Source organism: Sparus aurata, chromosome 4 (assembly GCF_900880675.1).
Source record: "Sparus aurata chromosome 4, fSpaAur1.1, whole genome shotgun sequence".
Taxonomy (NCBI): domain Eukaryota; kingdom Metazoa; phylum Chordata; class Actinopteri; order Spariformes; family Sparidae; genus Sparus; species Sparus aurata.
In genome coordinates, this window is record NC_044190.1 from 23,155,992 (window position 1) to 23,277,887 (window position 121,896).

The 121,896-nt window shown below is 41.5% G+C and overlaps 1 protein-coding gene across 4 annotated transcripts; it reads left to right on the top strand.

Annotated features, from left to right (window-relative positions):
• The first annotated feature begins 3,931 nt into the window (after positions 1-3,931).
• syt7b (synaptotagmin VIIb) lies at positions 3,932-121,364 on the top strand. Of its 4 annotated transcripts, XM_030414041.1 has the most exons (13): positions 3,937-4,564; positions 57,716-57,819; positions 66,941-67,020; positions 68,771-68,905; positions 72,608-72,808; positions 80,508-80,855; positions 88,193-88,315; positions 108,656-108,779; positions 113,496-113,763; positions 113,862-114,031; positions 114,349-114,463; positions 114,664-114,863; positions 117,123-121,364. In XM_030414041.1, exons 1-13 carry the CDS (start codon positions 4,531-4,533, stop codon positions 117,225-117,227), a joined length of 2,007 nt encoding a protein of 668 aa, XP_030269901.1. In that variant the 5' UTR covers positions 3,937-4,530; the 3' UTR covers positions 117,228-121,364. The 4 variants fall into 4 exon arrangements, with proteins under 4 accessions (XP_030269902.1, XP_030269901.1, XP_030269904.1 ...); XM_030414042.1 differs by lacking the exon at positions 88,193-88,315 and having other exon boundaries at positions 3,932-4,564; XM_030414044.1 differs by lacking the exon at positions 57,716-57,819 and having other exon boundaries at positions 3,939-4,564.
• Positions 121,365-121,896: the final 532 nt, after the last annotated feature.

Below are 121,896 nucleotides of genomic sequence, written 5' to 3' on the forward strand. Positions count from 1 at the left end.
CGGAGCTGTTGGAATTTAGTTTGTTAAACACTTGACCGTAATTCTAATTACAATACAATTATTCCCTATTAGTATATCTATCATATCATTATGTGTATCTGTTTTTCCTGTTTAGGAGGGTAATTGGTTTGAGTGCTTTGGCGCTTTATTTCATGCACGTTTAATTTATCAAATCTACAACAACATGTGTCATAGCAGAGCTCACATTAAAATCCATCAAGAGAATTTAAATGAAATGGCAGCTTGATTGACAACACTGACCTGTCTGTACTCTCTAAGCCTCTTATCACACCCTCCCTGAAACTGCTCTTTGTGCAGCTGTGATGTTGCACCGGCTCTCTGAGCTTCTTACAGTGCTTTAATTTTCATTGGAGGACAATTTACTTTCACTTGATAGATGGTCCATTGCAGATCCCACAAATTCTCAAATGACAAACCACGGTGATCCAGATCACCTAGAATGCTGAATGCTAAATATTCAATGTTAGGGGAGAGATGCTGAACATTGGTTGGATTCATATTGGCAGATAATACCGTACTTTGCCAAATAAAGTGTAGATAAATATAGATTTCCTCACCAATTAGACGGATCATATACATGCCCTACATACGAGACAAGAGACTCCAAAAGACTTGCAAAGGCAGGTGGATAAATATTTCGGATGCAATTGCGAATAACTCATGGCACTTCAAAGCTCCAAACACTTCACTGAAACGGCGGCCTTTCACTGAACCACTGCTCTCACTTAGCTAATTCGCATTCTTCAACAACGAAAGAGGGGAAATGTTTCTTCTATTGTTGTGCTGATTGTGTTTCAAAATCATGTTCACATTTTCTTGCCACAGCGTGTTGATTGTATTGGATTTGCACCAGTCTGTGAACTGTCATTTCTTCCCCATTCATGGGGAATATGGACAGAAATAAAGCCTTTCTCTTTGGTAATACATTGGATTGATTTCTGGTAGATTTCAATGAGAAAACATTGACCAATAATTAAGAACTACTTTGATGTCTTGAAATGACTGCTTCTCTGATGCTTTTTGCTCTTGAAATGTCAATACTTCATCTGTTAGACCACCACAGAAATCAACAAGAAGTGGTTTTGTGGGTGTCAAAGGTCGTCTTTCACATCTTTTCTCTTACTCCGACAGCGTGCATTTTTAAAAAAAATATATGTTTTTGGCCTTTTTATGGCTTTATTGATAGAACAGCTGAAGATATGACAGGAAACAGGGAGAGAGAGAGGGGGAGTGACACGCAGCAAAGGGACCCAGGCCGGGAGTCAAACCCAGGTCCGCTGCAGAGCCTCGGCACATGGGACGCGCGTGCTACCAACTGAGCTAAATGGCGCCCCGACAGCGTGCATTTTACTGATGAAATAAACACAAACATGTAAACACATGTAAGCTCAACAATGATGTGTATGAAGAACGCTATTGTACTTGTTGGCCCACCTGTTTGCCGTGTAGCTCAAACTTGTGTCGTTCAACTAGTGCAGATCGGAGGCCCTATAAATATACTGCAACACTACAGCATGTTCCCAAAACTGCTGTGCACCAAGCTCTGCTGGGTACCTTTAATGCTTTTCTCAATAATGACGTTGACTGTGTTATAATGGCTCTAAAATTACCTGGAATCGGCGAGGGCTCACGATTTCAAATAAAACAACTTCCCAAACCTTAGTGAAGAAATTACACGACGTCACCGAAACCCCCCGGAGGATTAAAGCGCAGCTCGAGTTATGTGTTGATGAATGTGTTGTTTTGTGTTCAGAGACGACACTGTGACAGGCTAATAAATATTCATCGCAAAGATAGTGTGGGGAAGAGGGGAGGGTGCGAGGCTGAGGGCTGACGCAATGTGAGGTTTGGAAGAGGAAAAGCTGTTTTTGTCAAAATGTCTGATACACAGAGAAAAGCATATTTTCCTCACTGGAATGAATGCTCTGTGTATGAAAGAGATTTACAGATTCCTCTCTTGCCATGAGGTAGAATCAGCACAGGGCCGCACCAGAACAGTACCTGATCATACATGTGCACCAACATCACACAAGATGTCAAAGGTGCGATCACAAGAGAGGCATGAGACAGAAGGAACAGAGGTGTGTGTGAGACTCACCATAGCAGAGCACTGAATTGGTACTGAGCTATGAAATACAGTAATCCAAGATAAGGATGTGACAAATTGAAAAATGTTCTTTCCCTGAAATCGCCTTTTACTTTTTGTCAGTCAAGTCATTTTCTCAGATAAAGATTTCTTTGGGCCTTTTCCCATAAAATAACGTGCATGGATGATTAATCAAAGCCTACCGCCAACTGCAGCCAAGATCCAAGAATGGCACGCAGTAGACTGCATACCTCCAAGCCGGCAAGGTCCAGCAGTACCCTTTAATTCAATCAAGCCTAATCCAATATCGAACAAAACATTTTTTTATGAATCAGGCAGATGGATCTGCATCAGATTCTACTCCCTCATAGATGCCAACAACCTCAATATTTATGTTGATCCAGGTCTCTTCTGGGCTGAGACCCATCCTACATCCACGTTTAGTGGAAATCCATTCAGTAGTTTTTGTGCAATCCTGCTGACAGACCAACTGACCAACAAACTGACACAGGTGAAAATAGGTGATATGATTTAAGCTTTGTGTCAGATTCTGGATCTTATTCATAAGTTTTTGTTTGTTGTTTTGCCTTAAAATAGGCAAAACTATTTATAGAAGCTTTGCATTTATAGAACCTTTGCAGAAGAAATGCAGAAACCACAGAAACATCATTATTAGATCTCTCTTCGAGGATTTAGTTCTTGAGTTCTGAGATCCCAAATTGATTTGAAAAGATGTTTCTTACACATTTTTTCAACATCTTCCCCTTAGCAGCTAAGCTGAGAGCGTCAGCGCCGTGGAGTGGTGCATATGAGTGGGAGAGCCCGTCATGTGTGTAAATAACATCTTTCCAAATCAATTTGGGATCTCGGGGCTCACACCGCAACACCAATGACTGAATTTTCCTGTTTGGATGAACTTTTCCTTTAAGTGCAAAAAATTCAAGCAATGAATTCTTAAAGCACTTCCTTGTCATTCTCAGATCTCCTGAGATAATGCCTATACTCATCATCATTTATATAGAGAGAGTTTGGTGTTCATTTTTTTTGATGATATGATCATTTCATGATCAGTAATGTCAGTCAAATGTGATGAACTCCACATTTTAACAATTGGCCTGTTCACAGTGACCCCTAACTTTGACACTGCATGGTGTATCTTATATATATCACCCGCTTGTTACATCTTATGAGAGCAACGATCTACCCGCCAGCCTCCCGATGACTGCCACTGATCGATGCGCAACACTAGAGACCGCCAGTGAGCCGTGCTGCACGCGCGGCTCCGGGCGGACGTGAACGGTGAGTAAATGCGCCTTATCGACTGCACGGGCCTATTGGCTGTAATGGCATGATGGTCGTAATGAAAGCACACAGGCGGCTCATGACATTGACACCGATGAAAAGCGTTTAAGAGGGTCTCAACACGTGAGCGACAGTTGGAAACGTGCGCTACAAGTTGGGCAGGTCGTGCGTAATGTGCGCAAGGGTGTTTTCACATGAATCTCACTGATTATTGATTCCATATTGAAACGAGCATGGTAATGATGTACAATGATGATTGATTTAATGTTAAAACGTTGAGTGGATGGCACTGCTGGTCACATTACCAGCATTTTATCTTCTCCTCCTGTTTTCACGTGCGCTTTTTTTCATGTCACAGAGCAGCGACAGGCTTCCTACATACTACACTGTGTGTACATGCCTGGAATCGGCTGTGTGTCATAATTAACACTGTAATCAAAATATAAGGCTGGAAGCTGTGTTTCATGCTCACATGGGCGTTTTTCTCTTTGTAAATATGAGCGATAATGAATGAGGAATACAATGTTTTCCCCTCCTCTCAAATGTCACCATGGGCTGCTCATCGACGTGTAGTTTGGAAGTGGGATAGAAAAAAACAAAACAAAAAACATCCTCGCAGTGTTGTGATGTTGGACACGGGAACCTCTGATGAAACGGTCAACAGCACTGAGGGCGCACGGATTCCTCGCCTCAGCTGAGTAGACGACCTCCTACCGACTTACTTCACGTCACCCCGCCCGTCTGCCTGCCGTCTCCTCCCTAAAACCTCCGCCACCACCATCCCTTTGAGCGACTCTGGGCTGAGGGGAGGGGGAAGAGAAAAAGAGACGCCGGGAGAGACAGAGGGAGAAAGTGAGACAGCCAATATACACGCAGACTTCCAACATCACCTAGACTACCTGCTCCTCCGGCACAACAAGGGGAGGAGGACGCACAAGTGCAGGCGCGTCCATGCGTGCCAGCCGAACAAGACAATAAGCGGGCGAAAGGACCACAGATCCGAAATTGGAAGTGGAGTTTATCTTGAGAACTCTTTGGAAAAGAGCACAGCTTCTTTCTCTCTGTTTTTTTTCCTGCTGCAAGAACAAGACAGCCTAAATGAGTACACGGTAAGAAGAGTCATGCATCTGAACAGAGAAGAAGACAACAGCAAAGGTGAGCAAAAGATTTCAGCGGCCATCAGTGGACGCTTTCAATCCAGACTGTGTGTGTAGTTGAAAAGCTCTCGCGTTGGTTGCCAGATGCCCTTGAGTTTGTCACGTTGATGTCAAGTAATGATGCTGGGGGTCATTCCAACAAGCTGCTGTGGTGCCTCTTGTCTGCCTCGCACGGCGGCAGTGAGAAGGGATGGTACACCCAAGGTGGCAATGTGGTGACTGTCTGTGAGACAGACACATACACACACACACACACACACACACACACACTTGGGCACTTGTTGTGCTCGATCCGCTCGCTCTCGCACGAGGTGACCTGAGCATAAAACGCACAAGGTCATCCGTCCTCGAGCAGCCCGCCGTGTTTGTGTGCAGCTGCGAGGTGCGTGTGTTTGTATTGTTGTCTGTGATCGAGTCGCCCTGGATGTGTGTGTGTGTGTGTGTGTGTTTGTGTGTGTGAGTGTGTGTGTTGTGTGTGTGTCCTCCGTTGTGGTCGGAGGGGAGAATTAGAGAGCAGACGGTGTGTAATGACACGAGCCTCCCATCAGGATAAGTAATGATGATGCCTCTGCCAGACAGAGCCATACTGGGTATTTTTACTCCCAATCTTTGGACCGAGGTCGAGGTCACCGGCTAACACCTGATGCTGAAGGAGATTCGCCTCTGAATGTCTGTCGACATGACGCAGCTCCTGTCTAATTATGCATTAAGTAAACACCAATAGGACTTGTCTCGTGTCCACCACACCCACATGGAGTAAGTCGAGCATCATTCTGATGACTGACATGCAGCACGACCATCATTTGCACTGTTGCACCTGCGGACTTGTGTCAGATTCACCAGTTTAATTGCAGGCCATGTTTAAAAACCTCTCCAACTGTACATGCAGATGTAAAAGATAAGTGAGCTATCAGTAGAATTTCACACTGTAAGCATTATCAATCTCTATGTAAACTCTCCTTTTGTCAAATCTTAGCAGCTTGCAGATAATGATGTAATATTGCTGGCAAGGGGATACAACTTTTATTTATTTTTTATGGGCAGCTGTCAAGCTTTATGGGGGTTAATATCTTTGTTTTCACCAGCTGTAATGCATGCTGTTTAGCAAGGAGTTCCCCATGTGGTGAGTGGTGCCGTGCACAGTGGCACACTGCGGTGCCCCCATCCAAAATGTCTTACGACCTCGTTGCCAGATATGGTTTCAACCAGGGACAAAAGATGAGTCACCATCTGCAACTAGAAGTGATTTCATGATTACATGACAGGCATGTGTGTGTGTGTTTCGGAGAGAGAGAGAGAGAGAGAGAGAGAGACATACACACACACACACACACACAGAAAGAGTGAGAGAGAATGTATGAGATTGAGGTGTACAAGTCAAAAAGCGTCAGTGAAAAGGTGAAATATAAGAACTGCGCTGAAGGACAGAAGCTTCATTTAAAAAATACTGATGAAAAAGTTTTCTATAAATGCAGCTGATGCAACTTTGACCACATTGCTACTATTATTGATCATAATACTGACGATAAATACGCAGAGAGTATTACAGCAGGCAATAACTTGATTACTAATAGACGTTTAAAGTTACACTGTAGCTTTGGGAAAAACATTTTAATCAGAAGAGAAAGATCTTCATCGACTGATTTATTTTTATGCCTAAACACTCAGAAAACTCTCTGTTTTCATGACTGAACAAAGTGACTAAACTGTCTTACCTTGTTTATATGTGGCGTACCCTGCCACCTTTCTCGCGTCAAACTGTGTTCTGGGGGACCTTATTTTTCTCTGAGAATAGCAAAAGAAAAAATGTTCGTTTCTGAGTTTGTATTATTACCTCATTGATATTGTAAATATTCAAATCATGTGTTTTAATTTCTTCTCCAAAATGACACAATGCCTCTTTAAGGAAATCTATCTTTAGTAAGTTTATTTAGACCCCAGCAGAAGAGAAAAACATACCATTACATACCGTTTCAATAAAACATATAGGGCTGGCTGAATATTTAAAATGCATAATGTTGAAAAGTGCTGAGGTTGATATTTTTATGATCTACTGGTAAATTACACTTTTAGACTCTGGTTAAACCTCACTTGCAAGTAGATTGATATCATCAAGTAAAGATCCTCCTTCTTTGACCAAACAAAAACAAACAGCTGTAGTGAAACACTTTAAGCCCAGAAGAAGAAGCCAGCTGACTCTTTTTATCCGTCTTTAAGCGACGAGTCTGACGCAGCTCTCGCAGCAGTGTAACTTACTGTATGTGACATATTAAAGATGCCTGAAGTCCTGTAAGGCTAAAGCCTGTTTTAACACTTAAACCCTCATATGAAACAGATGGTGTTTTAAGCTTCACGGCCATCGCCTGTGTCAAACTGAATCAGAGCCACAGTTACCCCCCAAATTTATAGCTCAGCCCCCAGCTTTAATTGCCATGTTGCATTACCCTGGGTACTCTAAGAGGAGATATTGAGGTGGAAATCTATTTCTTTTTTTTAAGAAGAACAAACGTGATTTTGAGTTATGTTAAAATAAGCAAAAGTGACTGTGACTGGGATGTGAATCTGCACGAGCATAAACACACCGGTGTAAATCCATTTCAGCCATCGTTAGCTCGTGATCTAAGCCAAACAGGATGCTGTCAATCAAACCTGATGTGATACCCAGAGAATGGTGAGATTTGTCTGTTCATTTACATTTAAGCTGGTGAGTTAAATCATCTTTTTTTTTTCTGTTGGCAGGAATGAGCTGTAGATTTAACTCCCTTACAAATTGCACCCATCTGTGAAGTGAGAAATTGAGAATGAAGAGAAATCAATATGCCTGAGCATTGTGTTTGTTATCATGTGCTATGAAACCAAGTTTGTGTAAGAATCGACCACCTGACGGATTTATACTCCAAACAAACTGGGGCAGCATTTAAAAAATTGGGGTGTCCACCACGAACACTAAGAGAAAAAATGAAATGCATATACTCTCAAGAGGTCTTTCTTTCAACAAAATGCTGACTAGCAAACTCATTAACATAATCAGTAATGTTAGATGACTAGCTTCCTTTATAAGTTATTGCTGAATAGCCAACTTTATCATTAAAAGCTGTTTGCTCCCTGGACATTTTGATCCCACATGTATTTCATGAAGGCATGCCTCGCACTCTGCGTCGTTGTGGCTAAGCTAACCAACACCAATCAAACCTTTGAAGGCAATAAACACTAGATAATCAGAGGCAGACCAGGGCAGGTCTTCGTGCTAAGGGAATAAAAATTAAGTTTAGAAGAATCAGCATCAGATTTCACCACTTTCATCCTAGCAACACAAACCTTTGGTTTTCCTCTACTCTCAGGACGGCGCTACCTTCTTGTTCTGTCATATAAAGACCAAAGACTGACATTAGAGTGAATATTGTAAATTGAGTCATGAAGTGGTGTCACGAGACACATTGTGTTGATAATGATAGATCATTTGTGAATGTTTTAAACTGGAATTCTTGCATGTGGCTCCTTTAATGCCCGAGGCTCATGCAGCAGGATCACTTTGCTCGGGTGTCGCTGTTTGCTGGATAATGAATAGCACATGGTGCCGAAAAAAGCATTAGTACCCCACAGCAAGAATAATGATGCATCAGGCTAAGTTTATCCCTCTTGGTATCAGTTTTAATACCTAATCTCAGGGTAAACGCTGATAACGAGTACCAACACTTTTATGAGAACATTTTGTATACATATCACAATAGCTGGTGCAGGGGTAGGCTTGTAACATGCATCGTATAGTTTAACTCTAGATTCTTAATTGCCAGCAGGTGTGAACACAAGAAACTAGTTGCCTATCTTCATGTGTTAATTCATTGGAAGGATGACAGCCTGATAACACTTTATTCCGGCTTCTTCCCTGCTTATTTTTATAATTATTTATTTGGCAGTTATGACGCTGTAGTATCATTAACAATGTGAATGCTGGAGCCTTTAAATCCTGATGCTGTGGCAGCTTCTCATTCTGTTCTACTTATTCTAGAGGTGTCAATCCCACAACAGTTTTACATTCAGTGTTCAAAATCCAAAAGTGAATGGGCGACTCATTATGAGTCTGTAGTGCCTAAGGAGATTGCCTTCGCAACTATTCATCAGGCTGCTCTCGGCTATGCAGTAAGAATAGAATACATAGCCCGAGATCGACACAATGTTATTATGCATTACTTTAGAAGAGCAAAGAGTCTTTCTCCAGAAAAGATTTACGATGAGTGAGAGGAATGACTACATCATGGATCATAAGCAGAGATTTACGTGTTCGTGTGGCGGCATGCTGTAGTTGATTTGTCTGGCTCTTTATTGGAGTGTTGTTGTAATCTCTCCAGAGCAGGCCAGGTGTAAATGTCAGGTGTCAAGTAGGCCGCAATGCAAGGTGCAAAAGAGAATCCTTATTAATCTGGCACGTCAACGGTCAGAGATAAATGCACAATATTAGTCGCATTCAGATTCAGAGGAAAAGGTTTAATTAATGTTATGGTTCAAAACTAATGGGCTGGAATCTTATTAGTGGTTTGAGACAAGCAGCGAGAAAGTAGAGAGAGACTGAAGAGTAATTAACAGAGTCGGAAACAAAGGTATGTACATTCACAGTTTAACTCTGAGACACTCTGTTGGGAAGCATGCCACTTAGATTTACACACTGGTGGGACAAGACTGTGGGGCCATGAACGGGGAAATATTGCTCTGTTCTACTTAGCTGTGCGCATATTTACAACCGAGGAGGAGTGTGATAGAAGATCACATCAGAATGATAACTGAATAAGAAAAGTCAGACAAGGAGGATGCCGACAGAAAGACGCAATGTGTCACGGAGAGGGACAGAGATGGGTTTGTGTGTGGTGAGCCGGGCTAGACAAATAAATTCTTCAGTGTTTCAGAAAACTGTCACATCGATTTCTCTCACGGCGAACCGTGTGAGAGGAGAGAATCCCAAAACACTACGCCTTTTTTTCTCTGATTAATGCTTCACGCCGGAAAATGTGCGCAGAGTTGGCTGTCCATGATTTGTAAATAAAACGAATGCTTTTTTATCACTGTTGAAGTGCAACACAAAGATCCTACATGTACCTGCGTTTGTTTGTGTCTCAGAAAATATACGTGTTTATATTCATACTGGAAGTTGACAGGCTTGTATTGGAAGTTGTTCGACATTTATGGTGTGGATCGCTTCGAATATGTGTTCACGAACATTTATGCACAATATTCAGATTTTTTTGCCCTGACTCCGAAAAAGACACCATTCCGACTGCGTTATTTACACGGTGAATGAAAATGACTGTTTCACTAATATTTCCCTCTACATGCATACTCTGTTTAACATAAAAAAACCTGATGCCATCCAAGTCTTTCATTATGTCATTATGGCAAAAGGCCCTGTGTTGCGCTGTATACACGTCCAGAGAATGTTCCAGGAATGATACCGGAATATCCCATGTTATAATCAGAAAATGCTACTTTGGAATAAGTCGTTATTAGGAATATACCAACATCAGATTCTGAATACATCCCTTGCATCTTTGTGTACTGGATGTACAATCACAGCAACTGATTTATGTCGTTGTCTTTGGCCATGCAAAGTTTAGAAAATGTGTTCCCAGGTTTCCTGTCATGAGTTTAGATTTGTCAATTTGTATGATTTGTGATCGGTTTGTCCCTCAAGGTGAGGGGCATTACAACCTCTGCCGGCGTTCGATCTTCTGCTGATGCTGAGGTGGCGTCCGATTCACTTCCCTGCTGCTACCCTGAGGTCTTTTTTTTTGTAGGCACCTGGTCCAGGTACCTTTTAAGATGATGCAATATGCTCTCTGCAAAGTAGCTGCTTGGTTATCAGTGTTTTGATGTGAGACACACACCACCGTGTTTCGAGATCTTTCTAAATTCGATGAGTGAAAATTGAACTTTTGTTTGATGTACTCGCTTTTTTAGTTAAACTACACACACACACACACACACACACACTATGTTTAGGAGCACTAGGAGCAGGAGTATTTGTTTGATTTAAGTAGCACCCTTCGGTCCTTTTGCTCCTCTCTGGTTCGCTTCCTTTTTTTGTTATTTGTAAATCTAACCTTTACCTTGACCGTTCCAACAAAGGAAGAACTTTATTTTAACAAATCCATCTGGTTTTAATATTGCTTCCCCTAGAGAGCTGGGTCGTAACAATACAGCATATTATGTCTTTTAATTTGCAGGACTTGGTCAATGTAAAAACTGGACGTCCTTGAAACTGAAGCTGTTTTGCCTGAAAACCTTTTTGACCATTTTTAAAACATTTTTGCGAACGTCCCTCACTTCAGCTCATCCATTTTTTTATTCTGTCACAAGTTTTCTGTTCATATCTGTTCATTTTCTGATGATTTACATCCCTACCCTAAATCTGATAACTGGAAAGACAAACACATTTCAAGATTTAGTGTATGTGTCTGTGTGCTGTGTTTCTATGTGTATTATAGTTGGTTTTAAACTCCCCTGTGCTCTTACATAACTCTTCACAGCAGCATGCCCATGCCAAAGACAGCACCCTAATTGTTCTCTGCATGCGCTTTGCTTCTGCCTCTCCTCCTACTTGACCCTGTGGGCCATCACGTCTGGGTTTTTTGCTTTTTACTTTTGCCTCGCAATTATTGATAAGCAGCTGAGAACAAGGCACAACAGACGGCCAGAGACGACGGAGAAGATCTTGGAATATCTGGATGAGGTTGCATCAAGAAAGTAGCCTACCGCTGTACCAGCAGTGTGGGCTGAAAATGTTACTGGCAGATATAGGGGGCTGGTTGAGAAAGACAGAAATAGATAATTGGAGATAGAGGCAGAGAGGAAGAGAGGGAGGCTGTCTAGATTTTGAGCGAATATCTATGTTATGCCTCTGAGTTGTGAGTACTTTTGAAGAGGAAGCAGAAGAGAGAAAGAGACATACACTATGCCTTTTAATCAGTGAACTCATCAAAGCAACACTGGTCTCCTGGTACTGTACATGGAGACAGTAAAGAGCAAAAACAGAGGAAAGAAACATGTTGGATCTGCCTTATATATATATATATATATATATATATATTCTGATTTATGTTTAAGGATCTGGAGAAGATGTTCTCTTGGTAAAACACTGATCACTATAACAGCACATTTGAATATCTTTACTCAACTAAATCTCTTCCAGTCTGATGTCTCGATAAGCAACAGAAGGATGTGTAGAATTGATGACAGGTTTACTTGAGCATTATCTCGAGCGTGATGCCAACAAGAAGACAGTGTTGAATCTTCACATGTTCTGTCCACACTTCTCATATAATGAGACATCTGTGCACTGTCAAAGCACGTGCAAATGATGCTCATGTGATTGTTACCTCTGTGGCTATTTTTATTTATCCCTGAATTTGGCGTTGCCAGTTCTCTCTATGCTTCTTGCCTCCTGCTGGTTTCCACATAAAAGAAAAAGACCAAATACAAACAGCACAAAGACAAAAAGGTATAAATATTATAAACTTGCGCTCGTCTTACAAGGTTCAGGTTTCTATTGATTGCAATGGCTTTAAATCTGGCAAAGTAAATGCCTCGTATTTGTATATTCTTTTAGGAGTGTCCATGTTCCATCAAAGCCATTATGTCTCTAAAGCCCCTGCAGGGCTGAGGCTGCACAAATCACCTCTTTTCCTTTGTCAGCCACAAGGTTGTAATGCATGCAGAGGCCCATCCAGATCTCCATCCATCTTGACAGTCACAGTGACAAACGCAAGACACGCAGAGGCAGGCAGGTGGAAAAACATAAAGTGAGGTTTAATATAAAAGCTGAAGTCAAACATCAAATACGTAGGCATCGAAAAGAATCCAAGAAAACAAAAGAGCAACACAAAAAATGGAAGACAATCCTTAAAGCGATGGGGTACAAATCAGGAAAAGAAGGACACACAAGGACTAGGGTCCTGACACATAGATGCAGGGGATGCGTGCAAACCGATGAAGAGAATAGAAAAACGGATGACACATGAGGATAGAATCTACGAAATAAAACAGGAAATGACCAAACCCAAAAATCCAAACCACTACACACAATGGACGATGCTGTACCTCATGATGTACGTCCAATGCTGACAGTCAATGACATTGCAGGAGCACACTCACCACACTGCCGGCTCTGGCCCGCTCCCAACAAAATCCCATGTTTTAGTTTATTGCAAGCTTTCACTTATTGAGGTCTGAGGACACTCAGCGCGTGTGTGCTTTAAAAGGTATTTCAGAGGGCACAGTAAATGACTGACAAGTAGTCTCCATGGATGAACCTTCATCATCAAACTGTCTTACAGCTGTCCAGATAAATGTACCACTCGCTGGGCTGTCGAAGGTCTTTGCTTCTTCAGGTTCAGCTGTTCTGGGTACAATGTCAAAATCTTGTGTTAGACTATGCATCAGAATCAGTTTCTCTTAAAAGTGGGGTGAGGTACCGGTCATGCAGTTGCCGGAACTTGCTTGATTAACTGCCGAATCAAGTTATCAAGAGAGTCAGACAGAGTGACATCATCACCTAAATCACTCCCCATTATGTGTTTGTTCTAGCCTTTAAAGGCTATCCTGCCAACTATAGGACTTTTAGTTACTATCCTACTAAAGTCCTGTTAGTAGGATAGTAATTCTGACGCTTTGGGTTTTCCAAGTTGACGCTTTGGGATTGATGATCAGGTTGGCGGCCATCCGAAAGCATCAGTATTTGACGAGTTGGGAATGAGACTTAAAAATCAACTATCTTACTGACAGGAGCTTTCGAAGTGAAATCGGTGGAGTTACCCTTAAACTGTAACCACAAGCTTTTTTCTAACCTTAACCAAATGTTTATGTTGGCCACCTCTAACCCAACCTCTGCAATAGTTATTTGTAGAAAGTAAAAACTTTCCAATACATTGGCACTGGTAAATAAAACCATTATTAAAAGTAATACATGTAAATCTTACATGTTTTACCATAAAGTTTACGTAGAGTTGTCCAATATCAACTTTCCAGTTTCGGCGATGGGTTGTAAAGACATGACCAGCGGACACCGACAGTCGTCCTTTGGAGCTCTACATGCACCATAGCTTGGTGTTGAAGACATTTCTTTTCTGGCCCCTCTGCCACTCGGGCACCCATCCTGCTTTTCTAACAGCTGAATGAACAGTAAGGCGTCTTGGATCAGGGCGCGCTTCTTACAGGCCATCTGATTGGCATTCAGTGTTGACCTCTGAGCTACTGGTGGAACAAAACCTGCCAGAAAAACCTGCTGTCAGTAACTGAAATTGGTGATTATTTTGATAGATATGTGGGAGAGGTTAGATAGAAATTTTTGGGACTCCTGTCTCAACCCACAGTGGCCTTGTGTGACTCTGAAAATCTCTCAGGATGAGTAAGGCAGAGAGCTATTTGTGGTTTGTACTCCTGCCCAGAATGACTGCTTAAAAGAGGGAGCAGTGTCGCATCAAGAGTGAGGGTGCGACTTGGCTCCCTCCATATTATTGAACAGAACACAAAAATTAATAGTTTAAGTGGTGAATTGATTGCTTGCTGTACGGCTATAAGGAGGGATGGATGGATGAATGAATGGAAACATAATCGCCAAAATAAATATTAGCCAAGCACATTTCTGCAAGGCTTTCTATGTCTTGTCTTGTCACAACACCGTGCATATGCTCTGGTTAAATTACCTGTTTTGGTTGCATCAAACACAGCTGGAAAAGTCTCACTTAAAGCACCCAGTTCTGTCTCCACAAACACAGCATGAGAAGGCCTGACTTCCGTTTCAGATGTCTGATTTGGTCAGAACAAATTGCCCCGAGTTATCTTGAAAAATACCAAGTGATATCACGCTTACAGATGCAGACTTCAACTGTGGTCATCTGTTCGGCAGCCTTGTTGCCTGTAGCTCCTCTAATAATGGGGTAATATACATTTGATGTCAATGGGATATGTCATGTTTTGTAGAAATGTCAATATAGTACATAGCCTATGCCACATACAAACTTGGAAGTATCTGCGGTTTGGAGAAACGCTAACCCCCAACATTTTATCCTGGGCTATGGATGGATGGATGGATGGATGGATGAAAAAAAGTGGAAAATAAGAATAGGAAATAATACAGATATAAGACATGTGCGCCACACCTCAACTGAGAGAGGCGAACAGGATATTATAAGAACAGATATCAGCAGTCTAGCCAGGAACAGATGGTGAGACAGAGCTACGCACAGACAGGATCTCCCTGCCAATACAGGACTGACAGAGAATAGTGTCAGCTCATACATGCACAGACACATACAAACACAGACTTTGACGTGTAAGTCTTGATGAGGGAGCATCAATGATCTCAAAGGCTGCACCGCCGTCACTGTCGCACCCCCAACCCCTAATTTCTTCCCTCTTCCTTGTTCGCTTTCCTCTCCTTTTCAATGCTCTGCTACTTTACCAACCCTCATCTTCTTCCACTTACTCTCTCCATCCATCCTCCAGTTTTCTTTATTGTATCACTTTGAAATGTTATGGTAATGCATTTGAATTCTAACAAACCCTGATGCCCGACTGATACACTGCACTTTCATTCGATCCAGTTTTGGATTCCTGTTCCCGGCACAAACATTTACGTCCGACTGGTAAATTATTCATTACAGGTAGTAGAGAGGCAATATAATTAAATAAGCTGATGCAAAGAAGCTCTCAGGGACTATTAAATGTAGCACAAATGTTGAGTTCACAGTTAATTAAGTTTATACTTTGTTTGATGCACATCAGACATCCTAACCTAAGCATTGGCCAAGGGTAGAGCTAGGCGTTTGTGTCCACGTGGAGTCCAGGAAGCTTCCTCGAGGCCTGTCCCGCTCAGGAGGTGCGGACCTTGTGGAGAGGCCTGCTGTGTTTAGATGCTACAGTCCACCTTGATGGCCTCCCAACTAATTCCAATGGTTAGATTATTTTCTCAGGCTTTCGCTTATTGCGTTCTGAGGAGCAAATATTTGGTTTTAAAAGGTATTTCAGGGCGCACAGTAAATAATTGACAAGTAATCTCCACAGACGAAACGTCGACATCAACCTCCCTTACACCTGTCTGGATATGTGTGCCTCCGGCTTGTTGAAGGCCTTTGCTTCTTCAGGTCCAGCTTTTCTGGGTACAATGTCCTTTTTTTTTATCTTACATTATTCACCAGAATCAGTTCCTGTGAAATCTGGGGTGAGGTACTGGTCATGCAGTTGCCGGAACTTGCTTGATTAGCTGCAGAATGAAGTTGTCAAGAGAGTCAGACCGAGTCACGTCATCGCCTAAATCACTCCCCATTATGTGCTGTTTGTTCTGGCCTCAGGCTTACAGGGGTCAATAACTTCTCAGTCACTGTACTTTCAGACTAATGTATTAAATATACAGTGTATTTGTCACTCATGGGTTGTAATTATCGGTTACTTTATTGCCTATTTTTTGATGGTTGGATTCATTGTTTAGTTTGTAAAATGGGGCCTTGTATGATTACTCAAATTTGGAATTAGAGGATATTTGGCCTCAGTGACTGATAACTGATGACAACCAAAATCAAATGTCATCTCAGTTCATTACGACCAAGTTCATTTTTTTTTCCCGTTCCAATAATTATTCTGTCTGACTGCCTAGTTTTTCCAGGAGATTTCGCGCTTGGCGGCAGAAGGAAAATCTTGAAAGTTTATAGGGAACCACTCTAAATGCTGATGGTGCCATTGTTCTGTAGTTGTTGCAGTAATTGTGCAATCAACATGTACTTCACAATTCAATCGGCAATTGATTAAGCAACCTTTGTTTCAACTCTTCTGTTGCAACCATTCTGTCCTCTTCCCTCCTCTTTGCCTTTCCTGCCTCATCCTTTCATGAAACAGTCAGAAAAAAACCCTTCTGCCCTGCTTTTCCACACAATAGCACTCTGTAGTGTCTGAGAATTTGAGCTTCCTCCCGCCTGCCAACCTTCAGCTGCCAGCCTCACTCTGCTCTGAGGCCTGGCGATCCCAAGTTCTGTTTTTTCCCCCAACTGCTGAAAGCAGCGGTCTGAGTTGCCGGATGAGGTGGCTTGCCTTGGATGGAGCCCTTAAGGGACGATGTCTGCTGAAGCCTTCAGCGCCCGGTCACTGTGCGGCCGCTGTCTTTGTCTCAGGGCCGCTGAACAGCAGCTGAAGATTTGCTGCAGCGTTCTTGTCCCGAGGCACAGAGGGCATGGAGTTGACTCAGCCTCGCTCCTGAAGAACAGACTGGACTGGTTGTTGCAGAGGCAGTGAATTAATTGAAGACAATTCTAGAGAGGTTGCACTGAAATGGACTTTTCTCACAAATTTCCCATCTGTTGCTTCAGTTTTTCTGACACATATCCTTCATGATTTTACAGGCACGTTACTTTTTTCCTTTCATATACGCTGTATTTGAGTACGACCCATGTATTCCCTCGGTTGCCTTTATTGACTACAAATATGTATCCTCCCCTTCCGTCTCTCATCAGTAGTCAGCTCACTCTTGGTGGGCAGCTCTTACTGTCTGTTGTCTGTGTGGCCAGCACTGTGAGATAGTGCTGTCTTTCTTACAGTGGATGCAGTGGATTTGTGTTTTTCGGAGACACAGAAAAGAAAGAAAGGTTAAGTATAAATACACATGTAGAATATGAAGTGCTTTTTAAAAGCCTGGTAGGACCTGCACAACCTCCCCATACAAGCCATCCATATTTTCCATTACAACTAAACACCCACCACCTGGTCGCTGCCACTGATGAATGTAATTGCCATATTCTTGTTATCAGCTATCTATACAGTGTTCCCTCCGCAGGGGAATGAGATGAGTGAAATATGAGTGTGTGTGTGTTGTTTACAGGTTAGCATAATGGTGGGTCCCGGCGCTGTGTAAACGATGTTTGCTCATGCATATGCGTGCGTCGCCGGCTGCAATGATGTGTGACATCGTCTGCATCAATTTCTGTATCAAACGTCAAGCTGATGTTCTCCTGCTCCAGCCTCACTTCTGCGCCCCTTCTCCTTCCATTTCCTCTGCCTCTGCTCTTAATGGATTGTTTGTATTTCCCCCGTATGTCTAAAGCCATCATACATTCAGAATGCTTAAATTATAGTGATGGAAAGTGGCCACGGTTGGAGAGGGGCGGGAGAGGGGGAGGATTGAGAGCTATGATGGCACTCCATTGAGGATTTTTGGAGAGGAGAAAAGAGAGGAGGTTGTTTGGAGAGTAAGTACAGGTAGATGAAAGAAACACAGGAGTCAATATATCTGCATTCATCAGAGTAGGAAAATACAGAAAACAAGCCTAAGGCTGGGCCAGCTGAGACCCTAAATATGCAATAGTTCTGCTGTCATGCACTGCCGAGCCCAGACATTTTTACCTCTCTCAGACAGACACAGTGACGGGGGATAAAACCGTGTCAGAGGTCCATCTGAAGCAGCACATGCAATCAACATGTGAATCAACATGTACCGATGTGTGACCATTCTCCCGACCAGGGTTTAACAGGGGTCTGACAGTGCTCGGGCTTCTGCATGAAGAAATGATTGCTTTGGGGTTCATGGGATTACTAAAGCTATACTTTACGCCCGGGTACAACGTATGCACGGTAATGCACTTTTGGAAGTCCGCTCAGGCGTCTCTCTCCAAGGTGGCGTTCTTTGCCCCCATCTAGTCTGCTCATTTCACACCCATCATCCCACATGAAAAGGTGAAGGTTTGTTTGTGAACATCTTGTGTTGTGTAATCTACAGTACATGGTGAAGCTGACTTTGAGGGAAATTAAATTTGAGCACTAAATACAGAAGAAGACCAACAGGCTTCCACTGTGCCACCTGTGCAATATGCTCACAATCACAGCGTGATGGCTTGGCTCACCTAGGCACGAAAAGTAGATGTCAGATGTCGCGTCCATACTTTTAGAATGTCAAAAGTATGAAAGTGCAGTATCAGCAGGAAGCGATAATGACGGGAACAACAAGGACGCACTCACGCCCCGCAATCTGTACCGTGCACAAGCATGTTTGACCCACAAAGTCCAGTTTGTTTGACAAGTGTGAGCGCTTCGTACCGCACTCAAGCACGGTACACTTTCTTGGCCCTGGCACGGTTGAGAAGAGGTCTGCTGCGGCACGGTACGGTTGCTCATGCACGAGCACAAGCAGGGGTTAGCAAAGTGGACATGAAGTATAATCATGCATACCGCATCGCCTTGCATCATCAAGAAATCCAGGAATGTGAGAGCAATGCAAATTGACACAAAATAAGCAACAAAAAAGTCAGTAAAGTCATTAATTGCATTCCATCAAGTGGTTATTTAGACTCAAGACCCCAGGCCATACATGTTAATGTCATAGCGGCCCCAGAGGGAAAGTCGTCGAAATTCATCCTCTTGGGAGCATGAGTGTACAAAATGTCGAGGCAATTCAGCCAGCGGTTGTTAAAATATTTCAAGGGCAAAGTGGTGGACCAGCTGTCATACTGACCGACCGACCGACATTACCAAGCTGCAAGTGTTGTTAAAAAATGTATGAGAGAGCTATTGAAAAAAGGATGGGGAGAGCATCAGATTTATGGAGAGCTACAGAGAACAGGACGTAAAGAGGGGAGTTCTGGGGCCGATTGGTGGGTTTTTCTGGTTGTTTACTTGGTCGGATGGACCGGTTGCTGGAGGTTATAGAGTAACAGAGGAGGAAACCAGACAGCTGGGTACAGGCCCAGTCAGTGTTTATTTATAAATAAATGCTTTGAATAATTTAGAGGAACCATCGAGAGACCACGTGGGCTACTCACGAATTGGATAAGCAGTCAGATACAAATCCTGAATTTACTTTCAGGTTTATCATGTCCTCAAAAAAAGTGCACCTGAGGAAGAGAAGCTTTATTGGCTCTCAGGGAAAAAAAAAAAAAAAATGCTCAGTCAATTTCCCTGACAGAAAGCTGATAGATATTATGAATATTACCTCAGATAGCATCACCAGACTACAGTTTGTCCCCTATCTTCTTAAAAACTCGGCCAGAAAAAAATCCCTCATGTTGTAATCTCCCTATACATCACTTCTCACCCCTGTCTCGCCTCTTTGTGTCTCTCTATCTACATATGCCACTGTATTTCCACTGTCTGCACATTGGTGATGTTGTCCTAGATGGCTGTGGCACCGGGGCCCAGAATCATAAAAAACAATGGATCACAGGAGCACAAATCAGAGGCAGAAAATAAAAGGCAAAAAAATAGCAGAGGAGAAGGAGTAAGCAACTGTGCAACAGAGGATCTGTGTGTGAGAGGAGCAGCAGATGTGTGCGCTGCCTAATGTGTGAGACGGGAGGAAGGAGGCATATGGAAACACTATAGAGGATAAACTGACGGATAGACAAAAGGTGAAGAGGCAAAATGAGCTGCTGTTTGCTGTCTTTTCCTTTAGGCGCACAGCTGACAGGTGCGTGGAATACAGCATGAAGCTCTGTTGCAGAGCGACGCAGATATTCTCCCATTAAGACGAAAAGCAATATAACCGCGGTGTAGATAAATCCAGTCTCAGAGTTGGTGTTTCCATGCGACTCTCTTCGATGTAGCCTTTGTTTCGGGGGGTCCACTCTTACCCCGAGAAACCGAGTTACAACTTGTTACATCATCCATCCAGATTCGCTTGATGAAAACCTTTGAATCTCTTGTGTTTCATGTTCATGTTCATAAATCACATAGCTTGGCTTCAACACTCCCAGACACTTGAGACGGTGCCTTAGTCGGCTCACAGCTGACTGTACATTAGTTAATAAGGGAAAAGTGTTTCAACAGGACTCGGTTACATCTGCCCTGTCTGCTGTGGATGGAAAGGATATACAGTATAACCTTCACCAGTAGGTTGTCAGACTGAACGGACAGACACTTGGGCGACAAACATTGTCTATCTTAAAGCCAAAGCGCTACCAGTGATCAAAAACTTCTCAGGAAACAGATCTTGCAGACATATGGGCCTTTTCCATATCCATATGCAGCCACAGCTAAACTCGCTTTGACTCGTCCCCTCAGCCCAACGCGGCAGGGATTTGCTTTTCCACAACAACAGGGCTCTATGCTTGTCAGCCTTTAACTAATGATGGGCTTGTCTTGTGTAGTTGTCAACATAGTATCTGTAAATACTCTTCCTCCCCACAGTGTTGTCAAAGAAAAGCCGCCAGACAAAGTTCGACAAACTCTGTGCTAAACGAGTTTCATTCTCTATAAATTCCTCACAAAAATGCTTATATTGTGAAGCAGCAAAATTGGGAAATGTGGGGTTTCATCAACAATAAGTAGTAAGCAGATGTGTGACTACAGAGGGCACAGGAGAGAAGACATTCAGCTAGAAGTTACATAAGTACAGCCTTTAGAGGGTCTGAAAAGTCGCTAAGTCTAGGGAGACAGTTGCAATGTTGGCAACACTGAAGAAGAGAGGCCGCTGACGTCACACTCCTGCGCCGCTTGGGATTGCGAATTCAAATTGAATTTTGGACCTTTTTTTGCGGGGGGGAGGGCTTAAAAAACGAAAAAGCAGTTTTCTTTGTCTTTGTGTAACAAAATGAGCAGTCTTGAAGAAGAAAATTAATTATTTATTACTAATTTTATTTATGAGTCAAAAATGCAGCTCTGACTTTGAAATGAAAAAGCATTTCTGCTAATGCATTTTAATTTTCAAATTTGACATTTCAAATTGAATTTTGGTACCTATTTGCTGGGCCATCTTTTGAAAATTAAATCTTAAATGTCCTTTTCTTTATGAATTAAGTTACATAATGAGCAGTCTTGAAGAAGAAAATGAAAATGCAATTTGGATGATTTATTGCTAATTTTATTTATGAGTCAAAAAATGCAGCTACATTCTGAAAATGAAAAAGTATTTCTGTAAATGCATTTTAATTTGAATTATGGTACAAATTTGCTTCCATAGTTTTGCAATGGCAACTGAAAAACTGGTTTGAGAGAGAGACAGGGCGGTCGTCACGGGTTGGTCGCAAGGCGGCACCACAGCCAGCTTGGATGGGGGGCATGTGCGCTTTGGGCCCGCTCTGGAGAGAGTCAACCCGGGCGTGACTCGGCTTAAATTTCTGCGCTTGAACTGGTAATGGAAAAGCGTTACGTGTCAGTGGAGAAGCCCCAGTATGGTCCTCACTACTCAGTTTGTTCAGTAACAGTCGCCGAAATTACAGTGCAAACAGCTAATTTTATTCTTTTTGCAAAGTAGCTTTATCATATCTAGTTATATGTTATTAGCATTAGCTTAGTTTGACGTCTTTTAGTGGTTTTACAGTCTATCAGTCAGCTTAGATACAAGCTGGTCTGTATACAACTTAATAAGGTGCCAAGAGTATAAGAGATGTTGCCATTTAAGGACGTGCAATATCAAAACAATACGATTTGTTCACATTCTCCTTTTTGCGAAGACTTCTAGGTCATCTTTATTTTCCCCCTCCCCTAAATTCTTTCTCCGGCCCGTATCCCCGTCCCTCTGTCTCTTCTCTTTACTCGCTTTCTCTTTATCTCTCGCTATCTCTTGCGGCTCTTTGCTGAGTCACCTTGCATGTCTGAGTAATTATACCCACCCACGGGCACACACATGCACACCAATGCAGACATTAACCAATGTATCAGACAAGATATATTTATTCATAGTGATGGGCAAAATATTTAAATAAGTAAATGAAAGTTGAATTACTGTCATGGAGAAACGTCTGAGTCTTTGATGTATGAGTGTGTGATATAACTTAGGAGGCGTTCAGACTGAAAGCAGCCCTGCAGTTAAGAGTTAGTAGGCTGTGTTGGTGAGATCATGAGATCAAATATGATTTATTGGGGTTTGAGGAGTTACATGATTTTGATGGCTAATTGGAGGCCAAGATTTAGATTGTGATTGTTTTTCTCAAAAATAAAATCCACCCTGACTTTTTAAACAATCAAAAGGTGTGTGGGGAACTTCTTCAACAGTTCATCCTACATGTATTTTATCAGCCAATGCAGCACAGCGTCAAAATGTGTGAGCCAGGTTCAACTTTTTAGCCAGTACGCACTGTGTCAGCATGAAGTCAACACAGTGGTCTTGTGAAAATATCATGGGGGTTACTTTGTTTCAAGGAAAAAAACAACCTTTTCCTTCTTTTATCACCATAATAAATGTTGGCAATATACGTTTCTGCAAGCCAAAGACATGTTAAAAGTCATATTAATAACATAATTATGCAGGCACATCATATTTTCAGCTTGTAGAAAGGTGCAGAATATTTTCCTTCAACATTATGATTGTGAGTAAATCATTTTACAATGTTAATTAAAGTTGGTCTCAGAGACAACTACGGCTTGTGACCCAATAGTATCTGTTTTTTTCAGTGAACAAGAGTCTTGGAAGTTGCCGAAACAACTCTACTTGCCCAACGTTAGTTAGCTAATGTTAGTGACATAAGCATTTGCTAATGTTTTACTAGCATTAGCAATGTTAGTCACTTGAGGGGGCAGGTGATTTGAACAAGGAGGTCCTGCAGCATGAACGAATGGAAGGGAGAGTATGTGCTGCCACATTTGGTTGCTGATTGTTAAAAACTTGTCATTTCTTGATGTTGTAACTTGACGTTTCTTCAGGTTCAGTTTTTCCATGGTTGGTCCGATCAGATTTAGGCACAAAAACCACTTGGTTAGGGTTTGTTTGTCTGTTCCTGTTGCCACAAAATTACCTGGGAATTGTCCCTGTGGTCCCCTCAAAACCACTCATTGATTTCTCACCTACAAATGTTGAAACACTGCAGTTCCTCCTCAAAAATATTCACTGTTTCTTACTTATACATGTTAAAATGCACTCTCGACAACTGTGGTCCCTGGTTTAAGAGCCCTGTTGCCTGTCCATCCATCACCATTCCCTCCAACTCCTAATATGAATGTCAGGTCATAAACATGTGATGTGAGCTTGACATGACACGTACAGAAATGTCAACATGTTAACATGATACGTAAAAATGTCAAATTATTGGTGGTTTTATTTATTATCTCTTTAGGTGCTGTGTTGTTGGTTCAGTATTAGCAAGGCAGAATAATTAGCTTACATACATTTTATGCTCCAGTATCTTCAATATCAGTGCCATTGTTTGTCTCAATGGAGCAAATCTTGTGCCTGAACCATAGCGGCCGTCCACAGACCCACAGCTCTGAAAAAGCACAGGAAATCATAGTTAATATCCAGCAGATTCATGCACTTAATGGCAAGGTGCATTAGGTTACCATTGTCCTGCCCCCGGGTGTTGCAAAGTAGAGCTCAGTTGGAAGAGCTTGACTTCTGTTATGAATTAAATATGACATATTAGAGAGTGCATTGAATTAATTATGACAAGGGATTTCCAGCTCGATTCCAATATTAAAACAGCCTACCTTTAATAATGACTAATTATTTACAGGGCGCCACAGGGCCACGATTTCACAGAACCAAATCCAGATGAGTCAGTCAGAATGAAACCCCTCTCTGCCTCTTTACCAGGCTTAAATTTATAGAGATTTCCACAAGGCATTATGTTATAGAGCCACTTAACCATTAAACATATATTTTCCACAGGAAATGTCCTCTTATTCCTCACAGTCACTTAGTGTCATATATTCTGTATCAGCTTGGCTCAGAGGAGGCTTTAGAGGTTGCAACATAACATAAAAAAGGGAATATAATGCAGCAAATTAATTACCTAACAACATCAAAGAAAACAATTTACAACCACTTACCTCCTTAGAAACAGGAGAGACTAAAGATCACTACAGTGGCAGCCCACCCCCGCTATTCCTCTGCCATCAGTATGACACATCCAACATTTTAAAATTACACTTCTTCAACAAATGAGGTCAGTGTCGCTCGGCTCCCCACCTCCAGACAATGGGCCAATCTCCAACCCAGTCAATCAGGCTGCTGTCCGTCCGCAAACACACAGGATGCACAGCGGTTATTCTCATTTTTTTTTTGTCCTGAAAAACCTACTACAATGTTTGTACTTTCAGCCATAATGAGTTCCTGGCTTCTAAGTGTGAAATCTATCATCATATTCAGTTCCCCACGACTGAAGGAAAATTGTAGTCTCTCATAGTTTATGGTAGTGTAATGATTGAGAGAGACAAGAAAACAGCAGGTCTAAGTCATGGACGCAAACAGAGCTGTGCTATTGTGACGATGCTGTGTTCGTGTATCTGTATAACAGCTCACAATGTGGCATTTTGAAATGACACATTATTTCCAGAAACAGTGCATGTTGAAGGCAAATACCGTGCTGTACAAAATAGATGATGTTTGGCTTAGTTGCTACCATGAGTTAGTGTTTAAAGATGGCTTTAGCCAAGAAATAATCACGTTTGCTCTGCCTGTTTATGGTGTTCTGTCCTCACCATGCGGTACAGCACTTTTTGATACGCTGTACTGCAATGCTATCAAAGCTAGTTGTCACAATAGACGACATCTAAGCCCCCTTTCTCACATAATCGGCTGTATGATCCATCTTGAATTAAAGTTATGGCACTCTTATGATTTGTGTTGATCTGAAGAGTTTTGTCGGTAACATCGGGAACACTGACAGACAGTCGCTCCTGTCATCAACAGTGATGTAGAACTGTTAGCCAGCGCTAACCAGGGTTACTGGTGCCTGTTGTAGCTGGGATAGCGGCTCCATCACCCCATTTCCACCTGGTATTAAAACGCGGTCTGTATCCGGGATAAGGTAAATGCATGTTAATGGTCAGATCTGCCTGATCTCATTTGCAGGCATTCTGGCTTGCACTGTGTTTGGACCTCAGGCAAGTGTAAACCCAATCCCTACAACATGATGGCATCTGTCGGCATCATAACACTGATACAGATATTTGTTTTTAGCCAAGTAAATATAGACTGTTGTGCAAATTCAGAGAGTGAGCAAGCGAGAAAGCTGAAAGAGAAACGGCTCTAGTAACTGATTAAACGTTGATTTTGTGCCATGAAAGTGCCAAAAGTTGTGTTGTTTAACAGAACTGAGTGAAAAATCAAAGTGATGCAGGTAGGGGAATAATTACGAATTTGTTGCAGACAATGTTTCACAAAGTTTTTAAAGTTCCTCCTTACTCAACAACCCACAAAACTCCATGATTTTTTTAAGTGAGTTTGGGGCTTATTTGCCGCTGCCTCCAGCTCCTCACAGAGGACAGAGATCAATTCCCAACAAGGATAACGAGAGTGCATTAAAATGTGTGTTACTGCAGGGAGTGTCGGTATATAGCTGTAATCCTGCTGTTTATTGTGGTTACTGTTTGTCAGCCTGAAATGTCTTTTTTGCAACAGCAGCAGCAGCACACTGGAAGTGTTGATCACTGCGTCGCAAAGCAAAGTTCAACCCTATTCCCAGAAGCAACACCTCTTTCTTCCCACTAGAGTGTTCAGGCCCTAACGTGGGCTGCAGAGCGCACAGAGAAACATATAGCTCAGTCTGTTGTTATTTAAGTGCCCCAGGTTGTAGAGCCGAGCAAAGACTGTATGTGATTTGTGCATTTGATTAGGTTTGGGGGTATTTTCTTCCACTGGAGAAAACGTTGATTTGGGATATGTTTACCTGTGTGAAACCTACTTCAAGCATTCAAGGTTCTGTAGCAAGCAGCCATCATGTTGTTGTGCATTGAAAAGTCACCATCATAAAAGTCCCAAGTTGAAACAAATTGAGCTTTGTGCATAGAAGTGAGCTGTGAAATTGCATTACCATGCAACTCTTCCCTCTCTCCATAGAAAATGATATTGAATCACATCACACAAAGCCGTGCTGTTGCATCACTAAACACAAAAATACAATAGTACAGTGTCAGAATTAAAGTTTTTCCCTTTTACCAAACTCAGAACGATTGCCTCATAACCTCATAGTAAAACAGACTTTATTCAAACTTGACATGGGTTAGATAATACTCAACAACACAGTGTTTATTTGTCTTTCCACCATCACCGCTGGTTAGCTCGAAACAAATCCTCAATTCACAAAGTAAGATGTGTAAATATTCTGGCTCTACACGCTGTTTTTACACATCTCCCATCCCTCACCTCATGTCTTGTCATCTCTGATGTCATAGTCTTGGTCAGAGCTGCTGTAAATCACCTCTGTACTGAATCTCCTGTTGTCAAAGTGACTTCAGTCAGTCTTGGAAGCTGTGTTTAGTCTCATATGAGGCTTTCAAATCCAGTAGAGCTAGGCCCAGTTGCTTGTGGTGACACCCCTGTGATCCAAGTGCTCCACAGCTAACTGGGCCATTAGCTAATTAGCTAACTGTAGCCAGCTACAGCCATGGATAGCTAACAGAGAGCAACAGTTGTTAGTTACACTGGTGATATGCTGCCCCTTTTGCTTTTGGAGCTACCTTCAAATTATGGCTATTCTTGCGACAAAGCACACCTTCAAAATTCACCCATCCACCCTTTCATCTATTTTCAATACCTGGTGGAATCTGTGCTAGAGTCTATCCCATCATGCACTGGACAAAAGGCAGTAAGACATATTGGACTTTCAGAACTCCTGGATTTGCAATTTGCACTGGTCCCAATTCTCCAAGTGAGGTCAGTAGGTAGAGCTTTCTCTTTCATTTCATTCACAACCGGATAAACGATAATGGTATGGCTATATGCAGACACAGGTGGGTGAGATTTCCAAATTGAATAGTGGCAATAATAGTAATAGCATATGGAGGAAATGCGCTCGAGCGGAACAGGAAAATACCTCTGAGCCGTTCAACTCATAATACTGATGAATCACACAATGAATGACACTCATTCTGTCTTGTTTGAATAATGACATCTGATCAGCTGTATTACCTGTTGGCCTGCACACTAGAAGGCAGCTCATTGAGGTTTATCACAGCAAAGGATTTGGGGGGGGAGTGTGGCGTGTATCCTTCACAGATGATAATATTTATCAACAACAGGAAGTCAATTATTCAAATCTAGCTGTGCGCTGGAAACATATCTGTTAGTTGCAAAGGAAAACCTGGAGCGGACTTATTACTGATGGTTGGTTGGACAAATTACATGCTGTCGACCTGATTAATTAGAGGTAACCACCCTGGTGACCGATTTTACTGCAGTGTTCAATTAATTAGGTCCCTGTAAAAGCATCTGGAGATTTAAATGAATATGTGCTTCAGTGGACAAGGTTAAAAGGAAAAAAAAAACAGATACTTAAAGGTGCACTTAGTAGTTTTGGGGAATAGAATTTAATCAAATGAGAAAGAACTTCATTGACTGATTTATGTATAAACAAACTTCTTAAACACATTCTCTTTGTTTTCATGACTGAATAAACTGAATAAACAAACTGACCTCAAAGGACAACACAATTGTATACTGTTTTGCCTTTTTTGTGGTGGACCCTGCCACATTTCAAGCTTCAAACAGCAGAGATAAAATGGCACGGCACCTAGCGTCTTTCTTCCGAGTACTAAAAAATATTCATGGTATTTTTGCCTCCTATGGATCACGTCATGCAACAACATCCTCCTTGCTCTGATGTCCCATTGTCAAATAAAGAACAAAACTCATAGTAAACCGCAAAGGGGCAGCGTCGATCATACAGTGGCGGTTTCAAGATGTTGTTGTCATAGAGACAAGACGCCCTTGCAGTACTTTTCTGCCTGAGAAAATGCTTTGTGGACATGAGCCCTAAAGCAACTACAACTTCTGTAGAAAGATTATTCAGCGTGAAATTTCCTCCCCCAGGTTTTGAAATACTGAAACTTTGGGTTGGCGTCCGACCCAAGCTGCCAACCCAAAGCATCAGTGTCTGGGGATGAGACTCAACAACAGAGCTATCTTTCTCTAGGAAGTTGCATTTTATTGCATTCAGTCATCAAAATTGATGGTCGCAGCTTGAAATGAGAATCCTCCTCCGTTCTGAAATGAAGCACCAACCATTTCAGATATATTATTAAAAATCTTTCATGGTTCTGTCGCCATTATCATTGTAAACTATGCTCGGTGAACAATCAGTCAAGACGTAATAGACCACTGTTGAGAGATCGCCTCGGTGACTTGCAGAAACACTGTTAATGTGGAAAAAAAACAGGAGCTGGTACAATAAGCGAATTTACAAGAAAAGTTTAAAATCTTGGAAACGGTAGCTACAGTGTGATAGTGTGGGTGTATGATAAAAAAAAACACTCAGTACAAATGCCTTTGGCCACAGCTACTTAAAAGTCTGGGCCATTCGACATAATACAGCACTGACAGATTAAACATAATTCAGTATCACCTCTAGTTAAGGGCATCCTCCGACTAGGGATCAAGCAAACATGATTTTCATCCTTATTTATAGCAAAAAAAGAAAACAGCACTAAGTCACACTTATGTCACTTAAACTGTTCAAGCCTCTTTGGGGATTAGACGAGATTAAATTACTCAATAAGGCTCTCACATTCAGAGGGCATGTCTCAGGCAACAAGAACCCAGCATACGACTAAAAAGAGTGATGAAAGCCAACTGGCTGGGAAGAATGAAGGAAAGCGGGCAAGATGGGTGGACTGAGGGCATGAAAAAGGCATCTTCACGGATATTAGATTTGCAAACATGAAGCCAGTGCACTCCATCTGATGTCTTGTGTAGTCTGTGAAGTCTCCAAGACTGTTAACAGTTGCAGTACACCATCCTGGACTGGAAACACCTACTGCTTTCTAAAAATACACGAGGTTGGCTGCAGCGCTAAGGCATATCTCGCCCTGAACCCTTTCATATCTTCAAAAAGGGTTGCTTTTTGAAAACATGGCAAAGCATTCATAAGTTTTTAGTGGATTTAATGAAACTCTTTCTGTAGAAGCAGAGTGCCTACAAAGAGACCTCGCGCAAGTTTCTGACAATAAAGAAAATGTGCAGAGGGTGAGTGCTGATAGCAAAGGTTATGTATTGCAGTTGTGAGCACCATCCATCATTAGTGCTTTCCAACACAAAATGCTATACCTCTCCCCAGCACTGATAAGGTGGAATTGCCTCAACTGGACCTCACATGCACTCTTGTATTTCTGTTGCAGCACCAAAACCAACAATTTCAATTCCAAGTCAAGAACATCTCTCGCTGTACAACAACAGAGAAATGGCCTGACTGACCACAGAGTCGAAAAAGGTTCCATCTCACAATCACAGACAAACAAAGACAACACGGCCTCAGGTTCACGTCTGGTTTCTAAATTAGTTGGGATGTCCGTCTGTCCATCACATGCATTTTTTTCTCAAGAGCAAAATACGCACAGTACTATTTAACTTGTGTGGTTCAGATGTTCATCATTTTAAGGGAATGTCACCCAGTTACTTTGATGATTCACCCAACTTTCATTTAGTGACACCATCAGGTCAAATCCCCCTTCCCTCAGCCATCCCCTCAGTCCACGGCATGGAAACTAATGAATATAAGTTCTATTATAGTTCCTGAGGACAGTCAGTCATCCATGGACGAGTACTTCTAATGTTTTAGGTGACCTGTAGCACTACCATCAAAACAAAATCACTTCCATTTTTTGACAAATGTCAAAATCTCATGGGCAAATTGCTCTAAAATTCACTGAGCACATTTATACTCCTGACAGGACCAATCCTTTTCGTCTCAGTGGAACCATGGACTTTCCTCTAGTGTCACTCTAAGGACAAACTTCACATTGTCAGACACATGAGTGGTAAAACTTTTAAGAATGACGCAATGGTCAGAATGTTATTCACATGATCAAGACAGTAGTGTAGATCTATGGAGGATGTTAACATGGTTTTAGACTTTAGTTATCGACTTGTTGCAGTTGTGTTTTTGCCTATTATGTGTCCTCTTGTATTTCTAATGCCCTCAATGTTGATCCTTTCTTCCTCTTATATTTTGTAGTTTTTCCTTTATGTGTCATGTTTTATTTTTCCTTTTCTGTCTTTGTCCTTTTCCCACACATCTGTTTATGAATTTGTTTTTAATCCCACTTTATTTAAGACTCAGTTTTTCAGTTACTCATTGTCAGTTTGTCTGTTTTCCTCAGGCGTGTCGTGGGTTCTGTACCCCGTTCCTCATTCCTCATGTTCTGGATTTCTTCCCCATGGCTTCATGGTTTGGCCTTGGTTTTTTTTCATAGCTCCTTGGTTTCCGGCACTCTACTTGTTGTCTTTTTTGTTACCTCACTTCAAATAAACCTTTATAGTGCTAGGCAATATATCAATATAATATTGTTATATCATTGTTGTGATATGAGACTATATTGGATGTTGGATATTGTAATATTCTGATATAACAGAAGTGCTATCTTTTTCTGTTCCATTACACTGAAGTGATATCATTTCATGAGATTATCAGTCTGCTTATCTACCTTTACCCACTTAGTCATCATATCCGAATTGCGGATGATTATTTATCAACATTTTCAGTCTGATAATATTTTGTGAAAGTACCAACAGTCATCATGTCCAAAACATTCTAACATTTGTTTGCTGCCCAATCTTAGCATTTATGAAGTGCTTTAGCAGAGATTTCACAACACCAAGATATATAGTATATTATGTATCGTGACATAGCCTGATATTGAGATATTATTATACTATTTTAAAGCTATATCCTCCCAGCCCTAAACCTCTGTGCATCAACCGCTGGAGTGACCTGGTTGGGTTTTGTTATTCAGTTGCCACGGCCCTTTCAAATTATTTTAAGCTTCCTCCATTCATAGCTCCGATGACTGCACATTCTCAGTGAAATGCGATGTCTGCTGAGTAAACATCCGCCCCAACGTGTTGTCACATTACTAAGTCATGCGAGCGAGCACTCTTTAGTCTCTTGGGACACAAGTAGTTAAACCTTGGTGGCGTGTTTGTGCTGGCTTTTATGTAAAAGAATGCACAATGTGGGTTTGATATCTGTTCAATAGAAATTCCTGCTGACAGTTAAAAGCCTGGATTTGGCACTTTAAGCACCATGTTCCGAGAGGATGTGTCAAAGTGTTGCCTTGTCTGAACACAGATGACATTTGAGGTCTTTATTGATTGTTGTTGTGATGAGGCAGCATATCATTAGTTATTCCTTTCTTCATATTCTACATTTTTGGGCTGTCTTCTGTCTCCAGTTTCATACCTTTTCATCTATTTCCCTGCAACGTTTGATAAATTGCTTCGAGCACCTGTCCTACATGACACATGGCCTTTGCCTTGTGGAGACATTTACCACTGAAACATTGAATGAGTCATTCTTTCCCCCTCACCAAACTGTGAATGTGGGTTAAAGCTTTTGCTACAAACAAGCATGAAAGAGCACAAGATTGTCCTTAACCAGCATGAAGTTTAATGTTCAAATTAATGGAGCGTTCCACATTGTCATGGATGCAATTAGAAATATTGTTTCTTGCATAGTAATTAAGATTCCTAAATGCCTAGTAGTGCTTGTTTTCAATGTGGAATCAAAAGCGACCACTTAATATTCCCAAGGTTTTGTTTTTAAATTGCGTTTAGATTGCACCAAGTCTCACAGTTAAGATGAAGAAATAATTAATAATTGAAACCGACAAGGCACTCTCACGCCTAAATGTTTTTGTCCTCATCTGGGTTCATCTATCACAAGCAACAACACATTCTCTTAAATGCCTGCTGGCAGGCCTCCAAGTGGCTTTTAACCAGAGAAAATCTCCGTGCAGGGGAATGCAATATAAATGCAAAAGCCAATATGAAATGCCAATAGGTGAGTCAACGATAAACAAAGGTTTTCTGTCTCTGGTGTCTATTAAAAGACAACTCATAGACCTTTGCCACAGAAATAATCTTATGTACTTTGAAGATTAAATCCGAAAAGTTTGTTGATTTGTGTGGGATCCAAGTACTGAGCCCACTTTATACCCATCTATAATTAGTAATCATTTTGTATTTCAAGGTAAAAATCTAATTATCCCAAAATGTTGTGGTTCAAACATGTGGATCAGTGTTCGAGCTCTTGACGGGAGAAAACAAATGAGCTGTTGTTATTAGCTCCATTACTGGACAAAACACCAATTAACACCAGCTATACTGATGTGTCACTTCCACTGGCAGACTGGCAGTGAAAATATGTTTTTCATAGAATGTTCCCAAACCTGCAACATGAAAATAACAAACAACCCGGCTGGCATAAGGATTCACTCACTGCATCCGTGCATTGATTAAAAATCATGTTGACTCACCTGCATTAATCTGCTCAAGAAATATAACAAATGGCTTTCAATTCAACAACAATTACTATTGAAAAGCATGAATGAATCTATATTCCAGTCTTAAAGGAGCACTCCGACAAATTGTTACCTTTCAGCAGTAACAACAGTTGTGTAAAGTCTCCTGAGGCTCTGGAGAGTCTAACAGGACTTAAAGACTATGGATTTTTTAGGAAAACCCTTTGTTACAAACTAGAGGCGTGGAGTTTGAAAGATTTCAGTCGTAGTTATGAAGAGGTATCTATTTATTTAGGTCACATACTGTATCATACAATGTACTACATAGTGAAACTGTACTTCGCACTTCACAGATCCTGAGGGAGTAGGTGAACCAACTCCAGATCTTAGCCAGTGCCTCGGTCAAGAGCCCTGACTGGAGAACCAACCTAATGTACATGTCTGTGATATATACATGGTTATAACATGCAAACTCCACACAGAAAGGCCCTTCACCAGCAGGATTTGAACCCAGGTAACAGTGCCAGCCACTTATCACAACTGTAGTAAAGGCTCTTATTTTCTTTTTTCCATCCCCTGTTAAAGTCCTGCACACCTGTCCATTCAGTTATTGTTCACCTTCCTATGGGGTGGCAGTCTTGATTTATCAATCCATGTGTATTTGTTTAATCCGTCAAACATGTGTTGATTATTTCTTGAAGTGGATACTTGGAAGCATCAAAGTTCAGGTTTTTTTTTGCATACCTCATTCTTTTGATGCCCCGTGATGGTAATCATTGGCCCCCTGAACCTACTGCTTAACAACCCTGCGGCATAAAATCCTGAAAGTTCAGGAAATCTTGCATCTGTTGCTTTTCAACCACTATATATCTTTTCTTAATCGGCTGTTCTTACGTTTTTCAAAGGCATTTTATATCTTTAGACTGTTGACAATAGAGAGATGACTGAAAATCAGGGCAGAGAGAGAGATGGAGAATGAAATGCAACACAGGTTGCTGGTCGGACTTTAACCGGGGACATTACAGTTCATACCTTATACCCTTTTGGTAGATGTGATGATGTCTGACATTGCATGAAGACAAATGGCAGGGAAAGTCAGAAACCAGGATTTGCTTGTATAAACTCTAATTTCCCATAAAAAAATTTAAAAAATAAAAACATCCATGACCACTGCTGAGTCATTTGATCTGAGAATGAATGCTGATTGTACCCTTTACCACTGAAGACAAAAAACAAATATCAGTGGATGTTTTTTTGTCCGGTATGACAGAGGTTTATTTCAGTTCTTGATGCAGAGTGGGCTGAAGGAATCGCCAATTCAACAGCTACAGTATTCTTGTTCAGACAAACAACTAGGTCAGAAATTATTGAGAAGTTATCGACTTAATAGGCTTTGATACAAGATACTGTTGTTGAGTTGCGGGTCTACTTTGTGCCAAGTGGGGTTAAACACTCTTGGATAACACCAGTTTTTATAGCGCCTTTGGGAGTTTTGGTCCTCATTCAACAGAACATCTGTAACGGGAGATGCCCACTTGATAAAGCTCCTCATAGAGTTCACAACTCTATCTCAAAATAACACAAAATACACTTCTTCTCATGACCTGTACAAACAGGGAAAACTGTCAGGGGCCTCCACATCCTTTTCAAGTCAGTTTTTTTATTTATATAGCTCAGTATAGCAAATCACAATGTGCCTCAGGGGGCTTTACAATCTGAACAGCATACTCTATCATTACACCCTTGAGTCTGATAAGAAAAACACCACCAAAAAACTTGTGAATGGTGGGAAAAAATGTAAGAAACCTCAGGAACAACAACATCTTTTCATCCTATTTTTAAGATGCTGTTGATGTCTAATAAGCATATCACAGCAATGGAATGATCTAGTTCCTGTCCCTGATTCTGACCTTGAGGCTGCGCCATCTCTAATCATTGGCATCATTAAACGCGCTGATGTGATGGGCGATGAGGGCGTCCTGTGTGCTCGTCGCATGGGTGCAAACTATAGAGCGTAGGATGACAGCACAGCTCCTCAATGAGCAAGACTCTCTCTTGTCAAACAGATGTCTTGACTGATGATGTGACTGGTCCCGAGGCAGTTCAGAGTCCGACCTGCGCGCTGTGACATCCACAAACACACACAGACTCGGCGCTCCCGATTGCTCTATCTTCTGCACTGATGTCTCCAGCTCACTTCATCCAGGTGTACTTGTGTCTGTTTTTGTCTTCAAGCATGAGTGACTTTGTAGATCCTTCTGTATGCCCTTACTGGAGCGAGTTGCAGGGGTCACTGAAAAGGTCACTGCATTAGATCCAACAGTGGACTTGAAGTAACACGGGCATGGAGGAGCAGTGACAGAGCCACCCAGTCTGCCCCCACCGTCCCCCCAGAGAGACAGTCGGACAGAGGGGCTCAAGGAGGTTTGGTCCATATGGACTTCCCTGTCAAAGCCACTCAGCCGGGCAGTCCATCATAGCGCTGTGGGGCAGGGTTAACACTGTACTCGGGTCTAAGTGCCGGTAATGAAGTCATAAAACGCTGCACACAGGGATCCAGAACTGACGACACTGTGCCAGGAACAGCGACTGCCACAAACCAGCTGCTGATTACTGTAAGACCGAGGTGATAAGGCCTCATGTCTGCATCATGTCTACATGAGGTGGCTCAACCTGTCTGCTTTTTTTGGCAACATGTGCCAGCACATTCTCATTAAGCTGACGCATGTGGCAGATGAAACAGTCGTGTTGAATCTTCATGTCGTTGCCAACATTTTCAGCTTATGTTGCTTGTTGGCTTAACCAAATGCTTTAATAAGGTCTGGCAACCTTTTCTGCTCTTCTCAAAATAGGTTGAATCCCCCTTGATGTGCACGTTTTTGTAATGTCCAGGTGGGTGGATGGTGTTTGATATTTTTATGATACATTTACAAAGTCACACTCTTTTTTCTTCTACATCTGATGTATCCTTCTAAAGATTTATTTAAAGATCCCACATTCAAAAAAAGCTGCGTTTCCACAGAAGTACTTTGGGCGTCGTACCCTTTGAACCCTACAAAACCCTTGCTAACTGTGCCTAAACAGCAGATGTGCTTTGTTTCCACTGCTGGACAGTACTTTTTAAATGTAGGTGGGACTGTTGCTGGGCGAGCTTCCAGCAGACAACAGGGGAGACTGCTCTTAACTCTTAAAACACTGTGACCTGTACTCTACATTACCGCCAGAGTGACAACAACAACTGATAACCTTTATCCCTCTACTCCACTTGCATTCACCATCTTCCTTGCTCGACCACACACTCCCTGCGCTCAGCACACCTGTGGTTGTTTTACCCTAACAAAAAACTTGCTGTGATTGAGAAAAGTCTGCAGGCAGCGAGACAGAAGACTGAAAATAAAACAGGGGTTTGGGGAATTCTTCATCGGAGTGCAGACGACCCTGACTGTTTGGACAGACCAATCAGCAAGCTGCAGTTTTATAACTCGGCCTATAAGTATCGGATCAGTGTGCAGGTACCTCAGCAGAAGGGTGACAGAAAAGAGGACAGTAGAGAACAGTTCTTATGTTATCATCCTCAACTTCTGACAATGGAACTAGTGGGGATGAGGTTTAATTCAACAACTATTAAAGTTTCATAGACGTAATACAGTTTATTTTGAACTTTTAAAGATTCTTGCAGGCAATTTTTGCCTCTGTTGGACGGATAGAGTAAAGAGGAAGTTGCAACCATGCACTGACCAAGAGGCTCTGTGTAGCATTTAGTAGCAATTTACTTGTATAAATCTTTTTTTTTTATTAATAGAATGTAACGTAACAGGTAAATTAGACCTCCCCAGTCTCTCTCTCTGGACAATTTGTTTTAGTTGTTTAACTCTACTGGACTGTGGATTTCTCTGTGATCGACTCGGTTTGGATTTTCTGTGACAGTCCAAAGGATGAGAATTTCTGCATTTTTTCGAGTGCCTCGTCTCAGTGTCTCAGAGAGCAACATTAGCTAATTGTAGTTTAGAAAATTGAAGTTCCACAAAGACCCTTTAGAAAATTGAAGTTGGTCAGGCTCTACTGTATGCATGCACATGGTGAAGATCCTAAAAGCCTTCACACCAGCTTGCCTACATCTTCTGCCTGACATTAATCCTCACTCAGCTTTACATTCTTCAAATCAATGCAACAAAGCAAAGCGCATATAATAGATAAACTATGTCCTGCATAATGAGCTTTAGCTGGTTGAGGCTGTGATAAAGTATACAGTATGTACACCAGCTGGCCAGCGGGGATTGTGTGTGAGTCTGCTCTGCTCGACTCTGTTCCTACCTTCCTCTTGTGTTTATGTGATTAAGGTGACAGTCAGAGAGCACGGTTTAAAAATGCCAGTCACACTGCTCCAGGGCACGAGCTAGTAAGTATGCTACTGAGCAGTTGTTGCTATGTTACCGCTTAAAATAAATAAAGAAAAAAAAAACAGAAACTGTGGGTGGGTGACAAGAAGTTGACAGAGTTAAACTTCAAGAGGTGCGATGTTTTCTCAAAGCCTTTTTCAGCCTGAACGCGTTCAGCCTGACAGGTTCTTTAGGCCCGCAGTCAGTTTGGGAATTACTGAATGATGTCTGGAGGAGCAGGTTGACTGTTGACTGTTATTCAGTTCATCATTAGATTTTTATTCATTATCTTTTTATCCGAGGCTCTGGGGATGTTTGTTTTTGGCCTGAAATACCTCAGTAATTATTGGAGGGATTGCCATTAAATTTTGTAGCTATGGTTCCCAGAGGATGAATCTGACTGACTTGATTACTGATTCCAAAAAAAAAAAAAAAGAAAAAGTAGGACAAGAACATTTTGCTCGGTGCCTGCTGTTGGCATGGCTGCAAACTCTTGCCAGAATGCCATTTTTACCTCCGCCAAGGAGGTTATATTTTCACCCGTGTCTAAATTTTTTGTCAGTTGGTTGGTTGGTTGGTTTGTCAGCAGGATTGCACACCAACTGCTGAACTGATTTTTCTATGAAACTTGGGCATGGGATGGGTTTCAGCCCAGAATAGACCCCATTAACTCTTGGTGTGGATCTGGATAAAGGGGTAAAGGGAGGGATCCGGGATTGTTTTCTCACTTTCTCTGACATTTTTCAATAAGTTCTCAGGGGTATGATGGGTGCATATGAAAGAAAACAGGCATATTTAGGTGGCTGTATCTGTCAATAAATACAAAAGGGTGGAGGTGTATGCTCTACTGTGTGTGTAAATAGTTGTACAGCCTCGACTCATAGTCAGCTCAACAGAATAACTCAACAGAGGGAAATTGTTGACCCCATGTTGCTTCATTTTGAGGGCTCATAATGGCTCATAAACGTCTGTAGCTGTTTTTGGTATTAAGTGAGGGTGTGGAGGGAGGTGGCGCTCCGTAACCTAATAACAACTCCACATCCACCGCTGTAACATTTTCCAGTGGATTATTTAGTTATCTAAGGATGTGGATGTCAGATTTCTGTGCTCATCAACCATTAATATTATTCCATTTACATCTGACATGACATGCTTCCTTAATGGACACTCCCTGGAGTCATATCTTCAACATACATTGTATCGTGTAATGCGAAAAGTGTGCGTGCGTGCTCGTGTGTGTGTGTGTATGTGTGTGTATGTGAGTCTGTCTTTGTGTCTTTGAAAAAAAGAAGAGAAAGAAGGCAAGATACAGAATAGACAGATCAGATAGGAAATGGACAGACGGCGGAAGAGCTGAGATGGAAGACAGATCTTATCGCTGCTGTGATGTTACACTGAGAAGATTAGAATTTGAATCATGGCAGAAATCCACTACTCTGAAATTAAGGGCACAGACGTTATATTAGTGAAGGTAAATTATACGATATAGTGTTGCAGAGAAAAAGCACAAGGAGAGATGGTTAATCTCTGACATTTAAAATAGGTGTTTTATCAGGGTTAATGATGCTACACATTGTTTGCAATGATGTTTGGAAGTGGCTGATCGTAAGTGGCTCTGTTAGAATATAATCTGTCTTTTAAGGAAACATAAAGAAATTTATAGCTGAGCAGCACACTAGATTTCTAGCAGTCAAGCAGATCTCAGGGATGATTCTGAGATTCTCCCAAAAAAAAACAAGTAATGATATTTATTTCAAGGCAATAAAGAATCTAGGGTTTTATATTCAGAAGGTGTGAGCACTGCAGGCAGCCTGGCCGGTTGAACCCAGTGTAAACGCTCTCTCCATCTTTTTCATTTCTCTGCCTCATCTGTTCCCACATTAAACTTCTGTCACCTCAGTCAATTCTCAGTCTCTGAAGTATGATATTGTTAGATTTTGGGACACTTTAACCCGCAGACATAAAAGTTGGCCAAACTAGATAATCAGCAGGTCTGAAACTAAATTTTCAAAGCACATTTCAAAGAATCAAGTTCAAGACATTCATTAATGGAAGTAATAATATTTCACCATTTTTATGCCCCGCATAGCCGGTTAACATTCTATCTACTTAGTGCAAACCCTTCAAGCGAACATGACAGTTTCGTTATTGTGCGGGTACCACATGATTTTGTGAAACAAAATAATTACGGAGCCAAACTTCTCCACACCTGTGGATCGACAGGTGCGTAGGAGAAGATCAAGGGTCGACAAAATCAGAACTAAAAAACTCCCACACATGGCTTACCTCACATGCAATCAGGAATAAATCTTAAATAAATACATTTAGGTATAGGTTCTTGTGCATGCACGCGTTCTTCTGAAATGGCTCGTCAGTAGTCCCGCCTTTAATTCCTTAACTTTTATCACACCATGTCACCATTTCATACAATTGCATAACTTATACCGAGCAGCTAGTGTATTAATTCATAATAATATTTGTTTAAGATACTTGATTGATTGCAGGTGAGTCAGGCAGTGTGTGGGAGTTTTTGTTCTGTGACACAAAATAATGACACTTTTTTATGTGGAATCAGGTAGATGTGGTGTGGATGTTTCCAAGCGGTACTATTGTTGCCGCTGCTGTTGCAAAGACATTGTTGCATCGTTTTCGTTCTCCTCAGAGAAACAAACCACAAACAAAACATGAGTTTATTTGTTCGTTCAGTCTCCAGTGAAGACATTAAAGCAGATAGAAATTGGGCCATGCTGCCAGATGTTGACATCATTCACTAGCTATTACATTGTGCAATTAACATTTACTTCAGATTGATATGTGCAAACAGAAAAAACAAAAAAAACAAAAAACAAAAGCTATCTTTTGCCAGTTTAATATTGTTTAATTTCCTATAACATTTCACAGAAGAGAACAAGCAATTCTAGCGAGAATAATTAAGGAACATCAGTGGTTTTATCATCAAAAGGTAAAGATTTATTGCTATCACGGTACAAGACGGGATTATAGTGAAATGGAGTTGTAGCAGTGTCCAAGCTACACACACAGAAATTGTATAAATAAGACAGAGAAATTATAGAAGAATTGAAAAAATAAATACATAAAACTAAGGTGGCCCTGAAGGTTACAACATGTCATGTCACATCAAAACCATCGTCTTCAACAGAGGTTGTGTTCTGTGAAATGTTGCTTTTTTTCTGAGATGTTGTTGTTTTGACCTTCAGGGCCACCTTCATTTTATTTATTTCTTTTATTTCTAATTTAATTTCTCTGTCGTATCTATAACGTTTCTGTGTGTGTGGCATGGACGGGGCTACAACTCCATTTCACTGTCCAATCCCATCTTGTATAATGGCAATAAAGCTTTACCTTGAACCTTGTTTTGACCTTCATGGCCACCGTATAAAACAAAAGCAGACCAAGGTAGAATAAGAAAAACACCACCGTAAAAGTAACAATGAAAATCAAAGACAATCTTACTTACAGCCATGTATATATGTGCTGTATTTATGTAGGCAATGTATCTTTATATGTACGTCATCATTCACAAAAAGGTAATACAACGGGCTTTACATAAGACTCAGTGTCTTGACATAACATGTACTCGGGGACCGTGAAGTCGAGCTGCAAAGGAATGATGTAATAATTTAGAAGGAATGAGATACAGTGCTCGTAAGAAAGAGATGTTTTTCACACAACACAGGACAAAACTCTGACTTTCTTTAGTTCACCAGTGGAAGTGTGGCCCTGAGCTGTGACCACTCTCTGAATAGAGTCAAGATGTTTGTTGGAGGAACATGTGGAATGACATGTGGATCCTCATCACAGAGAATATTTGTTCACTCAACAACAACAGTAGGCGCCTCCAGATAAAATGTGAGGGTGGCCCGAAGGCGAAGCCGAGCCATCCTGTTAGGCAAATTTTCTCCTCACCAGAGATTCAAACTTGGCTCTCTGCAGTGAAATTTATTCAGCTCCATCTCCTGGCACTCTCTCCACGCCGGCTGCAAATGGATTTGTGTAGTAAAAACTCAAAATTGAATTCTCTGAGTTTCAGGGTCACCTTACATATTTGGCTTTGATGTATTTGTGCACAGATGTGCTTATAGAACGGTAGGGGTGGTGCACATGTTTGCCACTGACTGACTTCATTGTATCTGTTCGTCTATTAATTCAGATTTGTTCGGATGTTTTTCTCTATTTGCATCTCTGCAGTATCTACTTTCCACACTTGTTTTATTATATAATTTGTTTTATTTTATTTGACCCGTTTCAGTTGAGAAACTGCTACACTGTCATGTCACTGTCACAACCGCTGTCATTTACAATGCAGAAATATGAATCCATACATGACACCAGAATCATAAACATCTGAGTCAAACGTGCCTTGCAGATATGACGTACATAAAACGGCCTTTCCTGGTTTTACAAGCTGACGAGGACTGACTGAGTGTTTAATGAACAATGGCTGCTACGGAAGCGATTGTGGGAGAAACTGAAATATCAAGTAGCATTTGGAGGAGTCCCTGAACTCAGACCGGCTGGACACATTATGTCTCCAAATGGACACTTCAGAAGATCCAGCTCCTGAACTGGGACACAGCAAGAGACTAATGAGAGTGTGAATTGGAAGCAGAAGAAGAATAGGGAAGAGGTGATGCTTCGACATTAATGTGTGTTATTAATGTTGTCCTGATTCCTTTATTTCAGACTTTGTCCAGTTTAAGAGAAATGTATGAAAAAGACTCACACACAGACTGTTTTTTCAGAATCCAGAGGCTCTTGGCCCACTTATTTGATGCTGTGAGAGCTTCAAGAAGCCAAAATAATTATCTTTGTGGCATCCGTTCACATAGGTAAATTCATGGTTTGTTCACACTAGCATTAAAAAGCCAGTATCTTAAGAGTTAAAATATTTGATGTGTCCTGAACCTCGGGCGCCAAATGCGATTTCTTCACCAAACATCTTGTATTGTTTGGTGCCAACTCTGACAACTATTGTTTGTTTGCTCACACCAGAAGACCTGCAATAAGTTTATAAACAACTTACGGGACATACAGATGTCCAGAGTGCCAGGAGTCTATTAAAGGGGGCAGTGCTTTGTGCTTAAATGCTTCCTGAGTTACTGTGAGTCTTAACAGCCTTTAGATCACATGCAACTTTGGTGTTTTGGGTCACTATCTCCAATCTCATACTCATATTCAGCCGCAGCGGGCAGCCATTTTCTGTGTAGGAGCCTCGTAAAACCCACTGGGCATTACCTGTTTAGCACCAAGTAACCTACAAAAGGAAAAGTCATTACTTCACTGCATTTTTCGTTGGTGCAATATTTGGAGACGTAATGACCCTTCCTTCCTTTCTAGGTTCCTTGTTCAGCACAAACAGGAGGACAGACAAACAGAGCTAAAAGACTTAGATATTGGACTCTCAGCAGGTGAGCGAAACAAGCTCACTGTTAACAAGCTCACTGTGTCAACTTAACAGACGATGCAATGTTGTTATTGTGTTCACTGCGCGTTTCCCCTGCCCCGAGTGCTAGTTAACACAGGTTTAAATCAGAGAGTTAATCAGCAGCAACTCTTGAAACAGACCCAGGCAATAAGCAAGGATATCATCATCATCGTCACCATCCAATGTGTCCAACACACCAATGTGTGTACAGTTTTGGAGTGAAACTGCATCTGTGAAAATGGCTCATGGGACTGCTTCTTCCTTCATCTCAAATGATAGGCTCAAGCTCGGGCTAGCCAAGTAGGCTGCAACATGCCAGCTTACAAGTCTGCATTCTCAGGGTTGGAAGCGCTGAAGGCAGCGTCTCTGTCATGAAAGAGTGCAACAGGGAATTATACTCACATGAACCACAACTGCAGCTGAGCTGGCCAGAGTGAACAAACAACAACCAAATCACGAAGCACTACAGAGAAATTCATTCTGGACTGGATGCAGCCAGTGTGCCACAAGTTCAGGCCCAACTAACAGGAGCACGATAATGTGGAAATCAGGTGTGAAGATGGGGAAATTTACCATTCCACTTATTAATTTCTAAACAGAGGTAAAAATAGGTTTACATGGTTTTTTTCATAGAACGTGGTAAAAATGCAAAGCCAGGCTTTTAGCATTTGCTATTTAATGGTGTCACGCTGCATAAAGAATTCATTTGGAATGAAGGAGGATGAATCCAGGATTATTTTCACGGGATCGGGGATGATGCAGTTATTATTCACACCTTATGTATCCACAGGGGTAATCATATTTATTGTAAATGCAGGTGATTCCAGCTTTATATATCACAGAGAGGCTTGGTTATGTAATTTCGTTTTGCCTGAGGGAAAAGCTGCCCATATTCAAAAATACTGTCTATGCTTTACCCAAAAGAAAAAGTGTACAGTTGAAAAAATTTAATCAAAGAATATATTGTAATTGGTATGCTGATGATTTGATAAATGAACAAACTAGATTAAAGACTTCATATTGTGTTGTTGTGTGATTTTACGGGCTCTTTTTAAGTAAAATATGACAACTGTTGTTGTAAATATTTCGTCCAGTTTGCTATCATCCCTGAATTGCAACCGTAGTGAGTGTACTGTTGTAGTTCCCCTTTAAGTTTCCTCACTGTGTCAGCGGTCGATAAAAAGCGAGGTGAGATATTTGGAATTCAGATGCAGCATCAAAATTATTGAGAGAATCTTCAGGGCCACCACACATCAAAATTAAGTATTTATAGAGAAACATTAACGGCAACGGCACGGTAATACTTTCCAACGTCCCTGCACTATTAGTCCGAGTCCATACATTCATACTGAAGAGGTAAACATTCAAAGAATATACAATATAATAAAGATGTATTTACCTTTGCTGGTAGAGAGCACACCCTATGTACCAGGGCTGAATCCCTCCAGCCTTTTATAAAAACTATTAATAAGTGCATAATAAAGGATTAGATAACCATAATAGTTTCTGTTTCTGTAGAAACAGCTGTTAAATGTTTAAAATTGCACAATTATCTGCTAATAGATACATAATAAAATGTTTATTGAGATTAATGAGCCAACTAAAGTGAAAGTTTAATGATGACATAATAGGTAAATTAGTTTTACTCAATAATTGTGTTTGTAATGCTTTTATAAACACATATAGGAAAATCATAATGTTTTAATTAACATTCTCATGTTGTGTTTTAGAATCTTACAATCAACATGTTTACAATGCTATTATTAATGCTTATCAATACAATCTTATCAATGCCAATATGCATCACAATAGGATTATTAGTGGCTTTTAAACTATTAACTGATGCTTTTTACAAGGACGTTAATATAAAGTGTAACCGCTACAGCACACATTAACTTAACTTATTTAACCATTCAATGTGATATGTTAAGTTTAGTACAAGCGCCAGCCTTCCATATCTGAGGTTTGCAAAGATGTTAACTGATTACATTATATCCCGGGGACTGGGCTGAAATACTAGTGAAACTGTCTGATGATGGAGTTCGATTGCAAAACTCACTTGTTTTCCTCGCCGCAATCCTGTATCTGTTTCCACACTCTGCCAGTTCTTTCTGTCTTTCTTTCATGCAGTCCTCCACCTCTTTATGGGAGTTAAAAACTCTCCCTGAGAGCCTCTCTTTGTCTCCAACTCTTCAGCATCTCTGTGTGAGTCAGAATGAGTATTCAGCTGTGCCCATTCACCCAGAAGCCTGGCTCGTCGCACACAGCACAAGTCTGGATCCTCCTCATTACGGACAACAGATCGCAGCTCTAACAGAAACACACTTTAAAGGCTCAGCCTGCAGACTGTTTTGCCTGGATAAACACACCTGCCAGTCAAGTGTATTAGGTTATGAGTCTGTCATGGGTCTGTGGTATTACGGCCCTCAGAGACAGCAAACAGCAGCCTGTTTGCTGCCCTTCACATGTGCTGAAACAAAACACATGGCGCTCCGTGTTTAGTCACTGTAACGATCAACAGGGAAACTTCTTAGTGTTTGTTTTAGCGAGTGAAGGTTTCCCTCTCTGCCTGATCCCAGCAGCAGTCATACATCTTCTTTGATAGACACATTCTATTTATTTAAAAAGATAAAATAAAATTTAAACTGGAACGTCGCCAGTGTTGTGGATGCCCATCCCCTGTGGGGCTTGGCTTGGGTAAGAAGAAGGCAACAGAGCGGATGCTTTTGACGTTTCAGCTGAATGAGTTGCAGGGTTAGTCACAGTGATGGTTTGGCAGGAGTGTAATGAAGTCAGCTGGTGTGCGTTAGGGAATGATGTGAAAGAGGGATGTATGGTTTCCTGAGAGGGAGGGTAAACAAACAGCAGGTGGAATGGAAAATTGGACTTGCAGTGAACAAAGCGAAAGCTAGTTGGATTTGTCTCATTCATGTCTCTTTCACGAACACGTGAAAAATAGCCAAGTGTAATCCTGCCTTTCGACTGGAACGACTGTGTGTGGCACCCTCTAGCTATGTCGGACTGTGTTAAGGTAAGCTGTGCTCCCACTGCACGTTCACAGTGAGGGATTTTACAGTCAACCCACACTGTTGTCACTTTCAGACATCTATTGCCTTTTAGTTCGAGTTGGTTCTGTGTTCATGCTGATTTATAGCAACAGGAGTAAGTATGAAGTCATATCAGCTGACATAATGCATGTTCAGTAAGTCCTTCATATTAGACAGTAAAGTATGTATTTTTGCTGAAGTCTCTATAATGACACATTGAACTATCAAAATTACTTTGCTGCATCTTCTGCTTCACATTTGGTTAGGTTAAGGCTTTATTTATAAAGTATGCTGAGTTGTGAATATCTCCTCATACATAATTGTATTTAAAGGGATATTCCGGTGTAAATTTAATCCATGTTCTAACACACCATGACACCGAGTAGGACCCCCCCTCGAGAGATAAAGTTTGCAGAGCACTAGCTCACGTAGCTTTAGCATCCTTAGAAATGACCGCACGACAACAATACACTGCAGTAAATGGATCCAAATACAAACCGCCACCAAAAAGCCACAAATAATGCTCAGAACATCACCAAACATCAGCAACAGTACAAATAGGGTCTCATAACATAGTCCGGGGCATCTAACCTCCGCTAGCTTAACTGGATTTCTATTGGAAAGCTAAAAACAGATTTCAACTCTCCTCCATCAGCTTTCGGGTCGGGGAAGTCCCGACGCAACGATTACCGAGTGTGGTTAGAAATGCTCAATTCCGTTCTTTTCCCTGTCTGCTCTCGATAATAACTGTTATAAACTGGCAGGTAAGACACATATGAACTTTGATTGCTTTTCCATGGAGTCATAATCATACATTTTCATCCATGAGCCGTGGAACTCTACTGCACTCGGTAATCGAGTCGTAGGGACTTCCCGTCAACAGGAGGCTGCTGCAGAAGAGTGGTAAATTTTGTCAGCTTTTCAGTAGAAATCCAGCTAAGCTAGTTTTAATGCCCATAATGACTATGTGCTGAGACTCTATTTGTACTGTTGCTAAAGTTTGGTGCTGTTCTGACCATTATTTGTGGCTTTTTGGTGGCGGTTTATATATGGATCCATTTACTGCAGTGTTGTCGTGCGGTCGTTTCTGAGGTTGATAAAACTCCATAAATTAGCGGTCTGCTAACTTGATCTCTTGAGAGGGAGTCTAACACAGTTTCATGGTGTGCTAGACCATGGATTAAACTTACACCGGAATATCCCTTTAAGGTAATGGTCCATTTCATTTGGTCACTATAACTGATCACAATGGAATTCTCTCAACTTTGTAATAGTCACGTCACAATATAACGGAAGTCACTGAATTAATGTAGCGATTCTAACACACACAAACCCACACACAATAAACCTCACCATAGAGTTTTGATACCAAAACCACCTTGTCTTGTTGTTTTGGGAGATGCTGACAAGCAGTTTTTTTAGTCGTTTTGGTGTGTGTTAAAAAAAATCTAATTCCTGTGACTGATACCAAGAGATCCTGCACTGTATCACATCTTACAGTTTTATTAAGGTCTACAAATTGTATCTTGTGTCTCAGCACAATAGGCAGGTGTCTTATTAAACACTGAAACCAACTTTACTGCTCAAAGTCGACATTGAGGCTGGGCTCAGACCACAAAGCCTTCTGACAACTGGAGAAATCTTTGCGAGAGCTTGGTCTGTCATGGAGGTTGGCCCTGATTATCTGTTAATGTGAGGGGCAAGTCGCCTCCAATTGTCTAGAATTGAGATCACGTGAGGTGCTGCATCACAGTCATCTCAGTGGCGCTCTGTAGTGTGTGGTGCCGCATTAGTTTCAAGTCTTGCAGTGTGTGCAGGTTAAAGATGGGAGAGAAGAACATCTGTGAATTTCCGTCTAACGTGCTTGATGCACCCCGATTTCACAATCTGTGAGGATCTTAAAAGTCTTGTGGTGTGAGCGCTGAAGAGATCCCATCCGAAGGCACTTCCAGGGTGCGAAATCACATTTGGGAGTTAATTCGAAGTTACCGAAGCATCAGCAGTTCAACATAGGTGAATAAGTATATACGCTTCAGAGTTACAACCTGTTTATTACAAAAATCTCTAAATCCTTTTAAGACTGAAAAGTTCTGCCTTTCCTTGCGCCTACAGAGCTCCCACGGTCAGTTCACGATCCCCAGATAAGATGATTAGTTAAGATCCTAAAACAATGCTGATATTTACTCATCACTGATTCCTGTTGTTGGCCCACTTTATTTTCACACCACAGACGAGCTGCACCACAGTTTTTGTTTGAACTGCACCAACCACATTTGGTAAAGTCACTCTTTGTATTAGTGCCAGACCTGCATAACCTAGAAGCGTTTGTTGTTTACCGTAGTTTCATTTATTCAGTCTATTCTGTGTTTTGTCTTCTGAGGTCCCTCCCTGATTATGCAGGAATAAATGAGCCAAGTTTGTAGCTCAGATTGGCTGTATGATCCCTAAAACGTGAAGAAATATGATGCTACACGGGACCTGGTTCACCAAAGAGTTGACGACTACTTATTGCAATTTTGCTGGAACCTCTGACGTGTGGTAAAGGTCAGCGAGCTGCTGTATTTGTGGTACAGAAACACTGCCGGCAGTTTGCCCGAACCACAGTGCCTGACCACAGTTGATCCCAGAAGTACAGTTTTCTTGACGAGCAGCCTTAATTTGTCAAACCCTAGAATACATAATTGTACACTTGAAACTTCCAAAACTCTCAGGTCTGGACATGCCAATATTCTCAGATGAAAATGCAAGAAGCTAACCTCCATCTCCAATATGTTATCTTGACTAAAGCATCTCTTTTGATCGTGCAAAGAGAAGTGTTTTTTTTTTTTTTTGCTCCATCACCTGTAAAAATGTTGTGCTTCAGGCTGCACTTCAGGGGAAAGCAGTGGGAAGAATGAGCTCCGCCGCAGGCAGCCAGCATTTGTTGGACAAAGATGTGGAGCGAGAGCTGCTGGAAACTCAGTGATTTATAAGTGGAGGTAAAACTAAAGTGATCAAAATGAAGCAGTCGATCTATTTACTTGATTGTAATTAGAAAGCTTAAAGTAGATGTAAATTGACAGATACACAACATTTGTCAAGATTAATTGGCACAAATAAAAGCTTTACTGACTAGTCAACCGTGTACTTGTGCCAGCGAGATTCAGCAAAACTCATCTTCAGCCAACTGGGCAGTCAGGTTCTTACAGGTGAGGCAAACAAACACCAGCTGGGAATTCAAGATTGAGCCGGCTGTCTACTCCACCTGCCAACCTTCTCACAGCTTCCTCCCTCTTCTTCACTCCTGCCATTGACACTGAATCACGAGGAGTGAATAATGTAATCTTCGCAGCTAATGAACTATACCCATTTATTCTCAGCGTTTGGATCCGTGCTGAGCTTTGATAGTCTTTTTAAAAGAGAGGTGCTTTTCTCATTCCTTCCCTTTGGTCTTCTGTGTAATTGGATGTCCATGTTCCTCCCAGTGGTCGCCACTCTTCTGGCAGCGCCTCTGTTGTGCCAGTCAAGGGCCACCTCCCGTGGTGCCGGCCCTCTCCATGTTGCGACGACCCACGGCTAGAGATGCTCCTCCAGAGGTCTCCAGTGAATAACAGAGCTTATTCTCTGTGTCGTGCCAGGCACTAACACCGGGAGCTGAGCGAACAGAGCACAAACAGATAAGCACAGCAGGTAGAGGAGAGGAGACGCAGAGAGAGTAGGGGGCACTTCGACAGAGAGAGATACTGGTGCCCACAAGACAGAGAGAGCACGGACTGGATTAGGAAGGACAGCGTGGGGAGGTGTTTTAGAGAGAGCCTGAAGCAGCAGAGGACACTGCAGACTACATCTGTAGGTAAATAATCACAACATCCCTGTCCTCTCTTTGGCTGACAGTTTTAGACTTTACAATAAAGGTGTGGCAGACAACTTCTACCTACCTCTTGTCTGTTGGAGGTCAGAGTTTAATTTAGGAAATCAGTGCTGTGTGTGTGGATATGACCCTGACAAAAAGTGCAGCCTCTCTCTCAATTGGAAGTAATACCCTTCCTCTAAACAATGTTTTATTTGGGCTGTCGCTTTCAAGGCCCAATGGCAAAACCCTTGTGCAACCCCTTAAGGTGATGTCTGCAGGCACAGACAGAGTCGCAGTGTACAACATGTTTTTTTTTTTTTGGTCCAAATTTAAGCTGACAGTTTTCAAAGTTCTCAAGGTGGCTTGGAAAATGTTTCGTTGCCAACATGACATTAAACAAGTTAATGTCATGTTGGCAATAATTGTTACTTCTTGGTAGACACCTGGTGGCAGACTTGTTGGGTCCCAAGCACTGAACTTACGTAGCCGAAAGATTACTACATATAATTGAATAAGATTATTATAATTTTCCTGCTATTTGAATGCATCTTTCATGTGGTTCTAACAATAAAAAACGCACAAAAATTTGCACAGGCATCAGAGGTTGATTTTTAATGGGTTTTGTGCATATGTTGTGCAAAATGGCTCGATAGCTGCCCTTGGGTAAATTCAACGAAGCAGCCCATGTGATACGTTTTGCCTAGAAGTTTGAAATTTGGTAGGCATGTGTATCACACCAAGATCTACAAATGTCGCCATACCCTAAACCTTACAGGAAGTCAGCCATTTTGAATTTAGTTTAATTTTCCTTCGAGTTTCGTCAAGGTGGTCTAGTGTTAAGAATAACGAAATATAGGCAGTTACAGTTTCAGTTTCAAGATCATTCTCTCCCATGAATATAAACCACAACTTAATACCTTAATGTCACCTAATAGCACTTAAGTCTTATTAAGCCTGTGTTGTAAATTGCTGTAAAATTTGGAATAACAGGCGTGGGATTGGGGAGGAGAGAGTGGGCCGCATGTGTGGGGAGAGAGAGACAACAGTTTTATGAAGGCTACTCCTCTGATGAGCACTTATAATCAGTTGTGTTATAAATTATATAATTACCACGTGAGTGAAACTAACGGCGTGTTGGCAGAGACACTGCAAGTAGGAAGATGGTCGACAAGAATAACAATTATAAAAAGAACATGGAGAGAGGAACTACACTTCTGCTTGTAATTAATTATGAAACAGGCTTAGCATTATGCCTGGTGATTATTAACTAAATGATCTCAGATTATGTATGCAGTAATTCCAAAATAACATAGAGAGAACAAGAGGGAGAGAGTTTGAGCGATGGGAGCAGTACTGCAAGCCTCTTGTTTACACTCGGAGCCATGGGAGGTGCCCAGTATGATACCAAACACAGCACAGTAGGTGCTGCATCTGGAAGTAATCCACATTTATTAAACAACCCATGACCTGACATTATATTATTACATCAGCAGAGCATGTACTCATTAAGGACTGGTTTTAACAGGCCTTTTTTTTTCGTCATGAAATTAAGCACAGACCTTACCAACCCAAGCACTAGAATGAATGTGATCTGTGGTGTCTGTAAACCATATTTTATATTTGTAAAACAACATTTCATACCTATCATTAGGGCTGTAAAACGTCTGTCGAACCGGCATACAACGATGTCAACGATGAAATATTGTGATGGATGTGCATTTCTAAATTTGAAGCAGTGTGTTCCCTCAATGTTGCTGTTAGACGGGAGATGCTCAATAGCTCACCAGTGTAGTCAACGCCATTTCCCACTGTCACTCAAACTGAACTCACCCAGCAGAGAAAACTGTCTCCCGTCACCACCGACATACGTCCCCGTGCCGGATTTAAGCATTGCACGTCACATTTTTTCGGGTCTTAGGTGTGTTCAGCCCCAGAAGCTTAAAAAAATGATTGACAACATGTCTACGATACATGTATGGGGACTTTGAAACTTTATGTTTTTGTCATGACAACGATGTGGTTAGCTTCTGGTTAGGTTTATCCACAGTAATAATGGGTACGGGTCAGAAAAAGGTCATGTTTTGGCTTGACATACCTCTTTTTGCTGCAAAATGTCCCGACGTCTCATTAGACAGCTCACACACATGTAATCTGAAGGTGAAACGTTGACATGCTTGAAACATAAAATACCAACATCCTATTTTGGTGACTGGGCTTAGTTGACATATAGTATATAAATTAATCACCAAGGAAAAAGTCATAAAACACACGTTTTAGCTTCCATCAGTAGAACTGAGCTTTTTTCCCCTAAATGTGATGAAAGTTTTACTGCTGTGTTGAAACGATTATTGTAGATTAGCATCACAATTCAATCTTGACCTATATAGAAGTCACAACTAGTTTTATGTGCTAACCAGGTATATTTTTGAGCTATTAAACGCATCACACAGTGTTGATCTCGTGAGGGAGTTTGCCTCATGATCTCTAACTTTGAAACCAGCATTGATGCCTTAAAAGTTCTGAGGATAAAATCCTGACAGCTGCTCCACCTTCATGACAAATAAACAAACACTTTTGAAGATTGTGCAGTATAATGATTTTTGCAGTATAGTACAGTAGATGGTGTACCAGCCTTAAGAGATGATACAGGACATGAGAAAGATGATGAAAATCAGACAGAATAAATGAACACTGGAGAAGCTAACATTAGCTAATGTCAACAATCAGCTGCTTAATTTATCTAGATTGCATCATAATTAGCTCAAAATCACCTGGGTTGGCCAGTTAGCAGCTTCTCCCAGCCCGATGGGAGATGTCTATCGTGTGTCCTCTCCTGTGGTTTCCCTCCACTCAGTTTTGGCCACTTCAACTCCAAGTAGAGGTTTTTCTTGCCACGTGAGGCCAAACCGCCTCTGCTGGCTCCTCTCACAGTAGAGGAGCAGTTGCTCGACACACAGAGGTCCACTTGGTTCACTGAGCCTCCTTGCCCTGTCATGAAGTGTTAACATTTTAATGTCCATTTGGTGCTTCCTTTGACTTCATTTTTCAAAGCATATTTTATAATTTCCAGCTCACTTCAAATACAGTGATGGCTTTTTACAGTAGATAACCTTAAAAGAAGTTCCGATTCCAGCTTTTTAACTGTGAATTTGTGCTTCACTCCTCTGTGACAGTTAACTGAATATCTTTGGGTTGTGGACAAAACAAGGCATTTTCTTGGGCTTTGGGATACATTTTCTGACAATTTATAGACCAAATGAGAAAATGGTCAACGGATCAATCCACAATGAAAAAATCATTAGCTGCAGCCCTAGTCTTTGATTGGTAGCTCAGATGGTTAGTTTCTAAGGCATGGACATTTTTTTCTAATTATTTTTCACACAACAATACCTCAAAGCTAGTTTAAGGAACTGATAAATTGAAATAAATGTCACTCTTTGTCAGGTATCGAGAGCGAAACAGGTGGAAAGGGACCCTACTGCCACTGTCATCCATTGCTACTGGTAGAGTAAATAAAAGAAGCTTCTCAGCAATGATAAGTACATTTTAATGAGGCCAGTTTTTGCAGCAGATTTTTCAAGAGGTCATTTAGTGAGAGAGGTCACAGGGGGTAGTGGATTTTGGAGGGTATGAGCTCATCTCCTTGGCAAAGATCTTGTTCTCAAGTGAGGGTGAAAGAGATTATACAGATTGCCAGCGGGGTGCAGCAGCTGAGGTAACACCAGAGTTGCATCCAACAATCACAGCAAAGTGCGAGCGGAACCGCAAAGGCCTCATGTGTTCAGCCCTCGTCTGTAATCACAGACAAAATACACTCTGAATGAGGTTTCTCTTGGGCTTGCATGTGTGTACTCAAATTTGAATGCATAGGTTTGTGAATACCAATACAAGTACCTCCATATGTTGGCTCGTTGGCCTGTCTATATGAGAAACGTCTTTGCAATCATGTTGGTGTCAAGATTCAAAGAAGGCACTTTGAAGGTGATACAGTTTCAGGATCCGGACATCCTTGCAGTCAAAAACAATCAGTTATGAATCAGTTTGAGTGTACACACTGAAAGTTACTCAACACACAGGACTGGACTTCTCTCCATTTCCGTAACTTTCTTTGTTTAGCCGACAGCCCAGAAGCTAGTACCTTCTGAGCGAAAGCAAATACCTCTCCGCCAACATAAAAACCATTGTTATGATTAAGCAGCATCTTTTGACACCACTCTTGCTGATGTAGCTGCTTCTAATGGAGAAAATGTCTGATAAAAACTTGCAAATGGCACTGGCGAAGAGGCAGAGGAGAAAAATAAGGCGCTAACTGGGTGAAATCATGGATATAACAGCAACCGGCTCAAGGAGTTCTCCCTTTCATTTTTCGTCTTCTTTCCCTGCACTGATCCACCGCCTACCTGTGATACGAGTTAGACTGAGTTCTCTCACAGATTCAACATGCTTCATCGGCCTAAAAGCTGCCAACAAGGTCCGTCTAATGCCAAACGACTAGAGCCACTGACACTCCCGGAAAATGCCCGATGGCCGACTGTCACCCTGGTGTGTCAGGGCCTTCAAACTGTCCAGACTACTCACATGAACCTGTTCATTCTGATCATGTGAATCTTTGCCAACCTTTATATCAAATAGCCCAAAAGCAACCATTTTATATTTGCCCTGATGAAGGCAGAAACACGTAGGCATGTTGTTTTTTTTGTTTTTTTTATTATTCTGCAGTTGTCATGATTCAAGAGCCAAGAAGCCTTTTAACTCAGGCTTCTATACCTGCACTTCACTTAATGTTTATTTGACATTCTTACAATCAAACCTGAATAATGAAGCAGGGCTGTCTGTACACAGGTTTAATTTCAGCCTGTAGTTGGAGTGCCAGTGGGGACGGATGCTGTCCATGGTGCTGAAATGTAGTCCAACTGGGTTGTAAATACTCTTGAAAGAATTAAAACACTGCTGGATACATTATCTGGACGGTGGCATCTGACTTTGCATTTACACCTGGTATTAAAACGTGGTCTCGTTATTCCAGTCCACACTGTGATCGGATCTCAATTTGCAAATGCGCCGGGCAGACCTGGTGAACTTGTCAACAAACTGGCGAGTCCCTTGTCCATGGGAATATTTGTTTCAGCATCATTTTTCCTTTGATGCAGAAGGGGATTGTATCATGCAGCGTGAGATAACAGGGAGAGGAAGAATTACCAATCGACTTGTTGGGAAAGAAGAAGGCAGATCCTCAAAACATTATAACTCGAGGAAAAGTTTGAAAAGCACGACTCGAGGCCTTTGTTAAAAATCATTTGCAGAGAGGCTTCGGGAGTGATCTCTTGTTGTTCTTTGACATTCTCTCATAAAACCTGAAAACTAACTGCAAGGCTGGTACAACCTAATATTGAATCTATCCTTGTATTTCTCCCAGAGGCTCATTCAGGTAAAAACTGATGCAGAGGTTTGTATCCTTGCTTTTAGCAGTTTGGATTCCTCCAGTTATTAAAGCACCCAGCGGATGAACTTAGGTTTGAATTACCTCCAGCTGAAATCACTCGTCAAAGCTCAATGGTTCAGAGAGGAGGAGGAAGAAGAAGAGCAAGAAGGTTGGGCTGAGTCGCAATAGCAGATCTGCCAGTTTTTAGTATAAAGCTGTAATCTTAAAGTAACATTATGTTGTCATTCGTATTTTTGGCTGTTGTGAATACAAATAGGAGTCTCCTGCAACAATCTGTCAGATGCGTCATTAACATGCTAACAACTCTACCTCTGTTTAAATAGGCTGACTTAGTTTATGATCAGCAAGTTGATTCTGCTAACACAGCCAAACATCAACAGAATAAATTAAGCTATAATTGAGCTAACTGGCTACTATTACTCACACTTCAACAGCCACAGGTCCAGCTTGGTGTTTCTGTTCAACCTTTTATTTAGCAAAGCCGTCGCCAGAGACAAAAAAAGCCTGTCTGAGACCCTCACTTCCTGCCTCTCGCTCGTTTATCTCTTCATAGCTTCCTCCAACAACATCGTCTTCGTCCTCTCCGCCTCTGTCATGATGTCGGGAGAAGCTGCCGAGCCCCCTTCTGTTGCTCCGAGTCTAAATCCTCCTCCTTGTGGAGGTCCAAAGAACAGCTTACTTCGCTAGCAGGAAACTATAGTTTCTAGACTTACTTTTGAGTGTATTGACAACTCAGAACAGCAAAACTCGCCTTGAGCAGCAACTCTGTCACAAATGCGAAGAGCAAACAGCTCACGTATAAGCGCATCAAAACTTTTTTTTGAGGATGTGACTCGCATCAAGCAAACGATTCCCTTGAACTTGAGTAGGCAATTTGAATTTAGTAAATAATAAAAATATTATATTTAGAGGCCATTACAGAATGTAAAACAGTAAGACATGATTTTGTATCGCATGTACTGTGAGCAGTTATCGATCATGATTTGCCATCTTAACGTTAGGTACGAATAAAGAATTGTACTGGGTTGGTTATATGATGTCTTGACTGGTATGAAAAAAAAAAAAAAAAGACTGTGGGTTAGTGCCAGAAATCCAGAAAGTCCCCCTGCTGATGACACCCCACCAAGTGAAAAACTGTCAGACTCGTGTGTCCACACATGGAGGTCTGGCAGTTCTAAAAGGTCTGAAAGGAGCCATTCTTCCTTCCAGCTGGTTGTATTCCCTCCAGCTGGAGAGTATTTCAGCTTCTGTGGCTGTTTCAACAGAGCGAGCGTTCTGTTTTTCCGGCATGTTTTGGCAAGAACACCAGTAAGATTGAGACCACTTATCTGTTCAGCACTGAAGCGCTTTTGAAGGCGATGTCACCACAACAGAGCCTCTGCTCCCAGGCTGAAAGGCTCAGAACTCGACCCTGTGATCCTAATTGCCACAGTACTCTGCCATGCATATATTTCACGATTTAAACTCAGATACCTTATCAAATAGGCTTTATTCGTGTGGCTGTTGCATAAAAAGAAGCTGACACTTTAATATTTGGAGGAATTCAAACGGCTAAAAGCAAGGATATAAACCTCTGCATAAATGCAAAGTGGATGAGCCTCTGGGACAGGTACAAGGATAGATCAATATAAAGATGCAGCAGGCAGCCTCACTGTTATTTGTTCTTTGGGAAAAGGATGTTAAAAACCCAACTTTTAAGCTCCTTTTTAAATTCATCATGATGTTTAAAAACCTTATGAAAGTTATTGAATGCCATGTGCCTCAAGCGGCGCATTTAAAACTTCTATCCTACTAACATTGTTTTCTCTTTTCTTGCTTTCTCTTTTTTCATCTGTTACCACCGTTTGGTTTTCAGTTGAACAGGATAATTCTGCATAATAATGTTAAAAACAAATAGATGTTTGTTATATATTTTTGCTGAGCTGTGCACTTAGGTGAGTCCAGTTGTTTCCAAAAAGTGTTCAAACCACAAGAAATACGTGTGACTGATACATGTAGAAATAAAGCAATGTTACCGGAGAATACTGAGCTTTGCTTAAAAGGTACATAATACACTGAAGGAGACAAAGAGAGGAGTTAATGAAATGTGAAGGAACAGGGTGGATGAGGATGTTTAAGTTGGCTTAGCTAATTCCTCCGTTATTGGCCCCCAAAATGTGCAAACGTTGAGGACGTGCTCAGGCGGGAACGAAAAGTGAAACGGAGGGACAAAAGGGAAGTCGGACGCATTTTTCAGGTAGAGAGACTCTGAAAAAGATCGACTGCAGTGCTGAGAAGGAGTATGTAGCAGTTATGAGCTCATTGTTTGCCGACATTGTTTTGCGAGCGTGCCATTGCATCTTAAATGACTTGGCAGGGAAGGTGGCAGACAACTGAATGAACGGCATTATCGGGAGGCAGTAATTGAAAGAAATAGAGACGAGGAGGGATAGAAGGCAGTGGAAGAAGTTTTTCATCTGTCAAGACGGGGAACAAAGTTGCTGAGGGATTTTACGAGATAGAAGAGAGAAAAGCGGAAGCTGGTAATTGCATGGCTTCTGGCCCCATGGTATTATCTCTTCCTGACATGTGCACATCTCCCATTGATACATGCAGGGAACATGAGCATGAAGCAGCTTCGGAGCCTTTATGTCATTTCCCCCCTCACTCCTGGTACATTTCTCTCCGCGGCTCACTGGTGGCAGATGCCAGATGACGAGGATGAATGGAGAGGAGGAGGGCATTTACTCCTGATGTTAAGAGTTTCGTTGCCGTTTGCACTTTCAACTCGAGCACACACACTTGTGGAATTCAGAAAGTGAACTTTTCAAACCTCAGGAACTGCACTAATGCTGTCCTCTCGATGTGTTTTCTGTCTCCCTCCCTCAGGCTCAGTGTCTCTCAGTGTGTTCCTGGTGTCTGTTGCATTTGTGGTTTGTGCCGTCTGGCTGGTCGCTCTGTGTGGCGTCTGCACCTGGTGTCAACGTAAGCTGGTAAGTTACAGTGTTTATCAGTCGTGTGATTATTGATGTGTTTATACATTTCTGCTTACACATGACGTGTTATTTGAAATGTTTGAGAGGAAGTTATTTTCTCTGAGCTGGGGTCCATCATTGATAGTGATCCATGCAGGTGGGGATACAATACTTTTAGTTCTGATCATGTAAAGCTTGTAAAGTTGTTCTTCAGTCCTGGTCCCCCTGCCCTGCATCGAATGTTTCCCTACCCCAACAGACCGGATTCAAATGAGCAGTGTCTCTTCGAGCTCTGTTGAGGCTCAACAACGACCCAGGTGAACATCTCAAACATGGACAGGGATTGAAGAACACCAGTGTAAAGAATTCTGCTCAGACCTCCTGTCCAGTGAGGGTCTGACGACGAGCTTGTTCAGTCGTTTTAAAATAAGAGTTTGCACTTATTTTCCCCTTTTTCTTAATGAACTAATGTATGTAAATATATCGCATTTGACATGATGCTTCAGTCACTGGTTTTAATCAGTTATAACTAAAACAATCATTAAGGAACTTGTCATTTATTGGATGATAAGTCGTAATTACACCATGCTCTTCCCGCTATGCACCCTGCAGGTTTCACATCTTTTTAGCCTTTAGTGTTGTTTTTTTTACATTTACTTTGAGACCAATTAGTTGATTAATTAGTCAATCATCATAAACTGCAACTGATCTGATAATCACTCCCTGGTCCAAGCTTCTTCAGTGTGAAGATTTGTCACTTTTGGTCTTATTGATATGATATGATAACAAACAACTTTGCCTTCCAATTGAGGCATGTGTAAAGGGTGAAACCAGAAATGATTTACCTCTAACAGAAAAAAACACTGGTTATTTGATACATGACCTCAAAAGGCTTAAACATGATGTTCATTTATCAAAAGACTCAAAACATCGAATGGTGTCTAAACAGAACTTGAACAAAACTCTGCACAGACAAAATAAAATCAACAATTAGAAAAATGTGTTTTAAATCAGGATGTTTATGATCAAAGAATAATACATCTTTCACTGTTAAAGTTTTTGACACTGAACACTACGGACGCTAAAAAAAAATACTGAGGTTCAACACATTGACAGCGCCTCTATGACTGAGGGCAAACGGCTCCTACAAACACATCTTCCTCCACATCTTTACATTTCAAAGTCCACCATGATCTTTTATGATCTTTACACGTGTCTGAACATCATTGCATTGAAGGTGTCCAGTCAGGTTGCATAGTCCTGTGACCATGAGTTCCAGTGATTGCCTGCTCTGTAGTGCTGCTGTTGAATAAAGGTTTTTTTTTTTCTTCTTTTCTACTGTCTGTGCTCTCTGGCGCAGCAGCCAGAGAGCGGCTGCATGTTTGGCCATGACAGTAAACATGATCACAGACCTTAGTGCTCTCTGTAAACACGGCTTTGTGCATCATGGCCGCTTGCCTCTGGCCTCCTGTGCCAATGCTAATGATTCATATGCTAATGAGCGTCGCCCTGAGCTATGGGGCTGCTGCTGGAGCGACAGTAATTCCTCCTATACATTTTGATCTGCTGGCATTTCCTACACGCTGTCCAGATCTCCTTCGTCTTTATGCCCCGCTCTCTCTCATCTCTGTTTTCTCTCTGTTTGAGGAGTGACCGCACAACAGCGGTCGATCAAACGCACGCAAGTCGAGCATGAACTGGACCATTCAGAGGGGAAAAAAGCCAAGCCAAGCTGAGCCAAATGACTTATTTTGTATTTTAACATTTATAATCGCTCCCTAGATTTATTTGTTACATGCTCCTTAAAATCCAAATTGCTATCATTGGCTCTGGAGTAACAAAACCCACTAAACCTGACGACCAAACCCTTTTCTTATCTTTGTTTACCCTTGTGTTATCTAAGTCTCTGTCATTGTCTTTGTGTCACACCCCTTCTCCTTTTTTATACCGAATGGTCTGGTTTGTATTTGTCTCTTTGTCACTTTATCTCCATGTCCTTGTTAGAATGTCGCAGAGTTTTCTTTCCAGAATCATCCCTCTCTTCTTTTCTTGTCCCTGCTGCCACTGTAATTTCTCCTTTGTAGCCCTTGTCTCTCCTTCTTTAATCTGCCATATTATTATCTTATGTTTGTTTTCTGTGTCACAGTCCTAAAGGTTAAATAAATACACACCTACAGGTAAAAAGAAAGTAAGGAAGCAATGTGCCAGAGGTGAGAATATGAAAAGATCAGGAATGATGCCGCTAATATTTATTATTTCCATCATCCGTTCATGTGTGGAGGAATTGTTTTGGGATCTAAAATGTCAGAAAACAGTTAAGAAAAATGAACGAACTAACACAAAAGATGCATTTTGATATTGCTACATGTAAATATTTCTAATTCACCCGTCATGTAAGACACAGAAAAGGATCACCAACAGGGAGAAATAAGAAATAATACGCTGTCGATAAATCATATATTTAGTAAGATAGCTGAGATAAGGTTAAGCTTAAGAGATTTTCACGTGTTGTTCTGCAACATAAAATACATCGCGTTTACAGCCTTATGACTTTAGCTGTTAAGTTAGCAATTGAATTGCTAATACTTTGAAATATTATGCTTAAAAGTAACGCATTATACGTGCAATACTTTAAACAAAAAGTATATTCACATCAACACAACATGATGGAAATACTCTGCATTAAAATATATAATTTATGTAGAGTGTACGTAACTGAACAAAATGGAAATCCTATGTGTGATTCACAATAACATCTTCTCAAATCATTTTTGGATCCCATGACATCCAGAGACTTGGATTACACTGGATGAGCTGTATGGAGCCAAGTAATGATTAAAAACAAGTCTCCATCTACTTCAGGTGTCTAGGATGAATGCTGCGCAGTTGTTTTGCCACAAAGCTCCAGAAATGTTTTGGGGACCTCCAGACTTCACCTGAATCTCCATCCGCACTTGGTTGAAAAGATGGTGACTGAACTGTAATTTTTAGGGGAACTTACCCTTTAACCAAAGCACTTTGGTTGCCTTGATGTTTCCAGAGAGCATCATCGAGGAAGCAATTATGTTTTCTACAAAAAGCAAAGGGGGAAACAAATGAGTCATATATCAACATAATTCCCAAAGATTGCGTTGGTGAAGCCGTATTTGTGTGTGTAATTCAAGAGATAAATCACTTTTTGGCTTTGATGACTCACATAAATATGAATGATACATTTCTGGCTGTAAAAGACAAACGATTCATTGCTGCAGGAGGGATGAAGCTGTCTGGAACTGGTCTCATTCCATTGGATGTTTTATGGAAGTGGAAGAGGGAGAAGAGAGCGGTAGGAGGAGGAGGGGGAGGGAGGCGGAGGAGGAGGAGGAGGAGGGAGGAGGTGAAAGCCAGAAGCAGAAACATCCACAGGGGCTTACAGACAGGCGGGAGGAGAAGGTGATGCTGGTCGCTGTTGAGCGTCCAGGTGTGAGACAAACGTGATGTGTCTCTCCCTGTCACATCGCCGGCCCGTCTCATTTGGCATCTTCACATTCCTCTGCTCGGCTTCGGCGTCTTCATTATTCCCGATTCTGTTTCAGCCTCTATCTATCTGTCCTCTATCCTGTTCTCTCTCCCTGTTCTCTCACTTGCCCTACTCTGTTGCTCGTACTCCTGTTTCTCCCCCTCCTCTCGATATTCCCTTCTGTTTCTCACATCCTCCCACACTCTCTCAACATTGTACCTTCTCCACCCTCTCCTCTCCAGCCTCCTCAAGATTTTATGATTCTGTTTAATGATAGATGAGCTGCACTTGATAGCATATTCTCCACTGCTAGAAACCTATCCTTCCCTGAGTCCTTGAGTCTAATATTATTCTTACCTGTGTGTATGCACTGTACAGTATGTGTGTGTGTGTGTGTGTGTGTGTGTGTGTGTGTGTGTGCGTGTGCGTGTGTTTGTGTGTGTGTGTGTGTGTTTGCAGGGTGGCGGCTGAATGTTGTGTAGGTACACATTTGGTCACATGAGAGATGTGACATGATAAATAATAGAGAGCACTGTGGATGCATTAGAGACAGATACAGTAGGATTCATAAAGAGGCCACCTGTCAGCACTGTGCTGCTGCTACTGTGTCTGAACGCCTCCGGGGGGCTGCACAATGCTTAAAAAACCCTTTAATAAGAACAAAAAGTTGCATTCATCATCGAGTTTAAAATTGAGCTGCAAATTTATCCAACAAGAGAAGAAAAGAAGCCGTCTCGTAGGAAAGTTAGTCATGTTAATAATAAAGGTTTCCCTTTTGAACGATCCAAGTATTTTTAATTGGGGTGCACAATGTTTCGTTTTATATGCAACATGCCGATATACTAATTTGCTGTTGCTGATATTGAAAATGTTTCCCCCTAATTGCACGACAACAACTCCCAATAATGCATTGTTAAAATGTACACATTCACCGGGCAAGAAAAGAAAACTAATCAGCGGTGTGGGTCATTTGCACATAAGTGTTGTAATAAAAACACGTTTTCAACACATACTCATTCTGATCATTTGAAATAGTGTCAATACTGATTTTTTGCAGTATCGATACTCACGTGCCAGCTGTGCTTTCTTACTCACTCTTCTCTCTGACAGCAAGTTGACTTAAATATATCTATAAAGTAACGTATGTACAAAATGGTCAATATTACCGTTTGAGGTACATATTTTACTTTATTATCTTACTCTGTTTAAATCTTATTCGATATATCTATAGTGTCATATTTTGTAACATACGCAATTTTCACCGGGGGGGATCATAAAGTATTTCTGATTCATGTTAGAGTTCATATAAAATACAGATACAGTCCCCAGAAGAAGATGCTGTGTAGTTTGCTGAAACGCTGAAGACAACTGACTGTTGCTGCCGCTGCTGTTGCAACTGTTTTCTCAAAAATGTGGGTGGTGCACATCAAGGACACATGTGACATTTTTAAACCTTTACCATCGAGGTGTTCGATCAGAAACATGTCCCGGAGTTGTTTTTTTTTGGTTGTGCGGGTCACTGTGGACAACAGTGACTAGCGACCTATTTTGTCTGTTTAGGTGTGAGGAATCCAGACGCTGTTAGTGTTCTTCGCGTACATCTGGAGACATCTGTGCCGAGGCTGTTCATACAGCTCTTAAATATTTATAAGGTTGCATTATAGACTCGCCATATGTGAAGTGCCTGATTCCACTCAGAGTCTTTAAACCTCCCTCGTGTCCCTTAGAAGCTACTTCAGGTGGAATTTTCAGTGTTTTTTTCTTTCTCTCTTATTTTAACAGCTTTTGTTAGGGTTCCATAAAGGTCGTTCATAAAATCACTATTTCCAGTAAGGTGTCATAACCTGATGATTGGGTTCACACTTTTCTTTAGCAAATCTGTGCTCACTGACAGTCACTCCTCTGTGACTCTTCGTGCTGTGAATAATTAAAGGAACACAAATCCAGTCAGCTCGGCAAATCATGATGTCAGACTGCCCTCGTTTTCAGACTTTATGTTGTCTCCTACCTCGTGCGTGGTGACATGGACGTTCGCACTTACAGCAGGATGGTCCTTGGGTTGAACCCCCTGCTCAGCTGGGGAATTTCAAATTTGTATGTTCTGTGTGTGTGTGTGTGTGTGTGTGTGTCTGTCTGTGTGTATTGTTCTCTTCAGTTTAGTCCAAAGACATGCAGGTCATGGTGGACCGGGAGCTAAAAATAGCCTGTGAATATGAAACACTTACAGCATGGCTTGAAAGGGATATTCGCGAGAAGATGTGACTGCACACCAAGGTCTACTTAGTGTCCCTGAGGCAGGGGCTTAACACCTTAAACTGCAAGAAAAGCACGAGTCGTATAACAGGATGTGCACATTACTCCGGTTTGTGAAAATACAGGGATTTTTTAAGTGAGTCCACTATAAAAACTGACCTTTATGACTTGTAGTGACCATCGGATGCTCATAGCAGACAGCAGAACAGAAGCCTTGTATAAAAGCACTGAGAAAGGACAGATTCCTTTACTCCTTCTTGTAATGATAATTAACATTCAATAGCTTCGTTTTAATTTAGCATAATCATTCCTTGTTGATAGCTATTTGTGACTAATTTCCAGCTGAAGAATCTCAGTTTTGGGCAAAGTGGGAAGGAGTTAAAATGACAGTTGAAATAGTGACGTAATGAGTTAGTAGACCGCTGTGTGTGTGACAGTTCTTGTAAAATCAAAAGGAGCAGCGTGGAGAGTGTAGGAGGGAATGAGACACACCTTCATACTGGAACAGCTCCCGAAGGAGTCAAGACTATAGCAGGCCCGTCAGGGTGTAGAAACAACACTACTCAGTGCTATAAAAAGAAAGAAACCAATAATGGCTTACGTAACAAAAAAAAAGTAAATAATTCTCCTTTCATCACACAGCTCTTGCGCAAGATTTGAAATTAATATTATATAAAACTCATCAGAATGTGACCAAAATAGTTTCCTGTCGTCCAGGCACACAGTTTCTCAGATCTGGATCTGTCTGAGAGGATGTAATATTTCTCATTCGTAGCTGATGTGGAGGAGTGTGTGAATGTGCAAAGTGCTGCATATTTAGTCAAAATATGACATATGTGATTAAAACTCAGTCAAGTTGATGAGGTTGATAATTACCCGCAGCAACAGATGGCGATGTAGCGGAGATGTCCAAACGGGATCAAGTCCAGAATGTTGATTCCTTGATTATGAATAAAACTCCACTTCAGGTGGTTGAGAAACGACGAGAGGACATTTTATTGCCTATGTGCTCTTCATGTCCTTGTTGTGGGTTTACCATAGAGGAAAAAAAGCATTATGTAAGAGTAGAGGATCCATGTGACTCAGCTCAGTGATGTCACCCTCTAGAGCTCCGTAAATATAGAGTTCAATAAAAACGTAGAGGTCAATATCTAACGACTGTATACTGCTCTGCTGAAAGCACCATCCATTAAGCGGTAAGCGTTTGCAGAGAGTAGGTAAAATAAGCCGTTTAGTGCATTTCAAAAGAAATGTACGTTATATAGTATTTCCTCTGTCTCCTAATGATCTAATTCCTGCTCAGATGAGCTCTGGGGCATCTCTGCTTTGAGAATAATGTATTTGGATTTCTGATTCGTAAAAATGTCCTTTTTTCTTTTTTCCTGGGGTGTAATTTCTTCAGTTTCCATAAACTGGATTCATACGTGACGCAAGGGTTTAATAGCAATCCTGTTATTGATACTATGCCCACAACAATCTCATTATAGTTCAGATTTCACCCAGTCATGGGGTCCACCACGCTGGATAGAAATATTTTACATAATCAGCTATTTAGATAATTTACCTATTGGTTTATTGGCAATTGACTTATTTATTGGTGGTTTTTCAGTTGTATGACCTCTATGTACTTTTTTCTGTAAGGGCCCTTGTCCACATAATGATTCTTTTAAGTAGAATTGTGCTGACAGTTGTGCAGTACATACTGTATTGTTTTTGAATGACGTTAGCTAAGGCTATGGTAAGAGACGGCTGACTCTTCAGCTTGCAGCGGGCCGCGTTACAAAAGCACAAAACTTACCAGCACCATTCAGTGTAAAGAAGATCTGCTCCCAAAAAAAATTGCCTTTTTCTGTTTGTGTTTTGATCTGAGTTTCTGTCTGCTAAAGCTAATGATAAACAGACACGACCAGAGCAAGCTTCTCCTCCATTTTCTTGATTAACAGGGTGACGGATGACAAGTCCCACCTGATCTATTATACGATTGGCTGGCTGAAAGAGAGCAACAGTGACATCCCCAATGCCTTTCTGAAAAGTTCAGAGATTTTCAATTAGAGGCACTTGGAGCGGCCGCACAAACAAGGCGTAGTTCTCTGAAAGAAAAAAAAAAAAAGCAAGCATCGGCGCAGTGCCACATACTCTCTTTCCTCATTGGGAACAACTGAAAAAAGATAGGACGCTGAAAAAAAAATTATTTGGACATGGGCCCAAAGTGATCGAATATCAGCAACCCGAAATCGACAGAATACATTTTGGCAGTGTATGTTCCTTCAAACCACTTTTATAAGTTTCTTTTCAGTTTTCCATTTTATGTAGTGACAATGCTGCGCTAATGATCTGGCACAAAAGTCACTTGGTATGGGATAGGAAAAGATCATGTTGTGGCTTAAAAAAATACCTGCTTCAGTTTTGGGAAATGTGCCAATGTGTGTTTACTCGTTTGGCAGCCGTCTCACCTATAACTCAACCACCCTCCCCTCCACCTCCTGATATGAGTCAGGTCATATGTCAGGTATCATATGTTTCGTATGCTTTTTCTCTGCCTCTTTACTCACTTATACTGTATGATTTAATTACTTTGTTGTTCGGGTTAGCTGTCTAACCCTGTCTCTTACGTGTCTCTTATATCTGAATGGAATATTTTTTTATGGATGCAGCAAGGGGGAAAGCCCCGATCCAAATCCTCCTGCTATGTGGAACAGTAAAGTAAATCTTGACATGAATAATTGTTTACATTCTTTTCTTTGTGATAGAGAACAACGGCTGCGGTGAGCTGAAGATGATGCTTTGATAGATGTGTGTTTTTAAAAGGAAAATATCTACTGAGACCTCTTTATGTTGTCTTCACAATCACCACCGGCGTTAGAAACTTTCATGCTCACTGCAAAATATTCTTGTGGCCTTGTGTGGTATCTGTAGCTGCAGCAGCCCTGACATGAGTCTCATAAATGCTCAGTTTTAATGTCTTTCATATTTAAATCATATTTACATACAGATTATGTGCAGATATGTCTCATTGTGCCTGATTTCATCGTGTGTCTGATATCCAGTTTGCTCAGTGAACTGTCTAAGCATGCGTGTTTCCTTTGTTCGTGTGTGACATGTTGGTGCATGTGAGAGTGTGTTTTTGCATCTCATTGTAGTGAAGTGGTCCCTCGTCAGGTTTTGATCCTCGGCAGCAGGCTGTGGTCCTGGCATCCAACCAGCTGTTGCTCTTTCCCTCATTTATCTTATTTTACAACATGTTTGGAACCTGATGCTGTTCTCAAGCCTCTATAATGAGCACTTGACTTGCAAAAATGCCTTTGTACACAACGATCAAGACACTGCTCTAAAATCTGTCACTCTCCGTCTCTCTCGCTCTCTCTCTCTCTCTCTGTGTCTTTGCAGGGGAAGAGGAATAAGCCCGGGGTGGAGGCTGCCAGCTCTCCAGATTCTGTGAGAGGTCGAGGGGAAAATAAAGCCATCAAGTAGGTGTCAGGGACAGTTTGGACGGAGGCATATGGAAATGATCTATGATGTGGTGATAGTATTGCATTTTAACAGCCGTTTTCTGATTTGAAAGCTAATCTTGTAGCACCCCCTACGTGGCCTGAAATATCCACCATGACATGATGCCCCGAAACAGTGTTATATAGTTTTCATTTATTAGAGAGGCTCAATTTAACACACAGTGGGGCGAAAGTGTATTCTGTTTGTATAAATCAAAGGTTGGATTACGGATAAATAAGCTTTAGCTCAAAATTAAATGTACATCCAGGCATGACTCCAACAGTCAGATACAGTGGTCACACACAAAACACAACTCTAAAACACTGTTATATACAAATATATGTTGAATACTGGATGTTCAGATTGGTTAAATTCAGAACATTCAAAACTATAACTGTCTTTCTGAAAATGCCGGTGTACTTAAACTGTGCTGCTGTGTTTGATTGGTATCGTGCTTTGACTCTGGACAGTAATATTTTAACCCAATTGCCAGAATAAACATCGGAAACACTGCTATGTGGAAACTTGACAGGTTCTTTAGATTCAGTTTTCATTTTTTTCATGTGACAACACTGTGCTTATGGTCTGGATACATTACGTCAAAAAGACACTTTGTTAAGGTTAGGGAAAGATCATGCTTTTGCTTTTATTGGTCACCACACACACGGCTGGAGATATCCCAAGGTCTCCTTAAAAACACACAGTTTTGTCACCAATTACACCACTTGAGATGTTCCAGAAATATCTGCATTTTGTTGCATCAAAACAGGGCTAAAATTGTCCTAAGGTCTCTTTAAAAATATCCAGTGGTTTCCCTATTGCACATGTAACTCCACTCCCATCCCCTCTTCTTCTGGATGTGTAAGTTAGATCATAAACATGTCATGTCAATGTGATATGACATGTTTTGTTGAAAAAAAAAAAAGGCCAGTATGGTACGAAGCCTATGACACGTACAAATGTTAACGTATGAGTAATTCACTGCCAACATTTTACCCTGGCAACTGGGGTGGACATTGATTTTATGTTGTTATTAAAATTAACATAGATCAGTGGTTCTCAAGGATGTGCAGCTAATGATGTGTGATTTATATCACTCTTCATTGATATTTAACTTGCTGTCTCCCAAATGTTATGCTCTCAATTTATATTCAATGTGTGCTTCTACAATTACCTGTTGTTTTTTGCTCCAAACTGACTTTTTTTTTTTTTACCTCCTCTGTTTTACTTGTCAGCCCTGACAGAGCTATAGAACGTGCAGGTCGCTTCTTTCCTCTCTATTCTCTGTGTTTTATCTAGCACCAGCATGTCATTGCCATAAGGTTTTTTGGACACACAGATTACAATGGACTTATCTTTAAACCCACACTTTAACCCCGTGGGAATGTGTGTCGTATGTAGTGTTTCACTCAGCTTGTACTTAATGAACAGGTGTATTCAGCGTCTATGTTCTCAAAGAACAGCTCACTGTGCAGAATATAACATCACAGGCAGTGACACGGTCACATATTTCATAACTATTAACACTCGCTACCTGACCTTTAGATTTATGAGACAGTGTTCTAACTTTGCTCTTTTAATGATGTTTTTTTTACTGACTTATCATTATCTCATCTTGCGATGTTATTCTTCTGTTTTACTGCCTTTGATTGTTTCCTGCTCTCACCGCTCCGTCTCTCTCCCTCTCTCTCTCTCTCTCTCTCTCTCTCTCTCTCTCTCTGGTCACAGTGATCTAGACAGAGACTTTTGGAATAACAATGACAGCAGCAACGTGCAACAGAGGTGGAGCTCCTACCCGCCCAAGGAGTTCCTCTTAAACATGTCTCCCTACGCACCCTACGGAGACCCTCGCCTCACGCCCAAGTGAGTCTCAGTCATGGCTGGTAAGGGAACCCTCTATCTGGGCAGGGCTGTAATGAACAGGGGCTCATGTGCACCTTGGAAAACTCCCCCAAATCTATACGAGTAAACACTAAATTCGGCTTTTTGATCAGATAAGTATCCTGACAACATAACACAGAAAATACTCAGAATCACAGGAAAGAGTGGATCAACATACTGTATCACCCTGAGCAGTGAAAAGGTTGTGTTTAATAGCCTAAAGGGGGGCAGAAAGCCTCATTTTGTAACACTGTCTGGCCACATATCTTTAAACAGAAGTCTCCTCTCATCCCTGGTAATCCTCATGTTTTTGCTTTCAGGCATATCCACAGTGAGATGGTGTTTAGTATGCACTGCTGGTCATGCAGCACCTGATGGAGATGTGCAGCACCATCCCTGAATATTACTGCGAGACTACCCCCTAACATTGACAGAAATTACAACCATTTTATAAATGATAGGACGATAGAAAGACAGTGTTATTCTGACAACTGTGACATGAAAGAGTGGATACCGCAAATCAGAAAACCAAAAAAAGAATGAATCAAACCATTAGAAGAGGATTCTAGAGAGACGTTTCTTTTAGACGAAAACTCCAAACACAAAAACAAATAAAATCTGGGAAACAACATTTTGTTTTGCTTTTGCTCGGTGTTAAAGGTTTGATAGCCCCATTCCCTACAGCCCTGCTAGCCTCATCAGACCCTTTTTTACCTCTCACCTGCAGCCCATGGAATGTTACCATGGAGATGGACAACCCTCAGAGAGCAGATCTCACTGTTTCACGTGAACCTTTTTTCATATAAGCCAGCCTTTCAGCTCAGAGCATTCAAATCTACTGCTCTCTCCTGACACTGACTTACCTAAGACATCAGGGTTTCCACAGAGGGTTGACTGCTGTTGATTTGTAATTGAATGGGTTGGTTTTAAAGAACTGTTTGACATTTTGGGGTGTATTTAGTTGTTTTCTTTTTGGCAGAGAGTTAGATGAGAAGATCAATACCAATTTCTCACTTCCATTGAATATAAAGTTGCAGCCAGCAGCTTCTCAGTTTAGCATAAAGACTGTGGGGACAAGGATAAACTGCCCTGGTTTCTGTCCAGTATTTTGTGAGCTGCTCTAGTGTGAACAGTGAACCTGGGGTAGTTGTTAATAGGATCTTTTCTGACTGCTTTCAAAGTTGGATGCAAAATAAATGTCAGTGTAAACGATGACAATGAAGCTATATCGTATCTTATCGTAACGTAATTGTATCATACTGTACCGCGCCATACTGTGACGCATCATCCCCCTTTATTGTGATATCATACCATGTCGTATCATTTTGTACCTTATGGCATTGTATTGTATCATGTTGTATTGTACTATATCATATCGCACCACATGATATTGTGTTGTCTTGTACCATTTTGTATCATATTGTACTGAATTGTACTGTATTGTGTTGTATCGTACGTACCACTATATCATATGTTATTGTGCCCTATTGTATCGTATCGTAGCATACTAAATTGTATTGTTGCACAGCATACAGTATCATATTCTATCGTGTCCTGCCGTAACCTATCGTATCGCATCACATCGTATCGTAACGATTGTACCGTACTGTATTGTATGGTGTGTGGTATTGTATCACATCATACCCAATCATATTGTTGCAAAGCTGTGACAGTTTTCACAGTGAATTGTTTTATTTTTTTTACTCTTGCTAGTTCTTGTACCAACTTAACAAATAAGTTAGTTTAAGGGGGATTAATAGAATTGTGTTACATTTAAAGAGCTGTTTTGTTATATTTCCAGTCTTTATGCTATGCTAAGCTTTACGGCAACTGGCTGAAGCTTCATATTTAACAGACTGATTTAAAAGTGGTATCAATATTCTCATCGAACTCTACACCAGAAAGCTAATAAGCGTATGTCCCAAAATGTTCAACTGTTCTTTTATTGGGGTGGTCTCTGTTCTACTTCTCTCAGTGTTGTGTTGTGTTTTTTGGTGAATGTGAAGTCGTTATGTGTATTTGCTCCTTTCCCCTTTTCCCAACTCCCTGTGTTTGTCACTGTTCCCATAGTACTGCACTGTCCTGATTCTGGTCTACTTAGTCCTTTTCCATTGATACTGGCAATTTTTCCATCATGTGCAGTACAGCAATTAAGTGTTTGGATGGTAAAACATCAGTTCCGTATCAACATCCATCATTCTACACAAAACTCATTCAACTCTTTCAAAACCACAGGGGTTATCATTTATATTTTATCTGTGCAGTGACGTTTAAACTATTTAGAATCAGCAGGGAGTTGTGTGATTACTAAGATGATAATAATGGCAATTCCAAGATGTGTAATAGCGAGTCAGTGATTCAACTATTTCTTTCCCTGTGCTATCGAGATATTGGCGGATAGGAGATATGGGCAAAACAAGTTTCTTCGCACATTTCACATTTCAAACTCAGATAGAATTCAAAGACAATGCATTAGAACATTAAAAACTCAAAAGAAAAATCAACTCAACAAAGAAATAGAAGAGATGAATACAATTAAACAAGAGAGATGTTTGGGGTGTGGAAATGTGCAAGTGGTAGTAGAAGCAAGGTAGCCAGAAAATGTCTCATCGCTCAGTGAGAATTCATTCATTTTACCGTCAGCCTACACTAAATGTCTGAATGTTGTCGAAGACATTGTTCCAGTGTGCAGCTGTTTGTTCCATGGTTTGTCCTCACTCAGCAGAGGGTCCCTGTGTTGGAGTCGACGTTGTGTTTGCACTTGTCTCTGTGACGTCTCAATCGAGGTCTGTTGGGGTGGGTTAGGATGCATTATGACAAATAATTTGCGGGATCTTACCGTGGAAAATTCTTTACACAAAGTCATTAGATAATGAGTTTTCATCATGAGCTGTAGGTGAGTTGCTGTGAGATTACAGAGACATTAGTGCTTTGTTATCATCACCTGCATCTGCAGGTTATAATTTGAAGACGACGCATCTGCATCATTACTCAGCTATTATGTGCAATTCACGGAGACAGCAGATTGGTCATTGCTGTCCCCCGTGTGGAGTGGAAAGCTGGACCTGCTGTATATCCAAACTCCCAATACTCTGGGGCCTATTTTCTCACCTCAAATGTTTATGAAATTGTTTTTAATGGACTAAGCAGCTGCAATAAGACCAAGTTCCCTCAAGGACAAAATCCTACCTCTTTGCTTTGCTAATATTGTGCACTACAAGTGAATTGGGCTTTACAATACAGCGAAGAAAGTAATCTGTTGGCCATCAACTGTTTGCAGCTTTGAACAGAACATTTGTACTTTGGAAGCTGTGTTTTTCTCTCAGCCAAGTGTCCTCAGAAAAAGCAACTGTGCTGTCCAATTTACTCACACTGCTTCACAGTAAATCCCAGCCCAGACCTCTTCACTGCTGTTTTAGTGACTGTCTGGCCGACCAGCAGTGGCTTCTCCTGGTTTTTGTTGTATACAGGACACTTGTGGCTGAAACGAGAGCTCACAAAGTGTCTTACTCACTGGTGTGACTAACTTTACTGATGAATTTTTGCTCTCCGGCTCTGTACGTCTGTGCGTCTGTCTCTCGTCTGTCCGTCTCTCTCTCTATCTCTCTCTCTCCTCTTTGTATCCTCTCCTTTCTGTCTGTCGGTGTTTCTTTGTATCCGATCCACCCCACTGTTCCTCCCCAGTGGGGCCATGGATAAGGGTGGGCAGGGCGGTGCTGGACCCTCGCCAGGGGCCAGCGACGGCGGGGGTGGTGCTTGCTCTAGTACTGGGGCAGGGCCCAGTCGCAGTGACAGCGTTCGGAGCATGGTGACGGGGGGCAGCAAGGCCGGGCGCTGGCAGACGGTCCAGAGCCACATGCATGCCGGAGGCCTGCGGTTTGGCAAGTGAGTGGCGCATGGTGACAGGGGGCACGCATGAGGGGCACGACGACAGCATGGTGTGGATATCAAATAGGAGTTTGTAAAGACACCATGAATGGCATTGTTGCATGTACAGTTAAAGATGGACATCAACAAAAGCTATTTTTGACACCATGCAGATGAAAACAACACAGGGCAGGTCTGCAAGAGAAAGCAGCTGCTTTGTGGAATGTACCCGTGATGCATGAGTAACGGCTGGTTGAAGTCTCTCGACTACATAGAGCTTCGTCACTCACACAACAAAACAATTTTTATGTCAGCTGCCAACCTTCCACCAGCTGATGTCAGGCCAGTCTCAGGCAAAGTGAATCCACATGGTCATACTGTTCCACTGCAGGCTCCAATTTACTGAAGGCTGTGACACTTTTGAGGATTTCAAACGAAACAGATGCCCACAGAAAAATCTTCAAAAATGGCGTGCTTGCTCATCTGAAGTAGCAGCTTCTTAAACTCCGTGTGGGTGGTTTCATAAACAGGAGTGGAGCAGCTTTATTAGGGCCAGTGATACACATACAACCGTGCAGCTTCATTTCAACCAAAGTTCACTGTGTACCAACCTCTGCAAATAGCCGAGAAGGTGCGCTGTTTCTGCAGTTATGTTTAAACAACAGTCAGTCAAATTGATAGTAGCAGTCACATGGATTCTCTACTGGTTACCACTAGAGCCAGCTGATATTTAATTTAATCAGCCGATTGTTTATCCTGACACACCAGATGGTTTCTTAAACAGAATAATCTGAGAAGTCGTCCTTGGAAACTTTTTGAAAAGGGCAGACACTTTCAAAGACTACTTGATGGCAGATGATTGGATGACCATCTGTCTATCAATGGCCAACTTTTGATGAGTACTGATTTAACTGATGCTATAGAAGCATCTAAGCTAACCTCTTTAGGAGTCGCCATTCTGGTCTTTGAACTAACGGTTGCCTCTCACAGTCACCTAAACCCTAAGCTTCCAGTACTTCCCCAAAGGATGCTGACTGGTCCAAACCACTGCAAGCATATATTTTGAAGCCTGGCGAGGTGGATTCACGCTTGATCATGTGACCTTGCAAATCCAGCTGCCTCACAAGGTAACACATACACTAAACAACAAGGAATGGTAACTGAGTTGCAAATTATTCTGAGCTGTTTCCAACCCTTGATTCCTGAACCAAACTTCCCGATTGTTTTATTCAGCATTCGGATCAGCATGAAACTAAATATCCTCAGTGTTGTTCTTTGCTCTGGTTCTTTGGTATCTGGTTTCTTGATAAAAAGTTGAAGATACAAGCCTGTGTACATAGGAACTTTGAGGTAGATGTTAACTACTGTAGGATTTAAATCTATCCATCGTGCCTAAGTCATGGCCAAAAGAGAAGTAATAAAAAAGTAATAAAAATCGGATTGTTAGATTATCCAGGAGAGTCCCATGTTTCAATGAAAAGTAACACTGAGGACGTACAAATTCTGAAATCATGTAGAAGTCAACTCGATCTCCACAATAAATGTACAAGTAAAAGTATATGTCTGCAAAACCACATATGTTCAAACTGAATGTTTCCCATTGTTGCAAGTTTACATTTGTTCAGGCTGAATTTTCTATTATATCCGATCACGGATTAAAAGATCCGACTTCCTGTGACAATCAGAACAGCCAGTTTTGGTCAATACAAAAATGGATGGAAATGTCCCAGGTGTCCTTAAAAGTATCAAGTGGTGTGAATAGAATTGCCATCAGCCGTTGGGCAGCCTTGATGGCTTGTAATAATGCCACTTACCAACCCCTCCACCACCTGATGTGAAAGGTGGCACATAAAGACATAATGTGAACTTGATATACCAAGTTTGGTACAAATGTCACCTTGGATGTGCTAGTGCAGTGCCCGTAAGAAAAGTGTATTCCTATAAAAAAGTGGGAGGTTAAGCAGCTTTTTCATGGATGGCCAAATGAGGCTGTGTTTGAAGGTGGGACGTCAGGGATATTTAGGTTTGTTGTGACATCCGATATTCCAGGGTATAATTGGCTGTTTTTGACTATTTTTGATTTTGCCATTATATTTCACCTTAAAAGCTATTTACTTGGTGTCATTATTTTCAGCACAACCTCACATGTGTGACTGTACAGTTCTTTTTTCATTTTGACATACTGTATTAACACAATGGACCTAAAATCACAAAAAAACATAAAATCCGAGTAGAAAAAGTTAGATTTTTTTACTGTGAAAACCACAAATATGTTTAACAAACCATTTTTTTTTACTTATAATGCAAATATAAATTGTTGTTTGCTAAATTTGTGCATACATTGAAAAAATGTACAAAGTTATATGTAACTATTTACATTTAAATGCAGGCAATGCTCAGGTCTGCCTGAGTTCCTTCCAGCTGAATGAAGAGCTGCACTGCCTGCTCCACATTCAGCTTCTCCTCATTCTGACTCATTAAACAAAAAACCGACTCCACTACACACTAAACACACTACACCAAACACTACATAACACACTAACTACACACTCCAAACACGCTAAATGTCACAAATCTCTCAACTCTCAATATCGCTGTCTATCCACCGACCGTCGTTGCATGTCAATCATCCGCCTAGGTCCCTCCCAAAACTTCCTGTTCCTCAACAACCAAACTTGCTGCTTGGACACTTTCGTGACAAAAGCCCGTTTTTACCGTTTCTTCCTGCACCAGACACAAAGCAAACGTGACGGCAATGTTCGCGAAAAAGCGCAGACATTATTTACCCTAGGTCCGGTTTTGGACGTGCCAATGCGTCCGGTCCGTCGCGGCTAGCAGCTAGCTAGCGGCTAGCTACACACGAACATCCACAGATTCCGATTCCACTTTGTTGTCCACGCGTCTCCGGATCTCCTCAGACCCAATCAGACTCGGTCCGGACTCGTTTAATCTCATTAATCCACAGCAGTCAGTTTAGATGCACAGAACAGAACAGAACGGACCGAACCGCCAGCAAAATCCCGGTCCAGCTCGCGCCGCTGCAGGTATAAATCAGCTTGTTTCTTCAGGTATGTCGTGGGCTTGAGCTCTGCAGTGATTGGCTCTGGTGCGCACGTGGCCATGGTGTGCAGTGATTGGCTCTGGTGCTCACGTGACTGTGGTGGCTCTGGTGGACTATGCTCGGTGGAATTTGTAAAGCATTCATGAAATAATTTATTCACGGTATCATTGCAGCCCAAACAAATGCTTAGATGCACACCAATGAACCACACAGCAGCCATGTTGAAAGTCTCGGGTCAGTGTGATCCTTATCCGCAGAGATATTTGACTAACAGACACATATACACACACACACACACACACACACAGACAGACAGAGATTCCGTGCATTTATAGATAGATGTGTTGCAGAAACGTCAACTGGCAACATTAAATCCTGACAACTGGCCTCGAAAAATCTGACTACCTGTTTTTAACCATGTCAAAACCAACCAGATTGATTGTGGGACACCTTTGTTGGGAGCCTTGGCTTCAGTCCATGTGGTTTACCCCAACTGACATCAGACAGTTCACACAGTCCTTTAGTAACACCACCTTCAAATCGCAGAAGTAAACAAGAGGCTGCAGACAAACACTGAGCAAAACAAAATAACCCAAAGCTTTGCTCTCATCACTTCCTGATCCCCAGCTGTGCTGAACTTTAAACGTCCCCTCTCAAGCAGTGATGAGATCAGAGCCGAGATGCTGCAAACAAAACTGTCTAAACGCTCTGAACTCAAATAATAATCTGTCCCATATGTATGAGTTGGATGTGGAGAGCTTGGTGCTTTTTGGAAAATATCAGCAGCAGCAGCACTGAATAATAGATATAAGATCTCAATATGTAAATCGTAGCCCAGATAACCTAACTGTTGCGTAAACAGTTAATTCAGTAAATCTGAGCAAAGTTGAGTGTAGATGCACAGCAGAGCTGTTAAAGTTCTCCTTCCATTCATTCATTCATTGACTCATCTGTTAATTGTCAGCCAGCTTTGTGTTGATAATCTGTCCGTGATACTGAAGATCCACAGGAAACAAAAGAGCAAAACTCTGCCTTCAGAACTAAGATTTTTCCCTCAGTGTGACATTATACACCACCTCCACACACTATGAATGAATCACTGGGCATTTTTGACTGATATTCATAAAGATTTGAATAAATCTTATAATGATACAGTGCGTGGCTTTTAAGCAATATGACAATTAGATGTGAAATAGAATTTGAATTTCACTTCTCCTCCTGTATTATCCTCCTCTGTCACTCTTCTGTTTTGCTCCCTTTCTACTCCTCCTTTCAGATCTACCTGTATTTCCATTTCTCCTCTGGAATTGGTTTCTATTTTTGGGCATTAACCTCTCTCCCCACCTCCCCGCTCTCTCTCTCCCTCTCTCTCTCTCCCTCTCTCTCTCTCTCTCTCTCTCTCTCTCTCTCTCTCTCTCTCTCTCTCTCATTCACTCTTCACTGTTGGTAATTTTTTTTTCTCTCTCTGACTCTGTCTCCTTGTTTTTCACCCTCCTCAATTTTCCTTAATTACAAAATCATTCAAGGTTTATAGTCATCTTAATTGACTTTCAAGCACGAAGAAATGTGAAAATAACCCTCTAAGTCAGTAATAGGATACAGCTGATAAAGAGCCCTCATGCTCAGGGCATGTGAATGACTGCTGCTGGTGCTGTACAGAGAAGACAATAAAGATGTACAGTAAGATAGAAGAATCAAGGATATCACAGTGAGGAACGGACTCTGTGTTGTGGCATTTGGCATTTTCTGAATAAATTATTCATGAATGAATTTCAAAAGACACCGACTGACAAAATGTATTAGCATGTGGACTGGCTCCCAGATGTCTGGCTAATGCCACCATGTATCCAGATTTCTACATGTGTCACTGGACCTTTTGATATATTCTTCATGTGAACACTTAACTGTGCCGCAGCTGCAGTGTTTGGTTTATATGCTCACATGTTCAAGAACAATAGCTGCTTTAAAACGTGATGTCACGCTTTCGTACATTTCCTCTTACTTTCCATTTTACTTATGTCCGCCTGCCCTGACCAGTATCGTGATTTCACTAGAGGAACGATGTATCATCATAAGGAGGGGGAAAGGCTGGTTCACAAGAGAGCTTGTCAAAATTTTAACAAATGTCATATATAACTCGAACAAATACCCTGCTCATAGCATATAAATCACGTTTTATTTATTTCAACTTTCTTTCTGTCTCTGAATCTTATGACAGAACAGCACAGTTGAGTTTCAGCCAGCAGGCACGATTTTTTCAGCCCAGCATTGTTGGAACAGGTCGACCGAAGTTAGTGAAGTTAGACTGCTGAGTGAGATGCCCCATTATTCTGTTGACTCGTCTTTTCTCCAAAGTCCAGAAAATTTCCACACTGCTGATTAATTCCTGAGAGCAGAGTAAATATCCTCTTTGTCTTTTTTTGGCTGCTTGCCATTACCTGTGTGGCGCTAGCAGTACTTAGGAAGAAGGTGCACTTAGACGGTAATGCTGACGTCGTGTGCCAGGGAAATTTCCAAATAAAGACGCAAACTAAAGATGGTTCGATATTCTCACTCTGCATCAACGTCAATAGATTTTTAATCATGCACTAGATGTATCGTTCCACCGCTGAAGCTATACAGCTCTCTGAGCATGAAAAGGAGTGAGGAGCTTTTGGTTGTGAAGTTTTTTTTACCCCCTACTGTGACTTATTGTCAGTTTTCTCCTAATGATGTCCTCAGTGCTTCCCAACAGAGTCTCCTGGATGATTCACAATGGTGTAAGGTTCATGAAAATTAATTATTTCACTGAACTGAAATGTTGTCTTTCGGGAGTTTGTGATGGTGAGTGGCTCTACTACAAAACCCAACAGTGCCGTTTCTATGGCAAGGAGGTGCGAAACAGCAACAGTTCTTTTTTTTGCTTTTGGAAACAAAACATTGTGTCCAACTTGCCCAAGTCGTCCAATATTTCCAAGGAACCGAAAGTTGAACTGTTTTGTGCAGAAATGTAATTTGTTATACTTTTAAAGTGAAGGGGAGACTTCGGTTTACACTTGCAGGCAGCAGCTCACGTAAAAGTTTTAAGCTCCTGGGTATTTTCTTTTTATTGAAATGCACCTCAACGTTAACTTCTCCAGTCAGGTTTTTATAAGCACACAGGCTGGTACCACTGGCGTTTTATCAAAGAACCAGATGTTTTTTGAATGCAGTTGCTCATCTTTTGTTCTCATGATTCATATTGGAGCTTCATCCAAGCCTTGGAGGTGCGCCAACCAACAGTTGCCTAATGTTATCTATGCAAAAACATAAATAAGACTTTTAATTCTGAAACCCTAAATGCCCCAGAATGCCCTCCTCCCACTTCAAAACTCTCAAAACACTTCTGTTCAACGGAAATCCAGCAAACGACTTTTATACGCTGATTCATTAATTCAGTGAACATTTTATGCACAAGTAAATAAACATTCTGATCAAAGCCCATCCTCAGGAAATACCTAATGGCGTGCAATATGTGAGTGTGTATGAGAGACAGCAGGCCTGCATGAGTGCATGTATATGAGCTCTGCCTTGTATTTACTTGATCCAGCATGGCTGAGACAAACCACGGGGGGGTTTGTCTCCTGGCTCTCCAGCAGAGTTAGAGCCGAGTTAATGCTTAAGAGCGCTGCGAACACAACTCAAGTCCAGGCAGTAAATCCTCCCTCGCAGCATTAGCTTTCAGACAGAGCTGTTTAGCACAAGCTTACAGTTATCAGGCAGGGCAGTGATTGAAGGGAGGATAAGGGGTGAAGCACTATTACATGATTGTAAGAGTAGCAGACCGGTAATTAGACCGCAGACTTAAAGAACAGCGACTGGGGATGGTGTGGAGAAAGATTGATGTGAGGGGCTGAGGGTGTAGAAAAGATGAATGGACTCAGGAGATGGAGAGCAGTTGAGCTCAGAAGCACGAAGGTAAAGGGGAGAAGCTGGGAGGGAAAACAGAGCAGGAGCCGAAAAAGGACCGTAGAGATCGACTGGTGGAAGCGAAAAAAGGCATCAAGGCGAGAAGGTAGAAGTAGGTCACGGCTAATTAGGGAGAGAGGTAATGCACAGAAACAATTTAGCGGCCGCAGATCGCGAGCACAAATTCAAGTCAGTGACTATGATACTTTGACTTCAGCATGAATCTAATCCCACTTAATCAGAGGTTTGTTTTTACACCAGGTTGGAGAAGAATAATTGAATGTTTACATGCTGCATGCCAGCAAACACTCCGACACTGTCATGCAGCATCAGCTCGAAACCCTACACAGTTGTTTTCATGCAGATGTTTTACTGTAATCTGAATCTTTTTCAAAACTCTGTTCTTCTCTCTCTCCCTCCTCTCTCTTTCGTCCACTGATCTTCTTGGTTGTGTGTTCTCTCTTGAGCGTCTCTTCCTTTGATATTCACTGCGAACACTCTGTTCCCACATCTCAATATGTGCTGTATTTTTTGCCATCTTTATCCGCAACGCCTTCCATTTGATATTCACACGATCATGTGCTCCCAAATTCTCTCCACACTTTAATATTTTCTTTGATCCTTCCGACCTGCCCTGTCCTCTCCTGTGTCCCTCGTGTCACCTCTAACTCCGATGTCTTCCTTGTTTCATCCGTCTCTTTCCCTCGACGCTCCCATGTGTCTGCTCAGTTTCGGGGATGCTTCCCTCTCGACCGCGTCCACCCTGGAGCACATCCCGTCCTCGGCTGTGGCGCGCCCCCGGCCCTTGGTCCGGCAGCAGAGCCTCCAACAGCCCCTCACTCACCAGCCCCCGCCGGGTCCTAACGACCCCCCAGTCACCTCTCAGAGCCTTGGCCAGCTTCATACGGGCCCAGGCGGCGGAGGCCATCGCGGGGGCCCACGCGGGGTCCGGGGGAGTCCGGCTGGAGCCTCCCGGTACAGAGGAGGAGGGGCAGGCCGATCAAGGTCAAATCCTGGCAGCTGGGATCACATGGTGGAGCAGATCCGCCACAGAGGGCTGGATGTCAAGTCATTCTTGTAAGTTTTCTACTCTATACATCGGAATATGAACCTGTTGAATGAATGTTTCTCTTATTAGTGGCACAGCATGCATGACACCCTGATTATACATATATCCTGCACAATTGATCTCAATTTTTTTATTTCAACGGAACTCACCTGCCAGTTTATTAGGAACACAAATGTATTGCAGTCTAATTCAACAGTACTGCAATGAATCCTACGGTCTGTCTATCAGTAGACCCTTTAAAAGAGTACCCACTCCCGCTGTAAATATTCAGAGGGGCTCATTCCCCCCCAAAAACAATTCTTAGTTTCAGGTGTTGAAAGACAAATGAAAACATAATTAGGAATATTATATTCCATTTACTGATAATAGAGCATTCTCAATCCTGGAAACTGGACTGTTAAAGCCCCTGTACCGAGTTTTTAACTGGATATGCAAAAGTCTCTGGTTTCTGCTGATGTGTCTCTGTTACCTACAACAGCAAATGAGCCCATCAGCATGAAGATACGCTTTTTCTAAGTAGTCTAATTCTATACCTCTGAAAGGCATTGGTCGGGTCGGACCACTGACGAAACGCTTTACGGCAGTCAGACCGGAACTGGCGACATTCAGGATACGGCATAGCTGTTTTGTTGCTACGCTAGCCAGTGCTAACCGAGCTAAAATTTTTGTCATGGCTGATAATGAGACAAAGAAAAGAAAAAGAATTCGAACCGAAGACCAACGAAAGGCCAAGAGGGAATCCGATCGAGCTAGGGCTAAAACACGGATAAACATTGGCGATTCCTTCCAGAGATGGAGAGAGTTGCGGGACTTGAAGGGAGGGTCGGATCCAGAATTCGCCCGATTCCTCCTAGACAGGTTTGTAAATGTTATTTCATTTATGAAATGTAATGCGGGACGTAGTTTACAGCAATACATGAATTTATGTTGTTACAACAGAGCTGGCTAACGTTACCACTAGATTAGCTCTAGATACTACACTCGTGAAAACAACAACAAATGTCTTAGATCACGCATCCATTTCAGCTGTGTGTATCAGCCCAGCCGACCTGCAACGATGCATCGGTAATATCCTCTGTCATTATAAATGATTCAGTTTCTTACTTAGAACAAAACATCCATCACAATCACTGTGACTTTGCTGTAACGCTAGCTCTGTAGCACCGTGGGTAATATATATAGCTGGGAAATTGCAGTGCAACAGCAGCATTACTTTGATTCACCGGCGGCATATTATATTAAGTAGAAATACAAATAGACACATTACCTCGTCCATATGCACGCTGCAGATAGCTGCTAAAAAAATTAAAAAAAAAAAAAAGTTTTCAAAGCAAGTCCCGTCGTCTTTCTGACGTTTCCAAAACAAATCTACACGCGCCGGCCAGACAAACGTCTTCACAACAGTGGGCGCTAGAGCTCATGAGAAATGCAGTCTCCATTCCGGCAAAACACTACCGCTTTCGTCCAGCGGGGCCGCCAAAATCAACACTAAATGAAAAGTCTGTACAGGGGCTTTAAATAGCATCTTAATGGCGTCGTTGGTCGAGCTGGAGCTCATGTCAACTGTTAATATGTACTTTGGTAGTTGATCTATTACAATGCTACGCATTTCATGCTTAAGTGCGTATTGTAAGTTATCTTTGTATGTTGAATCTTATTTTACACTCAGTCATTAGCAGCTAAAACAAAAAATATAGTCGATAAATAGTCTCTCTGAAATGTCAATCTTCCTGAAGGTAGGATTTATTGTAGGCTTGATAAAAAGCTGGAGTTTTTCAGCTAGTTGTATCTCATTAACAGCACAATATGTACGCCTATATGTTAAGTGCATGTGATCCTGTAAATCAGCCCTGCAATAAACACAACCTTTGCAGAACTCTAACTATTGTTGAGGCTGTACCTGAGACACTGATTCAGGTAAACTAAGATAATTTTCCTGCCCTTTCAGTCCTTATTTATATTTCTGTGTGTCACTGTCTGTAATTGGTGGGAATTTGTTTGCACGAACTGTAAAAAAAAAAAAAAAAAAAAAAAAAGCACTGCTGAATGCAGAGGTGAAGGTATAACCTCTGAATATTATCATATATATGTGTATTGTGTATATTGTAATGTAATGTAATTGTAAAACCTAACTCTGGAAAAAAAAAACTGTTTTTAACAAAGTGCTTATATTTATAATGGATTTCTCAGACTGGATTTGCAAAGATTTCATGTAACCAAGCTGTGCAGAATGAATTTCTCTGTGGCACATGCATCATCATCTAGATTTCTGTACATCAATACAGCAGTGAGTTATTATTATTATCACCATGGGAGAGATGGGAAATAGCTACAACATGCAAAAGATGATTCTGGAGAAATATATTTGGTCGTTGAGTCTCATTACCAGCTCATCAAATACAGATTTGGTGTACATTTCTTTTGGTTAAGTGTGGTTTAACCTGAACAACAACCAATCTTTAAATCTCTTAAAGCATCTGGATTTGACTAGCTGGGACTGAGACTATCTCTCTCCAAAGTCACATACTGGGGCCTTTAAATTGCTGCACTTTATTGGAAAGTTATTAGAATACTACTTCCTAAAAATAGATTTAGTTTGTTGAGCAAAAAGGCTTTTTTAATACAGTCTACAGACTTGATCTCTCTCTATTAACAGTAACATTAATTAAAATAACCTTAACCCAAAACCGACCATGGTCAAAAGAAATATTCTTTCATAGTTTACAAAGATCTTAACAGTTCTAAATATGCCAACGATTTTCAATTTGTTCACTACTCAGTAGTACGGCTGCTGGTGTGCGAAGGCTACCGATTGTTTGAGATACCGAGCACGAAGAGCTCTCCTCCTCCGCTTGACTTGAATGATAGATTACAGATGATGTGCTCCACAAAGCAGCCTCACGTGAACGCCACCCCTCCTCTCCGTAGACATTCACACACATCCACACACGCAGCTCTACACTCCTGTACTATTTTGCGTGTCTCCCCCATTAACAGTGTCTCCAGGCCAGTGACCTCCCTGCCTGTGTGAATCATCATTCAAACAAGGCCGGGCTCGTAGTAGATAGGGAGGTGGTCTCGGCCATCGTCCCTTGTCCTCATGAATCTCTGAGGAACCAGATACGTCAGCTGTTGGCCCCGAGAGGGAAGGAAACACAGTGTGGGGAGTGGGAATATCATGTGTTTGTTATCAGTGGGGTGTGAACAACCAAATGCAGTAGTTTCACCTTCCACGGCTGTCACACATCGAGGCAACTGAGCCTCCCCGCTTACATTTCAGATCAATAGAGCCAGCGTAGGTTGTCATGATTACAGGGCCCTCCTGTTGGAGTGCGCGTGTCTTATTTTTTGGTCATCTATACAGATCCATTCACCTTATCGATGAGCATCATGTTGCTACTGTTTACACATCCCCAGTGGTCCGCTGTCTCTCAAGTGCTAATGTGTTCCCTCTTGTTGTCAATATTGCTCCAACAAACAGCCTCTTGTTAGAGAGGGAATGCACTGCAGAGAGCGATCGCAGGCCGCAAAAATAAATCAGAGGAGTGAGATATGGAGAGATGAGAGGAGGAAAACAGATGAAACCGATTAAAAAAAAAAAAAAAACAGCATGCAGGCAAACAAGGACGACACAACATTCTTTTAATCTTTTGATTCTGCTGATTGTTGTTTGTACTAGACTGTGCACACAGTTCCACGTTAGAATTCAGGTCCTGCAAAAGCGTCAAGCTTAACTTGACAAGCAGGATTTAAACATTTCTACACTTTAACTTACAACCTACATGTTGAAAGAAGTTTTGATCACCATTTCACATTTCAGATAACAGTCCAGCTGTGCTATGACAATTTGTTACAAGCATAGGTTATTATTGCAGTAATAAATGAGTTTTTAATTTACTATATCACACTTTGCATACATTCATTTTCTAACACAGAAGCTAATTCCATACCCTAAAAAGAAAAATCATTTTTTTCTCTCTGTTAAGATTTTGGCTGGCTGTTTGGTGTGCCTCAGGACGTTTGAAACCGACAGAACCTGACATAAGCCGACATTCAAACCAAAGCAAGACAGCTACTTTTCCACACAATTAACAAAAGGAAAATTAAAGAATAAGTCCGCCCAAAAACAAAAAATAAATCATCATCTACTCACCCTTGTGCCGATGGAAAGTCAGGGGTCAACAAAACATTTCTGGAGCTTCACAGAAAAACACTGTCGAAATAATCTCCTAAACAACTGAAGTAGATGAAGAATCCAAACCAAACAAAACCAAGAAACATAAAATGGCTCCATAAAGCTTGTCTGGCATAATCCAAGTGTCAGGAAGTCCAGGGATCCCTAATTGATTTGAAAACACATTATTTACGCCCTTGTTTAAGCCAGGTTACTTACTGTAGCTACTCACGCTAAGAGCATTAGCGTAAACTTGTAACTTGTGTCCCCTCCCTCAAATCTACTTTATTTGTTTAGGAGAATGCTGCAACTCTGTTTTGCTGTGAAGCTGAGTGCAATGACTGAATTTTTACTTTTGGGTGAACTTATCCTTGAAGGGAGGCAAGAAAAGCGAAAAAAAATGTGTCAGAATAGCCTTGAGGAATAAAAAGAAAACACATGAGGGTTGTCCTTGAAGGAGCACCACTAGGTTAGAGGCTGTGAAAGAGCGTTGTAGAGGCATAGAAGTCAGGGCAGTGTTCAATATGTGCCTCCATGTGGGCTGTCATTTGTGACTGTGAGTCGGAAGGTCATGTGGGCAAATGTTCATTAGTTAAGGTCAGCGTCAGCACGGCCTGTTGAATTCACGCTGCCGCAGTGAGACATTATTTAAATTACTTCTGGCACGTTGAGCGGGAGAATAACAGCAGAAAATCGACGTGAAATGTTTATTTGTCGCAGGTTTTTGTTCAGGCCACCCCGATTTTCATGGATTTCTTTTGGTTTTTAATTTTTGTTATTTTGGCAAGTTTATTTTTTTCTGTATGTCTTTCCAATTGCTCCTATTTTTTCTTCTCGGAAACAATCCAAGCGCTTCTGTCAGGCTTTTGCTTTTCTATTTTTAAAATGTTCATTTGTTTTTTTTCTAGGAAGCAGATAACAGGAAACGATAGAGCCACGGAGGCATCAGTGGTTCTCAGCCTCTCTGCTAATGATGCTAATTTCAGTCAAACACATTTCTGTGCCTACTAACAGTGAATTATAAAAGAAAACACTCATAAGATATTAAATGCATCCCTGAGCTTGGGGTACACGCTGTTCCCTGATGCATTATATAACCTCATATATTGTAACAATGACTTTAAAACTGTGTTTTGAAGAGGTTGTGTACAAAGCCAATGATAATGTGTTTGTAATTAGATCCTTTATCATATAAAACAATTGATGTTACAAGTGCCTGAGTGACTGTAATATTATCCATTTAACACCAGCTTTAACTATCTAAAAGAAGCATCAACCCTGCGTGTGAGACATAAACTGCCACCAAAATCATCCGTACCTCCAGTAGAAACTGCTAATGCTAATCTGACAGCACACGGTACATTAAGTAATCATAGGCACAACACATTATACAAAATGTGAGAATTAGACTTTGTAGTAATTCAAAGGGCTGGGCGGCTTTTAATAGCACACTCACGGTCTGTTACAAGAAAGGTAAAGAAAGAAAAAAGCTGTCTTTCAGATCTCCACAACGGATCTATTTTTCTTCTGACCTCTAATGAAGTGTATTTTGCTTTTACAAGAAATGAGGCAGACAGCTGAGGGTGCTGCAGTGATCATTTGTGTAAAGGACAGCACTGATGAGAACAATGGCAATGACATAATATGACTTTACAAGCCATAAAATGAATAGTTGCCTTTCATATATTTACATAATGTAGGTGTTAAAATATGGACATCATATTGTGTATGTACTGTACATATAAAGCAGAATCCCCATGAACATCTGTCGTAAAGTCAAATTCAAATCCATATTCCGTAAGCTGCCTTTGTAAGTTATTTTTTGGTATCATGGTTTTGTTGTGCATAAAAATCCAATGATTGACATGTTTTGTTAGTGATAATGTTCAATTATATTAAAGTGGAATTCTGGTGTTTTTAAATCTGAACCCCATATTACACATTTAAAGGGTTTGGAATCAGTCCAGTAGATCGCCTCAGCTGGCAGATGCAACACCGCTGCAATGCAATCCTGTGGGACAACTACAACTGTCAAAGTAACATCCACTAAAAAAGTGGTTGTGTTTGCGGCTGTCAGGCTGAGGTTGTTATTCTAAGTGTCTGACAACATGGAAATGATTACTACACAGAGAGACCTTCCTGTTACGTAATAAGATCGTTTTTGTAACAAGAAACACAAATCTCGTTCGGAGATCTCGCACGCCGTGAGCTGCTGCGGGAGGATGACCGTGGAAATGTGAGTCAGAGTTGGAGAGAAGAGTTTTGAAGTTTACCTACAGAAATTGTACTTCCAAAGTCATGGCTGACTGATTTTGACAGCATAGATGTGGCAACAACTGTAACTGCTCCCCTCGCGAGATTTCAGAGCGAGACTCTCCTTGACAAGAATTGCACTCCTGGTTACAAAAATAATGTCGTATGCTTCCACAGTGAGCATTTCTGTAATGATGACAGTTGGAATAACAACCTCAGCCTGTCAGTGGCAACAGCAAGCACTCTTCTCTCCAACTCTGACTCACGAAAAGTGAGTCAGAGTTGGAGAGAAGGTGCTTGCGAATTTTCGTCGTCTGCAAGATTTAAGAGCGAGACTTCTCCATGAGTGGGACAAACCAGATCTTATCATTTAAGAGAAAGGTCTGTCTCTGTTGAAATTGTTTCCCTAATATTGTCAGACAACCTCAGCCTGTCATCTGCAAAAACAGCAGTTTTAGTTAACATAACTTGACAGTCACAGTTACCTCACAGGATTACGTAGCATCCGAGGTAATCTGCTTTGGTAAAACCTTTGGTAAGTATGAATCGGTTATGCACCAAAACATGTAAATTGTTGGACCCATGTTTAAAAATGCAGGAATTCCCCATTAACAATTAAAACAGTAGAACTCAAAATGAAAAGAAATGCCTGCAGTGAGGTGTAACTACAGTGTTAGATTGTTAAAGTTTGTATTGTATTCTCAACTCACCCCGTAGCACACAGGTGTAGATGCACTGTAATGTGAGTTGTTGACTGAGACCTCTCTCCCGCTCTCTCTTTGTATGCGAACTGAATGCGTGCTGTGTGCGTCTGTCACCGCCCGTGAGTGTGCGTTTTGATGTGTGTCCTGTGTCACCGTGCCTGTTTGTCGTCATACCTGCGTGCTCTTGTGATGTTCTTGTTGTCTGTGTGTCCAGCGAGGGGAAGATGGTTGTTCTGTCTCTAGCAATTGGGCTCGCTGAACAGGACGACTTCGCAAACCTCCCAGATCTACAGGAAGCGCCGGCGAGCAAAGAGAACGACACCACTCCAGAAAAGAGGTAACGAGAGAGAGAGGGAGATGAATGGTGATGTCGATAAAGACGTGAAGTGTTGCAGGACCATTTATCTCTGTTGTGCTGACGCAGACCAGGACTGATTGAACTTTTAATAACAAACAACTTGTCAAAATGTTAGATTTAAAGACACCAGTATATCAGAGGAACTATTGTGTTTTTTCTTTCCCTTTACTCAGTATTTTATATATGCTGTTGTGCATGTAAAAGATCTTGACAGTTAAAAAGGTCAAAGTCTCCTCCAACAGAAGCTCCTCTCTCCCACAGAAAACACTGCTCCTGAAACGCCTCCAACCATTAATAACCATTAATTCTGTGACTTTTTGAAATCTCTCTACGTCACAGAGACACACACTGGCATGATTGATGCATCTGATTAGTTTAGTTTAAAACTTATTCAGCATAGCTGCTCTGCTCATTTAAGCAATGCTGGCTCAGGCATGTGTGAGCTGACCAATCGGAGCAGACTGGGTATAAGGAAAGGGGGCCTTAAAGAGACAGGAGCATATGAATCTTAAAAACTGTTTACCTGTGTAGTCACTTTTGAAAATAATCAGTAAAGAAGTTGAAATATTCTCCAATCTTTCATTCACTGTAATATAAACATGGCTTGATACCAGGGCTGCATCCGGGATTTTAGACGTCATGAGTCCGAACTTCCCCGGAGCAACCTACAAAGTCTAGACTGTACTTCGAAAGATAATTTGTTTCTGATAAGGTTTTTTAAAAAAATGTTCTATAATCTTCAATTCAATTCAATTCCAAGGTTCAATTATCACATGCAATTATACAAGTACAGCAGCAGTGAAATGACATTGCAACCACTCTGTCGACTGTGCAAAAAAATAGTGCACCCAGAAAATAACAATCAAATAAGAAAATAAAACTGAAGAGAGAATAAGAATTACAGACTTAAATAGAAAAAAATATATATATACATATTATAAACAAGAAATAGATCAAAAGAAAAAAATATTCACAGAAAGAGGGGATCCTATTAATATCCTTAAAATTACATGTTCTCCTTCTACCACAATTAAAAATACTGAGTCGTTGATTATGCAAGTCTTACTACTTCAAAGAGATGACTCCTACGTCACTTAAAGTATACAGAGTCCATTGTCAGTGAAGGTTTCAAATTTCCACATCAAGCTTTTCTACTCTTAATACTGATAGGCTGGCCTCAGTGCAGAGAAAATTTCAACTTTAATCGGCAGATGTGAAAACACCATTGTAGTGTCAAACTCTGCATGTACATCACTCTACACAGTGTAGCTGAAACATTCAACTGCAGGAAAAACACATTTTTGACTGGAGGGAACTTTAAATAGGGTTATATTCTATTGAAGGATTTGTTCCATTCCCTAAACTAAGTTTAAAAAAAAAAATCACATTCAGTCTTTGAAAACCGACCACATGTCCTGTACCGTTGATAAAATTATATGTGAACTCCTCCGCAGTCCATTCAATCCTTCACATTCCTGTGAGCAATACAAAAAAACATGACCTTGGTGTTCTCTGTGGCAGCTATAGCCCCGCTTTATATGTTATATTAGTTGTTTTTATCCAAGTCTGACCATTATGCTGTTCAGTGACTCCCAGCACCAAACTAGAACTCTTGCTCAGTCCTTTTCCTTCTGTTTGTTTTGCTTGATGTTTCCTCAAATTGTTATTTCACATTTCACTGCATTCTCTATTTTCCAACTTCACATTTTGGGTCCTCTTGACCCTTTCTTTTCTTCGCGTCCTCTGTGTGCTCCATCCAGACCTTTATAAGCCTGCTTGTCCACAGCTCTTCACTGTTTGATCAGGGAGTCGTAGGCACAGGAGAAGGGCACCCTCATTATTTAGACGAAAAGGTTCCTCACATGAAACGCTCGTCTAAAAATATGCTAACCTCTCATCTAGCAGTGATCTCAGAGCGGCTGTCAGCGACTAACACGATGGTGAACAAAGGGACTGAAGTGGCCGCCCGCTCATCGCATCGCAGTGTGTGAGGGACTGGGAGTGCTTAACCTTATGTTTTATTACTGGTAGGCTGATCACCAGGCTGATCCGTTTTTTTGTTGAGGGTTCCGCCTTTTTTCAGAAAATCCCTTTAAATTTCTTGAAATGCACGGAGTTCTCTGCAGTGCATTCAAGTGTGCTGCTCTAACTAGGTCAGCTGTGAATTTGCAGTTGATGAAAAATAGTATGTCTTGGAGGAAAAGAACATATCATTAGAGGGACACATTTGTCATGTTTTTGATCTCATTGCAGCAATTAGGACCTTTTTTATGCCTTTACAATTGAATTTAAGGGGTCAGCTAGGGGATGAGGGGACCTGCTTGCCTCTTGTCCCCCCCAATCATCCTCTCTCCCGCTCACTGTCTGGAGGTCTGTCAGGCACCTAACTCTAATCACAGCCAGCCAGTGAGCCTCTACCCCGAGGGGTCACGTGGGCCAAGTCGTCTAGTGTCCTTCCACAACTAATAACAGCTCTCCATCATCATCTCTGTCCGTCTCTCTCATCTCTCTGTCTCTGCGGTTACACCCTAAGCTCCCTGGGCCCGTCTGCTGGCCTGCTCCCGGCCGTTTTCATGGAGCCCAGCGGACTGAAAACGATGGAACAGGATGATCCGGCCAAGAATATATGTGACAAGACAAGACGCTGTCAAGACAGTGAAAGGGAGACAGAAAGAGTGGGAAGCCTTTGCACTCCGCTTTCTAGAGAAAATATGCTACGAGATAAAAATAGATAATGCCCGTAGAGGTTTGGGAATCTGTTGGTTTATTAATGAAATCAAATGCAGCTCGGAGCACAAATACCTACAAACATCAAAATCTGATAACAGAGAAATAATGGGATGAAAGCGAAAGCTGTGTGCGCTGTGTGTTGGGTCAAATCTATATTTGTTCAGCCAATCCTTCTAAATATGGACGGTAAACAAGCAGACCGAGCGGCACGTTGGCCTTATGCAACAGCTTTTTAGATATTTAGACATTTATAATTAAAGCTGATAAGTGTTTTTGTCCACCTCGGGGCTGCAGAAACAAACTGTAAACAAAACATTAACGTTGTTGTGGTGAACATGTTCGCGACCTTCTGTCACAGAGCAACACCTGACAAATGTCACCACCAACCCCTTAGATATTCCATATTTAGCTATTTTTAAGTGTTGACCAGCTTGTCCCTGACTGGTTGAGAAGGCACCAACATGTTCACACTCCCAACTTACCTAACACATCAACTTTTTCAGTGGCAACGAGTTTTAAAACTGGGACGCTCTACGTACATCTCCAGCAACAGTTTTGCATGTGCAGGGCTCCCACTGCGAGCGTTTTCGAAGCAGAGCCTGATGCTGTCAACTTACTCAGATTGTGTTCATTTAGTATTTTTTCCCTTGATTTCTGTCCTCTTCTATGGTTTCGCAGGCTACAAAGTCAAATCATTTTGTTATTTTGGGGGGTTCTAAGTGTGTTTGTTGTTTATATTGCGCGGCAGATCCCGCGTCTGCACAGGGTGTTTTTTTTAGAAAATTGACCAGATACACTGTGCTGTTCAGATGTGTGGCTTCCTGCCTTGCTTGATCTGCATATCTTTCACTTGCCCTTCCCTTTTCAGTGTTTTTTGCCAGCATATCAGCCCCTTTCCTGCTTCTACTGTTTTTTTCTCATTACCCTCGCCTGTGTTTGTCCGCCTCCCTCCACCTGCGCCCCATCCCCTTCATCAATTTAGTTTGTGTTTAAGTCTGGTCTGTTGTTGAGTCATGTCAAGTCATCCTGCTGAGTTTCCATGATCCTGCTGTTGCTGTTTCCCATTCCTGCTGTCGAGTATCCCTGAGCCTTGTGTTTCCCTGATGTGTCTTCATGTTTGCCTCGTTCCTTCTGTTGCTGTGACCATGAATAAAATTGAATCCATTGCACTCCCTGCCCTCCCGTGCATGTGGGTCCACCTTCCCTGCTTTAATGTGATAAAAATATTTTTAAGGAGCCCATGGGACAATTTCCAGCCGTGTTTGTGGCATCATTGTTTTTTCTGCCTAAAATGAACTACATCATAAACACAGTGTTGTCACAACATATCTGTGAGAGATACGATAGAGAGCTCCATAGAACTGAGGGGAGCTGCAGAGCTGGTGATAATTCTTTGTTAGTTCATCACTCGTGGATGAAATCATTTGTCACTAATCTACATCACAGCTGTTTCGGGAACGTGTATTCTTTCACTTGAATCGTCATTATCTCATAAAACAGCAGCGTTGTTTCCCTTGTTAAAAGGAGAGTCTGCTTAAATAAGAGAGGAGACGTACGAGTTGTCTGTTCATACTGCAGGTCTGTGATATACAGGCAGATACTGTTGTGGTGTGCACTCAGACGCTAAGAAACTGCTCATCAAAGCTTGCAAAGCAGCATCGAGATATGATCTATTTTTACCGCCTGTCACTCATCTAAAGCCTAAGAACTGAATGCTTGCAGAAGAGCCGGTTTTAGTCAATGACAGCTGAACGCACATGTGTGTATGAGCTGAGGGTGACGCGACAGTAAAATCACCCCTGAACAAATTTACTATTTAATATTAGTTCATCATCAGCCGTGTGTTGTGAGAGAAGTTTAATGTTAATCTGTGATTTGTAGCTTATAAAACCTGTCTTGTACTAATTACATCTTAGAGATAAGATCTCATAAGACACCAATGCAGCTGTGATTACAGTTAATTATATTATTGTCAGAGGACACATTTTTGTTTCTTGCTGATCTGTTATCTCCAGACAAAGGCAGTGTTTTTTTTCACTCTGTGATGTAAGTCAAAGGTCCTCTAATCTCTTCTGTGGAGCTTCTTGTTATGTAAGTCGGTTTGGGTCACTGTGGTAGTCCGGCCAAAGCCCCGCGGTGGGCCGGACATAATCACCCACCTGCAGATAACTGTGATGGAAGCGCTGAAGCTGTTTGTGTTATTATCATCTCCGAAAGCTGCCATCGCATGGAGGGGCTGCATCTTAATGAGCTCAGAGATTCGCCACACACAGAGACGCAACAGTGAAATAAATATGAATAAACCCAAAAGAGCTTACTGGACACGGACAACCTCCGCTTGGCACAGGAGTTTGTAAAAAGCTGCAAAAACGTGCAGCGGTTTCTGAAATGGAGCATGTCAAAGCCTGCCTCCAATCAATACAAGCCAATCACACAGGCTGTCAGTAATGGGATGTTCAAATAGCAGATTGCGGATCACTTCGAAAGTCAAGAATGTCATCCTCTGTCACCTTTCTTTCCGTTGCTTTCGCAGTTGATAATTCACCGATACAGAGGTCTTCCACACTGCGTATATTGGTTTATATATTATATTGTCAACACTGCGGAAAAGTGTAAATTTAAAGCCCGAGTGGTACATTTGCTCTTCAGTGTGGTTGACCATTCGTAACCTTTAAATAAGAAACATGCACCATGTTGCCGCAAAAAAATGTACGCTCGAGAAGCCGAAAGCTCCGGTGGGAAGGAGAGAGACAAACCTCACCGACATCATCTCCGAGAAATGTCACGAGGAATAAGAGAGAAATAAATTGCAGAGGTCTAAACAGCCAGAATGAAAAGGGGCTTTGCACAGCAGAAACACATGCACACACAGAGAATGTGTGAGTGAAAATATCAAAAATAAGCACCCACGTCCTGTCAGCAGTTATAAATTACCATAATGTTTTTAAAACTATAATAAAACAACCTCTGTCAGGCATCATCACTGCATATGATGCTGTTTACTGTATGTTGTCTTTCTTTGAGAATTCACCCCCTTGTGTGTTATCTTGTTGTTTCTGGGTATTTATCGAAATGATCATTGTTTATTATTTGTTTTGGTTTAGACTTTTTCTCTGCCACTCCCGAGTCTTCAGTGTTTTGCGGCCTGATAATGAGACTAAACGAGACTTAATGAGGCTGGGGCTTGCCTCGCCTTTCTGTTTTCTCTCTCCCAGCAACGTTAGTCTCGTGTTTGGGATTTTTTCACCCACAAATTTCATTGTCTTAACAGCACGTGAGCTGCGTGTGGAGGAAGCTTGTTGTTTAGTGATTGACTGGATGTAGACTGTGGCACTAAACCCATCATTGGGTGCCAGTTCCCATCTTCCTTCTACTATCTGCTCGAACTGTTTTTAAAAATGTCCATTGCTCGGTGAAACAACCACCTCCAACCTGGAAGCAACATGTTGGAAATGGCGAGTTACTCTAACACTAACCCGGCTGCTAACAGCACGAACTTGAGCAAGCTAGCAGCTTTTGATTTTTGTTTGCGGGCATTTAGCCATGTTAATGGCAGGACTCATCTCCCCATGTGCAAACCAAGATTTCCCTGATGCCATTATGCAGCGGCACCATCACTGCATTCTGGGTAAAACACTGCCCAAGAAGTTTGCGATTGGTTTAAAGATGTTTTTCCCACCATTACCAGAATGAGCGTTGGTGCTGCTTCTCCAGGAGCGGTACAGCCAGATAGGTCTGCAGTGTGCCCACTTGTTAATGAATCACGGATGGATTCTCTTGGATGGATTAAAAAAACTACAATAATAAGCTAAAACGAGTCGCCAAATATTAACCAAAGTTAGCAACTATCTGCAGAACGTAGTGATGAATGTAGGTATTTATGCGTCAACAGTTTGCTCCACCGCACTGACAGTGTTTGGGAGCTTATTTTAGATATATTGTTCTTGTTGTTGAATCTGAAGAAGAGTAGATGATTTGTGGATGAGATTAAACTCTTACAGATTGTCAGTATGTTGATCATTTGATGGTGCTGTTATAGTAACTGGTGTAAATGTACATTGCAGGTGCAATGGGAGTCAGAGATCTAATCTTGGCAGTGGTAACTTTATACTGCACTCACTGAGTTGCACAACGCCACAGTGTACAGCATTAATCAACCAGGAAACTGTTGCCACCCTTCATCATCTGGCATATCTGACTTTTTCGATTGTGTGTCCGAGCCAGCAATCACAGTGAGTCAAACCTCTTAATGACTCTCCAGGCCGGCCCCTGGTCCCCATGGCAGCCCCTGGAGCCGGCAGTGGCCCGGGGGGAAAGATGATTGGAAGGAAAAACCAATGTAGGTCAGCACAAACGAGGCATCTTTTAAAAAAAAACCTGTCAGATCTAAGTCTGGAGCTCATTCACCATTTCCCTGGTTGGTGCTCGTGGCCACGAGCAGGGAGCTGATTTAAGAGAGCCCATGAAAGGAAAGTGAGGAGGACGTCACAGCAATGGTGACAGTGATTGGTGGTAGAAAGAAAAAACTGATTTTTCTTGAAGTCATTTAACAAATACTATTGACTTTTATCTCTATTTTTGTAAAGGATATGACATCACCACAGGTTATTTTCACAAGTAGTGTAATTTACAAAAACACCAACTCCCATGTGGATAAATCTCCAGGACAAGCAGAAGTCTATTCAAAGAGCATGGAGCCAGTCGAACACTGTAGATGGCTCCATTAGTTGTATTAACCAGTGTGTTGATGGGGGAGGTGGCCCAGTGATTTGTCCCTGTTGGTGGGGAGCGCTGAGTGGGCTGACACTGGAGCCTGGCCCCTCATCCATCACGGGACGTGGGACCTATATTGTGTTTTGCCGTCCCCTCAGGCTATTGTATGATCAGCAAGACCCAGATACAGTATGTTTATGGAGACACACTTCCTATCCAGACCCTGCTGCTCACCCTCATCCCTCATGTTCTCATCCGTCCATCCACTTTCCCCTCCCTCGCCCGCCGCTTCCCATTCCTCTCCGCATCCTCTCATCAATTTCCCCTCTACCCTCTGGAGCCCTCATTTTGTTTCTCAATAAGATTTTTGTCTCCCCATCGCTGCTTCATTCCCCCTCCACCTCTCTCAGCTCCTCCAACGCTTTACTTAATTGCATCTGTTAAACCTTTTTTTTTTCTCTCATTTTGATCTTTTTTATGCCAGTTTGTCTCCTCTTCTTTCTTCTTTTCCATTCAGTGATTTACATATTCACCTAATCCACCGTTCCCTGAGGTTGTTGACTGGCGCAGTGATGGGATGATGTCAGCACTCCTCTGTCAGCGCAGATGACTGTCAGCTCGGCCAAGATGCGGACAGTTTTCATGCATTGGTATATTCATTTGCTCACACGCCAGTGAGCTTTCTGTGACATCCCTGTATGAGCTTTAACCCCTCATACTACCAACGCATTATGTAGAAAGACAACTAGGGTCCCGAGAAAAATAGTTGTAAGAAACAACAATTGCAGCAAAATGTTAACTTATTACCTCTCAAAACACTATTTGTTATATGATAGTGTAATCTGAAAAAGAAAAACGATTATAGTATTATTTCATGAGAGTGAAAGTTCATTTCCATACAAAATAGAATATATACATTCAAAATCAATATGATTACTGAAAGATATAATATGTGGAAATTATGCATTGCAATGTCAAAATGACTATGACGTTTGTTCCAAATGACAATGTGCGTTTAAAAAGTTTATGGTGCTTCTTATGTCAAAGTCAACAACAAGGCTAAATGCAACATGTATTAAAGGGAGATTCCAGTGTAAGTTTAATCCATGGTCTAAATCCCTGTGAAACTGTGTTAGACTCCCTCTCGAGAGATCAAGTTAGCAGACCGCTAATTTACAGAGTTTTATCAACCTCAGAAACAACCACATGGCAACAATACACTGCAGTAAATGGATCCAAATATAAACCGCCACCAAAAAGCCACAAATAATGCTCAGAACAGCACCAAACTTCCGAAACATTACAAATAGGGTCTGAGCACATAGTCTGGGGCATCTAACCTCCGCTAGCTTAGCTAGGGACGCTATTGGGATGCTAAAAACATATTTCAACTCTCCTCCATCAGCTTCCGGGTTGGGGAAGTCCCGACGCGACGATTACCGAGTGCGGTTAGAAATGCTCAATTCCGTTCTTTTCCCTGTCCACTCTCGATAATAACTGTTATAAACTGGCAGGTACGACACATATGAACTTTGATTGCTTTTCCATGGAGTCATAATCATACATTTTCATCCATGAGCTGTGGAACTCTACTGCACTCGGTAATGGAGTCGTCGGGACTTCCTGTCAACAGGAAGATGCTGCAGAAGAGTGGTAAATTTTGTCAGCTTTTCAGTAGAAATCCAGCTAAGCTAGCGGAGGTTAGGTGCCCCGGACTATGTGCTGAGACCCTATTTGTACTGTTGCTGAAGTTTGGTGCTGTTCTGAGCATTATTGGTGGCTTTTTGGTGGCGGTTTATATTTGGACCCATTTACTGCAGTGTATTGTTGTCGTGCGGTCGTTTCTGAGGTTGATAAAACTCCGTAAATTAGCGGTCTGCTAATTCTCTTTAATGTGCTTTATTCTCTAAGGGAGAGAGAGAGAGTCTAACACAGTTTCACGGTGATTTAGACCATGGATTAAATTTACACCGGAATATCCCTTTAAACTTAAGGACATTATCTTGTTCATGAGCATTTGTGCCTGATACAGTAAATAGATTTTCATCAGCACTGGTGGCAGTTTAATGGTGTGTTTTCCCAACAGCAAGCCAGCTTGTCCATGGCATCATTTGTGTTTATTCACATTACTCACACAGACATATCTGCCCCAAATAGCCAGATTACAAAATTGTGTATTAGCCGAGCAACAGCTGACATTGAGGGTGTATGTGTGTCCGTGTGTTTGAATTCAGGTCATCTCTCACTGAGCTCAGCACTCACCAGAGACTCTGGTTCTCTCTCTTCTACACGTTTTCTCTGTAACGCTACATTCATGAGCAAAGGACATCTTCCCACCAGCTCCGGTCAGCAGTCAACATTACAGTGAAAAACACACCCAGCGATGAAGGTCACCTCCGCGGATTGCTGCTGCAGTCAGGTTGATAAACGAGGGCAGATAAATCCACTTTTTAATCCCAAAAGTAAAAAATGTGATCTCTAGTGGGGTCATTATTGTGGTCATTATTCAGCATTTTCTTTTTATGGGTGATTTTTCTGTCAGAATGCAGATGAAATCAACTAATTTTAAAAAGCTTGCTACTTTGGCTTCAATGCATTATGTTCTTATATAATGTCCCGCCCACAACAATATCTGATGTGTAACACTAATTGATTAATAGCCTATAAACACCAAATAATATGAACCTGCTAGAAGTAACTAGTAACTGAATGTGTCATTTTTACTGCAAACGAATATCAGCCCTATATATCGGTTTTCAGTCTCCTTGATTTTTGAGTATCGTGTCAGTATTAGCCCTAAAGGAGCCATCTCAGAGTAGAATCTGATTTGACATCCGTGTTTATTCCTCCAGAAGCTCTGGCTCTGCACCTGATTCTCTGCAGCTATGCCTTATTTACATACCATCCCCATACCGCTTTGGTATGATTTCTTTTTCAGTCACTTCAAGTAAATGTTATTCGTGTTATAGCCATGTAAAACAAACCAGGGTCATTTTGACATTTTTGCGTGTTATTTAGATTGGCTCCACCTGTTTAAACTGCATAGGTGGAATAGGGTGCTTTTGACTGGCGTCCCCCAGGACCCTGATACATTGGTATATTATTATTATTATTATTATTTTTTTATTAAAACATAAACATTAAACAATAAAATGAAGGCACCAGGAACAAACTGACTGACAGTCATGAACAATTAAACAGATAAAACAAAGGTACCACAGTCAGTAGCTATAAGTGTAGAAGTCTGTACTAGCTGCGAGCGTCAAGTTTTTAGAAACACATCACAGTTTTATACTCACCCAGTCTTGGCTCTGTTTCTTGCTTGTTTAATTCACCAAAAAGATAAAGTCAATATTATCTCATATTGTTCTCCTCACATAAAGCTGGCTATTAAAATACATGCAATAAATCTTTGTCACTTTAAAACTTATCTCATATCCTAAGGCAGGTTAACTTAATTATTTCGGCATGACTTTAGAGAATGATAACTGAAACTGAAAGAGGGTAATATACCAACAATAATAGCTCCCGCACTCTGATACACTTCTATTACAAGCGGAGTTTTCTCTGGGTGATCAGTATTTGTCAGCTGTACACAGTGGACAGCTGAACTGCAAGCATGTATCATAGTTTTTTTTTGTTTTATTATTAAATTCATACACACAGAGGTAAAAATAGTAAAAATCTTCCCCCTGTCTCACATTTTTGTATACCACTGATTTGGTTTGACAAGAAATGTCACGAGGAAACAGTCAGCAAGTTCAGCGCTAAGATCTCATCACAGCTGCTCAGTTTGTGTTGGCTGGCGACGTTTTTGTGTTTATACCGAAAGTAAGTCGTAAGGAGGTAGTCGGGCTAGATGATGGTTGTTGAAAACACAGGGCTTTGATTCTGGAGACCTGAGGTCGGCTTCACAAAGACAGACTTTTTACAGCTTAGATGAAACGCATTGATTTTAGATAGATTAGTTCTTGACATTTTAAAGTAGGACAAAGTTTCTGTGAATTCGGGGTAAACATAGATTCTTTCTGAACGACCACCAAGTCAAACCACTTATCTCTGTTCACTGCAGGAGACAATGTTTGTCTTCTGGAAGAATTCAACAGCTACAAGGACATTTTCCCTATGACAATTCAGGGACGAGTGTAACAACATAAAAAAGGTATTGTCATAAGACCACAGTGCAGTGTACAGAGATGGAACAAGACTGTGGTCTCAGTTAAAAGTTAATGATAACACATTGTGTCTCATACTTCAAGTTACTGTTGAATTTTTGTAATAAACCAAAATCATGATCTTGTGCTCAGTTCCATTAACAATGCCATGAAATGAGTTGTAGGAATCATGTTTATTAACATTTCCCCCTCATGCGGATAGTTAGTACTGTGTGTATGGAATGTAACCCGTGTGGCACTGCTTACTGCTTCAAACTTGTGAAGGGTTCATTGCATGGGTCAAAAATTAGTTAAAAAGGTTGTGACCAGCAAGTCAGTCGCAACATTTTGGCTATTTTAAATGCAAATTGCGATGTAATTATTAATATGATAGTAAACTTGTAGTTACTTGTAGAGCATTTATCAAACCAAATTACAATGGGCTTTACATAGATTAAATTAAATAAATTAATGAAATATAGAAGGTCAAATCAAGATATGCTTTCCGATAAACTAAACTTTTAGAAGAGACTTAAAGTGAAACTCTTGCCAAAAAGCAACCAAGGCTTTATTTGTGATTGAATATGACTCAAACCTTCGGTAAATGCATAATTACGACGAAAGAGGCACTTTTAAGATTTACCGTAGTTTCGTTTTCAGGCAAGCTAATTTTCAATGGGGTGCAGGGGCACTCGTACACAAGCATAAAAATCGCTATTTTTTAAAACACTAAGAAGGCTCGACACAACATGAAACTTTGCTCGTAGTATCACCAGGATCTCTACTCATAAAGACGAGCATTGAGAACATTGTTTGTGTACGCAGAGTTTACTAAAAAGAAGGTTTTTGAACTACTCACCATTGGAGCTGGATCTCCGGCACGCCGCCGTCATGGCAGACAAAAAAGTGTCGATCCCCGGGTGCGACCTAACAGGCAGGAGAGTAATGGTGGACCTCCTGCCTGTTAGGTCGCACTCGGGGATCGAGTGCCCCTGCATCCCATTGAAAATTAGCTTGCCCGAAAACGAAACTACGGTAAATCTTTAAAGTGCCTCTTTCTTTGGAATTATGCATTCACACGAAGGTTTGACACATATTCAATCACAAATAAAGCCTTGGTTGCTTTTTGCCGAGAGTTTCACTTTAAAAGTTAAAACTCTAACCTAAAGCCTGGACAATGGAGGAGAGAAGTCCACTGAATGATGATCTCAAAGTGCGCACAGGTTCCTAACAAAATTTAAAGTTCTGAAATACAATCTGAAACCAGGCCTGCCAACCAATAAGATCTCAATTCTGAAATAAACAGGGTGTCGTGGTTGATCAAAAAGCAAACAAACACAAGACACAAAAAGGCGGGCATGTTAAAACACAAAGCAAGCTTCAGTAATAAGCTGCTCAAAGTAAAAAAATTACTTATTAAAAGGGTTCAAACCAAAGGAGGGTGCGGAACAGGAGGAACAGGACTGACGCAGGGACACAGAACAGGAAAAGGAGACACAGGGTTTCAATCGACTGGACTAATGAACAAAACTGGTGAATGTGAGGAAAGACGGGAAAAGGACAAAGGGAGGAAATGAAAAGCAAAACATGACACGTAAGCACAGAACTACAAAATAAAACAGGTAATTGTTACACTACAAACTCAAACCATAACACATGGAGCCATATACAGCACAAGAGATACATTTAGAAACATTTCAATTTAGAAAGAAGTCCTACAGTGTTTGTTGGTACCATTTTGAAGGAGACTTGCATTTTACATTTTTGGATTGAGACCAGTTCCACTATGCAATGAGCCAAAACATAGTCATTGTTGTAAATGAATGTATGTAAACAGAAGTTGTAGGAGACAGGGTCTCATTGCACGGTGCAAACATGCATCAAATAACTAATAATAAATATATGAATGATAATTAAAGACAGATTATTCTGCTGAATGTTGTATTGCTAAGCGTTTGGTATTTCTTACACTTAGACCGGTTTGAAAATATAAACTCCACGTCTGCTTCCTGAAGTTTGCATCCAGATACTCTCTCTAAGCAAACAGATGGCAGCTAGATGTGGGTGCACAACAGGCATCCCATAGTTGCAAGTGTCGGAGCAATGCAGAGGCACACAGGAGGGCAATATGGTCCGGAGAGTAAAGATTTGTTTTTTGACACTAATCTCTTCTCCTGTAATTGCTTACATGATATCAAATGGATGAGTAAAGCATGCAGTTTTCTGAATCGGTGCTGAACAGACTTTCCAAAAGACATCTCGCGCGTGACATAGGAGGAGATAAGATTTTTCTGCGTTTTCCCCTGGGATGTAACGACTGCTTTTTCCCAGATTGAGGCCATGAGGTCAAAATTCGGGGTTTTGAGTTTCTATACATCAGATCAGAAGTGTTTATTCTCTAAGGGACGTTGCCCTCGACCTCGAGGAGGATTGCACGTGTGTGTGTGTGTGATCATTTGTCTTCTTTTACAGACTTGTCATTGGCACTTTCCCTTCACCATCGACCTCTTTTGTCAATCTGATAATCCACATTCACAGAGGAAAGAATGTGAACTCCATGCTTGCTTATTTTCTGCTGCTGCTCGCTGTGAGTGTCGTGGCTGGAGGTCTTTCTGCACCTTTTTTTGGGGGCATTTATGAATCAGCCATTTTCTGCCTGAGTTCACACGTACCCAGTGGTATGTGCTGTGGTGTGTTTGCAAGGTCACCTGAGGTTCGAGAAGTGTAGGTATATGAGAAAAGTAACAAATAAAAAAAAAAAAAAGAGTGCGTTCCAGGAGTGTGTTTTCAAAGGCTTTTCTCAATGTTTGGTCCCTTCACCCTGTGGGCTTTTTTGCTATTTTCAATATATGCCCCTCTCTGTGGAACTTCCTTGGATTTTTACTGTCCTCTTTTGAAGGCTCCTGTTACCATGGTTACTGCAACCCCCGAGTAAAATACATGATGGTAGTGAGTACAACCTGAAGTGGGAGCACACATTTCAGTAGTCATGGTTACAACAACCTCTAAAGAATGAATTATGTAACTGGTGTTGTGTTTTAGATGAGATAGTCACAAGCAGGCAGAAAAGGGGCAACTCACAGCTGCAGATATTTTCTCCTTCTGCTCGGGCGTATCCCAAAGTTTATCAATGCACCATGACACATGCACACTAGTTTTTACTTTCTGATTGTGGCTTAAATGTTTCGTTTATGTCCTACGTCGTCATTGAATCTATGCGGTGAGAATAATTCAGTGAGAATTTGTCGAGTGGAAAAAGAGTAATTCCTCACAGGAATGTCTCTGCAGCACGTTGTCTTTATCTCTGAACAAAAGGCTAATTTGAGGACGTTATCATGTCTGGTTGAGATATTACGCAGCACCAGCGTCCTGCTGCAGCCCTAGTATGTGTTTGTGTGTGTGTGTGTGTGTTTGTGTGTGTGTGTGTGTGTGTGTGTGTGTGTGTGTGTGTGTGCGTGCAGTGAGTAAATATGTATGGAGGCCTGGAGTGGCCATAGAGAGAAACAAACAATATATCAAGGCCACGTTTTACCATATTGTGCAATCGACACACTATTGCATGCGTACAAGATACAAGTCGCTCCCACATTTTCAATAAGACCTGCCTTTTTTCCCCGAAGCATGAAGTGCACAGTGACAGTGCTTTAGAGGTAGATTTGCAACTACAGCTCCTATGTGTCAGTTGTGCATGTGAGCAGGTGGACATTAACACCCACGGACTGCATCACTGGCTTTCACCACAAATGTAAAAGACAGCTTGGTTCAATAGCACCCTGAAGTAGAACGTACCAAACTCCATTGAAAAAGTTTCAGAATTAAGATCTCTCTGCTATTTCCCCACACTGCATAATTTAGAGACACACTCCAGACATTTTGTATTTACTAAAGGTACTTTCTCCCTTTCTGCATAAACCTCTTCCCCCTAACGGTAACTGTTTCACTGATATTTCTATTTTTTTTGTTTTGCTTTCATTACTGCCATAAACTAGAAAGAGGCGGAATTAACCAAAACATGGGAATCAGTATTGTATAACGTGGCCTTTATATGTATTTTCTTCTCTCAATTGCCACATTGGTGCATAAATATGCATATTTGCATGCATGCACACCCCACTTGGGTGGTCTCATAACCCCCAGGCTGTGGCTGGAGGATGCTTTGTGACGCAGCAGATTTTGTTTGCTTTTTCATTTCACCATGCATGAATTTGTGGTGACTGTGAGAAACAGACACAGCAACCTACTTGTCTAAAACGTATCATTTAGGAATGGAGGGTGTTGAAATAAGTGTTTTATTAAGCTGATTTATCTTCCTGGACTCAAACAATCTCTCTGGCTTTTATGTGGTTACTTTTACTGACAGTCTTCACAATTTTAAGCAAGTATTTAACAAAAAAAAAACAGACTTTGTGGTTAGCAGACGGAGGCATGAATATGTATACAGGTGAGAGCCGGCATGAATTAGAACAGTTTTCATATGCAGTGTGTGAAGGAATTTCATGACTGAGATGATTTGTTGTGAAATATTCACAGTAGCTCAGTAGGATGAAATGCAGATCGCCATTGTAAATAATGGAGAGAATTCCCGGCTGTGTCTGTGTAAGGTAGATTTTTCAAGATTCATGTGGTCTCTGTCTTGTGTGTTTGGCTGTTGATTTACTAGGGTTCAATGGGCTGTCACTGAGCCAACACCTCCTACAAGTAAGTGTTTATAGACTCTTTGGATAGAGACCCAGCTGACAGGCATATATTATGTTCTCTAAAGTCAAAGTGGGGAATGCCTCTAAAGAGTCCCACATGTAGCTGAGCTGCTGTTCGGAGGGGCTAGAAACACATTTGTTCTCATCTTGACAAAAAAAAGTTTGTAACTTCGGGTGGCGGCTGCTGTACTGTGAAATCTACCTGGAGGATAAACAACCAACCGGGCATAGTCGTGGTGAAAAGAGTCATAAAATCACCAAATGACTGTTGGATTACAAGCATGTTTTAGGTGTTCGCATACTGGCTTTCATTTTTGGAGAAAATAAATGGATAACAGAGCTGCGCTCGGGCGAAATCTCATCCTTGAGGACACCGGTAAGGTTGAACGCTTTGACCTTGAGAATTAGTGATTCAGTAAGCCTTCAGTAAGAATCCCTGCAAAAACAGAATAAATTACAGACATACCTAACAGCAACAGCAACAACAAATGATAATAATAAGTGCTTTACATAAAAAAAAAAATAGAATTAATATAAAAACAGGGATAGAACACCGTAATTAATGAAAGGTGATTATGATAGTAAACTAGATTTTGCTGCATGTCACCCCCACCCTCTCATCCCATTTCCTGTCTCTTTTCAGCTAAACTTTCAAAATAAAGTCATGAAAAAAGGCCAAAAACAAAATAACTAAATAAAAAAGAATTGTGTCTCTAGTAGTTCAGTGGGACTAGGACATAAAAGTATATTTATTGTATGGCATGTGCCGAACTTAGAGTAAGGCCCAAATAATTTACAATTTTTCACATGTGAATGTTATACAAAGTTGATCAATTTTGTCCCAACTCAACAACTCACAAAAATTTGCAATTTAATTAGGGAAACTGGGGAATTTATCTCCCTTTTCATCTCCTTTCTGTGGCTGACTGTAGTTGATTTGGCTGCTTTGACCTATAATATGTTGCTGTTCTAGTTTGCCGTCTGCTGCAGCGCAAAACGTTTTCAAGTTGTTGCAAATTGTTGTTAATAATCATTTGACATTAGTTATCCTGGACATTCAAATTACAAAGACACGAGTGCCACACATCATTCACAATAACGTCATTATCTAGACTGGCTGCTCAGCACCCCCAACATTCGATTCCTGCGTACCTTTCTCCAGGACCACACTTTACTGTGATGAAACACATACAGGGCTCACAAGGAGACAACAAAATTATTATTATTATTATTATTATTATTAACAATAATAATAATAATAATAATGTTATTATTGATATTATTATCATTCATTTTGGTTCTTGAAGGCTGCCTGAAAGAAAGACACATCTAACTTGCCCTGTATGCTTGGTTAAGTGATCCGGTATAATACAGAGTTTAGATGATTTTTAGCAAAAGAGCAAAAATAGGTAAAATCAGTAGGTCCTCAAACACAGAACACCACAGTTCAGGTGGGAGTCAAGTCACAGCGAGGCCGCCAGGTGTTATGTACGTGACTGCCATGTGTTATGTAATTATTTTCAAGTACAACACATCGTTCCCTGCTATGTTAGCAGTTGATATTAGAAGGTGAACATTTTTAGCTTCCTCCGCGCTCGTCACTTTGACCGGTCAGAGAAATAATGTTTCAGATGTCATTATCAGCAGATACATAAAACAGCGAGCTGCATTCGTCAGACCTCTGAAACAGAAACCATTACATTTGAAAATTAAGCCGGCGCTGCATTGTTGCTGCTCCGACCTGCAGATCACAGGAAATAAGCGCAGAGTGACGAATCAATTCTTTTCTCTTCCACACCATATCCTTTTCTCCTCCTCTCTGTTTCTCTGCTCACTCTTGCTTGTCTCTGTGCTGTACAAACCCTGTCCATCTCCCTTCCCTCCTTCTCCAGCCTCCTTCTATTTAGTTTGCTCATGCAATGTGTCAGTTCGCTTCCTCTCCTCTCTGCTTTAAAGCATCTGACTCTTTACCCCAGAACCAAATCTGCTCTGTTTCATTTCCAGGCTTTTTATCTCCCCACTCTGCTCAGTTCCCTTTCAGATAACGCTAGTGTGTGTTATTGTGTGTGTCTGCCGATGTCTCAGTCTCACATTAATTTGAGTCAGTAACCTCACTTTGTTCATTCTTTTAATCCTCCGAGTCTTAACAAAGACAAATCCTCTCCTTCACTTTTTCCTCAACCCCCGTGCACCGATAAGTCTTCAAATTTATCTTTGCTTCTCGGATCATCTTTCCCACAGTACCGCCATCTAATCTCACCTCTGCTTTTACCTTTGTGTTTTACAGCCCACCTGCTCCCTCGCTCACAGTTTCCGTCTCTCTGACTCCTACTGTTTTTTTTATCTCCTGGTCCTGTCTCTCTCACAGCGATAAGTGCTCATTAGTCTTATTTGTCAATATGCCTAGACCGGTATCAGATCTGTGTATTTTCCCTGTTCACCAAATTGTTACATAATATGAACCATGAGCAATTTCTACCCTTTACTAAATTTTGTATTTTCCTTTTTTAATGTTTTTGTTTCATGGCTCATCAGTCGAAAGTATTATTGTTTCTTTCCAAAGGCCTCGTGGTGTAAATTAGTTTTTTAGCTGACAGTTTAAATTATAATAAATTGTTTCCAGATGATGGTTTTGATGTTTATTAGTGCTGCAGTCTACAACAGGGTTCCTCACAGACTCTGTTGCCTTACCGACACTGCCAGAAGTATGTGGACATTTGAACAACTGGATCCCAAATCGTGGACATTAAAGTGACATTTCACCATTTTGGGAAATGTATTATTAAAGGTGCAATATGTAAGATATTGCCTCCCGTCAAGCTCGTACTTTGGAGAAATATGGGGCAGCATATCACATGAGTTACTGCCAACTGCAGTTAGCTAGAAAGCGCAGTTAGCTATGCAGTTAGCAGTTTTGTTAGTCTTGTCTAGTCTAGTTTGCTCGGACTGTGAGTTTGGAGTTCTGGGGTGACCTGAAATAATCTATCAGACTAAAGCGTTGTTCAAAGTGGTACTTAAAGACAGGGCAAGACTAGCTAGCTGATTAGAGCACTAGAGACCCCTGCTGGTCGAGCAGCTAACTTCCGGTTTAGCCCTCTGCTAAGTTGAATGGGAATACAGCAATTTAATGGTGCTGCTCCTCTAGACTTTCCAAATGTTATTACACCCAATGGACTAAATTCTGATGGTGAAATAAGTCATAGTTGAGATGCTCTAAAATATTTACTCACTTATTTTATTACTGCCGCTTCTTTCATAATGAGAGCTTATGAGAAAAAAAGTATCTTTGAGCTGGTGTGTGTCACGTGATGTTGTTATAACATGGCTTGGCCACTATGTCAAATTGATCATCACTGTTCATGGGGACTTCATTTTCCTCTGTTTCCAGCCTTAATGCTAAGCTAAGCTAACAGGCTGCCGGCTACAGCGACATATTTAGCCTACAGACATGAAAGTGGCAGCCATCGTATCAATCAACTCTCGCAATAAATAAGTGTACTTCCCAAACATTACAGGTATTTTTATGACTACACTGACTCACAGAAATAAGATACTGCTTTATTAAAACAAATACTGCAGCGCTTAAAGAGCAGAACCAGGTTTTTTCTCTTTGTGTTTGACCCTGTAAAAAGTTTGACCCTGTTTCTACATTGTTAGAGAACAAACAGCCTGGCTAGGACTGGTTACTGAAAAGTAGGCGACTTATACGCCTCCTTCTGTCAGACAATCCTCGCCATGCAGGCTGCAGCAATCCATCAAGACAGCCACGATTTGTAAAATGAACTCTTCCCCAACGTTTTGGAACATTTTGCTCCCATTCAGCCACGAGACTACCAGAGATGTCAGGTACTGATGTCGGAGGCCTGTGATCGCAATCGGTGTTCCAGTTCATCCAATATGTGTTGTTGAATTCTTCCACACCAAACTTGGGGGGGAAAAACATTTCTTTATAGACCACAAGGTCATTTTCAACATAGATCGTCATGTCAATGTGTGTGTGTGTGTTTGTGTGTGTGTTTTAACAGGACTCCAGGTAACAAACCAGGCAGCAGCCCCAGAGGTCAAACCCCAGACGAGACCGGTCGCCGCCACGATGCCAACTCCTCTGTTTCTGACTTGGCCAACTCGGTCACCAGTGACATGCTCATGGTAACACACACTACCAACAGAGTATAGCTGCAGCTCCGTGAGACGTGTTTTATTGACACACCACTAACTCATCCGTGCTCTGTCTCTTTCCCGCATTGCTGAACTCATCTATATTAAGAGCAGGAGCACTGCTGTCAGCGAAGCCTTTTAAATCATAATAAATGAGATGGCTGAAAGAGTTGAATGGTGCTTCCAGTTCATCTTTTCTAATCTAAGATGAAAGTTGCATGCAGGCCCTGATACGAAGATGTCGAAGATGAGTCAAACGGATGGATGAAATAATCTAAAAAAAACCTCAAAATATTACCTTACGTTATTCCAGTTAATCACCATCATAAACATTGGTATACAAGCAGATTGTATTAGCCTCAATAAAATTTTGCAGAACATATTGCTGCTTATATGCTTTATGGATTTGTTTTGCAGCAAAAAGACAGCTGATTCTTGACCTTGGAAACAGAAGTTGACCAAACAATCTCCTCTCAAAGTGGAAACTGATACAACTGTTTCAGCAGATGGGGTTTGCAAAATACTCATGGAAATGAAGCTTCAGCTCAGGCCAAGCACCAAAGTCACAGTACTATATTGGGAAATCAGTTTCATACATGCCTCACAATGGCTGTCTCATTCACAGCTCTGTGGCAAGTAACATCCAGCCGTGTTGGTGCAGGTGCAGCCATTATGACCTTACACTTATCACTGCTACACCGCTGAGACACTCGCGCCAACATTGTTTGCCGCAGCTCTCTCCTCCAACTGGGGTCGTTCATTTTGCTAATGGTGATTTATGATCATATTCTTTAAGAGCCCATTCAAAGAGCAGAGACTTTTCAGCCAAATCTCTTTTACCATTTTTTAATGGTCAGTACCTTGTCAAGTCTGAACGGTAGATTTTCCCAAATGAGCCTGCAACCCAATCACCAGAGTTAGTGTAGTGTGCAGTGTACATTTCTGCAATCCACGGATAATACTAGTTTCCATTCGACCTTGTGACAACTCTGTGCTTGGGGTTAAGAAAAATCATGTTTTGGCTTAAATAACCTGTTTTCATCACCACAAACGTGGGTGTCCCAAGGCCTCCTCAAAACAATCCAGTGGTGTCACACTAACAAATGTTGGAACTGCGTTCACCAGCTATGAAACTAAGGTCAAAGTTGTGATAACCAGCGGCTTGTCCTTTGCATCTTCATCTATATGTCTACCACCCACTGTTAATTATCCCCTGTTGTGTTGATTCTGTAGAAGACAGGGAGAAAAGAAAGCCTACACACATCAGTTCAATTGAGCGAAGTCCGAGGAGAAGTGTTTCCTCCTCACAAAGTACTGTCTTCATCCCACTCAGCCCAGCTCACCCACCTGTTGAGCATCGCAGCTAGTTATTGCCATACAGTATCTGAAACATACAGTAATCATCACCCTGAAGTGAGACACTGGGATGTGAGGGGCCGTGCGCCTTTATTTTGGCGAGGTTCTGTAATTAGCTGTGAGGGAACAAGCAGTGCTGTGGGTGCTGTGCGAGAATATAGCAGCGATGGGTATGAGCAGTGTGTAATTATGTGGGTCTCGTGGTGTGTCTGTGGAATTCACAGTGGTGGTGCCTAATGATAATACTCATTCTGGACAGTTTTGCCAAAGGCGTCTATATATTACACAACCCTCCTTTCATGCTGAAAATACCCATCCAGTACTTTTGTGCCACTCGTGCTGCTGTAAAAAGCAATGGCAGACTTTATTTCACACACGCGATAATGAGAAGAAAGGATGCTGAGGATCAGAGTATATATACATCCAACCCTCTGAAGCGTCTCAGGTGATAGCGACTCGGGGAGGAGGGGGTCTTGTCAGCATCACGTGGTTCTTATCAGGATGTACTCTGACACCGCGTTCATTTTTTATTTTTTTTGTGACGCGGTGAATAGTGTGGTGTGAGTGCATCTATGCCTCACACATCCACACATTTGCAGAGCTTATGTGTGCTTTCTTTGTTTGATAAGGTGGAAGGTATTCTGTTTTTTGTCACTATCACCTATCCCATGAAACAAACTAAATCAGCCAACCAGCCAAGGCTGTTTGTTCCCATCTCTAAATCTTTAAAAGAGTATATAAATATAATATATTTTCATTTTTCAAAAAAGGCTAAATAACTCCCTTGAACAGCCAGACACTGTAGCCTTCAGCAAACATTGTTCAAACGACAAGTGGTGAACTTTTGGGGGACTACTTTCAGCTGCGGATTGATACACATGTTGTGGATTATTGCATCTTTACAGCAGCAGGATGGTGTATGTGGGATTGACTCAAAGTGCTCATATTTTATTGTAATGAAAGAAAATGTCAGCAATGTGGCCCATTTTTGCATTTTCTGGATAAAAATGTTTATTAACAGCACAAAGGGAGAAGACATGTCTGACTCTACATTTTAAAGTTGATTCATCAGATGTATTCTGCCAGTCTCTTGTGCTCCTAGAGAATTTGCATCTAGTGCACGTGAGATGTTTTGGTTTCAGAAAAAGAAATTAGTCGGCAGAATTTAAGAAACGAATGAGAGAGGAGAACTCTTGGTGGGAAATAAAGAGAAAGCGGCCAATGCAGAAAAATAGGGAAAAGCAATTTGGGCCAGTTGTTGGTTGGAGGACGGCATAATGAAAAGTGATCATATTCAGCATGGAGAATGAGGCTGAGCAGCACCTTCAGAAATATGTGAGGGAATATAGAATTGGATATTAAATTTCTGGAACTGCTCCTTGAGTAATGCCTCTGGCTCCTGCACCATCAGATAGCACCTTTTAAACTGGATTTCTCTCCCTCCCTCTGGGCCACGTCACCATCAGTCAGAGGATCTGTCTACCAACAGATTATCTGACTCTCATCTGAACACAGCCATGGACACCTTCTGCCTCTATCCTGCAGCAGACAGCGGCCATGTGACATAACATTATGCTAGCTTGCCAGTTAGGAGCAGGGTTTTAGTTAGTGCCCCCTGTGGATTGGAGCCCAAGATTTCTATTTAGAATGAAGCGAGTCAAGCGACCTATCAGCTCTTTTTAATCAGTGTGTGAACATGGTGTCAATATGGAGCTTTTGTATGCTTTTACACACCCCAGCTCATGAGCTAAACTAGTAAACTGTAGTTAATATAACAATCTTGCATTAAACCTACCTTCATTAAAGTTATAATGGTCAGCTTTTGCTGAGACTGTATCAGTTTATTCTTGACCTTGGAAACCGCAGGAGACCAAACTATCTCAACTCATGTCCACTCACTTGTATTGCCCTGGGGCTTTCGACTGTATCACATGGTCATTGTTAAGATATTGAGTTTGACTTTTTTAACCGTAGTCAATCTAACTGTCCATGATTCTGAGCAACTCTAGGGCTGTGTCTGAAATCACTTCCTCATTCACTTCTAGACACTCTCTAGTGATTAATATATTGAGACAGTAGAAAATAAGAAATTACCGTCATTTTGCCTCATCACTGACAGATGTATTCTTATGTAACTGTTTTTAACTGCATTTATAACAAGCCAACATGGCATTGTAAGACTGCAGCCTCGTCCACCAATCAGAGGATGCCCAGCCCCCTACAGTCTACATATCCAAGTGTCCTTGGGTGTGATGCTGAAATTGCTTCATCAGACAGGGGGCAGCTTGCATGGCCGCCTCTGTGTGTGAATGGGCAAATGATTAATACAGTGCACACATTTAACACTAAGAATTTGGACATAAATCAACACGGGTGAGTCCTGAAGGTTGCTGAGAATCATGGACAGTTTGAACGCCTGCAGTTCTACTGGAACTGACCAAACCCAGTCAGCTGATGAGGAGCGTGTGATGTGCTCAAAGGCTCTAGAACAGTCATGCCGAAAGGTGATGGCCCCATGAGGCTCAGTTTGGCCTGCCAGATGTAAAATAGTGAAAGATTAATTTACAGCGTATAATAATTTATGCTGTTTTACTTTTGTGTGATAAAAGGGCTCTTTAGTTATTTAGGGACCTTTTATTATTGATAATTTTTCATAATCTGAGCTCGGCTGGCAGAGTGACACTTTGTGCGTTTTATAACTAAACAATACAAGACGATAGGTGCTTGCTTTCAGCCCATGGCCCATCATAGAGTCTCAGTTTTGGCACCCCTGCTCTAGAACAAATTAGTAAACTGATCTTGAGTTTATCACAAGATTATTTTGCTGCAGCTTTCGGCTTTTTGTCCACCTCATTTAGATGTATCTCAGAAAGTAGACTAAATATTGTTTACTGACATATAATTTAACTACACCACAATCTGCATTTATCAGTAAAGTAGTCACTGAATGGATCTCTTTTTTTAATGCGTAAATGAACTAAATACACAAACTCCCTTTGTTTGATGACCTTTGTTGACCTTAAAGGACAACATCATTTCATACTGTGTCACTTTGTTTATATTTGGCAGACCCTGCCACCTTTCTAGCTTCAAACAGTGTTCTGGGGATTTTCCTCTGAGAGCAGCTTGTTTATTTAGTTGTGGAAAAGACAAATATTTATGAGTTTGTATTATTTACCTCATTAATATTGCAAATAAACATTCTGTGTTTGAATTGCCTCTCTAAAACTACATAGTGCCCCTGTAAGAGTGCACTCACCTCAAGTGAAATGTGATTTGCCTATCACTACACTACACCAACCCCAGATTTATATCTTATTTTGTTTCTCCTCTTCCACCTGTATCTTTTAGTTGTCTCCAGGTTCGGAGGAAGACGATCACGAGGGTCCAGTGTGTGAGAAGCTGGGTCGCATTCAGTTCAGTGTCGGATACAGTTTTCAGGACTCCACCCTCACTGTCAAAATCCTCAAAGGCCAGGATTTGCCCGCGAAGGACTTTTCCGGCACCTCTGATCCGTTTGTCAAACTCTACCTGCTGCCAGACAAGAAGCACAAACTGGAGACCAAGGTTAAGAGGAAGAATCTGAACCCCCACTGGAATGAGACCTTCCTGTTTGAAGGTTCGACAGAGGGCGCTGCTTTAAAACATTCAGGCACCACACCTTTACATGCTTGAATTGCTGTGACTTAGTTTTTTTTTTGTCAATTTCTTCCTTAGGCTTCCCCTACGAGAAGGTGGTCCAGCGGACTCTCTACCTGCAGGTTCTCGACTACGACCGCTTCAGCAGGAACGACCCCATCGGAGAGGTGTCCATCCCGCTCAACAAACTGGACCTGGCCAACATGCAGACTTTCTGGAAGGAGCTGAAACCATGCAGTGATGGCAGCGTGAGTAAAGGCAGGGGGGCGGGGAAGGAAAGGAAAGAAGATGAGCAGGGAGGAGAGGGAGGAGGGGAAAGAGAAGATGGGACAGAATGTAACGGGTGATGTCATTCCTGGCTGCCTTGATGCTCCCGGGGGAGATGTGGCAGCATGCTGGTGTGAGAAGAGATAGAAGGGGAATATGGAGAGGCTGACAGGTAGACGGCGGAGAACACAGGCAGCCAGAAAAACACACAGTAAGCAATAGAACAGAGAGAAATGTGAAAGAGGGGATTAAATTTAAAAAAGTCCAATTCAGCTGACGTTGTTTATAATTTCTCTAGGGGAGTCGAGGGGATCTGCTGGTGTCTCTGTGCTACAACCCCACAGCCAACACCATCACTGTGAGCATCATCAAAGCCCGCAACCTCAAAGCCATGGACATCGGAGGCACTTCTGGTATAGATGCTCCTTCATCTTGCATGTCCTTTCATTGCTGCCCTTCTGCTTCAAAATGAAAATGAGAAAACTGTTTGTTTGGTTTTTTTTAGTCCAACCACTAGCAAATGACATGAAATCAGTTATAGCACACATGCGTTAGAAAACAGGAATAAGATATTGCAAACAGCATGCAAACTGCCACGTTTCCCTCTCCGCAGACCCCTATGTAAAAGTGTGGTTGATGCACAAGGACAAGCGTGTGGAGAAGAAGAAGACGGTGGTGATGAAGCGCTGCCTCAACCCTGTTTTCAACGAGTCCTTCCCTTTCGACGTGCCTGCCCACGTGCTGAGGGAGACCACCATAATTATCACCGTCATGGACAAGGACAGGCTCAGTCGCAATGATGTCATTGGAAAGGTATCCCCTTCCCTCTTCTTTTCTTCTTTCTCCTCCTCCTCCTCCTCCTCCTCCTCCTTCTTCTTCTTCTGACCCTGTGACAGACCATCAGCAAGTGATCGCTGAGCCAGTCTCTACTGACCCCTGCTGGAACACACAGACCAATCTTCTGCATTGTATATGAATAAGTACAAATGAGAAGAATTGAAAGCACTTCATTTTGAGATCCAACAATTGCATTTCTTCAGACTACACCAATGACTAATCACAACATTTAAAAGAAATGATGCATGCTTTTATATATATAGTGCACATTTTCTGTTTTTACTAAATGTAGCATGTGGGTCCAAAACCCCCCCAACTGGTATATGCCTTTTGGATTTTGATATTGGGCACAGTGTATTATTGTTCATTTGCCTGAACATTTCAGTAATGATTCAGCTGTTAATTACATTATTGGCTCTAACAAAAAAAACACATCGAATGCCCCTTGGAGAAGATTGGCAAGTCCAAATAAACCTTAATATTTAACTTGCTGGTTCCAAGTCAATGTGTTGGCGTGTTTTCGACCCAGTTGCCAGAGTAAACGTTTGCTCAGTACATTTCTCCAAAAGCACAGCACATAAATTAAAACTGAATGTTACTTTATGTTGCAACATCTGTTTGGGTCGATTTATCTATTTCTCTCATCATAATGCTGTGCTTATGCTCTGGTTAGGTGTATGCATTGAAACCACTTGGTTAGGGTTAGAAAAACATCATGGTTTGGCTTCAAATACCTGCTTTGGTTGTGTTGAGTTTTGTTCACCACAAAACGCCTGGAAATGTCCCCATGTCTTCTTATAAGACACCGGCTTTGATACCACAAAAACGGCTGGATTTGTCCACAGGTCTCAGCAAAAACTAAAACTAAATACCTGCTTTGGTTGCCACAATCACCAATGGAGTTCCTTCCAACTTACTGTGAAAAACACCCAGTTTTGTTGCCACAAAGAAGGCTGGTATTTCCCCAGGTCTCCTGAATAAACTGTCAACTTGTCAACATTATATCCTGCCGACTGGCCTGTGTATTTTTGTTATGGTTAGTTAAAAGTCTGTTATTTCATTTTTATTTATAAGAAACCTTCCTGAAGGAAAAGATTAATTTGGTTCTTATTATGGGGAACAGAGTCAGAGAGCTATTTTAATTAATGAGAGTTTAGTTAGCTGCGGTCAGCTACTTGCTTTTCCCAGAAGAGCCTCTTCGAGAGAACATCTGGGTTTCATTCATTATTATTTTATTATTGGAAACATAATCATTCTAATATGTCCAACTGTGCGGTTTCCGGTACACCGTCCCATTTTTGCATGTTCTGTTGACCTTCTGTGCACTGCCTGAAAGAGCCGCGGCTAAGCTAGCTCAAGAATTAATTAAAATTAATTCATTAGAAGTCGACCAACTCAACGCGTCTCTGCTTCAGCTGTTATTGTTGCCAAATTAATTTGTTCGTTTTCGGGAAACTTCAGAGGAAATGATTAGGAACTTGCAGAACCGTAAAATAAAACATGGCCACAGTTTCCGCTATTCCATTATTTAATTTACGTCAATTTTATCCCATTACTTGTTCATACATCCGTACTCACCTCGACTGTAACCACAGCTGACCCAGTTCTCTGTGCATGATTTGTTTATTTCAAACCTTGCTCTATAAGCACAGATGAGGTACAAAGGAGCACAGAACTCTCACGGTTTATAATTTTATCCTTTCTGTCCATTTTCCTCCAGACACTCTCAAGAATAATCTGTGCGCTACATGGATGAGCTATTATGCTCCTTGTCATTCATTCACATCGAGAATAATTACAGGTGCTACTCTGAACCATAATATTATCTGCCCACACACAGCAGTAATAATATGTCGCCTATTATACCCCCGTCCAGAAATAACTCCAAGCTGGTCAGGGGACAGTGAAATCTCGTACAGTATTTCAGGGGGTTTCTCTCTACATGAGAATTACTTAAAGACTCAGTGCCTGATCTTCATTAGCGTCAGCATTAGCCTCTCTCAGAGTGAAATCTCCTCCTCTAAAGGCTCATTTTGGCGCCCTGGATTCCAGTTAAATTCCGATTAGAGTGGCAGGCTTAGTGTTGAGAGCAGGGCCAGCGTTAAGACTCGCAGTCGTTTTTTTTCTCTTCGGTACTTGAAACCCCACTGTTTTTGTTTTTTTACACATTACATCAATCTCTGCTCGACATTGCATGTGTTACACTGACTCTCTCTCTCTCTTTCTCTCTCACAGATCTATCTTTCATGGAAGAGTGGCCCTGCGGAAGTAAAACACTGGAAAGACATGATGGGTCGTCCCCGCACTGCCGTGTCCCAGTGGCATGCTCTCAAGGCCTGAGGAAGCCAGCGACCGACCTGCCCACGGTGTTTTTTCTCTCCTCAGAATTCAGCATCTGCCTCTCAACCCCCACACATCCCCTACTCCGCTATAACCGGGGTCTCGGGCGGCAGATAATGTGTGTCATCTCTTTGTTCTCAGGCCTCTTTGATATCCTCTGCCCTCAGTCCTCGTGACACCATCCTTAAATTTCACCCTTGTCAAGTTCTCATTCCCACATGACCCCCCTCTCATCCCTTTTGTCTGAACTTAAAAATGTCTTTGATGTCTTTACCTATGTCCTTCTTGTGCCCTCTTTTTTTTTTTCCAAGATACCCCTCGGTCTTTCCCTCTGCCTTGTCAAGCATTCCTAGTGTTAAGCATCAGAGCGGTACCTTTCTTGCCACCCGTGAATACAAACTACCAACAAAAAATGGTTCAAACTGATATTCCAACCATGCTCTGCGGTGGCAAGACGGGCCGTTTTCAAACATGCATGTGAGTGTGAGCAGCACTAACCTGTGCGACCCATTGACTACCCTACATCTGGTGTCGCGATGAGGAATCTTTCACTCCGCTCCTCGCATCCATTTTTCGTCACCGTCACTATTCCACATACCCTCAATATGCCTGAGAAATTCAGGAAAACCAACGCAGGTGATGGAAAAGTGATGGGCTGTATTTAAAATGGAATCAGACTGGAATTGGACTCTGTCACTCAACTCATGTTCAAACTTTTTTTCACTTTTCACTCTTTCTCTGGCACCACTGTAATAATTCTCCCTTGGCTGGAACCCTTCGTTGTCTGTGCGTGCTGTGGGTGATGTGCTGTAATCCCAAATGGAGTTCTCTAACAACTGAAAAAAAAAAAAAAAGGATATGAACATGAACATTAAACGCTAGTCCAGTAGGGCGAGTGTAAAAAAAAAAAGAAAAACGTTCTTATTTTCTTGGAAAAGAAATCCCGATGGACAGAAAAAAACGAGTGAAGTGATTAATGTTGTGTTTTATTTTTGGGGTTTTCAAAAGAACTTAGAGAATCAACCTGTTCTTCCAGACACAGAAAATAAGCAAAAAGCCAGCTTCCATAAGCGTGGAGGTGTGGGTTAATGGATGTGTGTGTGTGCCTGTGCCTGTGTGTGTGTGTGTGTGTGTGTGTGTGTGCGCCTGTGTGTGTGTGAGAAAGCGGAGTACTTTGGACTTGTAGAGGCTAAATTAAAAATATCGTTGAAAACATCATTGCCCTTCATGATAATGATGGTATTGTTGGGATTTGTGGTATTGAAGTTAGCTGAAGATGCAGGGGAGGTCACAGAGGCTAGTTAAAGGGTCAGTCCATCCAAATCACAGACACAGATACACTAAATTAACACGTATAGGTTTTTTTAAACGCTGGTGTCTGCTAATTTTTTTTCGCCTTGTGTGTCACGTCCACCATCACAAATGCACCAGGAAAGCAGGTAACAGTAGAAAGCAGCAGATCAGACTACATCCAGGTTGTCTAAAAAAAAGTCTTAATCAATAAACTTCTAAATTAGATACATCAATGTTTTTACGGAGATGATAATGGAGGTTGCTAAGGAGTGAGACATCATGCTTCTCTATCATCTGTGTTGAGTTACACATGCACAGCACCGACCAGGCAGCTGACAGTTTGCTTTATAAAATATCTTTCTATTCAGTCTCTCTTTCAAACTGACTGCCGACTGAACGATGTTCAACGTGTCATATCATCAAGTCTGACAAGGGGCGAACGTTAAGGTGGCCAAGCAGATCGTTTCAGGAGTCGTTGGTTCGATCCCCTTGGATCACTGCTGCCACCCCAAATACAAAAGAGATCAATAGGATTTCGTCGCGGTGTGGTGAATTCTGAAAAATCCAGCAGGAGATTTTCTTTCCAGAAAAAAAGGTTTCAATTAATCAGATGATCCACAAACCCTTGAGTGAACGCGTTTTCATTGGGACTACGAAAGATCAGTGAAAACATCCGACAACAACATCTGTCCTGAGCAACATCGATTACTCGAGCACCACAAACAAACCTCCACTTGTCTCCATCGTGGAGATGTCTCAGTGGCACCGCGGAAATTAAACAGACATTTTCACTATTTAACTCACTTTCCACTAACTAGCTTTTCGCTGCTATGTCTTTTCGATCACGACCCACAGTTTGCTCAGTTGAATCCATGGTCACATGGTAAACTTGCACACCTGCAGCGGCCTTGCACCAATCAGTGACACCCTGAAGGAGGACCACATGAATGTTACTGACTGCAAAGACCACACAGATCCACCCCACATCCCAATGGTTTTTCTACTATGAGATCGTTGATTCAACTGAGCTAACTCTCACTGACGAGGAGGCCCGTGAGATGCAGTCGAAAGGAAAATGAGGGAAACTAGACCTTGAGTTTTATTTTTCTTGAAATGCAATTAGTATTTGGGGATTTGGGGGAGAACTGACAATTTATGAATGTGCGCAGTTGGTGTCTTTGTTAGGGTTATGGATGGTATTGTGTTTAGAAAATCAGATGTAGGTGAAAAAAGTCAAAACGAAACACACCTGTTGTCCTTTTTTCAGAGTCCAAAGGTGATATCAGACCTTTTTGTGTTATTTTATTGCTTTTCAACCAGATGCAAGTCAGAGTTGACTTGCAAGTCAAGCAGCTTTTAGCTTCACTGCCTGAATGTGACCTCCCCCAAGTCCCATGCAGACGTGTGCTGATTGGATGAATGGAATCAAATGAGAGTAATAATACCTGTACGGGAGGGGAGGGGGGGTCTTTTTACATTCCACTGTTCGTTTTTGTCTACTGAATGTGTGTATGTGCGTGTGTTTGCACTGTGGGTGAGTGTCATCGCAGTTTAGGTTGTGTGATTGTACTTGCCGTGAGTCCCTCTGTGTGTGTATATATCTGCACTAAGTTCTATTTTGCCAGTTTAATACAGAACAACATTGTTTACCGTTTTTATTCAGTATGAAATGATCCAGATGTACAAAGAGGTGTGTTTTTTTAACAGTTGTCACTTCTTTAAGAATCACTGCACTCGTTGACGAAGATGCTGGAACAAACCTCTCTTCATAGCAGGGTTATTTTTCCTCATGTGTGGTTCAAACGGTTTGGGAGGACGAGGCGGATCTGTTGTATGTGAGCGTGAGCGTGAAGGTCAAAGGGAAAATGTCACAAGCAAGCTTTACAAGATAAAAACCCATTTTCTTTGACCATCATACAACAGATTTTTTAGTTCAGACAGAAGCAGCTACCGACATTTCGTCCTCTCTGTCCTTCTTATCTGATTTGGTTCACCATGACCAAAAAAAATAAATAAATGAAGGGTGGCACCTGAACATCACAGCTCCCGCAAAACACCCCTGTTGTGCACACATGCTTTCTGGCACAAAGTGTTCTGTGTGTGCCTTATAAAACCCTGCCACGCCTTGCTCTTCCACCATATGTGCTCCCTCTCCAAGTGTCAGGGAGGGGATGGGGGGGATGGGGGGGGGGGAAGGTGAGACAGGAGATAATCATCACCTCTTTGCATCACTGTTAGCTACGTCTCAGGTCAGAGCAGAGCATCGGAGCATATCCCAAAATAACCAGGGACACCGTCATCCGAGTGTCCTGCTGGCCCGGTGTGTTTAAACAAGGCATTATTTTGAGTGTTGCTGACAAAGCATTACATTCCAAAGGCTTAGTGAAAGTCACATTAAATCGATGCAAACTAAATAACAGTCAGGGTTTGGTACGTTTAAGTTGTAAGAAATCGAGCTAGATTTTGTCTGTCTACACTCTGTACTGGCCAAATTTTACAGGACGAGCTCGCATTTCTGATTTAGGGCATTCTGTTGGGGGACTGCTTGAGGCAAAGAGAGGTTAACCAGCAACATTTTAATTTATATACTGTACAAATGATTGTGTGAAGTGTCCTGTATGAAAAAAAAAGAAGAAAAAAAATCATCAGTATTTACTGGGGTTGTTGATATGTCTGTCCTTGGTATCACTCAGCCCCCCTCTTTCACTCCCTTTTCTCTTTGTAGTTAAACATCTGTGGGGTGCACAATGTTAAATATCAACCATTTATTTTTTTGAAATCTGTACAGTGTATATAAAAAAATATAAATGTGTATATAAAACAAAGATACTTCTGGTGTGGGTATGATTTTTTCAGATAGCTGTGTTTTGTTGTTAATTTCTTGCAGTCATGAATGAGACACACTTTTTAATAAACATCATTCATAAGTGGTAAGTTAATGTTGGTTAACAGTTATTTAACTGTTAACAATGAAATGCTTTATAAACCATTCATCAAGCAGTTGTTTGTTGTAAAGTTGCAACTGATGTCTGTAATATTTTGTAAATGGTAAATAAATACTGTGTAGATCTATAACGTTATTTAAATGCCCATTATAAAGTCATAACTGGTGTTTATAAAGCTTAACAATTTCTTATTAAACGGCGTATAAAGCATGTTTTATATTTTAGCAGTTAGATAACTATTAACTAAAGTTTATCAACCATAAATTTGCCATTAATTAAAGATCATTATTATAAAGTGTCACCCATGAAAGCACTCTCATTTACAAATACTCCATTACAGGTAATAAGTATATCCATTCACAAAATCCTCCTCCAAGGTATGTAAGTATTATCCACAAAGGTAATGAAAGTGACAAAAGAAAATTAAGATA

Excerpts from the sequence above, each read along its gene's own strand:
- syt7b (XM_030414041.1), top strand. The coding sequence starts at position 4,531 with ATGCATCTGAACAGAGAAGAAGACAACAGCAAAG. Across the intron at positions 88,316-108,655 it reads GACACCACTCCAGAAAAGAG|GACTCCAGGTAACAAACCAG; the intron begins GTAACGAGAGAG and ends GTGTTTTAACAG. Across the intron at positions 108,780-113,495 it reads TCACCAGTGACATGCTCATG|TTGTCTCCAGGTTCGGAGGA; the intron begins GTAACACACACT and ends TGTATCTTTTAG.